Source organism: Chlamydotis macqueenii, chromosome 18 (genome assembly GCF_036417535.1).
Source record: "Chlamydotis macqueenii isolate bChlMac1 chromosome 18, bChlMac1.mat, whole genome shotgun sequence".
NCBI lineage: Eukaryota > Metazoa > Chordata > Aves > Otidiformes > Otididae > Chlamydotis > Chlamydotis macqueenii.
In genome coordinates, this window is record NC_141573.1 from 3,059,999 (window position 1) to 3,202,433 (window position 142,435).

Here is a 142,435-nt window from a genome sequence, read left to right on the forward strand (position 1 = left end):
TGCTAACTCTGAGATACGCTCCCTAAATGTGGGCAGCGACTCTCATCCATCCGGGGAATCACTGACCTCCACCTCCCAGGAGAGCCACGGCGGTAAGCGAAGGTGCCAAACCGTGTGTTCCTCCTCTGCTCTCCTCACTTTGGCATCGCCACAGACATTTGTCTTGCTGCAAGCACATGAGACAGGGTATGGAGACGTGGAGTGGAAGGCCTGGCTCCGGCGAAACGGCTGGCTGGCATCCAGCTGCTTTCATATTCGATCCCTGCCTCTGTGAAGAGGGAAAACCAAAACACTTTACCTAGCTAGCCTCTTAGAGAGAAGTTACTTTTGGCAATCAATCTGAATATTAAATGTCTAAATACTCTCCACGTATCTATTCCACCCCTTCAGGCAATTGGGTTTGCCTTTCTAAAGGAAGAAATCTTGCAACAGTGGCACAGTGGCACCAGTGCTTTGGCACGACAAGGAAACAGCCACAGCAACTTGCTGCTGACGTTTGTACCTGTGAAAATGTTCCCCGGCCCCAGTGGCATCCCCAGATAACAGATAGCAGAGATGATTGAGCACTGCTGTATTACAAGTGCTATGAAAGACAACATTTCACTGGAAACAAGAGGAGGATTTAAGACGCTGGAAAAAAATATTTAGTAATATTTCTCCCTGAGTACTGCGGAGGTGAGAAAAGGAACAGCAGAAAGGTTTCCTGCCGTGAGCTGAGATGTGATGCCATGGGCAGGGAGGGACATCCGGAGCAGAGGAGGAAGGAGAGCTGATGCGGCTGCGGTGCTGGAGGAGTCGTGTCACGCTGGCGTCCCCTTCCCACGCAGCAGCCAGGCTCGTGGTGCACAGCGGATGATACCACGAGAACTTCTGAGGGTGGTTTGGTTGTGGTTTGCTACCGGGCAGCAGAGGCTGACATCACGCAGGAATTCCCTGAGCGGCTGGTCCCGTCGCTCTGCGCGCAGCGCCCGCAGCCAGCTCACCTGCCCTGCACCAGACCCGACGCCCGGCGCTTTGCTGGGCGTGGGCCGCATCACATCCCCTTTTCTGTGAAAGTTTTGTAAGCGGGGATGGGAGAGAGGGGGAAGGAGAGTCTGCCTGGGTCATCTGCAGGAATAAAAGAGGAAGTTTGCCCCTTAATTCTAGACAACTTTTAGCAAATGCCAGACATGATGTAAGAAGGCTGTTGCTGCTGAAGGCTTGCTCAACTTGCTCCCCTGCAAATCCTCGTGTTAACTCTTTGAAAATGCTGATTTCACTGAAGTTTCTTTGTTTGCTTCTGTTTTCTTCAGAGGCTACAGCAGGAAACGGTCATCAATTCGCAGCTGTTCGCACCGTTAGACTTCGGATTAATGTAAGAGAATCCAGCTCATACAGAAAAAGTGCAGAACACTATGCCTAGGCAAGCACTCGGAGATCCGCCTCATTTACAGGTACTGCCTTTGCGTCCTACAACAGCTGAAAACAAAGAACAACTCCCAGGCAAAGACCGTGGGCACACGGAGCGCTCAGAGCTGAGCCTCACGTCAGGGCTGGTGATCACACCTGCTAATTGTGGAAGCGCTTACTGCCATCACAGCCCCATGCGGTGAGCTGACGGAGACAAATTATTCACAGCTGGCGTCAGCCCACGAACACCGTTTGCGTGGTGTACGGTCAACACGGAAACGGCCATTCAGTCTCTCCATCGGTGAACAAGGCCATCTTGGGGAATGTTAACGTTAAAACACATGCCTCTTTTTTTTTATTTTTTTTTTCCCACTACTGTTTCCCCTTTGAATCTGATAAAGGGGTGGCTTTCTCCTACGTAAGAGAAGTTGACTGTCTTCCAGGCTGCAGGCAGCATGAGAGAGAGAACACGGGACAGAGCTTGCAACGTGGCTAGAAGCCATCCAAGGTGTGGCCTGGTGTGGATAGGAGAGAGAACTGGAAATCAGGCAGGGATTTTGGCTCTGAGCATTGCTACCTGTCAATGGGAAAAACCTGGGAAGGGAGTCAGAATCTTCCATACAGGCAAGATCCAAGATCTGCTATAGTGAACATTGGGATAGGGAGTGGGAAAACTCACTTTGCTGGATGCACAGGGTCTTGTGCTTCCTCCTGCTCTGTAAGCCCTAAATAAATAAAAACCCAGTCTGCACTGATCAGCGTCATCTTACTGGGTCACCATGTTTCAAACCACCCAGACAGAGAAATGAGATTAATTCGCTTGCCGTGTCTGCGGACAAACACGTCCCTACCTCACTCCCCAGCCCCTCACAGCCCTCGCTGCCTGAGGAACAGCACACCCGCAACTTGCTGCCCGCAGGCGGCGGCTGGGGGACACAGCCTTTAAATATCAGCCTTCCTATGAGGTCGCAAACACTGAAGCAGGCCTCTGCTCACAACCACCTATCCCAAAGCCAGGTTTGTCAGATCTAGTTCTCAACAACTAATCAAAGTCTCGGCCTCCTCGGCAGAACGAAGCAGAGGCAGAGGTACCTTGGCAGCACGCACGGGCAGGGACCGCGTCTCCGTCTCAGCGCACGTGTTGTTTCTGCTGGATGTTTGGATTCCTTATCTTCAAGCCATCTTGTTTACCGAGCTGGGGCGTCAGGCCTGACTCTGCCGCGGCACGTCTCACAGGCCGGAGCGGGGCTCGCGCTGATCTTGCGGGAGCTTCTCGTAGGAGCAACGGCGTGTAAGAACCCCTGAGCCCAGAAAGCTGCTGATGGGGAAGCCGTGCTCCAGCAGGAATCAATATCTTGCCCCTTATTTTTTTAAGTGTGCATACAAACACAAAGAAAGAAAGAAAAGAAATCCAGTACCGTCTAAAGCCAGGCACAAATAAAACTCTGTTGCAGAACCTTGAGACTCCCATTCAGCCCCTTCTTATTAATTTAAGTTAGTAACTTGCATTTTACACATAGTGAAAACATTTCAGCTTGTGTGGAAAACACAGCCAAGCGGTACAATAGGTGGGCTGGCCAGAAATAACTCAACACTATCTCTTTTTTTTTTTTTTTAGAGAAAAAACCAGCAGGGTCTGTGACAGCGCGGACTCTCGTCCTGTTTCCAGCCGTGTTACCCAAAGGGCTGCTCGCTCCACAGCCGCTCCTTCGGCACTTTGCCCTGCAGCTGCGGAGCAGCTGAACAGTCAGGAACAAGCTTCCTGAGGTCAGCTCGGAACCCGGCTCCTGCTGCCAGGGAAGCTCTCGGCAGGGCTCCACTCTATTTTCATTCCCTAACGTCGGTTATTGTGTAACCACTGAGTTACTTTAAGAGGAAGGAAGAGGCTCAAAACCCAACCTACATTCTGTAGTGCGTGCAATGAGGTGTTCTGTTAAATCAAGAGCTTTGTGAAAGTGAAGAAACTTCCACTTGCTGACATAAAGCCTGTCCCACGCTGCGTTCCCGCCCCTCCTTCGGCTCTCCCCACTGCTGCCACCGGGTCCAGCGGTGCTGCGAGGTTACCAGCCTGCGAGTTACTGCTAACGGCACACCACCACCAACCTAGTTCTAACGAGAGCTTCAGTGAGCCAGAGCTTAACTAGGTGAACCTTAATGCTGTAATACTTGGCTTTAAAAAAAACCAAGGCAAAATAAATACGATCTGTTGAGTTCTAGATGTTGTTACTTCTACCGCTCAAGGTAGCTGACTGCATCTCAGGAAATAAGATCCAAGAAAAAAAAAAAAAGCTTTCAAAAAAAACCTAGAGATTGGTTTTCAAAGTCAGAGCAACATCACAAATGGTGTTCATTTGATAGAAGTGTTTCAGTGCAAAAAAAAAGCGGTCAGCAGCTGAGGCTGTGATTCTGCAGAAACGACCCCACCGAGGAACAGGCGGAATCCAAACTGCACTGCAGAGCTGGTTAAGGTTTTTAACTCCCAGTTTCAGTGCGCTGAGGTGACTCCTTCCCACTGTGAACACTGCTCTCCACAAGGCAGAGGCTAGGGGAGAGCGTGCAGGTTCCTACTAATCCACAGCAACGTGCACATACACTAGGATTTTTAGTTTATGTATTCCCATTATCAAGGCAAACACTCAAGTCAAGCACTAACTCTACAAACACGAATGACCTGGTCTGACTGTTTTCAGAGATTTAGTGTCCGCAGCATGCCAGCCAAATCCGAGGGCTGTTGTGGGAAGTGATGCATCTCAGGCCTATGAAAACTGACAGGGAGAAATCAATGTTTTGCTGCAAAACATTGCTTCATATTGCAGCCAGTTGCAAAACAGCCAGTTATCCACTTCTAGAGGAGATGGAGACAGAGGCTGGCTTATTCAGAAAACAGCTTTAAAAAAAAAAAAATCTAACTCGGCAATATTGAGATACATCATTTATACAGAGGCTTGCCACTTACGTCAGAAGACGCACGAGTGTCATCAATATTTTAAATATTGAGTGGCACACTGGTTGTGAAACGCAGGGCAGCAGCTTCCTTTTACCTCGCGACTGGACAGCAGTGCTCAGGCAGAACGAGAACCCGGCCGAGCCCTTTTAGCAGAGAGCTTGCCGGAGAGCAGAGACCGACTATCACATACTTCATTTGAAACAGCAGATGTGGCAGGAGCAGAACAGCTGGCCCTAGCCAGCCAACAAAAACCGTCCGTTGGCTGCCTCCACACATTATTAATTCGAAAAAATAATTTCATAATACCAACATGAGGCTGTATACGTTTATTCATCGTCAGTAATTTTTGTACACAAGGCAAATATTAATAGCTGAAAGGCAACACTTCTGGAGAGTATGTACAGAGCAATGTACAAGCAAGTGTAAGAGGCTTTAAACTATTAACCAATTGAACAGTTTTGTAAAAAGGAAGTGATGCTATTTCTTCTAACACCTCCCTTAGAAATAATTTATTGCCAATCTTAAACCAAAGCAAGGAGGAAAAAAAAAAATTTACAATAAAAAGTAGTCCCTGGAAAGTTTATAAAAAGTTAAACATATAAAATTGTAAGCCACAAACATTTATACAAAGCTAATACAAATCTTGGTTTTGTTAAAGATCTATGAAGTTGTTACAAAATATATTTTTACATAAAGGCTTCACGTAAGGTAAGCTCTCACTGCTACTGAAAGCGCAGGAAAGCGGTTTTAAATAGTCTGCAATTCAACTTATTTTCAAGTACAATGCAAAGAAATTGCAAAATGGCACTGTATTGCAATGCTGTGTAATTTAAAAAGTATGTTAATGGTACCATCAAACAGACAAGACCTGTAAAGTTAACTTGTGAACAACTCAGTATGGCATGAAACTTCTGGTCATTTTGAAACAGGAAATGTTATTGTTGGAAAATGAACCTTCTGCAACCGTCCTTAAAGTGAAACAACCAAAGGAACCTTCTGATGGCAACAGACACGTCAAACGTGCACAGTTCTCGGTCTTTAAGCAGTGAGTTGCTCCCAAACGCGATGAGCAGATGCAGATTGACCAAGCTGTCTGGGACTGATCACAAAATACTCTTACTAGCCAAGTGTCACGAAGCTTGAAACACCCACTTGATCTGAGCAATGTGCTAGGATAATTCTGATGGGCAAAAATTTAAAGCTACTTACTAGACAAATGAGTCCAATATACAGCCTTGGAGATCAAGGAACCCACCTGACTTTTTTTTTTTTTTTTTTCCAAAAAGCAGATATTCTAGAAGAAAGCTTAAGTTTTACACAAACTGATGGCTTACGCTCCCACATACAATATATAAAAAAAAAACGTAAAATTTTTAAAGCCCTGATGAACAGCCACAGTTTTCAGGTATCAACCAACTACGTTTAACACACTGCAGCAGAGAACAGTCGCTAAAACACCAATTTCACCTTCAAGTACAGGAAGGCTGTACGAGACAGTGGTATATCTCCATACGGTCAGTGATCTTTTTAACAGAGCTCACCCCCTCAAAGTGAACTAAGAAAGTTTAGGGAAACTTGATTTTCTACCTGCTTTCCCACCTTCTCTAGAAATATGTCCTCACCTTGTACCACAAACTGCTTTACATGAACAAGCCTCGCTCTTACTAGCCAACTGTGACTCATTTGTTTGCTTCAGGATAAAAATCAGTCTGTTCAAAACATCAATCCTTCAGCTCTTGTACCAAAATTATATCCTGCTATAAAGAAATAATATTTAGAAACAAATCTAAAAAGAAACACAACCGTACATGCTGCGCTTCTTTTCAGGTAGCTAATGAAGAGGAAGTCTGAGCATGGAAAAGCCCAACATTGGTTCGGTTTGTTTAGCCGGTACGTTAACATAGGAACCACATAAACAGTCACATCAAGGTCAACCGCCCCACCCCCTCTGAAGAAGCGGGAGTGAGAAACACAGGCGAGTGATTCGACTCAGTCATTTCATTAAAATAATTCATTTCTGCCTGAGATTCTTATAGTGCTCATCTACCAGGGCCTACCTTGTCAGAAGTGACCCACCATCGCGGGCTCCACCTCGCTACCTTACAGGCCCTGGTGTTCACAGGGAAAGTGATCTAAAAGGATTAAAAACTGGTTTTATGTGTTGGCTCAGGGGAGAAGCCGGCTGAATATTTTTCCCACTTTAGCTAACGTCAGAAGTGCCCAGTGCCTTGCTGGAACTATGTCCTTGGACTGACATCAGTTCTGAGGATCTTTAGTAAAATTAAAAGGTCCCTTGACCAAAAATTCAACATTTTACATAAACAAATTTGTTTAGACAAATTCCTGGTAATCTTCATATCATCCACTATCCAGTCTTCAGTCTTTTCTGCAATCAGCTAGCCTGAAATCCTGCAAAACACATACTACAGATCTTCTCCAAATTAATTATTTTAATCAGAGCAGAGGTAAGTTTCTTTTCAAAAAAGATACCTGTTCAGGCAACCATCAGCAATGGAAAAAACCAAACCTATTACTCTTGTTGACTAAACAAGGGCATGAATTTCTTCAATTTCTGCTTTCCAACAGTGGACTTTGAGGCTACTAGACAGAGGTTTGTTGTCTGCTCATGTAGCATTTATAGCTCAACTGAATCAACCTGTCATCCTTCTCCAAAGAGGTAAATTGAGAACTTGGACTCTCACTACAGGCATGTGGTCCCATCCTTTAAACAGCCTCACGAGCCTTTTTTGAGGTCTCCAGTTCATCACCCTTCTTGAACTGCTCACACATGACCTGAAGACATCAAACCAGAAGCCTTGATGTTCAAAAAGGAGGGAAAATCAACATTAAATATTCCCATCTAAAGATTCTATTTATCCTCCTGACATCGGTGTTGCTCCCAGACTTTCTGTTTATGTTTAGATTATGCACTGTGTCTTCTCCTGAGCTCTTTTCACAATTCTTTCCTCCCAAAACAGTGCCTTATCGCAGAAATCGCAGACTCATCTATGACTACCCATGGAATGATATAAAAAAATAGAGGTCTTTCAAAGCACCTAACTAAATAAAAATACACTATTCCCCCTCTACTGGCAGGAGAATGAGGTACGGAGATGTTAATACAACTTACAATCACAGTAAGTAAAAGGCTAAGTTCAGAAGACAGGCAGCTTTCCTATGTCCTAGCAGGGACACTGCTCCAAGCAGCGAGAATTATCGCTTGCCACGCGTGCGGTATGTTAAAAGTTCATTTAGGCACGTATTGGCCAGCATCATGATCCACAGGAATTGGCCAGTTCCACGGGTTAAAGTGGCAAGCTGAACCGCCTACATGACACTACAGTCTGGGGGAAGCTTGGTGACGGCACTACTTTTTAAAACACAAGCTCACAAGCTTATTCTCATTTTGTAGGATGTTGTGCGGTGGGTGAGGACTTCTGCGCAAGAAGTATTTTTTATTATTTTTTTTTTTTAATGACATGGCAATGGTAACAACCCCTCCCAAAAAAAGAAAATGAAACCGCAATGGAACTTTTGGTAAAATATTCTTAGTCACAAGCAGCACTCTGGAGTACGCTGTGCAACATATTTGGCTCAAGTACACTTAGGATTGCTAGACCCAACTGGAAAGTCTTGGAAAGAACCTCATCAGCCGAAGCATGTTCTGCTGTGATGTGTTCTTTTTCCAGAAGAAAACATTCATCTTCATGGTGTCAGCTACACAAGGCCTCTGCTGGAAACACGTATGCTCACATAAGGCCACTGAAAATACCGTAGGAGGACAGAACACAAGGAGGCACTTAGGTTTGCAAGTACTTCTATCCATCACCAAATGCCTTCTGATTAAGGTGAGGCACGCTGTTAAGAAGTCACGAAGAAAGTAAAAATGAACTAGTGCTATACCAAAGCGCTTCAAGAACAGGTAGGGTACCTACACGTCACATCTGGTTAGTGAAGATAAGAAATACAAGTTTAGCTTGCTCCCCCTTCCCACATCAGAATTTGAAGAGGACCGTATCATAGTGCGCGGTGCTTCGCCATGGCTCCAAGGCGTACGTACAATGCGAGAGAGTGAAACCGTGTGCTGTGCCGTTCACTAATTCCTCGTCACTAGACTTCTACCTGCGCTAGTACTTCCTGCCAGACAGGTCTGAAGCTCCCAATCTAAGTCTTTTTAAAGCACCTCCTAGTCAAACCTCATGCAAAGATTTAGACTTAAACAGGAAGTACGTTACAGCCAGGAATCCTAGCTTCAGATGATTCCAGCAGGGGATTTATGGGATTTCTAACCAACAATAGACCTGAGAAATAAGTCAGCTATGGTATCACAGTCTTCATAATGAAGTTAGATGTGAAAACTTTCTCCCCACCCCCCCCCCCCCAAAATCACTGCAACAATCTAACCATTGCAACCGTTTCACTGAAGTTTGAACTTGGAATTCTGAAGGTGGAATGAATTTTCTAGGGTAATACGCATGTTCTTAAAAGGTCGAATTTATCACTTTACAGGTAACTTAGACATAGGTCTGCTATAAAATTACAACTGGAGTCAACTTGAAGCTACACTGGAAGAGATTAAGCCTGAATTCCTGCAGAAATTGGCAATAATGTGTTCAGCAGCAGCTTTTAGCCACATATCAAGAAGTCTGACAGGATCTGGATTTCTCTACTCCTGCTGTAAACTTCTAGTTAAAAAAACCAACACACAAAAGTTACTCAAATAAAAATGTCTTTTTGCACATCACTGTAACATAAGCTGCTTGAGGTTGTCGTGAAGGATGGTATCCTTGACATCGCGGAAAACTAGCCGGATGTTTTCTGTGTTAATAGCAGTGGTGAAGTGGTGGTAGAGGGGCTTCTGCTGCTGGTCCCGGCGTTTAGTACGAAAACAATCCACCAGGAATTTCTGGACATCTGTTAAGCAGTGGGGATCCCCTTCAAACTCTGGAAAATAGTCTTTGATGCTCACTTTTTGTACTTTTTCCTCAAGCAAGTCCGTCTTATTTAAGAAGAGAATGATTGAGACGTTGCTGAAAACCCGGTTATTGACTATTGTTTCAAAAATGTTCAGGGATTCCGTAAGGCGATTCGTTTGCCGATCCTCCATAAGCACTTGGTCAAATTCACTCGAGGAAACAAGGAAGAGTATTGATGTGACACTGTCAAAGCATTCGAACCAACGTTTCCGTTCTGACCTTTGGCCACCTACATCAACCATTTTGAAAGGAACATTTTTTATTTCAAAGTCGTACTCATGAATCCCTTTTGTGGGTTTTCGTGCCAGCAGTATATCTTGCTGTGAGGGGAGATAATCCTAAAAAAAAAAAAATAAAGCAGAGTTTGCCAGTTAGGATACAAGTCACAGGTATGGTGATCACAGCTGACTTGCAATCGAGAGGAAAGCTTGCAGAGGAACAGCGTGAGGTTTTAAATAAACATACACATGTATGTACATTTATATGCTAACACTGAAGCATTTTGGAAAGATCTACAGTCCAAAGCAGGAGACGCACCCAATATTAAATCAAAACATGTGCCCTAGAGAACTTAAGCTTTCTATCTGCCACATGACAAGGATCCATAAACAACCCGAGCGGTGTACCATCAATTCCTCAGGCCAGTTTCCCTCATTCTGGATTACTTTATACATCATTCATCCTCGTCCCACGAAGCTGGGAAACACGCTGGCTGCCAACACCGCAATGCGGCAAATGGGGTCTAAACCAGGCTTCTCAGACCCGTAACCGCAGCACTATCCCATCCTAACTGTGGGCGCTCAGTTCCTCCCATGTTCTCCTGCATTCTGCATGACAGCTTCTAGAAAATAAAGAGCTGCTCCGCTAAGTTATGTTCAAGGCAATCAATTATTCCAGAACAGTGAAATCTAAGCAGCTTTCTGTTTGTGCCATGGATCTTTTGCATCCAGCTTTATCGGTCTAAAAAGTCACTTCTATTAGCTGTGTGCCACACCTGTGAGCTCACATAGCCCGGTTTTGTCCAAAACACACCGTGCAAGTAGTAGAACAGAAGAAGAAACGGGCAGCTGAGGACAGCAGCCTCCTCCCAGTAGCCCAGCCTAGGAGGGCAGGCGAGACAGTTGTACTCTGAAGTTCTCCAGTCCACCTTTTCTCCCAGAATTAAACAGGCAGGATAAGTGGTTTTTTACAATTTTTTTGACTGTTACACAGTCATCACCAACGGATGCAGATGCTAACACGAAGAGGAATTCTTATTAGTCAGCTTTCAACAGTATGAAATTCAAGACTCATACTGGGGATTTCTTCATTCTTAGAATTACACTTTTGCATACGGTCCAAGTCTTTCTGCTATTTAAAAAATGCATTTGTAACAGACAGCTGGCTGACCGTGAAGTTTAAAGCTTTGTTGTTCGCTTGTTATGGAAACTCTTCCTTACATTTTTCCAGCATTTCTCACAACTTCAAAGAGAGTGATTTAGGTTTTAGAGTTGGAATTTTAGTGTCCTCTTAGTGAATGATCTACAATCTTCCTTTGACAGTGCCAGTTACCAGACTTTGAGCTTTTATAAAGATGTGTAAGACCATGGTCCAGAAAGTCTAATTCAACTATAAGCTGGTGCAGGGGGAACAAACACACAACTACATGGTTATTTAAATACTAGTATTCCAAGTTTAAGGCAACTGGGCAAGTTTGATCCACAGCCATTATGAAAGCAATTTTAAAAATCATGAAGTGAGGGTAATGTTTCAAAACCTCAAGGATCACTTTGCTTTGCAATGTAAGCTCAAAAGTGAAACTAGCTATAGAGAGAGACTGTTTTGTTTGAACTCCCAGGTTTCTTTACTTGAGCTGCCCATGACTAAAGCACTGACTTTTAGCGTGGCACAAATAAAACAGCTCTGTGAAGCACAAGCTCCCCACCCTGCACATTTTGCTGTAGCGCTATTACACACCCAAAATCCGTACCACCTATATCTGCAGGAGAACTCAACTGCTAAAGCAGTATCACATGCTCTCCAAACTGAGCAACAGACATGTGCTTCTACCCCCCTTGTCCAACTACAGAAGCAATTTTAAAGGGTAGTAAGATTTTTCTCTTTATCTGTTAAATTTACCTTGGCTCTTTTCTACCAAAAATTGTTAGAGAGGGAAAACAATCAGCGGAACAGAGCAATGACTGTATCAAATGTCACTGGGTACATGCGAAGGGATTTTGAGGAAAGCAGACTGTTAACATCTAAGCAAGAGAATGTCGCAGGTTCAACACTTATTCCATCTTTCAAACAGGAACATGTAATCTTTTGTTATTCAGGAAGTTAGTCTCAAACTCTCAGAACAAAACCAGAAAGTCTCAGGAAAGCTCAGAAGTGACTGAAATTCTTAAAGAAAGTAAATAAAGAAAATCAATTAATACAACAGACAAAGCCATATATACCTTCAATGCTGAAAAAGAGCACCAAACAAACTCTCCTGGGAGTTGGCCTGTACTGTTTATTCAGTAGCACTTTCAAGAACAAGAGCTTATGCCCAGAATTCCTGACAAATTCCCTCTCGAGTATTACTACTCATTTAAACTTCCTTCTACACTTGCAATCACGAATAAAACCCTTTCAAGTGCTTTCAAGCTCCACATGCACAAAAGACCTACCACGTTTTAAACCAGATGATGGCTACTCTGATGCAACAGTCCGCAAATGAGAGCACTAGAAGTCAAGTGCTCAGTATACAGCCATCATTTGGCTACAGGAAACTAAATACAGCAATCCTAAGAAACCTCCCAGTATTTGAGTTATCTTTCTGAAGGATAACTATGTTTTTTCTCTCATGCCCAGATCTTTGGGATACTAGCAGCTGGCCACTGTAACAGTTCTGAACTAGCCCCTTTCTCCCTGTTGATCCCCTTCCCCATATCTGAAGAGTGCAGCATTAGGTGAGTATTTTCCTGAGTATTATTTTCAGTGTCCGTTCAACGTTTTGCCATTGTCAGTCAGTACTTCTCTTGCAAGCATCGCCAAGCACACTCTCCTTTTCTACACTTTGCCCAGTCTTCTATGTTGACTGTTTTCTTATTCACTTTCTATGATTCTTCCTTTTTTTTTTTGTGAGTAGGGAAAGTTTGTTGGTTTTTTGTTTTATTTTCTGTGCAGCTCCATTCGCCTGCAAGCACAGCTCTTCCCAAGCATACATATTGATTCTGACTCAGAACACGTGCTTTCCTCCTGAACTGTCTCCTTCCTCAAATTCACTACAGTCTGTTTTCTTCTAAAGGACTTATTGCTGTTACCAGGTATCTCTTTTGGCTATCACATCACTGTTTGCCTAGTTAAAATTAGAATTTAAGGCATTAATAAGATCCAATCACACCATGGAAAGCAATGTCTCTGAGATATTTTGAACAGATACAGTCTGCACTGGCAGTAGAAATAACAACAAACAGTTGCAAAGAATCCAGCCGATCCCACGTCTATATGCCAGCCAGCTACTCTTATTTCGCTGATTCGATTAAATCTGGACACGAAGTTCTCTTCCCTACACGCTGTTATCATCAGCTCCCTTTTGGCAAGAGGCACATGAATCGCAGGTCTCTCTGCTTATAAACAATTCAGCTGCAGGCCTGCCTAGCTGTATCAGATAACAGATAAGAATAGTAAAATACTTACATTAATACAGTTTGGGAAAACAATCACTAGACAAATCTTGCATATAGATAAGAATAAACCAGAAGCAGCTATCAAATCCTTCACTCAGTAATAAAACTTAGCTAGCACTCTTTCCACAAAGACCTAACATTTTCTATGTCAGCAGACCTTGAAAAGTCTCTCTGTATCTCAACACTATTTGGTCTAATTTTAAACCGGAAATACAGTAATTCAGAACTCAGCGTTCCCACAGTAACATCACACCCACAAGATGTGTGTGTATAAAAAGATTTTTAAAATAGTGACTTCAGCTTGCATGCTTTAATTAAAGAATGGACCAAGGTTTCTAATAAAGAACTTTGAAAAGAAGCTGCAAAAATCTTCACCCAGATGTGTGCAAGTGTGTGGGGAAAAAAAAAAAAAAACCACAAAAAAACCCTTGGAAACTAAAGTGCATTGGATTCAAAGACCTGGAGAAATCTACCATTAGCAGAAAGTTTAGCAGTCCATTAAAGTGAGTGCAGTTCTTATTGCCTTATGACTCAAGACCAAATCACAATTTAGAGAGCGAATGCTGGAGTTCTCAAGCAAGATAACTGGAAAGCACACGCATTCTGCAAGATGATCACCAGTGCTCTAGACAGAAAAATGATAGTTCAAAGCAGAAAAATATTCTGGCTTAAAATTAAGTTTCTAATCTGTTAAAGGCAAAAATAATGAAATTAAGCATGATGTAACAGGATTCAATTGAAGCGGTTTGGATTTCTTCATCATTTGTTAGCCATCAGCTGGAAATGACCATGGAGAAATTCCTCCCCATGGAGTTCAAGCTAGCATCTCATTTTAAAGGCAGTTTTTCCACGTGCCACTTCTGCAACACACGACTAACACATATCAGCATACAACTTCACTATTCAAGCAGTAATCAACATTTCTATCAAAACTATTCTACAGAAATTTCTGCTTTTTCCCCAGAGAAAAAAGATTTTACTCTGTCGCAAGTTTGTTTATTTCAAAGTAGATGCTAGAGAAAGGTACCTCTGACCTGCGCGCTGATTTAACTTAGTGCTCCTAACTGGATATGCAAAACCAGAAGCAGTTCTTTCTGGATACCAGTCAGTGCTGAAGTGCTACTTTAACACTCTCCTGACTAGACGAGCATTTGTACCTCGCTTTATGTTCAATTTCTACAGAAGTTTTATTTCTAGAAATTCTCTTAGCCCTCACATTGCCCTGTATTTTTGACCTATCAGTGATGAACTGCTGAGACAGTGGAACAGTCGAAGTTAACTGAAGTTATTTGAGTAGACACTAATTATATTTCATCTGTTTAAAACCCAGAGATCACAAAGACTACTTAAAACTCAAGACTGAAAAGAAAAAAAAACAAAACAAAACTTACTTGTTCTCCAAGTTTATCCAAGTTGTCCAAGAAATACTTTACAGATTCCCCCTAAAAACAAAGCAAATGGTTATTTGATTAAGTGGCACACTTAATCCCAATAGTTTACATTCTGAAGTCCAGTTAATTTATCAAAATCTAGATTTAAGTGTTGTAAGCTTTAATCACTATCATTTTTCTAAGCGGCTATCCTAAGAACACAATTGACCTTTTATTTCCAGGCCAGTTAAATACTTAAGCTTAAAAGCACAGGTAGGCACATTTACAATAGCTAAATTCTTTCCAAGTTTATTATTCCAAGTATATTGCTATATAAATCCCACAGTGTTACCCACAGGGAGTATCAACAAAGCAACCACACCTTCATTATTAAAAGCTACATTCAATCATTCTAGTCCTTTGAAGAGTCCGCACATACAGGCATTCAGCTCCAGGGATTAATCACTGGAGAGAAGTTGATTTATAACTGCATTGCCATACGATCCCATTCATACAGGTACTTCCCCTGAGCACGGAAAATGACTGGCAGAATAGAGGATGAGAAACCACAGCAGATGAAGCGTTTTACTAAGCTTTCTATCAGAGATCCAGTTGGACAAGACCCTCTTACTCTGGGAGTAACGAACATAGCTCCGTGCTGCCATACTGCATGATATCACACCTGCTGTACAGGTTACCTTCCAGAATCAAGACATCACTGTCCTTGCAAATAGTAACTGCAGTTTTTAATCCCTCCAGTAACGCAAAACACTTTTTACAGTAAGCCTGAACTATGGTCAACTCTCCAGAACGCTGTTAGGGTGGTGGGATTAAGGAAGAACTCTTACAAGGATGGTGCTGAACATGAGTTCACTCACCATACGTAATATCCTGATTGAATTGATTGCAAAGGAAAGTAGTACCTTTTTAGGATTCTCAGCATCAGGACAGAAGCAGAAACGTGCTTCCTTTTGAAAGCTCTTGATTACCAAGCTATAACTTATTTACTTTATAGTAAATACAGAAAAGAAACCATCTGTCCTTTCACTCTGTGGGTGGAAGAGCAAGAATTGACTGAATTTTCTTGATGAGAAATTCATGAAGCATCCAAGGCTGCGGTGACTACATCTAAGACAAGTGAATTAGGACAGCAGTTACACCCTGATAATGGCTTCCCCTCACTTGAATCTGAACTCTGCAAACTTATCTAGGAAGAATATCAAACCTCAGTATTAAACTGTGTCATCTAAGCAGCAGTAAAGTAGGGTAGGGCAAATAACAGTCCAAAAAGGGTTCTGGCAGACACATAAGCCAGGTACCTTTGCAATTTTTCCAGGTACTAAAAAAAGTTACATAATATAAGTAGATACTGCACCTTCACCTGTGCAATTTGAACACCAACTTTTAATTAGGCAAGATTGGGACTCTGGTTTAAACATGCCTTGTGCTCGACACACCTGCAGGGAAAGAGCTCAACACAGTTCTACCTTATCTACCTTCTAAATAAGGCTTAATGTTACCGATTTCCTCCAGGATGACAAACTGCAGCTTTCACACTAACCATTTTAAAGTCTGGTGGCGCACAGCAGCAACTGCTTGCAATGACAGCAGTATTTTATACCTACATCTTTTTCAGCACTTCAGAAATCTGTTCTAGCTTCCATCCTGTAAGGAAAGCGTAGGCAGAAAAGCATTCCTATTTAATAGAAAATAAAAATAGACAACTTTGCACAAATCTATCAAGCTTCCCAAGCAGGAGTAAGAGGAACAGAATTGATGCCTTCCAAGTACTAAGACCACTGCCTGTAGCTGAATGTTAAGACAAAAGAAGGTTTAAGGTCAGATTTAATTTCTTTTTTAGGTCCTAGTAGGAGCTGGCAACTGTCCCTCTCCCACAAGACTACGTACAAACTTCAGTCATTAGGTGGAGGTATTTGTTCTAGAATAGCTGGGCCTCAGAGGCTGTAACTATGCATGGATGAATATTTATTTTAATCTTGGATAGCTCTCTTTTATACTACATACAGCAATGCCTACTCCCTAAAACAGCATTAACTCGGTAGTAATGGAATGCACGAGGTGCCACCTCTCCTTTAAGTCCCGGCGCCTACTGGGGCTGCAATGGATTGAGCAGTTGGAGCAGACAAGTAAGCCACAGCCTGTGAAAGTCACAAAACACCCCCAGAAGCAGGTTCCCAGAAGAGGGGATTTCCTGACAACATGAATGCAAAACACATCGGCCTGCAGCAACAGCAACGCTCTCGAGCCACACATCCAACAGCAAACTGCCAGAAATGACACTGAGAAGACAGCCTAGCTTTCTAGGCTGCCATGTATCAAAGTCAATGACAGCCAAACATCAAGGTGGCCATTCTGAAACTCAGACTTAAACTAAGCAGTCACTTACAAGCATAATACAGTTAATAATAAAGCAGTGATACACCAGTTTCGGTATATCACTCTTCGGCTCACTCACTGGGTTCTTCCCTTATGAAAAATCTATTCAGACAACTAATGTGACACAGCAAGTGCGTGCAATCAAGTGCAATCAACATGATTCAACTCTGTATTTAAGGATAGAAGTTGTTCAATCATTGGCTTTTATCAATTTGCATGGTATCAAGAACTTATAACAGCTTCAAATTCATAATCTGTTCTTCCAGCACATTCAGACACCCCTCCATATCATACAGCTAGCGACAAGTGGTAATTTTCTATCTAACCTGGACATCTTTATAGTAGCAGGCGAAGCTCTGCTAACTACAGGTGCTCGTGAACAGCAAACTACCCCAACTAACAGATTGTTATCAGAATGCGCTGCTGTACAACTGATGACTTTTGACCCATTTTAAACAAGCTTCAAAAAGGCGGCATTACAAAGTAACCAAGCAAGACTTCCGCTCCTTTTCCAAAGGAGTGAACCTACGTCTTTCATGCAGTAATGTAGAGAAACCCACTGAAAAACCGACCACACAGCAACCAAGGAAAGCCTTAACGCCAGCAATTGTTAAAACTCAGTAAGAAAATGATCTTATCACAATCCTATACAACAACAGCTCCAAAGACAGTTTCTGTGTCAGGCTGCTTTTCCTTGATACTTAGATACAGAACTAGACCTCCCTCTGTAAATCGATGATACTGGCTATATTTAAACTGCTGTACTCAACAAGACAGTTATTGCATTCTAAAATTTCCCTTTAGACAAACTGTAAACTCTCTGGTTTACCCGAGATGACTATAAAAGAGAAACTGGGTTTCCCCACTCTGCCCCACTAACTCCAGTGTGGCTCACCGCGTCCAGCCCCTGCCACGTGGCTGCCGCAGCAGTCAATCAGCTGCCGTCACGCCACAGAGCCACGCCAAGGACAAAAATTAATAGGAGACTGACAAATCGCAGGATCTGCCCCCATTAAAAAACTCTATAGCTCTCCATTACATTCGCATTCTCTTCACACTCATGTTCTGCGAAGACACACAACGGAAATTTAAATTAACGATCTAGTTAAAAAAATATAGTGATGTGAAGGTCTTCATTTAGTTGCAGGTGAACTTGGTTTTTTTTAAATGCAGGTGAACCCTTTAAAGTCATTTTTACAGTTGAGCGGTTCTGAACTGCAAATTTCTGAAGCATGGCAGAAGGTCGCCAATGACCTGTTACACTGCAGGAACCATACCATTGAGCCCGCTTCCTTCTGCTTAACTTAGAACACAGGCCCAAAGCTGCCACCCTAAGTGACAAAGCCAAAGGCAGGACTGAGCACATCTCTCATACACGTGTTGACGTGCTGCAATAAAGTAAACTTATTGAAAACACACCAATACAACAGAATGAACGGCCTACACATTAGCTTCAAAGATCTTCCGGCGTTATGTGACTGCGCTTGTGCTCTTTTAATACGGTATTAAAATACAGCATATCAGATTTTAAGCAATCATTCTGATTGCCTGTAGAAGATGACCTTTTTTGTCCAGATGGAGCATACACATCTCAGCTGCGGCCCTTCAGCCTCCTCCTGATTCAGAAATGCATGTAAACCACAGGAAGTTGACTGTTAAATAACTTTATTCATAACTGTCAAGTATTCCATTTTCAGAAAGGTTTGATTCAAAACAGCTTGTGTGCCTCCTGGGGTCTTGTGATCCTTACTGAAGAAAGCCACGCCAAGTCATTTCATGGTGAGCACACAAGTGATTTACAAGAAAACACAACTAAATCATATTCTTATCAAGGTGCTTGGTGTTGCAACAACAGCTTCCCTTACAACACCGCATTTGAGTAGCCTTGCTCATGTCTGTAGAGCGAAGTATCTCAAGTTTGATGTAACGCACCCTTCCTACAAAGCCAGGATTACAGCACATATTAGTCATTTACCTCTAAGACAATAGTGTATTGTAGCTGCTCGTGTGGTCTTCTGAAATAAACTACCTTTTATAAACAAAACATGGCACAGAGAAAGATTGCTGTCTAAAATGTTGCTAGTTAGTGCCTAAAGCAAAGTAACCACAAAAATATTTTTTGAGAAGGGGAAAAAAAAAAAAAAAAAAAAAAAGAGACGACATGAAATACACAACAAATGAACACATCTTTTAAATGCAGGAAGTGGCACCGATTTATTTGGTTTCCATGAAAACAATGTCAGTAATTTAAATATGATTTGTTGAAACCTTAGCATAGCTAAATGGCTTTTTAGTTGTTCTAGGGGAACATAGACACTAAATTTTTTTCCAATAGCAATCACCTTAAAAAAAAAAAAAAGAAAAAAAAAAGAAAAAAAAAGAGAGAGAGAAAAAGCATCAAATAAAGATGTGGTCATCACAAGGTTTAAGGAAAAAAATGTAGAATTTCAAACCATCTACATTCAGCTGCAAGTTCAGTGGAACATACTGAACTGACAAGATGTATTAAGTATCTGAAAGAATAAATTAGATCTTTAAAGAAAATAGGAGCTATAACTTAGTAACTCTAGATTAGAATTATAGGAACCACCAAACATTTTCTATTCCTGACCTTACTTGAATTTCTGGGAAAAGAGAAACAAAGAATTCCTATCTTATTTATTAAAAACTCCACAAAACCACAAACAAAAACAACAAAAAGCTTTTTTAAAAGCCTTGTTTAGAATAAGAACAGGTAGCTACAATGTTGTTAGGCTGGCATGTACATCTCTAAATTGACATGCAAACCAAACCATCCATAACACGGGAAAAGCAGCTGGAAGAAAGAAAGATGATGGAGGAATAAGCAGAGCCTTAAAATTCTGCATCTCACAGCACCTTAGTAATCCTTATAGCACACACTTCGTTATATGTATACATTTTTTCCTGTTAGATGCTTAACCAGATAAATCCATATCTGAGGATTTCGTCAAATACAGAGAAAAGAATCTCTAACCTTTATTTTCTTGACACGCCAGCCCAAGCTTATTCAAAAGAAAACTGACTGCAAATCAATACTGCTGCTACTAAAGTTTCATCAGATGTCTTCTGAAATTTCAGTAATATGCACCCACACATAGTTAATGGCAAAATGTTGTAGTCAAATCAATGCAGATTTCCTAGTGGGAGAGCTATTAGACAGCACTACAACCTCCTCCCCTCTGCCCAAGTGTCCGACGTCCAGACCATCACACAAAAGAGGCAGATGACCCAGATGATACATCTATGCTGACAATGCACCTAGCCCTATGTTATCAAGCTCAAATCCACAGTTGTCTGATTGCTAGACCAGTAGAAGTTGAACCAAGTCTTATGTCAACACATTGAATTGCTTTAGTTTCTTTTACTGGCCTCATACTTGGAGGTAAATAAAATAATCTTAGTTCCTTCACAGCTTTCAGGTTTCTACAAACTAACTTCTCTCACGAGCCATTTCTCCCAGCGCTTTCTAATGAGGATTCCCCTTCCAAACAGAACAGGACAAACTTCTACACATTCATACCTATAGCTTGATCAATCAAGGAACTAAATTAAAAAAAAAAAAAAAAAAAAAAAAAAAAGATACTTTCCCTATTTCATAGTAGCAATTCAGCAACTTGCTTGATATCTCCTAAGGTGAGGTGAAACAATTTGTTTCCCAATTGCCACTCCTGTGCTCTAACACTTGAAACAGAGTTCTCCGTTTAAGCAGCAGTTTTATTAGCAGTGTTTTGTGAATTTACAATAAGCATATATGATAAATAATTCTTAATAAAGGTGCCAAAGGTATTTAAGGAAAACTGTTGAGATAAGCAACAGTGTATTTACATACCAAACTGCAAGTCTGGGTCTAAATATTTGAGAGCGCGCTAACAGAAAACACATTTCCTGGAGAGAAGTATGTTTCCTTTCTCTAAGTGTTAATTATGGCTGAAGTTATGTTAAAACCAGCATAGACTGGTACTCCCGCCAAACAAAGTAGTCCCCATTTATGCCCACATGAGCATTACTGCAGCCATGTGCAGAGCAGCCAACGGTTAAGCTAATCCCTGCCTCCCCAAAAAGGGAGGGCAAACTGCTTTAAAATGGCACTGCTGCCAGTGGAAGCACCAACGGAGCAGCCTTAAAAGGGCTAAAGCAGAGATACCGTACGTCAAAGGGCTAAAGCACAGACGCTGTCTGTCACGATCAGGCATTTCAGGAGCTCCTAGCTTCTTTCTCTCCAGCTCAACCACCTGAATAGTCATTTTAAATCTGATCTGCACATTTTCAAAGATATAATTTAAGTACATTGAGATGAATTGCTGCTCCTTTGTAAGACTGGATCGTTTCTGACACAGGCTAAATTTGCTTATACAGGAGTACAAAATAATCCTGTTCTCCACCAATACGTGTCACAAGTGCGTCACAGCTCATTCTACCTCTGCTGACAGCACTATCCTATTTCCTCTTTTCAGCACTTCCTGCGTGCAGCTCGAGTTGTACTGGACTTTTTTCAAAGCAATCAGAACTGCATCAGGCAGTGTAGAAGTGAAACCTGTCTTACGTTCAGTCACACAAACTGAGTATCTGTCCTAAAAAAAGGAAAGGTTAAAATCCTGACTCACTGAAGTAATCTTTTGTAAAACCTCTTGACAGCAGAGCAGAATTTGTATTCAGAACAGTTGCATTACTTTGGGTGGAGGGTGCTCAACAGCATGAAGCTACAAAAGCACCAAGAAAGAAAGGAGTCACACTAAGTTTATTTCATGACTGACATCTTTATCTTGCATAATGGTGTTAACAAAGAAAGGTGAAGGAGTTTAAGAAGGGTTTTAACCCAATAATATCCCTTTAATCTATTATCCTCTATTTAGCATGTAATCCAATTAATCCATAATTCTCAAAATGTGGACAACAAACAGAGGAAGACAGAGCACGCCAACCTGAGCCCTTGCACCAAGACTACCCAGCAGCATCTGCAAGCTGGGTACCCAGGAGCATCTGCTACGGCTGCCTTGCCCAAACAGTTGTGAGTAAGAGAGGAGATAAGCCGAGCCACGTGCAAGTCAGTCTAGAACTAAATACTCCAAATAAGGCTCCAGTATCAGCTGTTTCTCCTTCTTGCACTTAATTTAGTGTTGCACTCAAAGTGCCTCACTCACTTACACAATTCAGACTCAGATTTTCTCCAATCAGTAGAGCATTTCCATGGTTTAAGATACAACGTGCTACCCCAATTAGCCAAATGAAGACATGAGCAAGCCCTAACAAGAACTTAATCCACATACTAGCATATCACAGAGCAAACTGTTCCAGTTTCGAATTACTTTCCTAAGAGGCAAAGAAATCTAGTTTCATTTTTCTTAGCTAGGTATCCCTCCCCTTTCCTGAAGAAGGGATGTAACTGCCAGATTCTTAACAAAACTAGCTTAAAAATACGAAAATTCACTACAGCTTTTAGGCATGAAGCAGCATCCCATTAAAGCCTACAGAACAACAATTTATTCCACACAAGGCACTTCGTTATCATACTTCCAACTCATTCTGAAAGACTACTTGGAAACTAGGCTGTGTCATATTCTAAAAACAGCTGGGAATTTTAAGAAACTACGTAGCTTTTGAGTTGTATGAAATGATACTCCATTTGTACAACTCAAGAGCAAAATCCAAGAATCTGCTGAAACTCTTTCCCACAGTTAAAGCCTCTAGGAATACACAACATTTATCCCAGTGCGTCATTCTCCCTAGGATCACCAATGCTTCCAAATATGAATATACTTTTGACAAGGCATGGAGCGAGAGGACAAGAGGGAATGGCTTTAAACTGGCAAAGGGCAGCTTTAGATCAGGCATAAAGAAAAAATTATTTACTGTGAGGGTGGTGGGGCGCTGGCACAGGCTGCCCAGAGAAGCTGTGGGTGCCCCGTCCCTGGCAGCGTTCAGGGCCAGGTCGGACGGGGCTCTGAGCGCCCTGGTCCCGTGGAAGGTGTCCCTGCCCAGGGCAGGGGGGTCGGAACGGGGTGAGCTTTCAGGTCTCTTCCAAACCAAACCATTCTATGAAGCAAACTCATGTCTACTGCAGCACCTTCTAGAGATCAGAGCCAGGTTAGGAAATGCAGTAAATGGCATATCGGACACAACACATGCAAAACTAGAGCATCTAACGAAGATGCTTCTGTTTGCCAGAACCTGAACAGGAATTAATCCATGAAAGCAAATTAGGACATGCTGACTACAAGATCAGGTGCACTTTCTTTCTTCAAAGATCTTTTTACTCTTGGCTCAGTAAGTATTTGCAATCCAAACTTCTCTTCCAGCAAGTTTACTTTAGGAAAGGCACTGATACTTTGCAAAAGATTTTCAAGTTTCATTGATGAAACAAACCTCCTAAGTCATGGCACACAGGCAGACCTAGAAGTCATAAGAATATGTACTGACCAAGAAGAAAAAGCCACTTCCCAATTATTATTTACACTCTGGGAAGCATCTATATAAACTTCAGATGTTTTGCACACAAAACAGGCTGGAACCAGACTGTAAACATTTGCTCTTCTTTCAGTGCACTGACCCACTGGCTCCATGACTTCATGTGTTTGCAACTCAATCTGCATTTAATCTAACGCTGAAGCAGTAGTGAGTCTGCAAATCTGCCATCCATCATTTAGAGCTTTACTTGCTTCCAAGTTGTACAAGACTGGCGAAGGCTCCCAAAACCATGACAAATATTTGGCACGTGGAAACATATCAGCACTAAAACTGGCCATAGTGAACTTTAAGATGCTTGAAAAGCCCATTACTGCACACTCTAAACTAAATCACAACATTTCAAAAGCACAGCCCTGCACTAGATACCGATGAACACACCGAGGCATCCCTAGGAATCAGTTTTGAAGTATATTTAATTCCTATTTCAGCCTCATGAAAAATCCAGATGGCAAAATGCTTTTTAGTTCCTTCCTCTGCCCCAATTAGCAGAATCCATTTCAATTACGTTCTGATATTTTTGTTTGCAAACAGTGACATACTAGTATATCAGCTCTTGTTACAAGCCATCTGACAAGATTCAGTGATAATCTACTACATCTTGTGAAAGATCTACTTGTATCATTCATGAACGTTAATGTGTTTAAAAATTAATACAAGCTGTATCTACAGCACTCAAAGTAACAGTGAAGACTCAAGACTCACTATCAGCAGCAACATCAAACAGGCTGCAAAAATTTCACAGCACTTGTAGAATTTCATAGTAGAAATTAACTAAAAATAGAAAAAAAACCTAAAAAATTAATTACTAGAGCAACTATAACCGTTTGCTAGTGAAAATGGTTAAAGGTCCCAATATATTTCACATGTAAAATTTCAGTAGATCATCCTGCACTGAGGTGGTTGTTGTTCGGGGTTTGTTTGTTTGGTTTTTGGTTTTGTTTATTGTTTTTTACACACTATTTTGTGTAGGTATTTTGAATGATAGATGGTGTCAGTGTGTTTCCTCGCCTGGAAATTCTGCATCCTCTTTATTTGGTCACCAGCAGATGACCAAATACAGTCACGTGCCCAGGGAGAAGCGCTTTCAGACAGACTGCCGAGACTCCCATCGGTTTGTTTAAAATTATTTCTCCAGCATCATTAAACAAAAGAAAAAGATACAGAAACACCTGTGTGATTATGCACTCCTGTACCTCTCATCCATAAAAAAAATGTGGGGTCTTTTCAGTTCCTTGGTTAAGTGACTGAAGAGGAGCATGATATTCCAGTTATTTTAACTGAGGAGACTATGAAGTACTGGAAAAACACTTAAGGCACGAACGCCCATGACAGAGGAGCGTGCAGCATGGTACAGTGAATCAAGGGCTGTAGAAGTCAGCTCACTGTCTGTCACAGCTCAAAAATCTTCTTCTCTGAAATAGTTAAAGCTGTCAGTTATCGCGATGATGAATTCAGAGTGTTTTCTGTATTGAAAATTCCTCATTTTTTTTCTGTTGTCTGACCTGATGTTTACTGTTAATGCAGATACGCAAAGCGGACAACATACTGGAAATAATTTAGGACCCTCTTTAGCTGCTGACATAGTCTTAAATATTTTCTTTATTCACCATTTAATTTTGACCCATGAAATTACTTGTAGAGTATAAGGGCAAACTGCTAGTCTCCACAATTATTCACAGATTTTTACTTGGATTAATTACATTTATTGTTTGAGGCTACTAAGTTAAGTAATATTGTGTTCTATGACCCATTTATTCACCCGTAAGGTATCATAAAGAAAGCCTTCAGATTCCAGAGCAATACAAAATAGCACTTGGGATCAACTAGACTCCATCAGCACCATCAGTGATACCACTCACTGTTCTGTCAAAGGGCAGGCTCTGCACCTTCTGAAATTCCCAAATGATTTGTGGTAAATTGAGATACTTAAAAAAAAAAAAGCCAGTAGACACAATGCTGGTATGGAGATTACCTTGCTTTCTGCGTGAAACACTAGTACAATTATTCTACTGGTTTTCTTACATAGTAAAGTCAGCTGCACTTACATTTTCTCACATTTTCTTAAGTAACTTCCTCAGCTACCACAAGCTAAAGTTTCCTACCACTTTGCTGGCTCTGCCTAAGAGGTACAGCACAAACACAGAACATTTAGATAGCATTTATCACGAACTGGAGTTTAGGTCAATAAAGACAGCCACAACAGTCATCCAAACACAACCTGAATGTAACGTGTGCTCAGTAAGAGCAGACTTAACTAGCCTCTAAAGCTGAAGTCTTGTTACAGCAATCCTAGATCAGGGAACAGCAGCACAACTCAACACTGCCCCTGGCATCACACCTTAATCCTAAAGGATCCCGTATTTACATATGAAGAAGATCATTCCATATTCTTTGCCTCAGGTGCAAAATTAATTTCACCTATAGAGAGGAAGATCACAGCTGCATTCACACCACATGTTTCGCCAGCATGGAGATTTGCTGACAGCTATGAATACTGGGACTTTGTAGTGTAGATTGGGCTTCTATTTAATAAGTCATTTCTAAAAGGACAGAGAACAACGTACCCTTGCTACATGTAAATTCTGTGAAGCAATGTAATGAGGTGGTTCTACAGGTACTAACAAGTTGTATCTTGCAGGCTGGTAGCCAGCAAGGAAACGGGCTCTGAATGAACGCTCGTACCGAGGTCTCACGTTACACTGTAAGCAGCAGAAGCAGTAAAAGCTCACCTAAAACATTTGCGACAATTTAAAAGAATCTGCTGAGAACAGGTTCACACATTCAAGACGTATGAAAGGCCGAGAACGTCTCTTCTTCTGAACTCTTCAGAGGTTGCTGGTATGCACAGCATATTCAGAAAGGCACTTACATTTTACACTTATTTAATCAAGGCTGTTCTAGAAACCCAAATTTTTGCAAAAAGTAGGTCACCTTTTAGCCTTCTGCAACAAAGCATTTAGGAAACTAAGGCACACGATCAACACGACAACGCTTGTTCAAGACAGAGTACATATAAAAACACATCGCTCTGCTCCCACATTGTATTGTGAAAGCCAGCATTTTAAAAACAGTAGTTTCCCATAAACAGATATGTGGATTGAGTTTGAATTAAGAATTCCATCCTCAGAGGCTGCACTGAAACCACACAGAAGAGATCATACAAGGTCCAAAAAGCTGCTAGCACTCTTGGTTGGAAGACAACTCGGCATGCTGCTGCCTGGCACGTGTGTGCTGGAGTAACATGTGCACATCAAGACAGCTCTCGTTAAGAGACCCCTCAACCCGGAGCCACATCTGCACTCAAAAATAATACTAACAAATAAAGAAAAACATAAAAATTAAAAACAGTAACATTCAAAGAAAAATTAAGGCAGAGATGTTCTTCAGTAAAATCAGACCAGCCTGCACTACAGCTGGCAATGTAAGACCACTCCTCTCCAAACACTTCACTATTTTACTGCTAACAAGAAAAGTCAGCAGGCAGGAAAGGGAGAACGGTGGAAAGGGAGGGCAGTCCCAGAAACAGCCTTTCAAGGCACAGTAACTCACAGAGGCTGATATAGTAATCCTAATCCCAATTTGGAAAATAAAAAAAATAGCACTCAGTGTTAAATTAGTATAAAAGTTCACCTGAAGATCATTCAGCTCAATTAAAATATTGCTGTCAATCCCCACTACCAAAGCGCTAGTATACACATTGAAGAGTTTCTGGCAACAAACCAGGAACAAGGAAACTCAAGCCTTCTCATTGTCTGACTCTAGTGTTAATCCCTATATGAAGCCTTATTAATACAAGCTCAAAGCCAGCACTATCTTCTCACTGGGGCAGGAAAAGCAGCAAGTCCTGAAGAAGTCTGAATATTTTCTATGGATCTGAACATCTCATTTTTAAGTATAAATCTGCAAAGCACTTTTCTTCCCATAGTTATAGCAACAATCTTTTATAAATCCTTTTCATATAAAGACCAAAAGATGGCAAGTAGCTCAAACCTTTCCAAGGGCTTTAAGGAGTCATGCTCACTGTACACATGCCATCCTGTGATTTGATGTTTGGCAGACCTATTGATTGGGGAAAAGAGGGGAAAATAGTTCATATTTCAATACATACAAAGCAGCAGTTTTTTGTTTTTCACCACTAACATTTAAGCAACATTCAGTGTAATTACAACATTGTATTTAAATAAAGTAACTCTGAATTATATGATTAAGTGCCCAAATAGTCAATGCACGTGTTTACAGCAACGCTGGGTGACTGGGTCTCATATCCGTAACGAAGAAGATTCTTCTCAGTCTGAGAAACTTTCTACCGACTGTTTATGCACTCAAGCATGTCCTAATAGAAGCACCACCTACACACTTCAAGCAGAAACAGAGCGGGAGGACGGAACATGCAATCCCAGAACCAAGAGGAGATCTTGGAAAAGGAGGAGGAAAGACATCTCTACCCCCAAACTTAAAGGGTGTGGGGAGGCTGCAGAGGATGAATCCTGGGAGGAATATCAACACATTACAGAGGGCACAAGCTGTTGAAAGGCTTCTGAAATTCCGTGTCACAAATACGGTGTAGGTGCTTTTAATGAACAACAGATAAGCTACACTTTTCCAGGCTCTACACTTGTGACTTCAGAGAGATGCTGAAGCACTGACCTCTCAAGTGGGCATCCACAGTCGAGAAAGAGGAAGACCTCAACATCTGGCAACTTACTCAGGCTCCAAACACAACTGACCTCAACAGGATCACTACTCTCTAATCAAGCACGTTTCAAGGACATGTTACCTATACACCTCAAAGAATGGTAAATTTTGCTAATACTTTGCAGCGGCCATTTGAGTACTCATCATTTCCAGTAGAGCTAATGTAATGTTCTCATACGTACAACAGCCTCATCAACATTCAGAGGCAGAACCCAGAAAAGTCCAAGCAGAATAAAATAAAAAATGATCTTCCAGTAAACTCTCCAAAATACTACTCTGCAACAGAAAAACGCTTCAGAGAAGCTGCAGCAAAAGTAGCAGCAGAACTTTGAGCTGAACACGCCTTTTCCTGTCTTCTATAATCTGATCTAGCACTTGCAGACATGTCGCAGAAGTAAACAGGATCCAGAGGTACATGCATATCCTACCATCCTTACTGTATCATCTATGTCTGCAGTTCTACACAAACGCGCACAGAGTAAAGAGCCATCGCTGCCCCTGCGCGTCGCAGGTTCACGGCATAAAAAACCAACAACAGTCAGCGTAATTTGCAAGTAGGGCAAAGAGTCTCTATCTGAAGATCAACAACTGCTCACAGCAAACATCCAAACCCACCCAAAAGTTACCTTTAACAAGAACAAACCTTTAATACATACAAACCTATGTATCTGAGCAACTCAGCTCTCATCCCACTTTTCCATTCTCGGAGAATTAGAAGACTCCTGGAGACTACTTCAAAACACTTGTCTGTTAACAACTCTCGCAGCGAATTCAAGGAATGCAAATTCACAGCAAATGCACTGAAGTGAGAGGCTGTGTACAACAGTACTCTTACTCAGAAGTGCTTTCCTTGGTGTTACTGGATATGCAGCACCAGCATTAGACGCTCCTCAGCTGTCAGTACCTCAAAGCAAATCTCAATGAGAACAAAAAAAATCTTTACAACCACGTAACTGAATAGCTCACAAGCATTAATATAAAGCCTTGGAAATGTCTAGCTAAATCAGTTTGTGTGTTGTAGAATTAAGATAATTCTTAATTATCTTAATTTCAAGAGATTTTTACCAGAAATCAACTTGCAATGAGAAATCTGAAATGTGAATGCCAGAAAGCGTGAGGCTGATTCAGACTAACTCTGTCACTAAGCCAGGTTAGCCATTTGACTAGAGGCCATAAGAGAAATAAGCTTGACACGTGAAGGACGGAAAGCTTGAGGACAATCAGAATCCTAAGTGTAAGTTACAGAAACTAAGCTACAGAGCCAAAACAGTCTTTGGTTAACAGCGTTAGTGGAACTACCACCCGAATGACTTCAGTTTGTAACAAAATTTGAGGGATTATAATATTAACCACTTGAGAAGCATTAAGGTGGCATATATTGCACTAAGCTGCAATTAGCTCCTTCCAGTTTTAAAGCACTACACAAGTGTGAGCTAACGAATTTTCATAAATACTGTTGTTAATGGCCAGAAGGCCCCCATTTTTATACCAAGGAAAAAAAATGAGCATTGACTATCCCCATGACCACTTAGGTTAACAAAATGAGGAAGGACACTCCAGTGAACCAGGCATGGAAACGCTGATTTCTAATTCCATTAATAGACAACCAAGTTCTGCTTTTTCCCCTCTCACGCTGCTACAGAAAGATCACAGTGTTTCTTTAGGCTCCTGGCATCATCTCTGACATTGTAATTGAAAGAGGATGGAGAAAAATGAAAAAAAGCAAGAACAGCTCAATCATCTCTCACAAATGTACATGTATCTATATTTTAACCATACATATGCAGAAACTTTAATCTTAAACTCTCTTTCTCCCTATCTGTCCAAGCTACAAACAGCTCCTAGAACTACACACGCTTGCTTCCTTTCGAATTCCTACGTAAATGCTGACTTTTTTCACTCCTTATCCATCATTGCTCTGTTCTTCATTTGCTCACTTCTACCTTTGCCCCAAAGTGTCCTATTCCCACGACAAACGATACTTTCCTAGCATTCCTGCCTGTTCTCTCCTAAGATGAACCATGTTTTTCAGTGCAGTGTCAAACTCGGTCCAGTGAAAAAAGTTAAAACTCATTCAGTCTGAAAACAAGTTAAGAGCATATGCAGTCAAATAAAACTCTTCTACCATGCTCAGTCCCAGCATTTTACACTTTAGTAAATGCCACGCTTCCCGCTCTCCTCAGCTAATGATTGCTGGTATCTCTCCTTCCATTACATTTTTTGCCACAAGCAGTGGAACTGAAGTAAAACAGTATTTTTCCTCTCATTCTCCATTCTACAACGCTAACAATTTTCAATCTTGAAGCCTTACTTCAAGAGTCAGTGCTCGACAGAACTGAACTGCCTGTGCCTCTTCCAACTTCCCCCTGCTCTCCCTCCTGACTCAGTATGGCTGTCACTCCCTCCTTAACCAGTTCTGTCTTCCTTCCATATGACGGCACGCATCTAAACTCTACGAACGCTCTTCTACAAAGTCTGTTAGCAGGTACACCAAAAACACGTACTGCTGTCAGGAGTCTTCCGACATTCTTCTGCTGCTCCCATGGAGCTCTGCCATGATTTAAACTGGAAGTTTACCGGGGTAAAATCAAGACTTCACAGTTGGCCAGCACTGATCACACTGCTTGCACTCAATACAATGACATCATTCAACTTTTTTTTTTTCCATGTTTATAACTTGGCACAAATATCTCAGACTGAGATTTTTGAAAGGATTTAGGAAATAAAGCAATATAAGTATAAATAAAGCATTCACCTTACTTTCAAAAAATAGTATTAGCACACTACTCAACTATTAAAAGCACTTAAAAAAAATCTTGAATTGTGTCTTAAACACAGCATGATCCATATATATTTTTGCAGGAATATTATACAGATTTAGGGATTTCCAAAAGAAAGCAATAGTTTGGGTTTTTTTTTCCCTGTTGCATTCAGAAGACGACATTCTCCAAATCCTACTCAAAGCAAAACTCTGCACATCCTTGAGTTATGGAAAGATCCTACTTCTCAGAAACGGAAGACACCAGAATAGTCACAGCTCCCTTTTCCCTTCGCCTGAAGTCACTAAACACGCTTAATCAAAGTCAAAACAGTTTTGTTTAATGGGTTTTAAAACAGATCACTCCAGCACAGCTATTACATCACTAGAATTCACATCTGCACCAGAAGAGGATCTTGACTACAGCAGAGCAATTACCCTTTAATGATCACTTTGAAGGCAAAATGCAAGGAGCAACAGGTCTCATTAGGAACTTATTTACATAGCTCAGAACTAGGCTGGGCAAGTGATCCGCTACCGGAGCACCTGCCCATTCTGCAACCTCTGGAAGACACTCTGTGATCGGGGCAATACATATTTATAGAGTATTTACACAGCCCACTGAAGTCAGAGTATGATTACACAACCATTTATAATAGCTCAACAGGAGACATCATCAGCTATTGTTCAGATTCACACTAACACAAAGGTTATTTTTAAGACGTAAAAACACAAAGCCACTTAGGTTTAAGAGACCTACAAGAACAGATTTAATCTATTTTAAGGTTCTCAGCTCCCACCCCCACAAAACCCTGTGCCACTGGCATTTACTACACAACTCTGTGAACCAATATACATCAAATTTAACTTAAATTCTTTGTCTCCTTTTGCGGCATTTGCATGGAAATGGAGTGAAGGGACTTCAGCTGTCACAGACAGCTAAAGCTCCAGCTCAAGAATCAAGATGTGTTTCTTTTTCCTTTCCAATCCCACTATTGAATTGTATACTCCATGGCAACCCCACTATTAAACTGTATACTCCATCTTCAGCTGAGAACTTCAACATAACAAAAGTCTCATTACATGAGTATTAACACAGACACTCAAAATTAAACAGGAAGTATACAGAGGGAATGTTTGCTAGATTGCTCAAATTGGAATAGAGAAGGGAGTGGTTTTTAAATTCTTCTCATTAACCCATGCATACCTTTTCTTAAAAATCACATTACTATTAATTCTTCTGTTATTGCAAAAATTTTTTTGTTTTGTTTGGTTTTTTTTTTAAGTTGATGTACTAGTTAACAAAGGGTGGAAATAATCATACAGTAAAAGCACTACGCAAGTACTAGCTTTGTTGCAAAACATAAAAGCCCTCTATACCTCAGCTTTCTCACATATGAAATGAGGACAATTATGTCAGAAGCTCTTTATTACTCTTTTTTTTTTTTTTTTTAAACGGGGGGGTGAAGCAGCTAAATGCATCTGTTTGCAACACCATAGCATAACAGTCTGTCATTCAAAAATGCTGAAGATCCGTAAGGAGGCCGCCTGGTCAATGTTTCATGCAAAAGCAACACAGGAACAAGAATCACACACACTCAATTAAGAACATTGAAACACAAATCTTACCAGCTGGAATTCTCTGCGCCTGTCGTACGCGTGCTGGATCCCACTATCCGCCCACAGAGCTCTTATGGCCGGCAGGTACTGTAAAAAAACTGCCGTCTCCACCATGCCTTGCACCACCGTGACTGACCGAGTATCAAAAGCCATCATCGTATCTCCGTTACTCTGGTTAGCAGGATCTCCCCAAGGGATATGAAGTTTCTCTCTGGCATCTACGAGGACTCTCACACCTTTAACAACATGAAAGAGCATTGCGATTAGAGTTTCTCAGCATCTACTGTTTCACTAGCCTACAAATCTGCAAAGATTCAAACAATGCACCTACTCTGTACAGTCAAAGCTCAACAGGACTATCAACCAGTAGGAAACCAGAAAGTTTCCAAAAAATTGACTCATAGCACTACATTTTCAGGCAATATCAAAACTCACATATCAGCTACCAGAAAAACATGGCCATGATCAATGGTGTAACATCCACAGTACAAGCTTAAATCTCTAATCTGTGTTACCGAGCTAACTCTTTAACTTTGCACAAATACAGGACAAACCAAGTACGTTTAAAAGCTTATTTCAGAAAGTTAAACCATCTGATGGCTTATTTTAAGGTTCCCTAGTCTTTGTATTCTTATGAACTTGGTATCTAGCTATATCAAATTGTAGAGAGTTATCGCTGCCTTTAACACTTTCAGAGATATGAACACATTTACTAAAATCAGAGCACTTTCTAAAAAGTATGTTTCTACTGCCTAAGCGCAGAAGGAGGTGTATCACCTAAAGACTTCCCTGCACTTTTCTGGTTGTTGTTTTGGTAAATATTCTCTAGAAGAAACGGAGTATTTTAAACTTCTCTTATAAATTACTTTAAAAAACCTGTTGTGCTCATACTGACATGGGAAATGCAGGGAAATGACTTCTAGTACTAAATCTACCGACGAAAAAAAAGAAAGAAAAAAGCAAATTCCAGATAGAATAAGCAACCGTAAAGGCACAGGGAGAGGTATGAGGAAATTAAGATTTAGTAACAAACGACTGTATAATAACATACTTGTTCACTGCCAAAAGTATTTTTTCAAGCTCCATTTTCTTTCCATAATTCTTCTATTTGTGAAACGCAATGACTGCAGGAAAGCACCCTCCAAAAAGGATCTGCAGTTCCTACATGTATACTTTAACAGAGCAGGAAGTACCTTTGTTAATAAACTCTAACCTGGTCATCATCCATGCTCATGATTTCTACTGCCTTGCTATTTATAGATCTTCCAGACTTGATTCATAAACAGTTTCTTTTTAAGAACCACTGGCACGCTTTGCTGTTTTGAGAAACTCAGTTAAGACTCTGTTCAACTATTAGACAGTCCAAACCAAAATCTGACGAGTGACTTAGATAAAAGAGAGAAAATAAGTAAGAATGACCAATTAAGTAAGAATGACCAATTAAGTAAGAATGACAGAAGCGAAATCAAGAGCCCGCTCCTAAACCATGTGTGGAGGTTTTGGCAATGCATCTATGAAAAGTGGTTCTGTGTGCAGGTTTCTGTTAATTGATCTGTCAGCCTAGTTTCCAACAGCATAACAATGTTTCTTCCACTGAAGCAAAATGCAGAAAGGTCTTTCTCCTCGGCCACAGGACACGTCTCATCCTCACGCACTCTCAGGTGCATCTTCTTCCCCATCCATTATCGCTCATTACTGCGATCGCATTACCAGGAAATGGCAAAGCTCAGGACCTTATGGACTGAAACCGCTGCTCCCACGACAAGAGCCGAAGCCGCCCTCCGCAGCACGGCGGGCCGCACCCGGGCCAGCGCCCGCCCCGTCACCGCAGGGGTGACATCCCGCGGGCCCGGAGGCGGGAGGCTGCTCCCTGGGCACCGCGTCCTCGGCGGGTGGAAGGGTGAGGCACCCGAAACGACACCGCCGACGGTGCGGGAGGAGGCAGCGACCCCGCCGTTCTCACCGGCCCGAGGGATCCCCCCCACCCCGCTCCTGCCCTGAGGGCACCCCCCCACCGGGCCGGGCCAGGCCAGGCCGCCGGACCGGTGCCTCACAGGGCGGCCCCGCCGCCGCTCACCCACCCTTGATCACGTTGCTGTAGATGGTGGCCCGGAATTCCTCACGGGCCGCCCGGTCCCAGTCCTGCCCGTGGATGATCCGCATCTGCTTGAGGAAGGTGGACTTGCCGCTCTCGCCCGCGCCCAGCAGCAGGATCTTGACGAGGCGCTTCACGTACGTCTTCTCGCGGTTGAGGCACTTGTCGATCTCCTTGGACTTGCGCTGCTGCTCGGCCTCGCCGCTGGTGAGCAGGCAGCCGGGGAAGCAGCCCGACAGCACGGAGCGGGACGGCAGGAAGTCCGCCATCTTAGCGAGCACTGCCAGCGAGGGGAGCGGCCGCCCGGCCCGGCCCGCACCAGCCCGCTCTCTGCCCGCGCATGCGCGCCCGGCGCCCCGCCCCACCCTGCCATGTGACGTCCGCCCTTCCTCCCGCTTCGCACGCCCGCTCACGTGACCGCGGGGCGCCACCGCCCGCCGGCAGCCGCCGCCGCCCGCGTCACGTGACGCGCCCGGGTTCCTCCCCCCTCCCCCGCAGCCCGCCTTCCGTGGGGGGGGGGGTCACGTGACAGCGGCTCGCTCCCGCCCTTGGCGCGAGCCCCGCCCAGGAGCGGCGCCTCACCGGAAATGGCGGGAGGGGGGCGGCCGCGGCGGGGTCCCGTTCGGCGGTAACCGAAGCGAAATGTGATGGGAAACGGGGCTGGGGCTCAGCCGGTCCCGGCGGCGACGCCTCCGTTACGGGGAAGCTGAGAGGCGAGCGGCCGGGGGACGTCAGCCCTCGGTCGGGGGGCAGGATGGAGCTTGCCGGCTAAGCGGTTTTTGTTCTCGGTACAAAAAAAAGAAAATAGTTTCGTTAAAACGCTTTGAACGGCTTGGCACGTACCTTCTCCGTGGTCTTCTGAGAAGAGCTTTCCGGTGGTGTTGGGATACGGCACCGGGCGGGACAAACACAGCGGTTCTGGGCCTCACGCAGGGGTTGTGTGTGGGCAGTGATAAAAAGCGAGTGGAACTTTCTACCCATTACTAAGTTTAAAAAAAAAAAAGACAATATTTTCAAGTGCGGAATAGTAAAATTTTCCTAAAAGTTGGTAACCCTTCATGTGAAGGGTAGAAAAATAAGCAAGGACTGAAAATTTCACTCTTCGTGTGACCCATCCCTGAGGGACAGTTGTTCTGTTCATCATTTGTGCAAAAAATTAACTTGCCGTCCATTACACCAGCATAGTGCAAGGTGATACAGCTGCTGCCTACTCAGAAATACACTGACTGAAGATGTAGTCCACAAGAGGAAAGGCAAAAAGGTACACTAAAGTTTTGTATTACTTTGCTTATTGATGCCGCTTTTCAAAACTACTCAGAGAAGCCTTCTATCGTGCATGTTAGGCAGGTCAGGAAGTCAGTGGTCACACGTACCTGCTCACTGACACGCTGGTTGTGTTCCGTAGGCTTGAGGATGGAGGTGAAATACGTATGACTGAGAAGCAGGTACACGTGCACGCGTGGTGTAGCTCAGTTGAAAGCACAGACATCTGTGTCGTGCTTTTCTGACATGGCTGTTTACAGACCTTGGTGCAGAAATCATATAGAAGAAGCAAGCACATAGGTGAGATTACATTGAGCTTTAATCTCTCCTAATACCTTAACTTTGATACCTCTTTCAATGTTTATCTGCTGTTTCTAACAATAATCTTAAGTTAAAAAAGGAAGTGACTGAGGTAACTGAGATTAATTTAGCACAAGGAAATGCCACTTTGCCTCAACTGGAAGGAGCTCTCTCATGAAAATCGACCATGAGTGTCAGTGTTCACACCTTAGACAGGGGATGGCCCCACACGGAGATAAATTGCACGTTAATTATTCGATATGGCCTTACAAAAATAAGCCATTTCTCGTAGGAGAGCAGGATGTGGTATAAAATTCATATAGCCATCTGAGAAGCACATCCTGGTGGTATTGGTATCAATGTGGAAGCCAGTCATTCCTGACCTCTAGTCCAAGTTTTAAAACCAAGTGATCTGTGCTGGTTTGATACAGCTCTTATCTCACCTTCAGAAATGTAGAGGACTCCAAGGTTTCTACAATTCCTCTTGGAGTTAAGTAGTTTTCAGTGAATGAAAATCCCACCAATGTTTCTCCTTTTGTGCTTCTTGTCTGCAGAGTGAAACTGGTAACAGCATTTGTGCTTTTCTTCGAAAACTTTAATGTTCTTGCTAAGGGAGAAAGAACGTTTATTGCATCTTGAGTGAAGGAGAGAGTTAAAAACAAGGCAGCCAGGAACAAAATATAGAAACAGTATCAGTTGCCTGCTTTTTGAGAAGCTAATTAACACCTATGAGTGAAGTAACACCTATGAGTGAAGTACAACCAAAAAAAAAATGCTGTAAGCAATAGAAGCAGATTAAGAAAATTGTAGTTGTGCAGCAGAGAACATAACCAACAGCCAAGCTTGCGCAAGGGAGGCATAATGAGTCCTTGCCTTCCAGGCCAGCAGCGAGATGCAGCTAAAACCTGGGCTGCAACAATAAAGGGTGAATGAATGAAGAGTAAAAGGTGTTTTCACCAGGGGCCAGAGCTACTTCAGGACAGAGAGATGTCTCCTAGGGCTACCTGGGCTTGCTTGCTTTCAAGGCAGCTTCCATCTCTCTTGTTGGTCCTCCCTGGTACTCTCAGTTTTGCCCTTTTCCTTCCTCTTTTTTTTCTCCTTTCACTTCACTTTCCCTCATGAACTCCCCTACCCAGTGACTTTGCTAAAGCCTCCCTTTGCTCTGGCCTCTCCCTCCAGCAGCCCTGTGTAACCATCACGCTCCAGTCACCTGCTTCCTGCTGTCCCTCTTGGCACAGGTCCCTGCCACTCCTGCGTGCTGCCACCCTGCTCTCTCAAATTTGTCACCTCATTCTCAAATACTGTCATTCCACATACGCAGCTGCCCAAGTCACCGTAGTCTTGGGTAGTCCCTGGCCTCCTCCCAGTGCTGACCTATCCCTTCACGTTCCCAGTGGCTGGCGAGCCCTCCAAAACCTCCTAGGCACACCATTCCCAATCTCCTGGCACTCTCAGCATGCTGCAGAGAGGGAAGGGCTGTTCCCGCGCTGAGGATGACAGCGTTCCCTGGAGAGGACGCTGAAGTGGGCTCAGCGTCATCCAGCTCAGCAGGGGAAGCCAAATCGCTCAGTCCTGGGTCAGGTGTTAACCCAGCTGCATCCTCTTGCCTCAGCAGCCTGGCTTCATCTCTAAGGCAGGGTGCCTAAGGTCTTTCTCTCTTTGCTTTTTTTCCTTCCTCTTTGCCACTTCTTTCCTTAGCTTTCCTGTCCCTGGAAAGTCCAGGAGTGATGGGAAGCAAATGCTGCCCATTCGTGCTCGCAGTTCTTCCCTTGTTGCTGCTAAGGAAGCTTCTCATTTTGAGTGCTGGTGCCCTACCAGACAGGACAATGACTCTGGAGATACTGCTTTAACTATCGCCTTGCTGGGAGACCTGAGAGTAAGTCACATCTCTCTCTATGTCACACTTTGCACTATTTTTTTTTTTTTTTTTTTTTGGTAAACTGCTTTGAAATCTTCCTGGAAGGAACTGCGTGCTGAAATTCAGCCTCTGCTTGCCACGCTTACAGTACAGTTCTCCTTGCTTCTCTTACGTTACCCCTTCCTTCCCCTCAGGGCTGTCCCCAGTTTCCTTAGATAGAAAGGTAGCTTACTCACCACAGGCCTTTTGTGTTGCATGATTCAACTTCTGATGTGTGAAGAAGGGGCAACCACGTAGGAAATGCGATCTTTAAAAAAAGGGGGGATTCCCTCTGCAGTGCTTTCCACAAGAGAAACTGTCAAGAATTGTGAGCAGGTCTGTTGAGAACGACCACAGCTTATGGGGGCTTCCCAAGGAGAACAGAGGGACAAAATTCAACTCTCAGCAGACATTTCCCCAGCCAGGACACACTCTGTGGCCTCGGGTGCGCTCTGAGAGGGATCTGTGGGCTCTGGAGAGCACAAGGGCGTGCGCTGTTGCCCTGTGATGCGTTGGCCACAGGTCTACTTTCACAATAGCATCACGTACCTCCTGTGCGGGGTTTGAACACATGTGTGAACCTGCAGTTACATAAACAGCACTACATTTACCGTAGAGAGCAGGCGCTGGGAAGTGAAGCAGACTCCCCAGGAAATATCTTCCTTTCTTATCTGGGGTGCAAAAAAGGCCAGGACTAACGGGGAGCCAGAAATCAGCAGGGAGTTTGCACGGCTGCTGCCGGTCTGCTCTGCCGCTCTGCCCTGCTGTTCAAGTCCCTTGCTTTCTTGACGACAAATTCGCTCATAAAACGGCCAGACCGTGTCAGGGACTGTAGAACTGTTCGCTTTCCACAAGTGTGAGTTTTGTGATTAGAGGCCCAGGAGTGCCTGCCCTGTACAAGCTTGTATGATCTGGTTTAAACGCCTCGTGCTTCACGTGGCAGATCTGCTGTAGCGCATTAACCGCTAAGGTAGCTCACCTGGGCGGCAGGTGAAACACACTTCATCTCTGATCCAGAGTTTGGTGGTTTGGGTCATTTACAGCTGTTAGCAAAGCTGAATTTACATCAACATCTGCTATAGCAAAGACATGAAGTAGCTTTGTAATGAAGAGAGAAATATCCATAGGCTTTATTTTAGCTTGTCCGAGAAGACTGGAGATGGAAAAAAATCCGCACCTGATCTATGAGGGGGTGTATGTGGTGGATCAACAGGATTTAAAATCACTGAGACCTTTGGAGCTCAGCAAGGTTGAAGAGCTCACACCCCAGCTTCAGATCTTCTGGGCTATTTCTCCCGATCTCCTGCAAGGAAATTTTGTTATTTCTGAATTCAGTTGTAGACCCAGTTTTCAAATGTTTCTCACGAATAAGACACCTGTGTTCCTCAGTGGAACTTTTAAAGTCAGTATTTTGGGATGAAATGACCATTTTTATTCCTCTAAATATGTGAGGCACCTGCAGCTGGTGGTGGTTGATCCTTTTCTTAGGCTGGTGTTTGCACCTCGCCTAGAGTACTTCTGAGTCCTTCTGCTACCCAGGAGAGGGAGGGAAAATAGTTTATAACAAGTTTTCCTGGTTTGCCTACCAAAGAAACTGAGCTACATCTTTTTGTGTGCTGGTTACCCTGATATTGTGTCCAAAATAATTACTTACATGTATAGCGATCTCATTTTCCTGCCACCATCTGTCTCTCTCAAACAGAGACAGAATCGCTTTTGTTAGCTGGCATCATCAAAATGCCTGCGTGTCCTCACTGTCCTTTCCCTGGCTCCCTCTGACTCCACTCTGAATTCCCTCTCTCCAGCTGTTTGCCTCCAGGACCGTCTGTGCTACTGGAGTTTCTGTCACCTTTGCTGTTCCAGAGGGCCATGGGCATCTGAGCTTGATTTCGAGGAACCAGACAGCACCTCTGCACTTGAATTTTGAGACACTGTAAATGCGTGAAGAACACTCCTCTTGCTCCTTTTGGCTGTCGGTTGATGCCTTGAAGCATGATAACTTTGATACTGGCGTGTGGAATGACTCAGAATCATTAAATCACCTGGCAGCACAGAGCGGAGGAGGATGGAAAAGTCTTCTGGAAATTAAGTAGTGTCTGTTATCTGGCGGCTGCTGTGACTCACAGGGGGATTTCACATGGGAATGACTCGAGCGGACACAGGAGAAAGGCCTTCCAAAGCACTGGCTTGCTCAGATGCTATGAAAGAGCAGAGGTAAAGATAAAACACTTTCCTGAAGGCAGCAAAGCAACTGGGAAAGCAGTCTCTGCCTTCAGGGTATTTCTACGAATGGAAAAAGCACTCTGCTCCACGCTCAGAGCCAATGTACTCTCCTTGAGTCCGCAAACCACAGATCGTAACGTCAGAACAGTCACAAACACCGCGGCGGGAAGGCACTGCCCCGAGAAACAGTTATGCACGTGCGCAGGAAGCATGGGCGACCTGGAAACACGGATGTGTAGTGTGTGATGTGCACATGGATGAGGGGGGGTGTAAATTTGCTCGTATGACCTGTGCCTGCTGTCCACGGGACGCTCGGCAGCATTGGGTGGGCTGTGCTGCTCGTGGAGAGCGTGGTGTGAGTGCAAGCTCGGTACGTGTACACGTGGCACTCCGCACACCGAGGTGTGAGCGCACGCTCCGTGGGCGCACGTTCTCTGTGTGGTAGGCACACAGCACGTGTAGGTGCGTGACGTGCAAAAGGCAACGCGCCCGTGTGGCTGGCAGGAATTCCTGGGAATGCCTCATATGAGCCTTGGCACAATTGGATTCTGCGTGAGCGAGGATGCAGCCCGCTCCTGCCCGGCTGTGCTGGCAGGCCGAGCCCTGGGCAGCAGGAGGAAATTCCACCGTTTTCTGAAGAAACCAGAGAAATTAAACTCTTGGTTTCCAGCGCTGCCAGTGGGGTACTGTTCCCCCACCCACTGGCATGAGAAAGCTCCATCGTGAGGAAGCACTCTGTAACCCGGTGGTCTTCCTCTGCTCACCGTTAGTCACAGTTTCCCCATCTGGCAAAGCCACTGACTCCCCAAAAAGCCATCTGGCTGCCTCCTGCATCCGCGGCTGAGCTGAGCTGCCCAAGGCTGGCGGCGTTCACAGAGCAGATGCCTGAAGCACTGCTCACCTCTTGTGCACACACAATGCTCAGCCACAACGCCTTGGTCTCAGATGCCCTTGTTTTACCCTGGCTCCAGACTAGGAGTGTTTTGGGGAGGGATTCTCCCCAAAAGAGAGACGAGCAGAGGGGGGCTTTGCTTAAGCATCCCCCACCCTAACACCACTGGGCAAACACCCTCTGTTTTGTAAGGACCGCTTGCAGTGTGGCTACCAAGCTCGGCTCACGCTGCAGCTGCAAGCACCCAGCACCTTCCAGAACCAGGCTACACCGCCATTTGCCCCCTCCCCTGCTCCCAGCCCCCTCCTTCCGCCCCCGCCACGGAGCGAACGGGCTCCCACCAGCGCCCCGAGGCTGCTGCCGCGCTGCCCCGCGCCTTCATGTAAATAAGCGTCGGGTGGCGGGTGCTGATTGGCTGCGGCGCGCAGCTGTGGCGCCGCCCCCGGCGGGGAGAGGAGGCTGGTGGCGGGTGGCCGCAGCCAGGTGCGTTCGATCGGGGCCGCCGCTCCGCCAGCCCGCACCGCCCGGCCCGGCACCATGACTGTCACACGGCTCGATCAGGGGCAGCGCCACCGGCCGCGGATGGCCTTCCTGAAAAAGGTGAGGGGCTGGGGGCCAGCCGCTCCGCTCCGGGCATCAGCACCGGCGGGCGCGACCGGGCGGGGCTGCGCCGGGCAGCGCTGACCTCTGCTCCGGGCGGGGGGACCCGTGTTCATAGCATCCTGCCCGGCCGCGACTCTCCGGGGTCCCTCTGGGTGAGCGGAGTCCAGGGGGTGACAGCCCCATCCCCGGGGGTTTGGGGGCCCTGACCTGTTGCGGTGCCTGTGGATCTCCGCTGGCTCGGGGGCAACGTGTGCTGAAGTCATGGAGGAAATAAAACTGTGTCGTGGTTATTGTTGTAGCTCAGCCTCAGCTGAATTATTCTCCTGGCACATTCTCCCCCTCTCCCGTCTTTTTCCTCAAAGACCCTCAAAACGATGTCATTTCTTAGGGGGAAGAAAAACATCATATGTGGCACTAGGCCACCCAGTTCAGCTCTGGGCCAGGGTGGGGCCAGTGTGTGTGTTCCCAGTGCTTCCAGCTGGTGTCCACTTTCAACGGATGTATCGTGGCCAACTGTCTGCTCGCTGCCTCTTTCCTTTCTGTTTTTTCAGAAACAATCGTATTTGTGACCAGAAATGCTTGAAAGAGTGGGAAGATGCATGCCTACGCTTTTGAATGTGATGTGTAATTTTGTAAAGCATTCGGTGTTTTTTTTTCTGTAGCATTCATTCAAAAGTGTAGCCAGTTTTGGTACAACTGGTATCTGCAGATTTTAAACAGCAGAGTGTTAAGCTAGCTTTTCTCCCACCCACCTCTCCTGCCTGTGGCTTATCCTGTTGAGTGGAATTAGCTGAATTTCCAGTGACAAGTACAGCCAGCCAGTTGCTGTTGGAGTCATAGTTAGCTCTCCTGCAACGCCTACAACCTGAGGATTCCAGGGGGAGAAGGGGAGAAATTTGGGGCTGTTCAGTGCTGTGATATGAACTTGGCAATACAAACATGTACTTTTTATTCTAGAGGAAGCAAAGCAGGTGTTTTCTTTGGTGCTGTGTCTTTCAAGGTAAATTTGGCTGGGGAGCTCTGCCAAAGGAAATACTCTGGGCCAAATTCTGCACTGAGTAATACTATGTGGAGTTGCATGCGGGGGTGCAGAGGAGAAGCTGTGTGCTTTGAGAAAACAACCTCCAGCAGCTCTGCTTCAGCCGCTCGTTAGGAGCACAGCAGTGTTTGCAAAGTGCCCCCAGTTCCTCAGGTGGGAAGATCTGTTAAGATACAGCGAGCCGCCTCTGCAGAGCGTGTGCCGCACACGCTGTGAGCAGCGAGAGGGTTTGAGCAGTTGCAGTGCTTTGCAAGTCTGAGACCTGTTAGCACCAGGAAAGGAAGCTCCTAGATAAAGGCTTTGGCTCTCACCTCTGCTTTCCTTCCTCCTCCTTTTTTTTTCAGACCTCGGGGAAGCCGTGGACGGAGCCTTGGCTGTTACATGGCAGACGGCTATGTTCTCAGAGCTCCCCTGAAATACTGAGCACCTTTACTGGTTGCCTGTGGTGGGAGCTGAGAGTACTGGGCACCCATCCAGCGAGCACCTTGTGGACTTAGATCTGCGAGGAGCTAAAATCCTAGAGAGAAGCTTCCTTAAATGCTTAAGTCTGTGCTTGAGCTTTGCCACCAGCTGGCAGTTGCACACACTGTAACCGTGGGCTTGGTCCAGCTGCACGGGGAGATTCCTGCCGTACCGTCGGGCTGCTGGTCCTGTTGCACCTTTGCAGCTGGGACATTGTCACTGTGTGCTGGTTTTCCCGCAGGCAGCCTGTGACCGCAGCAATCCTGCCCTCGGACAGGGAGAGGAAAGGGCTTTGCTTTGGGGGCGGTGAGCAGTGCTGCGCACTTACTGTGAGGTTGCTCTGCACAATTTGGGCTGGGTGTAGAGCTTGGTCTTCATGGCTGAACTGTGAGGGAATTACAGAGGACCCTCCAAGGCCCTGTTATTCCATAAGTACCCGTGACTAATGCTTAGGTCGTTTTATTCTATTTTTTTCCCCTCCTAAACTGTCTTGGTAGGCAGAGGATTGGCACAAAAGTCTGTTGGGACAGGGAGGAAGCCTCTGAAATGTATTTTGGCTGCATGCGCTTAGCCAGATGTTGGGAGAGTTTGAATCACCCCACGCCCTTGGTGCCCATGCCTGCCCCACAGCCGGGATCTGGCCTCCGTTGGGCATCAGCTGGCAGAGCAGCAGGCAGCACCGGGCAGGGCTGGGCTCTCCAGTGACTGCTGGGCTGTGTATTTTTCCTTGCTGTGCTACATGAGCTGCATCGTGACTCATACCTCGTGGGTAGGGCTGATGGATGCCGCTCGCCTTCTTCCTCTGCCTCCTCCTCACTCTGGTCCCTGATGGCTCCTCCCAAGGCAGCGCTGCAACTGGGGAGGGACCAGCCTGGGATCCACTGTGGCTGGGGGCTTCTTCCAGCCTGGCTTCCATTCTCTGGGCTTAGACTCTCCGGCAGCTGCTGGCCCTCATCTGCCTGGACGCTCTTGAGGTGTGTGAGCCGCTGAATCGTGTTTTTGCTGGAGAGAGCTATCTATTGGACTCCTGCTCTGTTTAAGTGAGGCCCTGGATTTTACTGGACGAGCTCAGCTTCGTCCCGTCCTCCCTTTCCCTGTTCCAGATAGGGAGATGCTGGCGCTGTTTCTGCGGAGCATCGCACAGAGTGATGCGCTCTGAGCAACCCCGGTGAGCAGCGGTGTGCTGGGCCAGGCGGGACTGTGCTTTGGTTTGGTTTTGGTGCTGCGTGGGTTTAAGTCGGAGGCTTGGCTGGAGGGGTGACAGCAGCACAGTGAGGGAAGAGGGAGCACACGGAAAGAGCAGCTACAGCCCTGCCCTCCCTACTCACAGATTTACTTCCTCTGGGTGTGGGATTGTGCACTGAGTAGGAATAGGCCTTCTCCTCTGTGTTTTAATTAAGAAAAAGCAGGAAGTTTTAGGTGGTTAACAATTTTTTTTTATTTCTTTTTTTTTCCAAGTCATCCACGAATGTGCAAAACAGGGTTGTTGGTTGTAGACCCAGAAAACAATTGAACAAGCCTTCTGAGGCCAGAGGTGTGAGGAAGGACTGTATTGCTACCTCGGAAGTCAGAGCAGGGAGGAATGATCTTTGCAAACAGTACCGGGCAGTGTTGGGGGGTAGAACTGGGCAAGTACGCGATGGAGAAAGCAGCAGATGTTTGATTATAGCACCAGGAGCGAGCACTCGGCTGTGAGCTGGAGCCTGCTGGGAAAACTTGGCTTTCTTACATCTGAAGCAAAGGTGCCCGTGTCTGGGCTGACACTGAAGGGGACCCAGCTCCTCACCTCGAAAGTGTTTTGCTGTTGCATGTCAGAGTTTCAGCACCGGGAGCGTGATGCTTCTGCGGTGCAGATGCCTTGATCCTGGGGAGCTGGTGGGTGCCTGAAGGATAAAGCTTAGAGAAACAAAGATGAGAAACGCATCCAGGGTAACTCACCCAAGCAATCCATCAGCAGTCATCTGCCCCCGCTGCTCCCTGCCGTGGGAGGGCATCCGTGCTGGATCCATCCTCCTCCAGAACCAGGGACACCCCGTCAATCACTGACCGTTTGCAGAGAGGACCCTCGCCTTCCCTGGGGCTTCCCACATGCTCCTGAAATGCAGTGGTGTTTTTTTCTTATTGTTTACGAATTCAAGTTTTGCTTTGTGCTCAGTGAACCCAGTGACTCCTTGCCATCAGCTGCGGCACAGACAGTTTTCCTGTTGTCTTCTCCGTGGCTTTCGAAGTGAGGTCACCTCCGTGCAGAGATTCCGGTTGAGCTGAAGGGGGACCTCGGTGGGGCTCGTGTCTCGTGGTGGCTCTGCGCTTGAGGTGAGCTCACCCCAGAGTCTGGCTCTTTTAGCGGTCCTCCTGCCGTTATGTACCTCTGTGTGCGTCTCCACCCATCAACCAGCATCAGGAAGTGGCTTCTGGCTCTACGAAATTCAAACCAGACAACGCTTCCCTGGCCGAAAGCGTGACAAACTGTGCTAGAGCCCTTAGCAAAGCAAGCAAACGTTTCCACTGTATTTTAACCGTCCCTCCTGGCCTCCTGCCAGCAGGCTGGTGCTGGTAGCACCTCCTAATACCAGCAACTCGTAATCAGCAACGTTCCCTTCGGAGAAGAGGAAGAGACAGGCTGAGTTTTGATCAGCAAAGCGCATGATTTGCAGCCAGCGCAGCAGGCACCCGCCAACAGCAGCTCCCTGGCTCGTCTCGCTTGTTTCTTTTTCGTATATATTATTTCTCCGATGAGGAGAGGGAGCCCGGCAGGCTATGAATGCGACAAGAGTCTGGAGCTCTTTGCTGGTTGAAGAAAGGGAACATGCTGTGCTGGGAGGCTGTGTGGCTTTCTGAGCTAATTCCTCGCTCTCGGCTGGTAAAGACCCGTCTCTCCAGCCTGCCGGGGAGCGAACGGCTGCTGGGGCAGGGTGTGCTCTTCCGCTTCCAGGGAACAAGTCCTGCTTCGGCCTGGTGGGACCTGCCGGGTGGTCACGGCACTGCGGTGCGGTGGCGATGAGCAGGGCTGTGTTTTCCCCCAGTATCCCTGCGTGCTGAAGGAGCGCTGTCTGCGGAGCGGACGTGCAGTTACGGAGAGAGTAAGCGGCTTCCCCGGGACACCCGTGTTTGCTTAGAGCAAACCGAATCTGAGTTTCCTAAATTAGCGCCCTGCCTGCTGGACCCTCCTGCCTTGCCTCATCTCATGCAGGTACACGAGCATCTCTCCACGCCCAACCTGGGACTTGCCGAGGCCAGAACTGGCAGTTCAGTTAAAAGGTCTAAAAAAGTCTTCATATTGCATCACTTTGGGTCTGGTTTTACTATTTTAAAAATATTTTTTGTAAGTATTTATACAAATATTTGTGTAGAATTTTACCAGGCTTCTCCGTTCCAGTATTAATTTGACGCTGGCTTTACAAACAGTTGAAGATCCGTTTTTACTGTCAAGCCCAGAGTGCGTCCTGTCACTACAGGCTTAAATCCTCACTGAACTTGGCAAGACAGCACCAGAGTCACTGTGGTGCCTGTGAAGACAATACCCTTCATTATGCGTGAGTGTCGTCAAGTCACACTCCTTAAATCCTCTAATCCTAGTTGAAAAGCTACAGCCTCGTCCAAAATGAATGTGCGGAGAGACCAAATTGGTCCTGTTGGACCAGTTTTGATTTAATGTCTCTGGAAGCAGAAGACAAAAAGAAGAGCATCTTCCACAGAGCCAGTTCTCTCGCAGCACTCAGATAATCTAAAACAAGGGGATGAGCAACGTGCCCCAACTCCACCCATCCACGTGGAGAATCCCAAGTGCAAGCAGGAGGCTCTTGTGCTTTTAGGATGATGCTAGTAGGGAGTCAAATATAAGAAGAGGAAAATACCTTTGAAAATCCTCATCGTAAAAAAAAAAAAGAAGAAGATAATTGGGAACCAGAAATAAACGAAGATTGGCCCTGAGGGTGAGACTCATCCTTTGTACCATGATCTGTTAAAAACGAGTCATCAGCATCCCTCGGGAATCAGAGGCAGGAGGTGCTGCCAGAGAGGAGGGTGAGTTCCTCGGGATGATGTCTCTACCCGGTCCCCGGAGGGAGCTTTGCTGCCTACAGACGGGGCTAAGACCGTCCACAGGAACGGTGGGAGAGTCCTTTGTACACCTCCTCCCGACGAGCTGGGCTCTGTTTCTGTGTTTGCAGTCTGCTCTCCCACTGGTGCCCGCTGTCATCGGTCCTTGGCCAGCTTTTCAAAGCCTTGACTCGGGTAGTGGCTGTGCTTTCTCAGAGGACGGGCCGCTCTCATCTCCCCCGAGTCTGAGCCTCTTGCTCAGCCCCGGAGCGAAGCGGTGTGCTTTTCCTGTTGCCCTTCTAAAGCCCTGTCTGGTTATTATCTGCAGACCAGAAACAGAATCTTTGCTGTTTGGTCTCCAGCCAATATGTTGCTTATTTTCTTGGTGCGTGGTACAATATTTACAAGCCTGTGCACGGCTGGGGTATTTGTGCAGTAGAAACACAGATTTTATTTCCTCTTCCCTTTTTCTTTCTTATTGCCCCAGTGAATAGCCCACTGAGGGAGAGAAAAACATTTATGGGTGGCAGAGATTTTATTTTCTGTTCTTTTTTTTTTTTTTTTTTTTTTCTTTCAGCTCAGCTCTCTTGGAGTGGTTACATCCTGTCCCTTGCCTGCTAACCCCGGCCGTGTGTGTGTTTTCTGTAGGTGGGAGTGACGCTGTGAGTCAGTGTGAGAGCTGACGTGGTTTGGAGGTGGCATTTCTTATGGCAAGGGGAGGTTCGGAGGGGACTGTGGCTGTCGCATCCGTTCCGGTGGCACTCCACCGGGGATGCTCCCAGAGCTGCGATGGTCCTGGGGCTCCTTCCTGTCTGCTCCCCTGTAACACATCCCATCCCTGCCATGCTTTGCAGATCGAAGCGCTTATGATGGAGATGCAGAATCCAGACACAGGCATCAAGACGCAGACGCAAAGGGTGATGATCACGAACATCCCACACGCTGTGACAGGTAAAAGCTTCGCTGGGGGAAGGGACCGGGCCAAGGGGGTTAATCAAAGAAAAGCTGTGTGTGGATCCCGTGGCCACCTCAGGGTTACTGCTGCCTGCGTACGTCCTGGAGCCTGTGTTCCCAATATATTTGCCGTGCATCCCTTGAGACATACCAGCTCCCTTTATTTCACTCTCACTTGTGTCTTATTTCACTCCTAGCTCTTTGAATCAAACACAAAGATTACCAGCCGCTCACTCCTAGGTGTCTCGCGTGGGTTTAACTCAAGTGATCTTGCTTACACTTAATATCGAGGTGAATAGGTGCTTCAGCCTCTAGAGTTGGTGTATCCTTGGTGGGGCTGAATCGCAAATAAGGATACACATTAAAATCCAATTAAAAGCAGCAGACTGGTGTCAGACTGAAAGATGCAGCTTCAGAAATGAACAACAAACAAACAGTCTCCCTTTTAACATTTCCTGCTAATAATCATTTTTCCTCAATGTGCAGGAAAAGAACAAAATATTCAGCCCACTTCTCTGCCTGTAAATGACAGCTTTTCCTGCTTCAAGCGGGCTGAAGAAGAAACGGGCGAGGAGCTGTGCTGTGTCACCTCTGGCGTTCCAGGCAGCTCTTGTCAGAGTCTCCTTTGTGCCTGCGAGCTCCTTTCACAGGGCGCTAGCACTGCCTCTGCTTCCCTGCTCTCCAAGCCTCCCCCAAAGCTCTCGTGAAGGATCCTCCACTAGAAATATTCGCTCATACTGTACCAAAGTTTCCTCCTCCTTCTTTGGTCTTTCTGCAGCACTTTGAAATTCAGAACAAAAACTCCCACTGAAACCAATGAGCTTGCTCCAGGCAACTCAGGAGGCAACTTAGGAAAATAGATAATTTTTATTCCCATTGTATTTGCACAGCCTGGTAGGTCCTGTATGTTGTTTGCCCCAATTTTTTTTTTTTTAATGAGGAAGCAGAGGCACTGAGATGAAGTCGCTTGCCCATGGGTACAGTCAGTCGCTGAAAGGGTAAGGAGAACTTGCACAACATCCGAAGCTTGTTCCCAGCAGCACCCTCCGTGCATTACCATGCAAACCGTATCCTGGCTTACACAGCTCCCAGACAGCTGAATCTGGTGGAGTGCTTTGCATCTGCAAAGGAGCTGGCCTCGCGTCCCCTTGCTGTTAGTGAGTATTTAAGGCAGCGCTGCAGAAAAGATTCCCCTGTATGCAAGAAGACGTGCCACCCAGATTCAGTGAAGAGGGAACAAGTACTTCTCTTGGTGCCTGACCAATGTGGAATACCACTTCCTAAAAGCCCACGGCTAGATGATGTGGAGGGAAGATGCCCGTTGACGCTCATCCTCTTTGCGTGCTGTCTGCTTTATTCTGGTTCCTTAACCAGAATTGCTACAAGTTCCCTCAGGCATACCATAAATTCTAGTCCACTTCTGATGGGCAAGTGAGTTCCAGTCTCCTTGTGTGGTGTTCATCACTCTCTAAACAATGGTATTTTCCATGCTGCGCAGGTTGCGTATATACCCGTTGGCTTCTGGGTGTTGCAAAACTCATGTTTGGTGAGGGAGTGGTGAAGACATCAGAGCAGTGGACACAGATCCACTGAAGAGAGCTTGGCTCTTCACATGCAGGAAGCTAACTAGTTAAATTCAGTGTCGGTAAAATGGCTCACGACAGAAAAGGCAAATAAACTTCCATGTTAATGCACACCTTTGGGGGAAAACACTTACAGAGAGCTGTCTAGAAATGAGTGATGAGATAATCCTTTAATTTCATCTATTTTAGGAAGCAGGCGGTAGGATAAGAGCTCTGAGCCTGTATTAGAAAGTTAAGTCATCACTGCAATGTCAAGAAAGGTCAACACCTCAGTCTGCAATCCTAGGGGACGCTCCGAGGAAAAGACTAATAATTGATCCAGGAACGAGGGTATTTTTGCCCTGTGTAAAATGGAAGGAGGTTGATGAAATTTGCCCCCCAGAACATGTGACTAAAACTACTGGAGATTTATGCTGACTGTGGGTGTGACTGGTCACACTCCAACAAAAGAACTGGGAGAGATGAAGTGTTTGTGAATTCAGAAATCTTGCTTCCCTTTGCTATGTCCTGTTACCGCTACAGCTTGGATCTGAGACTCGGACATCGCCTCTGCGCTGAAAGTCCTGTCTCTTGGGGGACTCGTGAGGACCAGGTCTCTTACTAAAACTGAGACAGGACCGTGCTCTGTGCATCTGGAGATAATTTGCAGTGAATTTTTGAGTACAAGATGTTGCAAAACAAGGGGCACTTCACCTTCCCTGATGTGGAAGCTGTTGTGTTGCTTAAGTCCTTTCTAAGCCGGTGATGAGGGTTTAAGTGTTGCTTGGGCCACGTGTGCTTCTGCACACTCGCGCTGTGCCGTCCCGAGGTCACTGCCCGCCTCGGGCTTCCTCAGAAGAGAGCCTGGACGACAGCATGGCCAGAGAGAGCCCAGCAGTGCCTTTTATCTCCGCTTCTCTTGCGTGGCGTGGTTGAAAGCGTGTTTGCAAGAAGGGGCCAGTGCGGTCAGTGGGATCCAGAGGACAGTGAGGTCTTATTTTGGCCAATGGATTTTGGCACACTCTGAATTTCCAGCAGCTAACGTTTTCTTGGTTTTACAGGTAATGATATATTGCAGTGGATTCTCCAGCGCTTGCAGATCACTGAGGAAGGTGGGTAGAAATGTAAAAACTGAGGCTTTTTCAGCTTTGAGTTGTAAAACTTTAAGGTCTCTGTAGACAAAACCTCTTAGATGAATTCTTTTCTCCTGAATAGTAGCTCACTTCTAAATTCCAGTGCAGTGTTTCTGTGCAGTCAAAACATCTGCCTTCTCCATTTTCAGAGGCATTCCACCTGGGGGACCTGTTTGTCAAATATGGATATATCTACCCTCTTCAGGAGCCAAAGAATCTCACCCTTAAGACAGACGGCAGCCTGTACAGGTTTCAAGTGAGTTGCGTGTTCTCTAAAGCCATTGAGAGGCGGTTCAGCACCAGTTTTAAAAGCAGGCAGCTGGGGCAGTTCCCCAGGAGCTGGAGCCGTGAGGCCGTGCTGTGGAGCCGTGCTAGTCGTTCAGTGTGCAGGAGGGAGGCATCCACAGAGAAGCCGCAGGCCAGTTCCCCCAGTTCTCTGTCTCAGAGTACGGTTTACGGGGAAACTCCGATACTTCCTTCATCTAAATTAGCGTACTTGCTCAACTTCAAAATAGCTGTGCTTTCTTCCAAATGTGTGTTCCCTTCCAGGTCTTAAAGTAGCAAATAGAGACCGTGGTTCAAAATGGATTGGTCTGGGGAGGCTGAATAATGAATATAGTAAAGCTCAGTAGTAATGGGATGTTATCAAGGTTCATGGTTGAACTGTTTCCACTATGACAGGAAATTAGGGTACCCTGGTACTTTGAATGAGGAGTCTGGTTCCCCCATGGTGCCAAATCAGGTTCCAGCATCTCCATCTGAATGCTCAGGCAGCAGTGAGAGGTCGGCCGTGTGAACCCATTGCAGAGCAGGAGTGGATCTGACGTTGGCAGTCTGCTGACCTGGATTCTTCTGCGGGCTGACATGAAGCCCAGGAGCTGAGGCTCTGAGTGTGGCAGAGGAGAGGTTTCCTCTCCCTCCAGTGTGGGTGGTGTGTGTGCGTCTTGGCACAAGTTCAAGGCTACTGTGCGCTAACGAAAGGCTCGTTTTCCTGCAGACACCCTATTTCTGGCCCGCGCAGAGCTGGCCTGCTGATGACACAGACTATGGTAAGTGGCAGAAGTGTACCTGTTTAGGAGGTGGAGTGCAAGCACATGTGTTTGTGCACGCAGTCCTGCACCATCTTTGCTGTTCAAATTTTTGTGCTGTGTGTCCACATGCAAAGAACAGCCCTCACATTTTCTTTCATACTATTTTGTGAATAATTCTCAGTGGTACTGAGTTGAGGGAACACTTTGGACTTGACTGCCTTGTGGTGGCCTTGATGAGAGGAAGTGCTTAAGCTTCTCTTACGTTCCACTAAGAATCATCAGGCTGGAACACATCTGAAATACTCTACTGGATAGGGAAGACATTGAACACCAGTTTAGATTTCCCTGAGTAGTTAAGTGTATTTCTGGATCTGAGCCCAAGACTGTCCTCCTGTAGATTTGGATCAAGCCCTGCATTCAGAAGTAGTTCTTTCTTTATAGAATGCACAGTGGCTCCCGATATCTCTTGATGACTCTTCCCATATAAATTTTTTTGTTGCCTTTGTAATGCTTTTTATTACAGGACTGTCATGAAACTTGGGCTGATCAGCTTGGTTTGCTCCTGCGGGCTGTGCAGTTCACAGTGTGATCTGTTTACACCAAAATTGTCCCCTGTGACTTTTGTCTACATTATGTTGTAGATCTTCTGGGGAAATTAAAAAGCCCATTTTAGATAGAAATGTTTTTAATAGAACTTGGAGGAAAAGATTGGCCTGTATTTGGAAAACTTGGAGGTCAAACTCTGAAGAACCTCAACGTCTTAAAGGTTTGGTCCAGTGTCCTTTGCCCTGTGAGACCCTGGCTGAGGTCCCAAGGGGCAGTGACTGCTGGCAGAAGGCTCACACCACCCATTCTGCACGGCTGCTCCCAAGCTGGGCACTGGCTCGTGAAGCATCAGCGACAAAGTGAAAGCACCGAGTCCATTTTTCTTCCTTGAGCTGGGAGCTCATGCCTAGGAAGACATTGTAACAGAGTCCTGTGTTTGTCATGCGGTATTTTTTAATTATTCTTGGATTTGTTGTTCTGAGTATAACTGACTGCTTATTTGCTTCTCCCTCCACAGCAATTTACCTAGCAAAGAAGAACATTAAGAGGAAAGGGATTTTAGAAGAATATGAAAAGGTGAGGAGATGTTGTACTTGTTCCAGTGCGAGCTCCTCATTTGCTGTAGCTTTGGCCCTCTGTTGCTAGTGAATAGAGGGTGGTAAAAAATCACCACCTCAGAGCGTGGTAAAAAATCACCTCCTCGGTTGCAGGAGGTGTTATTCCAGCGGTGTCAAAAGCCAACATTTTGGAAGTGGAAAAGTGGCCAGTACAGGAAAATACTCTGAAGTCAATAATAATTTTAGCGGGAGTAATTGCTCTCCTTGCAGTGGTATTTTTGAACTGATGCAATTCACATAATTACGTTCAGAACAATCCAGATTTCTTGGCTTGGTTGCCAGCCTGCCCTAGCTGAGCTATGGAGAGTCAAGAAAATCCTAGCATGGGAGCGTCTTGTCCAGAATTTTCACACTAACTGCCTTTTTATTTTTATTCCAGGAACATTACAACATGCTCAATCAGAAGATAAACTACAAGTGGGATTTTGTTATTATGCAGGCCAAGGAGCAGTATAAGTGAGTTGACTCGTGCTCTGTTGTTTGCATCATTGGGGAGGGTAGGAGGGGGCAGAGCTTTGCTGACTTGATGCACAGTTAAATTACGGTTCAAAAACATGAACTGCAGCTTTGAAATGACTTGCAAGTGCTCCTCAAGATTGTGAAACAAACCTGCCTTTCCCATCAGCTGGGGTTTTCTCCCTTCAGCAAGGAAGCTTTGTTCACTTCCCACCTTGTGAGTGCAGGATTTCAGCCGTTTTCGAGTAACTGGGCGCCCGCTTGCAAAGCCTCACCCTCGCCCGCTGCAGCTGCGTTTCTCTCCCCACCAATGACACGGGGTCAGTGCGGTTTGTGAGAGCGAGAGCACACACGGGGCTGGGTGCCTTTCCTGCCGACACACGCGCGCGCCTCTTTGCAAGCGGTTTTTGCACGTGCGTAAGTGTGCAAGGGGAGGTTTAGAAGGGGAGGTTTAGATTTTGCGCCTGATGTGACTCCCTGAAGAAGCCGGAGTGTGATGCTGCAGCGTGCAAGTCCGCATTGGAGACAGCTTCTTTTAGGTCAGGGTTGTCCGTGAGCGTTTGTGGATCAGGCCGCTGGACTTAGGACCTGTTATTGGTCTAGTTCAGTTATTGCTTGCATATGTCTGAACTGAATGGCCCGAATCGAGCAGCGAACGTTCCCAGCAGGGGCTTCTGGAGAAAACTCTGAAGCGCATACTTAGGCAGCCAGCCAAAATGACTTGATTTTAGGAGCTGAGTCCTTCAAATTCCCAGGAAAGTTAGTGTACCTGAGATGGGATTACTCCTTTGGAGAAAGGATCTTTCCTACTTCTGTGGATTCCTTTTACCTTTTTTCCTCCCAGCACGGCAGGCACTGCCTCTGCTGTTCAGCAGCGTTTCTGCCTTCCCTGGGGTGGTAGCCAAGTCGTCAGAATACAGCTCATCAGATAACTGTCTCATTAAACATGAGACTGTTGTTCTTGTAAATTGAGGTCAGACTTGGGCTAAGTGATGCCAAATGCAGTTTTAAAGTTTAGATACCGAGCCTGTGTCTGAACTGGTAGATTAAACACGTCTGAGGCTGTTTGATGATGGTGCTGGGGCAGACTGGTGCAGAACAGCTCGCATCACCCTGTTAACCACAGCAGGGTGGCCACATGCAAACAGCCTTTTGGGAATGCTCCCTTGCCCATGCTAAGTCCCAAATTGTGCCCAGGACTTGTCTGGGAAAAAAATTAGTTGGTCCAAGCCCAAACCATGCTGGTGCTTCTTCTATTTAATAGTAGAGGTGATTTGGGTTTTAGTGCCTGGGAACACTGCTGGGCCCTATTTCCAAATAATTTCTGTGAGAAATGCGCCCCTTTAGTACAAGATGGGGATGAGACGTGTCCAGGATGTATTCCTGCATGGCAGTTCTCAGATACTGCCCAGGGCCATCGGAGACAGATAAACATGAGGCAGCAGGACTGACCGCAAGTAGTGGGTTGTTAGCGTAAAACTCCACCAAAGGGCTGTCTGTCTAATCAAAAGAGGATGTGTCTGCTCCCAGCTGAGCTCAGGAAGACAGCGATTTCTCAAAAGCTACGGTCATGTGTGGCCATGTGAACTGTGTGATCTGCAGTCCAGAATTAGCCGGGGTAAGATGTGGTCAGGAGGCTGCATCAGAGCATCGCGCTGTCAGGCTGGGACCCCCGCGCAGGGGAGACTGGAGGTGTGCTCCCTTTCTCATCCCACTGCTTTTAGGAGAGCAAAATTCATTAATTCCCCTGGTAGAGTTAAATCTTGTTCTTGGCTTTGCAGGGCGGGGAAGGAGCGGAAGAAGGCGGACAGGTACGCTCTGGACTGCCAGGAGAGAGCCTACTGGCTTGTGAACCGAACTCCTGTAAGTAGAGGATGTCGGCGCGTGGCTTTAGTGCCTCGGTGGTGCCCTCCCTGCAGCCACCTGGGACAAACTCCTGCGCGCTGAGGGCACGGCCGGGGGCATGGCCTCTGGGCTGTCCACCCTGTTGCTTCTCCTCAGGGAAGGGGTCAGCCCAGGCCTGCTCTGAATCTACACCTTTCTCCTTGGTTACTCTCAAAGGTGCAAGGGAGGGAGGTCCAGCTGTAGCACCCGTGCTGGGAGGGGACCATTCTCACATTCCGGGTGCAGAGCTCCCCCAGGGCACTGCCGGCTGGGAGCTGCTGCCACTGAAGCCCTCTGTGGCTCGGGTGTCTCCTCATGCATTTGTATGAACCACAAACTTTCAAACATGAGTTATGAAACTATTCATGTTTCTTGTTCATAACAGCCCGGCATGGTGGATGTCCTAGAGTACGGATTAGACCGTGTAACGGATCCCAATGAAAATAAGGTAAACCAGGTAAGACAGGTGGTTGTTTGTTTGTTTGTTGTTTGGTTTTTTGTTTGTTTTTTTTTTCCCAACACCTACTGAATTTGTTTGGGAGCACCCAGACAATGTCCCTAGGATCATGGTTTTTTGGGCACCGCAGGCTGAGTGAGTCAGCTCAGCTGTGACAGCCAAACGGGCCAGAAGTTGAGGCTGTCTCATTGTCTGGGGGGTGCGGCCCTCAAAATAGGCTTTGGCAGCGTCTTCTGGCTTGAGAAGACTTCGTCAGCTCTCTTGCCACACCAGTTAGAGTGAGTGTTTAGCTACAGGACATGTTTTCTCTGCTGGTGAAGCTGAATTAAGGAATCCTCTACCTCCGGATGCTTGTTGGTGTCTTTTTGTTAGCAGTGAATGGACTCGGGGGGGGTTGTGGGGTGTAAAAGTTCAGATGTAAGATCCAGGTTTAAAATAAAATGACAGAACACCTCCGAAAGGGTGATCTGTGACAAGAAGATGGAGAAGTTGGTGTGGTGGGTGGGAGACACGATATGTTGCCTGAGGATGCGTATTGTATTGCTAGACCGTAAAGAACCAGAACTAATGACCAGAGACCACAGAGGCTGTAACTGGATGGGACTGGTTCAGAGTCCACAGTAAGACAAATGCAGTCAGTGGATGAGGAGCTGGAGCTGCTCTTCTCTTTCTCCATCAGCCCTTTTCAGCGATCCTGCATTTGTGCAGTTAATGGCATTCATTTGGAAGTGAAGTCAAAGTGTCTCTCAGCAATTAAATGCAAATGTTACTGCGATCGCACTCACTGTATTCCCACAACTCCTCGTTTTTGTAACAGCCTTTAAACAGCTCAGCAGCCAGAGGCAGGATAATTGCTTTGGCCAACTGTGTTCTGTTGCTATAGCGACTGAAAATGAGCAAAATGTAGGTTTGGGGTGTATTTTATTTTTTCTTGCTCTAAGTAACAGCTGCCATGTTTTCTGTTTGTTTTTTTTTTTTAAGAGGAAAGGAGTGGAGGAAAGGGAGAGCAATGGAAAAGAGGAGCAAGCCAACTTTTTGCTCACAGTTTTACAGCTGATATGGAAGGAGACTGTAGGTTTGCAAGTGGTCTGAAAGCCCATCGCCATCTGCCAGCTGCTCGGTAGCACAGAGAAAGTGAGCTGAGGGATCTCTGTTCAGTTCCCGCCCTGGACATGAGAGGGATGGTCCGTTCCCCCTGTCAGTGGAGACTCCGAAGAGGGCCTGAGCCGAAGGACACCAGCTTTGGTGTCAGCTTTGGGGTGACTTCACTGCCTTTCTCCTTTAAGTGGTCTCTGAGCTGTGTCTCCTCTCTGGAGGCTGAGTAGAAGAGGGAAAGTTCTTGCTCCTCTTTTTGCATTCGAAAGAGTGATTGACAATAGATGAGACATCCAAAAGCCCACGCAGAGCCACCTTTGGACTAGCAGGTTTTTTTTTTATTTCTGCAGACTGCTCTCACAAACACCTGTGACTCAACAGCCTTTGGTGAGCAGAAAGGATGACCCAAGCTCTGCTGGTAACTGCTGAGCTGGACTGTGCTGCTTTAGCCATATTTTACCCCTGCTGAAGGCAGTGCAGAGTTTTACTGATGTTTTCTGTGGGCTCAGCCTCTGGCTCTGACATAGGTGAAACGATGAGAGCAGAAAATGAGTGCATGAATCCAGTGCCTGTTTGTTTGATTTCTGTCTCTGTTCCTGCTCAGTCTAGCTTCACTTTGTTGGCCAATTAGTTTTCTTTTATCTCGACAGCTGAGAAAGAAAATATTCCCAGTGATAATTAATTTCTGACATCAGAATGACTTCTTTGAAGCTGATATTGGCATGAACATCTCTCTTTCACTTGCCTTAAACCCTTTGGTGGGCTGCTCCCTCCCCGATTGATAGAGTCCTCTGGGGATAAACAGGTGCTCAGCCAAAACTCGCACTCCTTTGAAAGGGACTTTTATGACTGACCCGTGAGCATCCCTCGTGGTTATAATGAGTTAGGAGTTGTAGCTGGACAGGAGGAATAAGGCAGGAGTAGCCATCCATTGAACAGCTAATTAAGGGATGCATTAGCCTTTTGTTACCCAGGTCTCAGGCTCCTGATCGAGCCTCCCTGCTCGGTGAGTTACCAGGCAACTGCCAGAGCCTGCTGACTCGCACAGATCGTCGTAGGCATCGCTGGCCTTTAATTTCATAAGTCTCCCTCAGTTTGGCTGCCTGAGAAATGAGTAACTGCTGCTGCATCCATCACATTTTTTGAAATAACCGGGTCAGAAGCAGATAAACAAGATAGGGGAAAAGCAACAATTTGAACAAAACGGAGCATAAGGACTGTTATGGATTTGGTTTCCAGCTGTTGGGCTGGAAGCACCAGCACAGTGGAGATGTGTGTTGAGATGATCCTATGCTAGACTCAGGGTTTGCCTCTGGCATGCAGGGCTCCCAGCTGGCTGCGTGTAGGGAAAGCCCCACGGCTGCACTGAGAAGAGGCGTTCGCGTGTGCAGAAGCAGCTGCGTGCGTGCTGGAGTGCTGTTTGCCGCTGCGGAGAGGCAGCGCCCACGGGTTTTGCAGTAAAGTGAGGTGTGGAGGCAGGCTGAGCTGTGCTGGCACTGCCCTGCTCGGCGGCTGGTGCTCTGCGCGGGATCCCCGTGGTTATTCCTCGCAGCTTGATGAGCTGCATGCCACGGGCGGAGAGCACTGCGGCGTTCAGGGCAGAGCGCGGGTGTGATTCCGGTGCCCTGGCCCAAAGTGAGCTGTGGCTAACAGCGGTCTGTGCTGGTTCTTCACTCCAAGCTCCATCTGGGCACACACACCAAAGCTGTTCTCTGGCTGTTTGTGACCTCTGTAAACACTGAATGGCGGCCAGACAAGCAAAACCATAATGACCGTTGTCTCCACGGTGCGGTCAGGAAGGCCCACGCTGAGAGCAGGGGAGGTCCGTGCAGAAGTTAGCAGATGTCCCAGCTCTTGTGGGAGCTCCTCACTTCACCCGTGGGGATCGGCTCCAGACGCGGGGCTCTTGAGCAGGTCCTGGCTGGCTCCCAGCTCAGCTTTGCAGCCGCTGCCCGCGTGCATAGGGAGCGCTCGGCTGGTGGCAGCGGGGTGTGACGGGGCCACGCGGGTGTCCAAGCGCTGCTGTGTGTATCGGGGAGGAGGAGCACACGCGGCACTCGCCTGAGACAGACCGAGGTCTTTCACTAATTGCCATTTTGATTTGAAGCCTGCAGGGCTGGGGAGCTTATCCGTGGTAATTGCGATAAGTCGCTCGTTAAGGGCATTGCAAAACTAATCTCATTATAAGAAATTACTCTTTTGTTCCAAATATTATTTCCTTCCAGAGGAGGGAGGGAGGATGGGTGGGTGGTACAGGGCACTTTGGCGTTGATGCTCTCAGTGTCTGGGGGAAAGGATGGGTGGGATGGTGGGGACAACTGGCAGTGCTCCATAGGACACAGGGAGTGTTCAGAGTCCCTTGTACCAGCAGCAAGGCTGGAAACTGGTCACGGGAGAGCTGTGGGAGAAAGGGAGATGAAATTATGTTCAGCTCAGGGTGAAATAGCTGAGGTCCTTCCCAGTTACTGTGGATTTGAGAACTGGAAAGGGCTGAGCGCAGCCAGCACCTGCAGCCCACTGTAGGGTGTTGAGCACTGGGCTCCTCTTCGATCCCACTCCAGTTCAGTACGTGCCACTACTCAGCGATGCTCAGCCCTTCTCATGCCATAGCCTTTTCTGTGCAAGCCTTGGCAAATCCCCTCCCCACCCTGAAGCGCTCCACCAAAGACCCCGGCTGTTCCCAGAACCAGCTGTCCGGAGGGCTGACCTGCACGCTCAGACTGTGGCAGGATGCACTTTAAAAAAAAAAAATCTTTCCCTGTATGCAGACATGGCATTAGCTTTGATTTGTATTCACCCACGTACAATTTTTCTGTTGTTGTTTTTCTGGCATTTGAATTCTTGCCTTTCTTGCTCTGTAGAACATTTAACTTACCGTGGTCTTTTTTTCTTTCCCCCCAGCTGTTTGTCTCGTGTGTGTGTGGTGTGCTGTAGGACCCCTGTAGAAGATAACACAACTTTACTACCACGTCAGCTGCCTTTAAGCCACTACACCAGCATCCGCCCCTCCTCGCCCCACTGCGCCAGGCCTGTCCGAGCACCCACTTGACAAAACAGCGGAAGGAATGAGGGGACTTTTAAAACCATTTAATGATTTTAGCATGTTGGTTTCCCTAAAGTAAGTGCCGTAGCCACGCTTAAGTTTCGTCCAGTGGAACAACTCAGCTGGCACGTGTAAAGCCGATGGGGCCTGGTTTGCGTCTCGGGTTCCTCAAGGAGGCAGTGAACTCCTATTGTACAGGAAATACCTGGCCTGAAACAGAAACAAAGTTCTCTTAAGAGCACACTTCTAGGACAGGAAATGCAGCAAGTTCCTGTGCACAAGCAGGTGATTTAATTTTTTGGTTTTTTGCCTCCCATTTCTGCAGTCTGTCTGAAACAGTGATGACGCTGTGGAAATGGGGGGAAGAAGTGGTGCCTGCGTGGAAGCTGGCCTGGCATCGGGGATACAGCTACAGGCTGAAAAGCTGTTCTTCAGTCTGTGTGTCTTCCATCATTTATAAGGCTTTGAATCAGCAAAGGAGGCTGATTGGCCCTGTGGCCAATGATTCTGATGTCCATCCCCCTGAGGGGTCAGCCCTTTCCCCCTCGCAGGCAGTTCCTTTTGCTTGGCCAGCACAGCATCACTGCTGGTGCCAGCTACTGTTAGCAGGGACAAACAGGAAAGCAGAGATTATGTGCGCTGCTGTCATTCAGAGCTGGTTGTGGTATTTCCAGCAGAAAAAGCCTCCTCCGTTTGCAGTGAGGATTTCTGTTAGTACTACACTGGCCTGGCCAGGTTTGAGCTGGGATCAGATGGGCTGGCTCCATGGTAGTGCTGCACAGGTTGGCTGATCTGCTGCATTTCTGGCTCCTGCTGCTGAAACGGTGAGTGTGCCCTCTCCAAACCAACCAGGTTTCAGCAAAATGTGCATATTTCTCTCCCATTGTAGAGAATAGTTTCACCTTCTGAGCAGGACTGGTGACGATGGTTAAAATCTGCACCAGTGTCCCCACGATGGTCCCCTCACAAAGCAGCCCTGGAAGAGCACCTTGCCTTTCCCGAAACAGGGGCAGCTCAGGGTGCGGGTTCTCTGGTGAGAAGATGGGAGAAGCAGGCTGCCTGTGGCATCGGTACCAGATGCTTCATCCCTTATCACTCACACACTGTGCTTCACCAAGGCGCTCTGCAGACCCACGTCTGCCACAGGATTGGTTTGATGATAGAATAATTCTGGGATGCGGATCTTGCTGGCTAAAACGGGAGATGAAGAACTGAAACACTGCATAAGCCTTTAAAGGCTTGCTGGGATCATCCCTGACGTAACCTGTCTTTCCTTCTCCCTCCTCAAGTTTATTTCACGCAAAGTAACTGTGCTTCAAAGGAAGCTGTGTGAAGAAACACCCTGCAGTTAATTTCTTGCCTTCAATTGCTTGCTTATTTGTGGATGACATGTAACATAGTCTGAGTTATTCAAATCACAACGTAAGCACCCTTTGCACAGCAGATACTGCTTCTGAGGCTTTTAATTGTGGTGTTTATGTTTTGCAATGTGTTGGTTCCTGTCTCCTTTAGCTAATATTGAATGATCTAATCTGTGTCTCCTAAACGAATCTATTTCAGCTCCATTAGAATAACCCCCTAATTGAAGGCATACAGGCAGCCTGTGATGGAAGAAGCAATGCTAAACAGTAAATACAGCTAATGGAGCGATTTACGGTGTGTGGATGCTCTTAGCTTTGATGATACCCTGATTAGCTGAGCTGCTGTGTTTGATTTTAATTGTAATGAGAATTAATTGGAGAGAACTGCACAATGGCAGCCCCGCAACGGTGTTTTCATGTCTCAAAAAAGGTGAGTGAAAGCACCCATCCCAATTTAATGACTTTTGTTTCTTTATTTTACAGAAAAAAACTATGGATGTGTATAGGAGAGAGGTAAGTGGTCCTTTCCTCTCTTCTAGCTGTTCATCCTGTATGTATTGCTTACATCGATGTTGCGTGGGAGCTCAAAGCCCCCTTCGCAGAGGACAAGGTGTTTTAAAAACACCTGGGTTTGGCTGGCAGGGTCTCTGCCCCATGGAGCTTTTGGTTAGTGTGGTTTCAGGACATTGTCTGCCTCTGCACATCCAACTGCAGGCAGCCAGGAGTTCTCCCAGTGAAGAGAAGGCTCAAGCAAGGACAGACACCAGGGCTAAAATCCAATAGATCAAAATTAGTGGTGGGGAAATCATAGGAGATACATCCAGTGGCGCCAGTGTAGAGACAGCCAAGGATCAATGATAATTACATGGTAAATCATCCAGAGCATTTGTAGGTGCCTAGAATGGTAGCTATTACCCAATTCTTATATAGCATGGGGAGTGCTTTTTAATTACTTGCACATTGCAAAATGCTCTTCTGACATTTGCAGTAAGCTCAGTGAAAACAGCCATTTTACTAGGACAGTTTAGGGATTCTCTGATTCCTTGGACATCCGATAATTAGGAAAGAAGCATTTCCTGTTGTCATTAGCCTCACTACCTGGGAGAGGGCATGTTTGAGGTTCAGATGGAGATGGCCTTGTCTTCACATCTTCATGCTCCTAACCATGGACATGTCTGATCCCTCTCAGATCATGTACTATCAGCAGGCCGTCGTGAAGCCCAGAGTGAAATCTTCTGTCTCTCTTGGAGGGTAAGTCCTGCTTTCCTTCTGTCCACCCATTAATTAGTCTTCAGCGCTCATCTCCTGATGAGACGATTAAGCTATCTGCTCTGGCAGCTGGTGACTCAGTCGGGAAATCGATGTGGTGGCCACACGCAGTATTGTTTGTGCTCTCCGGGCTGTGTGTTCCCTGGGCCGGGAGGCATAAGGCAGAGGAGGGGCTGGAGTCCCAGGCATGATGAGGAATCTCCCTCGGAGCTAAGAGGAGCTTTGCTGTGAATGTCTGTGGAGCAGCGCCAGCCTCCGGGTTGAGATTCTCTCAAATCAAGAGGTGTTCAGACTGGTCAGGGCTGGACTGTGGTGCTTGGGAACCAGCACAGCTCTGCAGTCTGGAAAAGCAGCTGCGTGGAGGCTGCCCTGCGAGGATGCAGCAGTGTGCCCGTCCTGTGCCTGTTCCTGTGAGTAAGCAGCAGAGAAAGACTGACCCTCCTGTCCCTGGCCCCCAGGCTGCTGGGCTGGATTCGGCCCCACTGAGTGTTCTTCCTTGTCTGGTGATGCTCACCGGAAAGGAGCAGAGCTGGGAAAGTCTCTGGTTGTTCTGGAAGATGAAGGAACACATGCCTCTCCATGAACATCCAAGCGATGAATTAGCAGTTCCTCTTCTCCGTGGGAGTGTTTCCTGGTCAGATTCTTGATGAAGCCAGTTAAGTGCAAAGCTCCCAGTCCTAGTATTAACCATTAGTGCTTTTGCCACAGGCATTTCTTACCTGGAGTCTTACCTGCTGGCCCGTTGCCTGGAGGTGCAGTGCACACCACCAGTCTGTTTTACGTAGTCATTGCCACCCAGAGATACCTATCGAATCGGAGATAAACGAGGTGCTCAGGCCTGTTCCCTGGGAGCAGATGGTCGTGGATGAATGAAACGAGAGGAAGAGTCTGGGAAGCGGTGCTGTCTTCTGAGAACCACAACTTGCAAGGCGCCAGCAGTTCTGCTCATTCCGTCTGTCACTGGCTCCCAGGTCACTTTAAATGCTCCTGCCTCAGTTCTCCAAACCGTGAGCTGGAGCTGGGGACACCTGACTACCTTCCAGGAATTTTGTGGTGCTTATCTGTTTGGCAGTAGAGCTTTTCATGCATTAGTCCTATTCTTCTGGTGGATAAGATAAAAAAATCCTCAGGAAATTTGGATCTCCATCTCAGCTGCAGGATTGGGTCCAAATTGAGTTATTATCGATGAGGCTAAGAGCAGCAACTGGATAGTGTGCATGCATCAGAGCATTGCGTTGATTTAGGAGGAGCTGCAAAGCACTAATCATTAAAAGGATGGAGCGCTGTTACCTGAGCTGACAAGTTCAGATTTGTAGCTTGATTAGAATGTATGGACTGGAGTGAATTATGCAGGTGCTGAGTGCCTTGGCAGTTCCATCGAGAAGATGGGATCGAGCACTTCTGTGCCGAGCTGCAGTACGCTCTGTGCAGCAGCGCTGGGTGATTGCAGGATCTGTGCCAAGGTGCCTGTTAGCAATGGGCCCTGGGACGGTGCGCTCCCAGCTTTGAGCGCAGCAAAGCGGGTTGGCCTGGAAGGAATTTTAAACGCTGAAACCAGATGATTTTTTTTCAAGAATGAAAAAGAGAGGGGAAAGCTAAAATTCCAGGACATTAGTGAAATCGGTTGTAATTACAAGTCTGGCCAGTTTAGAAGGTGGGAGAAGTGTTTGTCTGGTTCCTGCTAGGATAGAGACAGTTTTGCTTTGTGCCAAGCCCTCAGAGTCATTTGCAGAGGAATGAGCCGCACGGTAGGTGAGCGGAGGAAAGGAGAAGCCGGGATGTGCCCTCAGCGCTCCCTCGCCTCTCCCGGAGCTCCCTGGGCTCTCCCACACCACATGGAAAGGCCGTGGAGAACCCACCCTGCGCAAACACAGCGCTCGCTTTTCTCTTCTCTGGCCCTTTCCTCTCTGTAATGTGTGGCACAAAATGGTGCAGGATCTGGCCTTTGCCCGTTGGGTGGAGAAGAAGACAGAAGCCGTTTGGGGGCTTAGTCCCGCTTTCTTGGCATGAAAAAGCAAAAGGAAGTGGTGGAAGAGAGTCTTGTATCTCCCTGCACTTGAACTGACAAAATCACTGCTTTGAAGGACAACCAGGAGATTACTGTTTGGAAGCAGAAAGGATTAACTGAGCTAATGAATCCATTTTTCTAGTAGGGCAGGGGCCACATTCCAGACCCCTGTGCTGGTAGGGCTGCACCTCTGAAGATCTCTAGAGTCTGTGCAGCCATTCGTTTGGTTGTAATGGGGCTGGCTGCAATTCAAATTAATATTTTGAACTTGTTGGATTTCCTTGCAGGCTTGTGAAGTACTCTGAGCAGTTCCTCTCCAATGATCCCATCGTGTCTGGGTGTCTCCCCAGCAACCCCTGGCTAACAGATGACCCTGAGTTCTGGGATCTCAATGCAAAGCTGTATGTATTTGTATTCTTTTGCCAGCTTGTGGTTTACTCTGACCTTTATGCTGATAGAAATCAGAAAAGGGAACCACTGATTTCATTGTGATATCTGGTCTCTGATCATGAGCAGGGAAGCGTTCCCTTTATAACATAGCTTGGCCATGCTAAAGAAACTGTCTCTTGGGAATGCTCTGTGCTGAACTTCCAGCATTATCTTCTTCAAATGGAGCCTTCCTTACAGAAATTCCTAAACTGATGATGGGAGTATGCACTCAGCCCCTGCTGAGTGGGTCTAATCCTCCCCTTGGATGAGTGAGGGCCACTTTTACTAGCACAGGAATGGAATATGACCAGTTAGGCTCAGGGTAGAGCACTTGGTTTAGTGTTAATCTTGCTAAATTAGGTGCTGCCCATGGTGTAGCAATTCAGGGTTCAACTACTGGCCCTTGGTCTTTGCACACACCTCAGGCTGCTTTCTTAGCAGAGCTTTTGAGTTGGAGGCACATGCTGGTGGTCCATCCCTTCTCTGAGGTCTCCTGGTTTTCCATTCAAATAATTGCTAATTATACAATGGCATCCTGGGCTTGAAGCATACAATACATTACTGGTTCTCATTTGCGACTGGCAATCCTGTTGGAGTGGTGATATCCCGTTAGACAGCCCCAAAGGACACCTTCACAGAATGTCTTTATGAGAATCAAAGCTTTGGGCAACAACCAGTGCCTCCCCAGAACGGGACTGAGTCAAACCTCCGGCAAAGTTAGGCAGTTGCTGTGAAAGCAGCATAAATCCGAGATAAATCCTCATCCCACTGTGTACCAAGTTGTTTAATTACGGCTTACTTAGTGGGCTGACTTCAGGAGCTCGTTACAGAATTCTGGAAAACAGAGAGTGCTGAGAAGTCTCTTGGCATTCCAGCAAAGGGCATTTTGGTTTCAATTAAACTGCCAATTAGATGGGCCACATGAAACTGGCAGTGCTGTTTGTTTTCAACCCGTGCAGCGTGGAAATCCCCACCAGAATGCGGGTGGAGCGATGGGCCTTCAACTTCAGCGAGCTGATGCGGGACCCGAAAGGTCGGCAGAACTTCCAGCTCTTCCTGAAGAAGGAGTTCAGCGGTGAGTCTGCTGCGTCTCTGGCTTTGTCCCTGCCCAGGCCACGCAGCAGGATGCTGCAGGGCTGAGGCAGAGCAGTGGTGGAAATCCAGGCCTTTGCAGGAGGTGCTGTGAGCTGGGACGGTGACAAAGTCACCAAGTGGAGGCAGCAGCAGTGACTTCGGAGGCGGTGGCTGTGCAGCCAGTGCATGCAATACCATCTAGTGGCACAGGACACAAAATACAGCCCAGGGCACTCCCTCCCGCTCCCAGGAGAGCTGGAACCGGCTGAATTCACGCGCTCTTGCCGGTGTCGCTTGTCCCTGGCCAGAGGGCAGGGGCAGGCTGATGTCCCCCTTCAGTCCCAAAGGGATTGTCAAGGTGGCCGTATTGGAGAGACTGAACTGGGGCCGACGCGTACTGAGTCAAACAGATTCAGCGTAGGAGTTAGTAATGGGATTGCGCTTTCCTCCGTCTCGCTCTCCGCTGACTGAGCCCTCGTTACGCAGGAGAGAATCTGAGTTTCTGGGAAGCCTGTGAAGATCTCAAGTATGGAGACCAATCCAAGGTCAAAGAAAAAGCGGAAGAAATTTACAAGTGAGTGTGATAACGTTACATTCTTAAACTCCTTGTACATGAGTCCTATCACCTTCTTCCACAGATTGTCGTTCTCCAAATCATTTATTCCTGAAACTTTTGTCAGCTGTTGTCAAATGTGGCTGTCCCGTGTCCCCATGTAGGGAAGGAGCTTTTGAAGTTGAAAGCGTAACTATTGTTCTGTTACGTAGTTACTTTTCCTCTCTCTTCTCCACTATTACATTTCGGTCTTAGCATGTATTTTAAATAGATGTGTGGGATAGCAAAGATCTTGGGGCTGCCACGGGGAGACTGGAGAGACCCGATTTGCTTCCAGTGGGCTAAAATTTGGGTTATATCCTGTGTTAACAGTGCAAGAGGAAGTCACTGCGGGTCATACTGTTAAAGAGGAGATTGACTGCCCAAGATCAGGACAGCAAATTGTGGTGGGGACGTGAAAGCGCTTTTCCTTTCTTGCATCGACAGTGGAATCTCCAGGAGTTCTCCCGTTGTTAACTGTTGATTCCTCCTCCTTGCAGGCTCTTCCTGGCCCCAGGAGCAAGGCGCTGGATTAACATTGATGGCACAACAATGGGCATCACGGTTAAAGGCCTCAAGCACCCTCATCGTTATGTTTTGGATGCTGCTCAGACTCACATTTACATGCTGATGAAAAAGGTTTGTTAGTTGTTTCCAAAGCCTTAGGGGGATTCCAGTTCTCTGGGCCTTTCCATCCCTTTGTGTGCTATCAGCTGTCACTTTCACGTGGCCTTTGTTTGAAAATCCCTCAGATTTGCTGACTTAAGCAAGCACTGGTTCAGGCCTTTGTATTTCGCTGCTTCTTCTTCCCTCTAAGGCAGCATGTCCCCAGGGTGGTAGAGGTCGGGTGTCTGCTGGAAGCCCTGTTTTCTAATACCAGCTTGGTCACCACATCATTCAAAGCTCGAATAAGTCTTTTAACTTTGCTCGGTACCACTTTGTCTGCCACATCAGGTACCCCTGCAGCGGGATGCTCGTATCCAACTGGATTTCAGCGGTGGATGGGAAAGGTGGTAGCAATTCTGATATAACTGCATGAGTTTTCTACCAAGAGTGTAACCAGGCATGGCCCATCTCAAGTTCTACTGAGACTTTTCACACATTTTTGTGCGATTATGTTGACAGACACCCTTGTTTAGGTCTGACTGTTGCAGCAGACTGTGGGCTGATGTCAGCGTACAGTATGTCATGGCTGTCATTAGATCATGGTGACCGCAAATAACCTGGAACCCCTCCTTACAAGCGATAAGAAATACGCTTAGCAGGAAGGGGCATTACGGGCCAGAGCTGCAGCTAATGCACGTTGACACTGAACGCAGCAGAACTATACTGATTTTCACCAGTTGCTGAAAAGTTCAGCTCCTGGAACATGGGCCCTCCACCCTGCAATGACTGTGAGACACCACTGGCCTGGACTAAGCTTAGTTCAAACCTTTTGGTCTGGATCTTACCTGGGAACCTTTATTGTGAGATGAAAATCCTGGGAATTTTACACCAGGATGAAAGGATATTGGCTTAAATAGCTGCATTTGCCTGAAAGATGCAAAGTCCCTTGGGCTGCTGGGGGAGATTATCTGGTTCCCAGCCTATCTGGCTCCTGAGCAGCTGTATTTGGTGGTGGTTTTAATAAGGGTGTTTGCAGCCCGTAACTACCAGTTTCTCTTTTTTCTCCTAGTAGGACTCCTATGGCCGCTATTTAAAGTCTCCAATATACAAGGAAATGCTGGCCAAGGCTGTTGTGCCACAAGAGACTGTCAAAAAAAGGCAAGTGAAACTGAATGTAATTGTGGGTTTTGTTTTTCTTGTTGTAGCAAGGGTAGGAAAAGCCTGAGTTGCAGCAAAATTACTATGATTTAGATGTTCGCTTAATTAAATAAAATTTCTCACTGAGAAGATGCCTTGCTTTGAGACTGCTTGTGCTGTTTGTTTGTGAGCCCTTTGGAAGTGGCTGGTGTGCAGTCAGAATCGACCTGAGGATCGCTCAGCTGCCTTGTCTGTTGGATCTGTTTGGAAAGGCTCCGGTTGTTGAATTAATCATGGCTCCTTTCCTGGAAGGAGAGAGCGTTGTGTACAGGGCATGGGAAAACTCCCGCCCACGAAAAACATTGGTGGCCAGAGATGACCCAGAGCCACCGCAGGGTCCTCTGTGGGTGCTGCTCAGCTCTGCCTGGACAGAACCGCTGACCCCTGTGAAGGGAGGGTGATGGGCAGCCACGTGGGAGCAAACAGCATCTTACTTGCGGGTGACTGCTGGCACAAGGTAGACAGACTTAGGGCAGGCTTGAAATGGCTTTTTCCAGACCAAGATGAAGGTTGCAAGCAAATTTAGGCCATTTGAACTGCAGTTGCTTCTTAAAGCTGAGCGTGCAACGTCGGAGCCAGACTGGGTGGTGTGCTTCTTTCTCTGTTCCTCTTCCACTCCTCAAGCTGGCAAGCAAGAAAGAGGAATCACGGACTTTCACACTGTTGTTTCATCTAAAGCCCATTTCAAGTCAGTGGAAAAAACCCTCCTGCTGACTTGCCTGGGGTTTGGTTAGATTTTCCCTGAGCCACACATCACAAGGTCGCTGGCAGATGCTGGTTGATCCTGGTGACTACCTTCACGTGTGTCGGTGCCTGCTCTGGAGACACAGTACTCAGCACCCTGGGTAAGCTGAGGAGCTAGTACCTCACCCGGGGGTGGTTTAACTCTGGTTTCCGTTGCTGCTGGTAATGGCTTTGCTGAAGCAGATAGTGTTTTTCGTGGGTATTGCAGACACCAGAAACACCCATACTGGTCCCTATCTTGATCTTACTGAGGGCACTAAAAAAAAAAAAGTTTGTGCCCTTATACTTTTCAGTAACACTCTGCTGCTTTCTCTCACTCTCTGCCCAGCTCCACTTTCCCGTTTGGACGCCGTCACCTCCGCTCCAGCCCCAGCCCTGTCATCCTGAGGCAGCAGGAGGAAGAGGCCAAAGCCAGAGAAGCTGCCACGACCGTGGACATCACGCAGGTCATGAGCAAGCTGGATCGCAGGAGCCAGCTCAAGAAGGAACCTCCCAAGTAGGCTCTGAGCCTTGCAGGGCACAGCGCAGGGAAAAGACAAACTGAGGCTGGTGTTGAGCTTCGTCTCCCCTTCCTGAAGATGTCAGTGCTGCTTTAGGTTTCCCAGGCCGGCTCTGCCAGCAGCCTGCTTCCTGCATGATGCCATGGCTTCTGGAGCAGCAGATAGCGCTTCCCAGGCACGTCAGGCATGGGAGTGCTGCCGGAGCCAGGCTGCTGGCTGTGCTGGACTCGGGGTGCAGGGCTGTCCCTGCACACCTCGGAGGGGGAATGCCTTCTGGCTGCCCCGATCCCCTCCAGAGGTTGGGCAGCCCGGCTGCCTCTCCCTGCCTCCTGCTCCTCCCAGGGGTGGGATAGCACGGAACAGAGTAAAGCTGTGCCATCCTAATCCTTTGGGTTCAAATCAACCTTCCTCGGAGCAGAGGTGGATGACCCTGCAGGGAACAGGGCGAGGTGGCCCACCTCAGAGCGCATCTGCGCTGGCATCCGTCCTCTCGGGAGGATGTGCGCCCTCCCAAGGGGTGCATCCTGGATTCAAGTGTCCTGCACCTCCTAGCCAGTGCAACGGAGCCACAGGCAGGAGAGCCAGGTAGACTTCTTGTGAGAATGGTAGGATAGGCGGTTCTGAAGGTTTAGTTGACCCTTTGAATTTTAACGACACTCCCAATTTCCCCCTGGAGATGATCAGTGGAAAGCTCTGCTGTCCCACTTGACTCCCCCACGCGATGAGCGACGTGCGGGCGTAGAGAGCCATCTCTCACAAGAGCCTCCAGCAGGGCTTGAGAGATGCAGCCGCGGCTTTGTATTTCTTTTCTCAAATCCTTCCTACCTCTTGGTTTGTCTTTTTCCTGCTCTTCTATTTTCTGCTGTTAAACAACCTAACAGGAGGCAGTTCCAGTTGTCACTGGCTCGTAGCCAAGCGGCAAGGGAGTACCAGGGCAGAGGGGGTAAGAGCTGATTTCAGCTGTAAGTAGTGGTATTTAGCATTTACTCCGTCTCTTTTTTTTTTGCTCTTTAGAATGGAACAACCTAAAATCCCCCCTAAAGAGCTCGGGGGGATTCCAGGCTTTGCTGGGAAACCCCGGAGAGTCTGGATCAGGCCACTGATTACCAGAAGTAGGAAGATTCCTGCAAAGCCCAGTAAAGGAAATTGAGGGGCCAGAAAAGCTTTCTTGTTTCTTAAAATTTAGGGGAAGCACAGGGGGAAGCACTGAGGTCCAGGAAGCTCCTTCACTCCGGTTCGTATTGTTCATCCATTTTTTACTACTGGTGTGATTTTACAGGAAATGGGAGATGGAGAAAGCTGGATGTGAGGGGCAGCCCTCAGGTACCAGGGTGCTTGCAGACCAGCCCCTTGTGAACAGGGAGACGGTCAGGCGCCAGCTGTGTCCCCAACAGCTTTGAACCGCCGCTCTTGCCCTCCCTGCGCGCGTTATCAGAGGCAGAATCAGGGCTGCGCGGTCTGATCTGGTGTCACTGCAGAACTCTTCTCCCGCGCTTTGCAGCTCAGCTGGGGAGATTTTCATGACCTCCGTTAGCCGAGCAGTGCTAAACCTTCTGAGAGGAATTGAAACCAAGTTGCTTGAGTCTTTTGCTCTGGTGTCAAGGTCTGCTTGCTCAGCCTCTGCGCTTATTCCCAGTGGGAGCAATGGCTAATTTTGCAGTTCTGTAAGGGTGAGCAGGCTCAGCCTGTGATTTTAAAAAAATTCTGCTTAAAACCACAAGGGTTTTTTAGTGAGATACTGAGCACCATCAGCCTACCTTGACATAAGAGCACTGAAGGATACTCAAGAACTGGCAGGGCTGATCCAAAGCCACTTGAATGCGATGAACTCTACAGTCTCTTCAGAGTTTGTGTAACATGGAGCACTGAGCACGTTGGGATTGCCAGGATGTAGTAACATGTGGAAGATCAAGTCAGGGTATAAATAATAAATAACAAATCTGTGTGTTCCAGTCAGTCCCTCTGATTCTACTTCTGTTTTGTCTGCAGCTTTGCTTTTTATGTTCTTCTCTATCCATTCTTTTCTCTGATTTTTCATGATCTCAGCTTTGCATTGCTGTCCCCCTGACACGGGTTAGCGCCGCATGCTCTGGAGCCGCTGTGTGTGAGAAACACCACTCCTGCGCTTGCAGGCAGAAGCTGGCTCTGCTCGTAGGCTGCATAAGCTGGCGTGACCCAGGGTACCGCTCCTTGGTCCCTTGCTGTTCGGTCCCTGAAGAGGAAGGTCGCCTGGTACAAAGTGTGACCACGGTACAAACTGAACTTCACTTTGTGCCAGCCAAGAAATTGTTTTTGTTTCCATTGGAAATCAGAGCAATATGTTGTTTCATTTCTTGGCTGTCGCTTCCATGCATTCATCTGTCTAATAAAAATAAATGTAGAAAATGAAAAAAGAACCGAGTTCATCCTTCTCTGTCTTGTCTCTGTGTGTTCATCCTTCACTGTCATCTCTTTGCCATGCATGCAAGCATTTTCTGTATGTGCCTCTGCTCTCAGCACTTCTCTTCAGACACTTGAGCTGCACTTCATTTCTGCTGGGAGTGAGTCCTTGGGAAAGGGGGTGGAGGAGACCCCGGCCTGCAGCGTGTCCTCTGCTGATGAATCTGTACTTGGCCTTGTCCTGAGGGCTGAATTAGCTGGGCTGGAGACTTCACAGCAGCAGCCAGGGACACTGGGGCTTCAGAACAAGATGTGGCTTCTTGTATTATCAGTCATCAGGGTTTGGAGCTCAGTGTCCTGTTTCTTGGCCACCACAGCGGCCAGCACACTGGTGCTTTGGGTGTGACGTGGTTATGCCGTCTGTAACCAGGATCGCATTCGCAGGATAACAGGCTCCTCTGTGCCTGGAGCTACTCGTAAGGAATGGGACGAGCTGGTGTCTCCTACAGCATCCCAGCGGGCGTGGGGCCGGCTCTGTCAGCACCCGCTGAGGCTGGTAGCGGTGACCCCTGTTGCTTTCCATGGGCAAATTGTGATCCCTCTGCCTTCCCGCTGTGGGAGGGCAGGGAAGGGGACAGAGCAGCCCGAGACGGAGACACCGTCCCAGCTTGGCCGGGGTGGCTGTCAGCTGCCTCCCAGCTGAGCCCTGTCTCTCCTGGCAGCACCCAGCCCTTCCCCTCCAAAGGAGAAGGCTCCTCCTGGTGAAGCGTGGGGAGACCGGCCACCGGGCCTGACCGAGCCTCTCTCCTTTTCCTCCCCACAGCCGTGCCGCCCGGCCCCCGGCCCGGCTGTCTACGCCGGCACCGCTGCCCTGCCTCCCGCCTCCCCCGGCGCCCCGGCCCTGCCCCACAGCACCGCTTGCCCCTCGCCCATCAGCCTGGCCCTAGACAGCACGGCGGGCGTCGAGAGGGAGCGGGAGCCCGCAGCAGCCAGCACCGTCCCCTTCCCCTCCGGCGGCAGGAGGGCCGCCCTGTCCTTTGGCCGGTTCCTGAAGAGGGGCTGCTGGACCTCGCCCGTTTTCGCCACGCTCTCGCCCAAGTGCCCGGCCGTGCCCCACGGGAAGGTGCAGCCGCTGGGTGAGCGGGAGCAGCAGCTCCGGCCGGACGCCAAGGCGGTGAGCAGGTAAGCACCGCACGGGCACCTGGATGCCATCACGAAGGGCTCGACCCGGGGACCGTTTGGGTTTGTAATTAGCCATCAGCTAACCAGCTGAGCCCGTTAAAGTGGGCCTTCTGCTTCATATTGCGGTCAGCTGGGGCTGTCTCTCCCCCGTCTCTGCCTGCCATGGGGCTGTGTGCGACGGCAGCTGCCAGGAGCGGGCACCGGCTCTGCTCCTCCCTGGCATCAGGCAAGAAAATGGAGGGGCTGCACCTTCCCGGGGAGCAGCGGCCGCGAGGCTGCAGGGGTACGGCCCGGCACAGCCAGGAGGGGGCTGCTCCTGCCCCTGGGGACACCAGGCACCCGCGCTGCCTGTCCCAACCTGCCCCGTGTCCTGAGCTTCCCCTGGCTGGAGCAGCCCGGGGGAGACAGCCACCCTCTCACGCAAGACAGCCCCGGCCCAGCGTGAAGATAGGTAAAGCCCCCAAGTTTTGCGTTTGATCCCTGAATTTTGAAAACTGCTCGTGTATTTAATGATTTGAAAGTCAGAGGAGACCCAAAAGTAATAAGGGAGGAAAAATCTTGAGGGACAGTCATGAAACGTTTGTCGTTCCGGAGCAGGATGTGTAAAAACGGGGATTTTTTGCCTGGAGAGGCCGTCACTATTGAAACCAAATCCTGGCCGTGTCCCTCACTAAGAGTAATGTGTCCTCAGCCTTTTTTAGTCCTCGCTGCTGCTGGCCAAGCGAGCGAGTCCACATTATAAATTCAAAAGCCCAAATCTGAGGGCTCCTTCGCCACCTGGCTCCGCGCTCTGGCTGTGCCGGAGCTGTGCCGCCCAGCAGTTTTGCTTCAAAGGGGTGGGAGCGCACATTTCCTTCGTTTTCCATCTCTGCAGGCACGTGCCCGGGAGTTTTGCTTTGGGGTTTGGGGGTTTGAGCAGCGGAAAACTCAAAGCCAGAGCCCGCGCTGTGTGTTCGCTGTCTCAGAGAGCACATCAAAAAGTTCCGTATGTGTGATGAGTTTTTATTTCACAACACAGCTTCTTCCAAATAAAAACGGATGCTCCTCTGGAGAGCCGAATCTGCCCCCTAGACTCTGAGGAGGGAGAGGACTGCCGCCACCGAGCTCGGAAGGGCTCTGCGAAGGAGGTGATTTGCCCTTGGGAGAACCCCACGGAAGAGGGGAGAGCCGGGTAGGACGCAGCCCAGCCGTGGACCCTCTCTTTCCAGGCCTGGCACCGTGAGGTTTGCCACACACGGTTCGGTACACGAGCCGTGCTGTCCGAGTGCCTCAGATGGAGGAAGCTGAGACCGTGCCTAGCGGGCCCCGGTGCACCCATCTGTTTGTAATTCAAGAACGCAAAGCATTTCTGGGCTGGTTTTCCTTCCTATCTTTGGTATATCCAGACCTATTCGATGCAAACCTCTTGATAAATGACCCTCATTTCTTGCCTTACGGCGGACGGAGAGTTTACGTGTGTCTATACGTCCCGCGGAGCGGTGTCTTCTCTGAGTGACTGGCTTGGCCATGAGGTGTCAGCACGCTGTACACGACACCGCTGGAGCAGAGCTTGCAGGCATGCTTCGGAGCCGGGCTCGGACTTCGACGCCAAGACTGGGGCACGTTTGTGCCCCTGGCTTGGATCCACCTCTTGTTATTAATAACAATTTTTTTTTTTATTTTAAAGCAAGGTCGTTAGGAGACAGCTGATTGCTGGGGAAAATAAAGTAAAGCCCTCATGAGCAGCCGAGTACTGTATGGCGTAGCATCATTCCTTAATCCCAACCAAAAACCATCCCAAAGAGCAAGCGGGGCGGGAGGGGAGCGAAGGCTCCGGAGCCCTGCTGCGTGAGCTCCGGTTTCCCTTCCCTGGCCCCTCCGTGCCGGGATGGGGTTTGAAGCCGTGAGTTGAACTGCACCCCAGCAGCGCCTGGGGTGTTCCAAAACAAATCTGTGCCGGTGTTTTGGGCCTCTCCAAGCTTCGACTGATGCATTGCCACAGTCTTTTACTGCGTTGTTATCCTGAGCGTTAGAACGCTGCTTTCCCTATGTCGTGTCAGTGTTTGAAGATGGCCTTTTTTGTTGAAGCGTGGCGGGGTTTCCTAGATGCGTGTGGCGCGGGTCGGTATTCTGTAACTTGGCCGTGTGGCCTGTGACTTTTGATGTCGCTGTTCGGTTTTTCTAATTGTAAGCGGAGCTTGGCCTGCGTGGCTGACGAGGCTCATCACGCTGCCTTCTGCTCTGGGGTTTAACGTCTCTCCTCGCCCGCGCTCGGTGGTCCCCATTTCGCCAGGTCTGGGGCGACACTTCTGATCACAGGGCAGTTTGGGGAGACCAAGAGGCTGTTTCTGTCCCCAGTGACCCTTTCCCAGGGGAGCAGAGAGACGCACTGCCCTAAAGCAGAGGTCGAGCGGGAGGGTGCTGCCCCGCACTGCCCGCGTTGCTTCTCTTGTACGAATGTGCGTTTGCTCGCGCTGGCTTGCTTTGTCAGGAGGATCTGGTTCTGCCCTGGCAGTCACCTGCGGTGCCCACCTGCTACTCAGGAGAGACAAATGCGGTGTCTTTTGGGATTGTTTTTGTTAATAGTGCTACCCAGCGGCTCCTGACTGGACACTGGTGATGTGTAACCCAGAAAACACAACGACAGGAAGACGTGATGTGTAAGAGTTAGTGATATTGTATTTAACATTATGTACAAATTATAAGAGCTATCCTACTATTGATACTTCTCTCATTGGTTTGGGGCTCCTCCCGTGCACCTCCTTGCCTTCTACTCCAGAGGCCAACAGTGGCTGCACAACAGCAGCGTGTGTCTGGGGCTGGGACGTGGGTCGCACCCCGTGGAGACGCTAAACCCCATCACGTGGAACCCGGCCACCTGTGCTTTCCTCCTCTTAGCACCCCTGCGTGCGCAGAGCCGGGCTGGGCGCCCAGCGCTGGCTCCCTGGGCTGGCGTCCTCACCACCTCCTCACGTCCTCAGCTTGCTGAGGAGGACACGTCTTGTCCCAGATGCCCAAGCTGATGAACACATGCGTTCTCCGTGACGAACTTATTTATGGTGTGCTTAGCAAGAGTAACGTGACTGGCGCTGTGTAACGCCCGGGTACCGTGAGAACCCCTCTGTAGCCCTGCGCAGTTCGCTGGCCACAGGAGCAGGGGACGCACCAGGAAAGCCTTGTCACGGAGACGGGTCTCACCCACGCTGGCCCCGGTGAGAGGTGGCGCTTCCTTCACTGCAAAGAGGCACAGAGGGAAATTTTTGTAGAAATATCGCTGGGTTTGTTTCCAGTGTCCTGGAGCAATCCGCGTTTCGTCTCCAGACATGGCTTTGTGGTTGCTGAGCCGAGACCAGGCTGCGGCTGGGCTGGCTCTCCGCTGGTGCACGCGTGGGTGACGGAAAACTCGCGCTCTCTGGTGACCTGTTCTGCTCCTTAGGGGACAGACGGTGAAGATCTCCCCACCTTTGGCAAGGAAGTAAATAGCACCTCGGCCTCATGCTTGTCTTCTAAACCAGGGGAAGGACCTCAGGATCCAAAGTTGGCTGCTCTGTCAGGGCTTGGACACCCTGCTGCAATTGCGTCCAGACAGAGACATGTCCCAGAGGTCCAGACGTGTCCCAGAGGTCAGCACTGGGCATCCCCTTTTTATCCGAAATCTCTTTCAACTTGATGACCCCTACAGTTTTTTCCCCTGGGCAGACAGAACCCTGCATCATGCATCTCAAGCCCATGCCTTACTTTCCTTTCTTCCTCTCTTCACCTGCGGACCCCCCCAGTCTCCTGCGGGTTGAAAACCGCTGCTCCGGAGGCGCGGATCCCTCCTGCCCCCGTGCTGCGCTCGCACGGTGACATCTGAGGATCTCTCCCCGGCTGGGGGCCTGGCGTGCTGGAGCGGGGAGCGCTTTCAGCTCTCGCGGTTCAAATCCCCTTGCTGTGCAGGAGCCCACTTAACGCTGCCTGGAGTCACCTGGCAGAATTAGCTCGCTGCAGCAGCGTAGACATCCGAGGTATTCCGATAATGTGAGGGATGTGTAAGGTTAATGACTGGAAAAAGTGATCGCTCCCTGTGTGCAGTTTCTCAGAAAGCTCCCCGCTGCTTGGCTGACAGAAGAAAGGCCACTCCGGCGGCGGCGAGGGAGCCCTGTGCCCTCGCCGCTGCGGCTCCGCTCCCTTGCCTCCCGGGGAGGCTGCGGGGGCTCACGGATGGCACGGACCCACCGAGCGGCGGTGGCCCAGCTCGTCGGTGCTGGACTTTGGGTATTCTTCGAATGAAGCTGGAAGGAAGATGTTTAATTAGCCGGGTGGTTCTACAACGTGCTCCACTCTATCCGTGGAGGTCCCACACTCCAGGTGAGGGTGGGCTTCTCCCGCGTCCTTTGCTCAGGCTCAGGCTGGCCCATGGCTGCTGGGCTTTGTTTGCGTGCTCTCTCTGCAGTGCAAGAGCAGCTTCTGGGGTTCCCCAAACCTCGGCAAGGGCTCTTCCCAGCCTGCCTCAGCCATCAACCTCAAGGGGACACTGTTGGGATGGGATGGGAGCGAGTCCCACGCTCCTGAACTTCAGCCTCTTGCTGATGGGCAGGAGGTGGATCCTGCGGCCTGGGCTTGCCAGTTTTGGGGCGAGCCCTGCTCCGGCTGCGCTGCTGAACCGCGGCTGGGGCAGTGCCGTGGGGCTGGGGTACACGCCACACCGCTCCTGGTCTGCGGTGTGGGGCCACGGCCAGCTCGGTGAACCTGATTCAAATGTCCCAATTAGAGATCTGTCTTCCAGGCGACCAGCGTCTCTCAGATCTCCCTTGAAATCCAACGTTTCACTCTCTCCTCTCCAGCCGGGCCGTACAGCCGAAGTGCCAACAACACTGGGGGCCTGTTTTTTCTCCAAAGTCTTGGCCTGCGCGTTACTTGAGTCTCGTTAATTTAAAAATGGAACAAAGAATGCTCAGCATCCAGCAGGATCAGGCCTCAGGAGCAGGAAGTACCAGCTGGCTCAGGAGAGGGCTTGTTCCCATGAGATTCCCAGTGTGGTTTTGGCAGGCGGCGTGGTTGGGATAGCTCTGCGAGCCGGCTCTTCCTGCCTGAAATGCCAGCCGTGGCCAAACAGCTGACTCAGAGCATGACAGCTCTTCACAGCATCCCCTTGTGAAAGGGGCTGTCAGGAGCATTCCTGCCACCGCTGCCTTTACATTTCATGAGGGTGGCTGGAAAGCCGAAATGTAAGCCGAGCCCACGTCGTGATGCTCTCGGAAACGGTGCTCTGGGGGTGGAATTCACATCTGCGCAGGGCCTGCATGGCATTCCGTCCTCCTCGGGTCCCAGAATAGGATGTCAGTGGAGCTGAAGTGGTTCAGCACATCCACCTCAGCATCTGAATATCTGAGTTGTGACAGATGCGTGACGAAGGAGTCACCGTGACTGGGCTTTTTGGGGTGCAGGAGCCTCAGGGATGCAGGAAGGAACCCAGTCACCGGGGGAATTTTCCCCTTGCTGCGGGCGACATGTTTTATGCATTTTGCCCTATGCCTGGCCCGGAAGCAGAGGTGAACACCTCATGGGATCCTTTTAGGGCAGAGGTTCCTGGATCTGTTCTGCACCACACTAAAGAGGGAAAGATAAGCTTTTGCAAGTCAGTTTACTTTTTAAAATTCATGTTGCCATAGCAGCTTAGCACACTGTCTCAAGTCCTCCTTCTTGCAAAACTTTGATCACCATGAAAACAGAACTATGTTGTTCTCCAGCATGTTCTACATATAAATATATTGAAGTTCCCGTAGTTCAGGCTTCAACATCTCTGCAAAGACCTCTTTTGTTTCTCATTAAAAAAAAAATTTCTTTGGCCAAAGGACGGTATTTGAAATCCTCGAGCTGCATCGGGCTCAGCCTTGGTGTAAAGCTGGCTCCTCAGCATCTCTGTGGTCCCGCTGCTCATGTTCCCAGCTGAGGTTCTGGTTGCAGTGGTTTCTAACACACTCTGGTACACCACAGCACTGAAGTCCAACCACCAAATTCTGTCCCCAGAATTGCAGGAACAATTGGCAATTCCTCCCTTGGCTCTACTGTCTGGCCATCAGCCTAGTCTCTTCCAGAGGAGTCGGTCACCCCGCTTGGGATGGGATGAATCAACTTTGGAAATGGCTTATTCCTTCCTTCGGCTCTACGGGACTAACTCAAGACCGGGCACGACTTCTCTAAGGGTCAGATTTGGTTACAACCTGTGTATGGGTGGGGTTACCTGACACCAGTGGCTTTAATGAGAGTCAGCGCATCCAACGTGTGGTGCGTAGGCGCCTGCTGCAGCTGCGAGCACAGTGATTGGGCTCTTCACAAGCTCTGCTGTAAGCCGTAGACCCACGTTTATTCTCATCGTTACCCAGGATGGGGCTGCTTCGTTCTTGTTCCTGAACTTCCCCTCTGTTGCGTGTGCTGAGAGCAATGGAAGGAACTTCAATAAACACCAACACTTTAAATCCTGCTTCGAGCAATCCCTTTGTTTCCATCAGGTGTCCCATTTTTCTGGCATTCATGCTGGCAAGACTGGAAAAGACAAAAAAAAAAAAACCCAAAAAAAACCAACTCCAAAACCAAATTAGGCTAGGTGTAGACAAATTTGCAATAACAACCTGCACAGTCTTTCGGTTAAGCAGCAGAGTACCCCAAGCCACCCTTTTGCTGTTGTTCACATGAATCCATCCCCTCACCCGGAGAAGACCCTTCCAGACCAGGACTGGGAGAGGTCAGTGGGATTTTTGTTAATATTCACAGCCAGACTTCTTCCAGTCAGCTTTTTTTTTTTTTCCCCAATCAACTGAAGGGGAAAAAAAAAAAAAAAGAAGGAGAAAAAATTGGGGTAAAAGTTGAAGAACACTTTAATTTATGAGAAAAAGAACTAAATAATTGATGTAGTCATGGTGCCAAAGGTAATTTCTGCTGCTCCCTCTATCTCACAAAGACATTTAGCATTGATTGAGATCAAAGTATCAAAAACCCCTGCTGCTGAGCTGAAAGGCAAAACTTTCGGCTGCCTTTCCCCGCTCTAATAATATCGTCTTTATGTAGTTAATAAACTGCACACTTCAGTCAAACTATATCATTACAGAAGACTTAGGGAGCTAATAATTTAAAAGCAAAGAATTGCCTCTGTTCTTGGCTTTGAACTAAACAACATTCTGTTGAATGAGGGGGACATCAAAGCGTTGTTACTATTACCAGTGTGGCTGGAGCGCAGGGCCGCACAGAGTGTGTACTTCAGTCATCAAGAGAAAAAAAAAAAAAAGATTAAAGATATTGGCTTATCAACCCACAGGCAGAACCAGGTGTTTTCTTTTCTGCTGTGCAAGCATCAGGTGGTTTGCTTATCAATGAGTTTTCTCGTTAAATAGATGTGCATGGCTTAGGTTGATCCCGCCAATCCTGCGGCCCTTTTATTTCCAGAGCAATCTTTGGAGAAGTTGGGATGAGGGGCTGTTTGTTTGCGGGAGGACGGCTAATTGGGGCCTTTTGTCCAGAGCCAGCTCCCGTTTTCGCTGCGCGGATGCTCGTCTGCCGTGCCGGGCTCCGCTGCAGCGGGTCTCCTCCCCGCTCCCCCTGCACGTGCGGGGCAGCCCCTCGGTGTGTGGGGCAGCCTCATCCTCTGCTGGATGCGCCTTCATCCCCCTCTGCCATCTCATCCCTGCTGCTCCAGGTCCTCCGTGCTCTCAGCGGAGCAGGCTCTGCTCTCCCTGGTCAGGAACGCTGTGTCCCTGCACCCGAAGACCTCTGGCACGGCTGGGAGCGAAGGAGGCACCACGCCGTTCCACTTCTCTCTGTGTGGGGAAGAAAGGGAGGACCTGCTGTCCTGCTGCTGCCTTCTCCGTCTGCACCATAGCCGAGAACGGCTTCCTTCCCCTCTGACCCCCCAGACAAAGGTTTGCAAAGATCTGGCCCCTGCCAGGAGGGGTTGTCCATGGAGGGTCTCAAGCATGACAAGGCTAAATTCGTTCCAAGGCGTGTGATCATGCATGTGCCAGTGATGCTTCCTTGCCAGATGTTTGTCCCAAACACAGATCCAGGCTGGGTGGAGAATGGATTGAGAGCAGCCCTGAGGAGAAGGACTTGGGGGTTCTGGTGCCTGAGAAGCTCAACGTGAGCCGGCAATGTGCGCTCGCAGCCCAGAAAGCCAACCGCATCCTGGGTTGCATCACCAGCGGCGTGGCCACGCTCTTTGTGTGGAGATATTTGAATACGGGGTGGGGTGTGAGCCCTGAGGTCTCACCCGGGGAACGAGGTGGATCACGAGGTCAGCACCTGAGAGGACAGGGCCACTAACCCCTCCTGCTCTGACCTCCTGGGCTGGATGGACCCCGGGACGTTCCAGGCAGGTCTGGGAGCCGGCAAGTTGGCGTGGGCTCTATTATGGGATACTCACACTTCTTAAATGCTGCTTTTCATTTGCATCAAAAACTCTCCTCGGTTCTTGGCGGTCTGGATCTCATCCTCTTTTAAAGACTGGAATTTTAAAAAGCAGAAAATAATGGCTTATTTCAAAGTAACAATTCAACTGCTTTTTGAAATGCTGTCCTTATTCAAAACCACTTAAATTTATACATATTTCCAAGTCTTTATTATCCTCAGAGGCTGAACCAATTTGGATCTTGATTTCTGCAAGTGTTCTCCTTGATTTCTGTGTCAGAAAGTTGAGATGTAATGGGAACAGATTGGATGTTCACCATAGGTAATAAATGGTTTCCTGAGAATTATTTCTTAAGTTATTCTTTAAAATACTTTGCAAAGCCTATTACTACAGGGAGAAAATTCACAGCAAAGAGACTTTCAGAAAGGGGTGATCCATCTTCTGCTTTTCATCCTGGGGCGCTGCAGGCTGGAGCGTGTGCCTGGGCACACGCGTAGACATGCGTGCATGTGTGCGCTTTGGTGGGCTTCCTTCTTTTTCCGGTGGACGTGGCTTTAGCATGCACCGAGAGTGACAGTCTAGCCCTGCTGAAGTGCTCGTTTTGCCTTTCATTTTGATAAGACTAAGATTTTCCTTTCTGGAATGGAAGAGGGTCTTCTGGCAGGCACACACACGGCTGACAGACGTCTTGCGACCAAAGTAATGTAAACTGCCCTTAAACAGAGAGGAACTCATCCACTGCTGCTTCTGCAGGTTAACGGGCGACCTGCAGACACCACGTGCCGGCGGAGCGCGTCGTTTGAGGTCAGCAATAATCAAACGGGGAGGTGGGAAAAGGTCTTCTACCCGCCCTGGCTCGGACAGCGTGCGATTCACACGCAGACATAGTGCCAAAGTTTTAAGAAATGTTTTTCTGAAATGTTGGCCTCGTCGGCCAGGAAGGTTTTGAGTTTGTCCGAGCTGTGCCTGCCTGCCCATCCGTCTGTCTGCCTGCCTACTGCAGGCAGACATGCGTGGAATAACTATTTCTGCGTCGTTTAGAAATGCTCCCATGTTCCAGACTGTGCCGTGAGGCGGTGCGATGCTAAGAGAAGCTTCCTAGCTGGATGGAGACCCAGAGCTGAAGGTTCTTGAGCCAGGCTTTGCGAGGCCTGGCAACACACAGCTCACACAGCGACTGACGGGAGCGCGAGGCAGAGCGAAGCTGTCTTTAGCCTTCGCCAAAACCGCCGTCAGTGCCTTTGCCTTTTCACAGCGCAGCTCTTCGCAAAGCTAATTGGGTTCGTGCCTCGCAGGGGGCTTTCGGTGCCTGCAGGAGATGGGCTGCTGCAAACACCTTCCCCTTCAAGGCGCACAGCGTTGCCTTTTTCACACCACAGCTCTCTCCCTGGCTTCTGTTCTCGAAAAGCAAAAGTCCCAGGCTGTTCTTCAGTATCAGCCATTACAGTGTTTCAGTTCTTTCCTCCCAGCCATTTTCAAATGTTCAACTTAAAAGGAAAATGTTTCATTTTAGGCCAAATTCCCCCCTCCTCTCCCTTTTCCCTCTCTTCTCCTACGTCCCCCCCTTTCTCTGGAAGAAGAACAAAGTCATTCAAATCAGGAAGCTGAGGAACTCCGTGTATACTTTCCACTGGGACCTCGATCCCTACTGGTTTGGCTAGATTTGATTGAAGTGTAATTTAATCCTTCATCATTTGTCATAATGTCATTTATATATAAAAACAACCCTGCATCCAAACTTCAGATCAGCACCGAGGAGCTCTCCAGGAGGCACGGAAACGGAGCCGAGGAGCGGGCTCTGCGACTTGCGAGGAGGGCGTGAAGCGGGCAGGCAGCGGCATTGCCGTCCTGCTCGCCGGGGCGGCACTAGGATGAAGCGTGTCGTAGCTAAGTCAGGTTGCGTTGTGTCAGTGAAGAAGGATCCAGATTGACAGCAGAACGAAGGGGTGATTGTGAGCACGACTATGCAAAGTAATTGATGTTGGCTAGGTGAAGTACCTGGGAGGAGCTGAGCAACCTGGATTTCGGCGTGGGCTAGAAACTGGAGTATGTTTGCAGGTGCACCAGTAAACATAGTGATGATAGTGTGAATGCTCTGTTAGCAGCTGGAGGAAGGTGGGGCTGGAGTCTGTACCTCCTACCTCTATTTCTAGTAGAGGAAGGGAAGGAAAGGGAAGGGCCTCACGGTAGGAAATGTCTTCCTAGCTCTGCTCTGACAGCATGTGCAGGTTTCCTCTGTCCCCTCTTCTTCAGAGTGGCCTCTGCGTTGTTGGTGCTCGCCTCCAAGTGTTGGGGCTGCACTGCCTTGTTGACACCGGGTCCTTCTGTGGGGCACACAGGTGAGGTCACGTAAGTCACCAAAGACTCACCTCAAGGCTGCAAGAAGCTGAATCTTCATCCTGTGCCTCAAGTGTCTCACGTTCAGCTCCATGCAGCTAAAACGCTGAACATCTGAGCTCTGGCACCTCTCTGCTCCGTTACCCCAGTGGTGTAACGCAGGAGGGAGCAGGCAGGGAGGGCAGGAGGCTGGTGGCTCTCGGTGGCAGCGGACCTGGCTGCACTCAGGTGGTGAGAGGACGCGTGGTCCCAACCCTGACTGGATTCCCAAACTCTGCCCGGGAACCCCTTGCGAAACCTCTTCTCCACTCCGGCTCTCAGTGTTCCCGTTTGCGAAACGGGAGCTCGTCGACGTGCGGTGGGGCTCGCGAAGGGGCAGCCTCTGTGTCCGCCTCCCACCGGCACCCGTGCCAGCTGCTAGAAGTGCGTCCCCGCATCACCGCTCCTGCTCCTCACTGCGGCTCGCAAATGAATGGAGCCTTGACAGAAGAAAAGCAGCTTCTGAAGCTTTGGTGCAGTATGGTTGAACCAAAAACCAGACGAGCACAGGGGTAACGGAGAGGTGTCAGGAAAGCTCGGCACTCGAAAGCCTTGGGGCTTTTGTTTTCCCCGCCGTGCTCCGCTCGGGCAGGGTTTGCTCCCTGCGCTGCAATCTAACGCGCGGTCAGAGGCACCGACCTGGCTCGTCACCGGCAAGGCTGCTTCTCGCCCCCTTTCAAGCCTGCTGGCTTGCTGCTCCCGGCCAGAGGATTTTTGGCAGGGTCTGGCCCCGCAGCGAGGCACGTCCTGGGGTGCACCAGGGCACGTCCCGCAGAGAGCCGCCGTGGGACAGGGACGTTACGGCTGATCTGCAAATGTCGTGTGAGGTGGTTTTACTCAAGGATTTTTTTGAGAGAGACGCTAGACATCTTTACTTTCCCCTTCCTATCCGTTTGCTGGACACCCTAAAAGGCAGTACGGGCAGGGGGAACAGATAAGCCTTATCCCTCGGAAAGAAAACGTTCCTGCAGGCAGAGAATACAACCCAGGCACCGCCGTCCTTCCTCAGCCCGAGCCGTGCGGGCGTCGCAGCAGCCAGAGCCTGGCTCTCCGCTGGCGCTCAGGACAAGAGCTGAGTATCTATTCACAGCACTTGTCAAAAATTAAAGCAGAAACTTCTTTCAAATGCTCCGTCTGTACTTGACTGCCAGAAAAGCAATTCTTCCTCCAAAAAAATTTGCATTTAAAATTCCAAATATGCACTTTTGCTCAGACGAAAGAATGTGTGTTCCCGCTTTCAAGTCAGGTTCTCTGTGACCTCTAGGTTTTAATAATTTCAGCAAAGTGTCATTTGACAATTCAAATACCGTCGGTAAGCACAGGAAAGTAAATGTCCTTTAAGATAAGCGCATGTTATAGTGGGGGTTGATGATGAGAAGATTTCACCTACAGCTAGAAACTTCAGAGCAGTATGTACAACACTTCTGCATATTAAAAAACTGCTTTGGTGAAATCTTGGTATTTCCAGATTTCAGCTTTGCCAGTGCTAAAATATTTCCACTGTTTAATTCGTAAGAAAGTGCAATGGCCTTGCATGTAGAGGTTTCACTGTTTAGCTTTTGCTTTCCAATTAAAAGTAAATCGGCGTTCAAATCCTGCTGGCTGCTGATCCGAGAAGGCGAAGGACCGTGATCTGGATGGCCGAGATCCGCTCCGCCGACCCACACCCTTGCCAGGGTGCCGTGCCGCCTGCGGTGCCGCAGCCGGGAGATGCTGGGGAGGGTCCACGGGTACCGCTCCTGCTCCAGGGACGCACGGGAGGCCGGGGCTGACCCCACCGGCTCGCAGCCCCGGGTGGACGGGCTCATTCGGCTTCACGTTCCCCTCTCCCGCTCCGGTTTCCTCAGCTCCTCTCGGCTTTACTGTGCTCTCCCGAAGCCCTCGCGCGGAGAGGGCCGTCATCGCGTGCGCACCCACCCCTCGGCGTGCAACCCAAGCCGCCAGCCAGCCAGCAGATCGGCTTGTCACAATAATTAATAGGCCTCCCTGTGGTCCCTGGTAATCCATCCCAGCGCTGCACAGCGCCGGCTCTGTTTTACTTAGGTGTATGTGAGCCTCCGAGCGGCCCCAAACAGAGCCTTTTTCATGAAACTCCTTCATTCAACACCTTATAAGGGCTGCGGGCGTGGGGAGGGGGCGCGTTTACACAGATGCTAGTGTCTCAGGGCTTGCTAGCAGGTGTCTCCTAACTTTACACAGACCACCCTCACACTAAAGGGACTCTTTTCCTTTGAGCTTGTTTGAGTTACGCGACTTTGGTCTTTGAGTTCCTGTTCGGTGGGCAATTTATGACTTTCCTTATTGATAACGCTCCCGTAAGCAGAGGGACGGATTGTTAGCCGGTGGTGTGGGTTTCGTGGCGTCTTTGAATAGCTGAATGTCCCTGACCACGCGGTTCCTCAGGCTTTCTAGGGAAAGGAAAACACCACCACCACCCGTATGGGCCGTGGGGTTTTTCGTTTGTTTGTTTGTTTATTTAAAACGGGGGGTGGGGGGGGGTGGGGGGGAAGAGCTAATGACAGGTTTAAGCAAACAGTTTCCTCTGAATTTGGCCATTTTCTCTCGCTGAGGTCATATGACAGCTGAGATTACACGATTAGGAATGTTTTAAGGCATTCTTTCAGCCTTAGGAGGGGAGGAGGGAAAATATTTAGGGTTTGCTGTCGGTAGCTCAGGGAACAAACATCTGAAGGGCTCTCCTACGCAGGGGTGATGGCGGGGGGTGTTGGCTCTTTCTCGGGGGATGAAGCTGGGAGGCAGTGGTGAGCTGAAGCCACGGTTCCTGACGGAAAATTCCAGGTCTCTCAGGCTTTGGAAAGTTTGGGTTGGGACAGGCTGTTGCAAAATCCGGGTCCTTTTTTTTTTGCAGGTCTCTGAAAGCTCTCCAGTTCTCGTTAGGAGTTAATGGGGAGGAAGTGTTACTGAGGTGACGGGAACCCCACAGCAAAGAGCTGATCGCCGCCTCAAGCCTCTGTTTTCCACAAGCAGCCTCTTCTTCCTCTCTGCCGTGTTGTTCGCTGCTGGTGCTACTGCTCCTTGTCATCCCTGCAGCCCTCACGGCCGTTCCCTCGCACTGGGATAAGGAAATTAATCTGTAAGTGCCCAAAAGCGCTGTGCAACACGGGACGGTAAACAGCGTTTAGATCCGGACCCGCTCCGTGATGGATCCATCGCCGTTACAGCTAAAAACTCTGGCCAAACTCTGCCACACCTGCTCTCTCCGTTAAAAACCCCACTAAAATTAGCAGAACAACCTCTTACAGAGGTGAGAAATGGTCACATCACCCAGGCTTTGTGCAGCTTTCTGAAGATTATGTAAAAATTGTTGTTTTGTGGCTGGCCAAGATTTCTTCCTACTTTTCTGTGCTAGCTCTCTGAACAGGAGAACACCCCTGCGAAGCAAAGTGGGCAGTGTTATTGCAGGGTGCAAGCCAATTACTATCCGTTAAAGAACAAAAATGCAATTGGTCATCTCTGAAGTGAGCCCACCTCTTGCAAATATTTCTGTGTAGCATGGGACATTGCTGCTGAGCTCAGTTGCAAGATCGTGCTGCTGAACAGTGTAACGCTGCCGAGCAAGGGTGGCTTTCGCAAGACTTTCACATTGTCATGAGGTCAACGAAAAAGCCCTGTTGGCTTCCCAGTCCGTGCAGCTTTACCCGCTTTTAATTTAGCCATTAATTTCTCATACTCGCCTGGACACACCTGTACTCCACAAAGGGGAACTAGGTGTTAAAATATGCACCTCTATCTCCTTGCAGTGGGATTTGGGAATTGCTCCCTCTTCCACCATTTTGATCCTGGTGAAGGTTTCTTGATGATCAACAGCGTTTTCCATGGCATGACCATTCAGTGGGCCACCTGAAGTGACCTCCGAGTCTCAGTCCTTGTAGACAAGTGTCTCCAGCCAAGCCCTAACGTTACAGTCGTGCCTCACCAACAGGTTCAGAAGCAACCATAGGTACTCAGTGATATAAATGATATTTCTAGTTCAAGTCCCTGTCTGGTACAAGGAGGAGTAGCCACAGATCCAGCTCCTTCTTCTGCTTTATCAGCTCCCACTAGAAAGGAACGGGGCAAGGTCTCCTGCTGATCATAGGGAGGTTATTGGCTGAGTTTGTTCTTGGCTGCTTGAAAACTTTATGCTTCAGCCCTCATCCCTCACGTCATTTAATATTTTGCTCCTGACAGAGCTGTAGAGGCACCGGTCGAAGCCCAGACCGTGCGAATCTGGTGCTGGATGGCCTCTCAAAAGGCAGCTGGTGCCATTTGTGAATGGTCCCAGGAAGCTGTAATGATGCCTTTCCGTGCCCCCAGCCCCCTGCCTTACACACTCACCTCATAAAAGATGTAAGGGGCTAGTTTGGATAGACATGATAAAAAATAAATGACTTTGTTGTGCTTTTGGAACCAAATAATGCTTTCATAGCAGAATCCTTTTTCAAAGTTTGTAGTTAAGAGTGAGTAGTACTTTAGGCAATCCAGGCATCTGCTGCAGGGACTTTCCCTCATAATTAGTTAATGAGCTTGATGTATTTTCCCATCTAATTAGTATGTCATCTTTTTAGCCTTGTTAGGAAAGGTAAATTTTTGAGACATATTAGAGATGGGGTCCCTACCTTGGCTGTGCATTCCAGTGAGCGGGCAGCACCTTCCCAGATGGCTGCCTTAGGTGGGTAAGGAAGACGTCTGCAAGAGGTGCGTACAGAGTGGAAGCAAGATGTGCAATGCTAACCATGCACGGGGAAGCTGGGAGACTAAAGGAGAAGAACAGGCAAGAGAAAGTCTGTGCAGTTCTTTCCTGCGTGTGGAGTGAGTCAGTCCTTTCCATGGTTGAAAGGTTTTGGCCATCTGGACAAAGTGATCACCTCACCAGGGCTGAGGGCTTGCTCATCGTTAGGGTTTGTTCTTTAGCGCTTGTCCACCAGTCTGCCTTAGAAGCAGTGGCGGTGGTATTCAGTGACTGGGCTGGCCTTCCTAAAGCCCAGTATCGGGGATTTACAACAAAACTGTTTCTGAGAAAATGGATCTGGATGAATATGCATGAGCTTGTTTCTTTCAAGAGCTCCCCAGTTCCCGAAGCTGGGAAAGGCTGTGTCACCAGATGCAGTCCCACGTCCATTACTGGGATTTTCTGTACGTTGCCCTACATTGAGTGTTTGCAGATGGGCAGTACCTATCCCAGACATTTCTCTAGTGGGTCCGTATTTTAATGCTCCATTAAAAATTAATTTAGAAACACTAAAATGGAATAATGTCATAAACTGGAGTTTCCTTTGTAAGCCCTTTTCTGCCTCCCTCACTGCCAATGGGCTTTGGGAGCTCCCTGGTTGCTGCACAACTGAACTTGGACCCAAACCAAACCTGCTGGGACTGGGACCCGCAGAGCTTCGGGAAGGTGGAGTCCCAGACCCAATTTCCATCTTTGACTCCACTTGAGGACCAAATGCGAGTCCATCTTCATTCTGGGCGTTATCCTTACCGTGCTTCATGGGATGAAGGTGCACCAGAGAGCCCAAGCACAGGCTGGGAGGTAGGACAGCCTCGTCCTAACCGCCTGCGTGCTTGTGGGTGATTTACTGGTTTGTGAGCAGGGGGAGGCACACTTATTCGAAGAGATACCCCGGATCTAAAGAGAAGCAGCAGATCTCACCAAAGCCAGTGGTTTCACCAAACTCAAAAGAAGGAGCGACTTTGAAAGCCCACCGAGAGCTGGGAAGCTGCAAGACGGATTGTTGGTCAGAGCTGCGGGCTGAGAGTTTTCTCTGGCAGCAAATGAAAGGAATATCAGCTACAGTAGCTGGAAGCTGCCTGTGCTCTGGAGTGCCAAAAATACAGGAGAGAGCATTGTGAGCACGAATCCGAAAGGAGAAGGGCTGGAGTGCTTGGCAGAGTGCTAAGCGAGGAACCCGCCATGGGCACCGGCACCTCGCGGGGTGGCACACTGCCGGAGGGAGAGGGGGGGACCACGGCCACCCTTGCTTGCTCTGCCCGGTGCAGAAATTGCTTTGGCTGCCCCGGGAAGGAACGGTCATGGACATACACGACCTCCCATCACCATTTCAGCTCCACTCAGTTCTGTTCCCAACCATCGCAAAGCGCAGGGGTCTTGGGCGTGAGTGTCCCCTGCTGATGGTGAGGGGGGGGGGAGATGCACATCAGGACGATGGAGACTTGGTAGAATCGAGTCACTTACTGCCTTTCAAAACCAGAAAGTGAACTGGTGGCCGCACTGGGGTTTCCATCAACTTCTTTTCCCAGCTGACCCCATTTTTACATGTTCCCCCTTCATAGCTGGGCTCCAAAGGCTGGATGTGTTTCCTCCTGGGCCGTCGTGCTGATGGGATTTAAATATGAAAAGCATTGCTCTCTGTGCAAGTGAAGCCTTTGGTTAAAAGCGCAGGATGTTAGGAGGTGCAGGATTTTTTTTTTTTTTAGTCTCTTGTAAGGTCTTTTTCAGTGTCTCCTTGTGAGATGGTGCTGAAAGTCTCTGTAATATAATGATCTCGCACGCTGTATATGCAATATCTCTCTTCCCTTTATGCAGAGTTTTCCTGGCTAATTCCACAGTATACTCCATTATATCGCCGTCCTTTGCTGTGAACTCTGGAGGTTCTTGCTGCCGCATGATACACGTGGCTGCACCTTGAGTTGGCGCAGAGAGGCTTCATCTCCTGCAGCCTTTTTGCGAAGATCAATGGGCTTCATCCTTGGCCTCCAGAATCAGGCCCCAGAGCCACACAGATCTCCTCCACTGAGCTTCCTCCGCCTCTTACACTGTGGTCCAACTCTTTCTTGGCAGCCTTTGAGCAAAAGTTTGACCTCCTTCAGTTTGGGAAATGCAAACCCCTAGAAACACAGAGGGATGAAGCAGGAGATGTCCCTCAGCCAGCACAGGACCCCTCTCCCAGCACCACAGCCTGTTGGGTCGCCGAGGCTGCCATCGCTCCTGAGCAGCTGCAATTAGCAGTTAGCCCACACCTTGGCCATTGTGCCCTCATCATGCCCTCCGGGATGGCATTTCTTGGCACAGGAGCCCCGGCTGTAAGGCAAGGACGAGGAGGGAGCAGTAGGTCAAGCTGCAGACTTTTATATTCACATGGTTTCCTCTTGCCCAGCCAAAAAAGATAAAGGATAAAGCAGGGATGAGGAGATGAAGAAAAAACAAGCAGGGCAGAAAACCAAAGTTTTTACTATGAAATACACTTTATCATAAACTTCCCTATAAACTGCAGATAATACGCAACGGGGTGAGCAAGGAGGCAAATTCTCTTCTTTCTCCCCAATCTGCACACACCTCGTTCCTCGCAGTGACACCGCTGCCACTGCGGTCCCCCCGGGCGGGTGGCCGGGGGGGAGGCTGCCCGTCCTTCGGTGGTGCTTTGATGCGGGCACAAAGGAGGGAGTCATCTGAGACGCTTCCTGACCAGTGGCCTGGATCAGCCTGTGAACCATCTGAACGCGTCTGCTTAATCCTCTTGTGTACCTTTGAAGCCTTTTCTGTCTTGTAAACAAATGATCAACTGCAACTTATTTTTAATCCATTAAAAGGCTCCAGATATCCCCCTGTAGAAACAAAATACCCAGCAATGGCACCTCGTCGAGGAGTGAATTTTGAAGCATTGCTTCGGTCTCCACTGGGCGCCGTCAAATATTAGCATCAATTTGTGAGTGGCTTGCTAGGAAGAAATGTCAAGGGTTCAGCTTTTACTGTGGTCTAATCCTGGCCATTAAAATACTGGGATCTCAGGGTGAGAAGCTACAAGATAGTGTCAGAATGGCTTGGCTTGCAGTGTTGTGTGTGTGGCACGCTCCATCTGAGCGGCCTACAATTCCGGTCTGGCGTGCGGAGCGAAATCCTGGCCAAGCCGCACGGGGACAAGCTCCGTGCAACACTCCCACCGGTGTCCTTCATCTGCAGCTGGACATAGATGGGACATCACTCCACATTGCAAGACATTTATATACCTACCCTCCCGTCAGGCTTTATGTGAATTAATTGCTGCTTTCCATCCCTTCTGCCACGCTTGGCTTTAACGCTCTGTTTGAACAAAAAACTAAAATTACAAAATCCAGCTGCAACTTAATTGAAAACACCAAGTTCCATCTGGCCTCACATAAATTGTGGTCCAAGTTGCCATTTTGAAGAAGAGTTGTTGTTGTTGTTGTTTTTTTAATGCCAGACTATAAATCAGCTCAAATTGAGTTCAAAACAGCTTGAAATTGGGACCAGGTTTGCTCAGGGAGTTTGCAGACTTGAGCAAAAAATCTTTGGGCGAAGCTCGGCTGAACTCGCAAGGAGCCCAGCGAGCGCGGGGTTTTGTACCGAGGGTTTCCTGGAGACGTGCCCCGAACGAAGCAGCGCTCAGAGCGGATTTCGGGGCAAGAGCAAGTGTGGGTGGGATGCCCGTCCCTGCGCAAGGGAGAGGCGAGGGGAGAAGGTTGCTCAGGTGGGCACGTTAGGTGGGGAGGGGTGGGCAGCGCAGGTGCCTCCTGTTTGCCTTGATGGGGCTGTGGGCACGCCCCAGCCGATCCCAGGCATGCTCTTAAAAGCGGCTGCAGCAGTGCCCTGCTCTTTCCCTGGGCTGTGGGGGGCTGAGGACCCTCACACCATGGCCTTCCACCTGGCTGCTCAGCAGAGGCGATGGTGGTAGCAGGTCCTGTGCTGTCACTGCTCCAGCGAGCATCCTTGCCGAAGGACGACGAGACCGATGGGCGCCTGGGGCCGGGCTGAAGGCGGCCGTGCAGGTGAGCTCTGCGTGCGGAGCTGTGCGAGGGTTTGCTGTGAAGGGTGAGCAAGAGAGCGAGTGGTTTGCACCCAAGCTGGCATCTGCTTGCGGCCCTGAGAGCGCAGGGAGAGCCCATCTCCTGCCACGTACAGAGTGTGCGTTGTGTCCTGGTATCCGTGTGAGAGCGGGCAGAGGGCTCTTCCTTCCTCTGAATCATCTTCTGCTTTATTTAACCTTAAAGGATGTTGGTCTGAGGGTGTTTTTAACCACATAGTCTAAAAATCCCTTGGACTGCTCTCATTTCTGATGATGTAAGGGAAGCGAGTCTGTATTTTACACTTTTTCCTGGCACTGAGGAGGTGTGTGAAGGCTTTTCTCCGCAGCCCCCAGCCTGGTCCGTGTGCTGTGGTGCCAGCCTGGCCCCAGCGCACTGCTGTCCCGTGAGCTACGAACGGTCAAGCTGCTGGACCATGTTCTGAGCACCGTGAGAATAAGGCCACAAAAATGTCTTTCTGCAGCGTTGCCCTGCCATTTGGTGATTGAGAGGCCCTTGAGAGGCTGTAAATAATGCAGGAGAGATCCTGCGGGATTATTTTGTAAGAGGAGTTGGAAGTGAGATTGCTTTGTGACATTAGGGATGAAAACACCTCTTAACTCTTTGGTGAGTGGTGGTGTGAAGAGTTGCGTGAAGCACGCGTAAACTGTTTGAGCGTTAGATGCCGCTGCCCTTGGGAGGTTAACTAGGTTATTTTTTTGGTATTTATTAAATGGCTGCGCGTCTTTAAGACACAAACACTCAGCTGATCCTTCCTCCTCTTGGGCTGACTGTGTGCCTTCTGGAGTTGAGCATCCTCCTGTGATGTGTAAATGATGAGTGACTTCTGATGATCAAAGAGTACTGGCTTGATAGACACATTTCAGCTTCCTATTTGATACCCAGGCATTTTGTATCAGCCCTCGCATCCAAATGAATCTTTTTCAGAGCACGTGTTTACTGGATTAATTCTCTTTGGTTAACTGGGAGCCATTCCTTCTTCTGGCCCTGCTTCTGCCAGACTTGGAATGGCAAGTACCTCTGCCTCTGTGAGTAACTGCAGGCACCCCTGGGACACAATTCAGACGTGCAGGTTTGGTTTGGAGCAGGAGTAGGGGATTAGGATCGAGTTACTGGGAAAAGTTAGTCCTGCATTGCGGTAGCGTGCACAGAGCAAAACTCAAATCTCCTGCCATGCGGAAAATAGGACGGGGTGAACGCCTGGCGAGTCGTCCCTCTCATCTCTGTGTGATGGTGCGGTGCTGGGGGTGCAGCCCCCACCCTGGCCAAGGGCTTGTGCTGGCAGGGGCCGTGGGTTCAGGTGGGCTGGTGCCTGGCTTTCTCTTACGCCGGGGAAATCGGTACCCGCAAAGCTTTCCGTGGGTTTGCTGGAGGAGCCTGAGGAAGCAGCACTTCAGACCAAAGCTCTTCTCTCAATGCAGGTTCCAGGTGGGGATTAGAGCAGTTTTGCTGTAGCTGGTTGGAAAAGGCATGGTAGTGCACATCACAAGGAGAGATAAATTGTATTGTCATTTTTAAAAAGACAATTGGAGTTAACATTCTTCTTACTTGTCAGAGGAAGACACCAGTCCACAATGTCTGGGGAAACGCTTTAGCCTCTTCTTTCTGCTCCTTCCTTTTGTCTTTAGTCAGAAAGAAAAGGCAAACCAGTGTTCACCCCACCACATCCTGGAGGAAGCTGCTGCAAAGAAAGTGCTCCGTGTGTATAAATGCATCACCAAGGGAATCACAGGGGACTTGTATTTGGGTCCGAAGGTGCTTTCTGCTGAGAGGGGATTGATCTGTAGGAGCATCGTCCAGCTTCACTTTGCATTTGTTCCTGTCCACTGAAGTGTAATTGGTGTGGGTGGCAGCTGGCTCTGAGGTGTGGACACAACCTTCACTGTTGCTGCGGCCGCTGAGCGAAGCACCCCAAAATATGATGGGCAAAAGCCAGGGCAGAGAGAAATGATGGTTAGGAACAGTCTTCAGTTCAGAGAGATTTGTCTCCTTCTCAAAATGACAACATGGTGTGTGCTTTGGAAAATTGACTTGACTTTTTTTTTTCTCCCTGGGACTAAAGGGTTTTCCTCCACCATTTTGAGAAGTAGGGAACAGGGCAGCAAGACCATGGCACCATCAGAAGCAAACCCTGCTTGCTGCAGGAATGCTGTGGCTATATGTCCGGTTGCTGCCATCTCAGTATTTAACCTTCTAAAGTCAGCCAAAATACCTCAGACCCCTGAAAGCAGCAGTAAATAGCTGGCATTGGCTCCAAAATGTTACAGGAATTGCGGGGACTTTGATCCCCATCACCCCACCCCCTTCTGTTTTCTGTTACTTAAGATTTACCAAACATAAAAATTCACCTTTGTGTTGCTGCATGTAATCATTGGATAGTGATAATAACAATAAAACTCCTAGGAAATCTCCCTGTGGCAACAAGTAATTGACCCAAGAATTTTCACTACAAGGAATTTTTTTTAATAACCACACAGCACTAGAGATGCTCGTTCATCGGGGGATACACCGCTATTGTTCTCATCAGTCCTGATGCTTTGCCTTCACCCTTTGAGTTTTCTCAAAGGATTGAGATTATTTGGTTTCTTTGAAGAACAAAGGATAAAGAATTTTTTTTAGATGACTGGCTATTTTGATCTGCAAGGTCTGCGCGCAGTGTGAGGGAACAAACATCACTAAATCATTAAGGGAAAAGGGAAGGGTATGCATAATGGAAAGGAGAAACACAAAAGCCACCTAGTCCAGTGGTTAGAGGAAGGCGCTGGCAGCCGGTGCCTGGGTGGGGTTTTCAGCGCTGCCGCTGATGCGACACAAGGTTTGCTGCTTTGCTTCTCTGGACCTTGGCTTCTCTTATCTGTAATTTGGCAGGATAACTCTTGCAGCCAACAATTTGTCAGATTGTTAGTTATAGCTTTTAATTCCTTGGGCCTTTAGAGAAATAACAGACACTAAGCAGGATGTCTTATTTAACCAGCCCCAGCGCCTTGTCTTCAAATGCAGCCAATGCTTTGCTGCAAGATGTCCTGAATGTGTCCGTGAGAACCCTACCAGCTGCCCGACCTCCCCGTCTGTGGCTGGACGTGGTGCTGAGGATGCCAACCTTGGGCACCTGGCATGAGGCTGTGGCGAGCGCTGGGACGGGGGATGTTCACCAGGTATCTGCTGTTGCAGTGCATGCTCCTCAGCGTGTTCCTTCTCCTGGAACCTTTGTCCCCTTCTTGGTAGTCAGGACCGAGGGTTTGCAGCATGAGGGTCCATGCATCATCTGTTCAGTTAATGGACAAAGCGTTTAATTTAGGAGCTGTCATCCCTAGGCTTGCTGGTTAGTGTCACATAGGAGGCCTTGAAGGGGACGTGAGGCAGACCCGTGACACCCGAGCGGGGACTGGCCACACAAAAGTGACTCCCTTGCCCCCTGGGCTGTGATGCTTCAGAGCTTACCGTGCTGTTTTCCAGCAAGCAGCTCTACAGAAAAATCAAGATCCTTTTGTGAATCCATATGTCACAGGATAACATGCACAAGTACTTACATTCAAATGTGCCTTTTCCATTTTTGGAGATAAGCAAATATCACATGTTCTGAGGAAAGAGGATTAGCCTGTAATTAAGCAAAAATCCTTCTATTTAGCATAACAATTTTTTTTTTGTAAATTAAAGAGTGACTATTACCTGCTAATTATGGGGTACACAATATACATCAAGCAATGTCTAATTTGTATATGAGTGTCTATTTTTATTCCATTTGAAAAAAATTAAACATTAATATAGTAATTCACTCAGATGCGTAAGTAAAAGACATCCTCTAGACTTTCAGCTAAACAAACAGCATCCTGCTGAGCTGTGTCCGTCGCTGCTCCTGCCAGCTGGAATACAGCAGCTGATGCTGTAGCTGGCGTAAAAACACAGTGTCCGTGCTCTGCTCGTGGTGGTGGTTGCCTTCAGGGTGAGCACGCACCCCACGAGGCTGTGGTGGACTGTCCTTGGGTTGAGTGAGGTCTGTACCATGCACGCTGGGGTGGCATGGAGCTGGAGGCTGTAAACCATGGAGGACAGAAAAAAGTCCTCAACAGTGGAGAAGTTGTGGTCTGGGTCCAAGCTCTGCAGAGTGATTCTTGGCCAGGGCCTGGAGCTGCACTGAGCTTGTCCTGGTTTTGTGAAAAAAATCCTGTAAAAACCTAGCGTAGTTCTGACGGTTTGGACTTGTACAAATGAGCTTGGACCATGTTGTGGTTGAACTTTGCCCTGTCTTAGTGGGTCTTGGGAAGTGGTTTGCTTGAAGCTGTGGAAGCAGGTGAACTTATACTCCTCAGGTTTTGATACCCCTGTTACCCATCGGTTTTAGATTTAGTCCTGAATTCTGCAAACACTTAAGCACATGTTTTGCTTCACACACTTACCAGGAGTACTCACTTCTATGCAGTTAAACATATGTACTGGTTTTCACGGGATCCAAGAGTCTGCCACAAATATTTCAGGTTCAGCTTCCATTTTACATCCCTTGAACTGGCGCTGGTCTTGTTTCAGGAACAACCCGCTACCCTAACGAGTCACTTTGATGCGCTAATCCCCTTGCTGCCCTTGGGGCGTATTGATGTGAGCGTGCTCCTAATCTTCAGTGGGGATTTTTTCCAGTGACTTCCCGTTCCATATGTCTCCTTGAGATGAGTGAGCGCTCCTGACACAGGAGATGATAGTAGCTGTGGTGGTCATGGGGTTAACCAGAACAACTTCCGAAAGCATGTGAGGGGAGAAATCGTGTTTGCCAAAGTGCCGCTGCCATGTACGAGGAGTTTCCCAGCTTCCGCTGTCTGTCTTTGAAAAACGAGCGGTGCTGGTTTACCGTTCACCAGTACACTGACTTTTTGAAGACAATATATTGAGGTGCACCTCAGTGTATTTATTGACTGCTAACATTGTGCAGCATGGTAATGGGGCAGAGAGGGTAGAAGGTGAGGCCGGATGACAAGTATTACCTGTTTTTTTCAGGAATATGGCATATTTTCCAAATTTCAGCAGCACTGTTTAGCTCACACCAGCCTGGCATCTGAGCAGGTTGGCTCCAAGTCTGCTCGCATGCATGAGCTTTGGGTGCAGACCGCGGGGTATTGCCCTCCATCGGGGGAATGGGGCGGTTGCCCTCTGCCCCGTTGCGGGAGGCTGATGCCGTGCCGTGATGGTGCCGGGCTGTGCGTGGCAAGCAGCGTGCTCCCTGTGCCTTGGCTTCCTGGGTGGGGAAAGGAAACGCTGAAATCTATCTTGCAGAAAAGTGAGGCTTCCTCAATTAATAAATGTGCTCGGGGGCTTGCCAGATGAAAGAAATGCAAAATATCTTGATAGCTTCTTTTATGATCATTAATAATAGTAGAGCTTACCTGAGAGGCACAGTGCGTGTCCCCAGCGAGCTCTGATCTCTTGTCACGCCTGTGGGATGGGTAAGGCTCTGTCTCCTTGGGGAGTTGTTAGATGAGAAAACAGGCAGCAGATATTTCTCCACCCCCTGCTTTGCTCTATTCCCAACCCTGCTTCCCTCACAAGGATCAATATCTGAACTGAGAAATTATATTATTAGGCTGCATATTGTACTTGGACATCAAGTGGAGTCCACTTCCCCCTCGGCGTGCATTAGCATGCCCTGGTGTGGTGGGGTTCCTTGTGACAAGATTAAGAGCATCAACCATGCAGAATATGTGGGGTGCAGGAGCGGGACAGTCCTTCTGAAGCGCGCGTCTGACTTTGTGCGGATTGCTCCTTCCTGATTTGCATTACAGAAAAACAATCTTTTATTTATTTAAGTTGGAAATCCCTTTGCATCTGAACTTCAAGTGTGCAGCAAACACACTTTGATCATTTTAATGCAGAAGTCACTGATTTACAATAAATGTTGTGTTTTCTTTTCATACTTCTTTTTGTTCTTTGAGGAGATTAGAGCAAAGGAAGGGAGGTAATTTTGACCTCATTAGAATTGCCTGGCGAAAGAAATGTGTAGAATGAAGAAGATGCTGGGCTTCAAGTTGTCCCGAGCCAAGGGCAGAAATTACAGCATCAATCTATTTGTTGTTTATTAGGACTGGGAGAAGTGACTCTACTTTGCCTTTGAATGTGATTTGTGGGAATCTAGTCGGTTTTTTTGTAAAGCATCAGGAGTAAATGATGCAGCCTGAGGTGCATCGTGGCTTTGGGTGGGGGGGTTGTTGTGGCAGAGGAAGAGCCCAGCCCTGCCCTTGCAGAGGGAGGGGGTGTGTGCGCAGGGTACGCTTGATGAGTTGCCTCTGAGGGGTCCCAGACGCGTGGGTACCTGGCATTCCCACGACAACCAAAAATCCACAAAGATGTGTGATGCAAAGACATCAAAACACCTCAGTGAGAGCTTTGGGATGGATCCTCCAAAGTGTTTCCACTGAGGAGAACTTGCCTCTCGCTGCGGGTGAGCACATGGGCCAGAAAAGCCTCAACTCAGCATGGGCACTGGTGGCTGGTGTGATCACTGCGTGGGTCTTGTGGGTTCCTGGCTATGGGGGTGGTTGGGATCAGCACACAAACACAGATTTTATAAAGACACCAGCTGCTCCAACCTTGCTCCCCAGAGCCAGGGTGGCATGTGGGGTGATGGATCCCTGTCATGGACACTGTGTCTCAGGGTCTGAACTTCCACTGCCAAGCTGAGATGGGGACCAGGATGAAGCCCAAAATGGGCAGTGAAGTGTTAGTAAATCAGCAGTTTTCCTGGGATCTTGGTCACAGTACCATCTTCAGCTCAGAAATTGTCAGGTGAAGAGACTGGGTGGTGTTTGTGTGAGATCACACAATGGAGTTTGGGATCGAGTCAGCAGCTGATGTGCTCTGGTCCATTAAAGCTGGTTCCTGGGGATGGGGGGGTTTGCTGGAGCATCGTGGTGGGTTGTGCTCCTGAACCCACGGGCAGCACAGCCTCCTCGCTGCTGCCCCAGGAAGCGTTGATGTGGATTTGCAGAACTCGCCTTCCTTTTGGGGACAGAGATGGATACAAAGTGGATACTTAAGGGGAAAAAAAAAAACAACAAAAAAACCCCCAAACAAACAAAAAAAACCCCACTCCCCCCTCAAACCCAAAGCCCATTCAGCCCACCTCGAACAAACGCAGCTTTCTTCTGGCGTAATCCAGTGGACAGGGAAGGGCTCAGCCCCCTTTGTGCGCCCGCTGCACTGACACTGATCCGAGCTGACTCGGGTCTTTGTGGCCATCGCGATGCCAGGAGCAGCAGCTCGGGCTTACAGGTGTGAATTCCAGCCCTCTCCCCTTTTAAAGGGGGATTTTCATGCTGGGCAGGCTTGCACAGAAAGCAGTTAAACAAAAGAGCAATTTATTCTGCCTGGTGTGTGCTCCTGCCTTCCCTTGCTGTCCTTTGCTGCTCTTTTCATTTCCTCCATCAGTGTGGTTCCTTTTGTTTCATTCAGTGCTTTTTCTTTCTTTTTTCCTCCTTTTTCATCCTGGAGCAAACCTCTTAAAAACACTCCTTGTCCACATTTCTAAAGATAACGCTGTAAGGGTAGGTTGCCTGGGTTTTGCTCAGGGTTGTGGCTGGAACCGGCAAGAGCAGTGGGTATACTGGTTACACCATAAAGGGTCATTTTGCACTTGGTCGGGAGCTCCCACCTGTTCAAACTGTTGTGTGTGGTAAGTTTGCAGTCCTCAGCACTGGGGACAGAGGTGGTGGAGGAGAGGGGAGGATTTGCTGCTCACAGGAAGGGCTGTAAACAGAGAAACCAGAGGCGTCTCCGGGTTCTCCCTGTCAGGCTTTCCTCTGGGCAGCAGAGCTCCCAATCCAGCCCGTCCCCTTCCCTTTCCCTCTGATTTATTGCTATCCAGGACTGTAACCAGAACAGTTTAGCCTAGAAGTGATCCACCCTCCGTTACCTGCTACTGTGTTACTTTGGATACAAGACACCAGAGACATCCTGTTATCCTGAGCATCTTGGGCAAACAAGGCAGGGCATTAGTGGCAGTGTAAACACATTAAATTGCCCTCCTTGGAAAGCCCTGATCACTCATTAGGGTCAAATCCAGCTGGAAGGAGCCAGAGTGACACTTCAAGGTTTTTATCTGTGGGGAAAATGTGCGTCGGACAGCCTGCGAACAAACACATGCACAAAGTGATGGTGCCATCTCATGCAGAGGAGGTTTTTCCCTGTTGGAGAAATCCTGGACTGGTTGGCAGCTCTCCTCCATGCTGATGCTTGCCAGGACATTCTGATGTGACTCTTCCTGTTGATGCCAGAGATGAAGCTTTGCACAAAATCTGTACCAGTACTGCAGCTCACAGAATGCTCTTTCTGGTGGGGGCACACCTGGGGATGAATTAAACCACAGGGATCACCTGGGACCCCATTTTGCACCCAAATGCATCCTCTCCTTCAGCCTCAGCGGATTGGATAGATCAAGAAGGGCATGTGGGGATGTGGTCTGAGCCATTTCCTGCTGCTTTTCATCTCTGTGGAGAAACTGATGTTATGATGGACCAGTACACTAATGGGTCCTGCCCAGAGGATGTCTAACCTCCATCAGCCAGCCTGATGGTTGTGACACTGCAGGTGTCCCAGGGCATGTGGACAGCACAGGACACCTCGCTTCTTTCCAGCAAATGCAGGTCAGGGATCTGGAGCACTGGCGAGGTGGTGGGGAATATCAATCCCACCAGCACTGGTAGAAGAGTGGTCACCTACAGATGCACTGTATCCCCTCCACCCTGAAAGCGCCTCTGACCTGATATCCCCGCTGTGAGGCGGTGGGTGCTGTGGGGGGGCAGGTTTCCCTGAAGGTGCCCCTCCTTATCCACTCCTCATTTCGTCTGCCAGCTGGGAAGATCCTGGGTTTCACATCACCCCGAGCTAGGGACAAATCCCAGCATCCTGGGGAGCAGCCTGCCTTTGTTAGTGCCAAACAGGGAGGGTCCCAAAGCCGGGGTGAAGAGACTGGCACGAAGCGATGTGCATGCTAGTGATGCTCCGCTGCAGCCGGAGGGGCTGGAGGGGACAGGGCTCTGTCACTCACCCCGTGTCTCTGCGTGTGGGAAATAAAGCCTGAGGTCCCCTCCTTTTGCCCCAGTGCTGGCTGAAACCTTTAAAACTGAACACTAGTTTTCACTTAAGCCTCATTTCCTGTCAATTTAATGGGATTTGATCATGCGACTCCCTTCATACGCAATTTCCAGTGAACAAGTTTTGCTGGGAAAACTCTCCAGATCCTGGTGGTGTTACAGTGGGCCCGCATTCCTCCTTTCCTGTAAGCGGGCTTAGCAAGGCTGTTTCTGTGGACAGCACCAGCTGGTCCTGAGAACTCTCTCAAAGCCCAGACAGCGCTTTCCAGTTATTATCCAGCTACTGATTGAGTTTAGCTTTCCTGTTGACAATAAAACAGTGGGTGAAAGGAAGTGATCAACAGCTTATAACCGTATCTAGTTCCTTCGGAGTGAAGCGCTCGGCTTTATTTTGAGGCTTGGAGGATGAACTGTACAGTGTATTGTCTGAAAATGCACCCTCTGTTTTGGAAAATCTCCATGCATTCTGTTTCCATGTTATCTGCGTGGCTGTAATTAGAAAACGATGTGCCTGCTACATGACCCCCTTGTAAAGAGCATATTTAAAGTGAGACAATAACATTCAATTCCCTTTCTAAACCATCAAAAAGAAAATGGTTTTCAAGGCATTTCTTCCTCCTTCCCAGTTCCCTCCCCTCAGCCGCTTGGGTGGTCTCATTTGACAAGTTTTACAATAGAGGACAATTTTTTTTTTATGGACAAACGTGTAAGCGCAGGAGAAAATCTGGAACTGGGAAACAAATGCTTCCCCCCCACCTTACCCTAGAAAAACTCAGAGGCTGAATATCAGCAGGTCCTTCTACCGCTGCTAGCAAGGGCAGGACAAGAGGGAGATCTTGCAGAGGGAAATCTGCTCAACCCCCTCTTTTTGTTGGTTCATTTTTTTCCCTGCTTGTTGTACTGCATCCAGCCACTCAAAGCACCTTTTATTTTTTTTTTTCCCCTCCTTGCTTATAAAGCAAAGGGATGACATCTACCAACTGGGCATCAAATGTGTTTTGGAACTGTGGGTCTGTGTTGGAGCATCTCCCCTCAGGGCACGTCTCCGGGGTTCACGTGTGACCGTGGAGTAAGGTCTGTTGAAGGCTGTGGGGGGCAATGCCACTTGCTTCACTTGGGTGCCCAAAAGGGACACAGGAGATCCTGCTTGTGGGTGAGGGGACACGGAATGCTCGTGTCTCTCCATGAAGGAGATGGATAAGAACCGCTCTGCCCCTGTGGAACAGGAATAACTCCAGATTTTTCCCTGTTGGGTTTGCGTACCTCTGGGCTGTTAAATGCTCCAGGTGCTCAGGCGAGAGCTGGGCATCTGGAAGACTGTTAGCTTAGAAATGCTGTGAAACAAAGAAAAGGACAAATGATGGAGGATATTCATCCCTACAGCAGTCCTTGCACCAGTGCTGGTTGCACGGAGTAGTTCAGGCAGTCTGCCTCAGATGCACAACCACTGGGGCCGTTCCATTACATTTATGGCCAGATTTTTCTCCATATAAATCCCTGACTTGTGCTAACAGAGCATCTATTTGATTTTTTTTTCCAGTGGTAGCTGAAGGTGTGCACTACCTGGGGGCAGGGTACGGCACCTGGGTGCAAAGGGGGTTCCAAGGTGAGGGCACCGTGAAGTCACGGTCAGACTTCAGGCCATGAAGCTGTCTCAGACTTTAAATGACAATCTTTTCATATTGTATGAGAATATAATCCGTCCTATATCTATGGCAGATCTAAAAATAGCTTTCCTCTTAGCCATTTTCAAGGTTTTTCCTGCAAAAGGTGAGCTCTTGGTGATCCTCCTGGATAAAAAGCACCGCACGGAGGTGCGCTGGAGGAGAATACACACCCTACCAGCCCCGTTTGCGTAGGATGCCGTCGTTCTCTTCATGGTCTTCTGTGGAATCAAACCTATGGGGTGTTTTTATTTACATAGAGGACAGACTTTGAGTGACAGATCAAATGACCAGAATTCAGTATGATCTAGGAAAATTAGTTAATTTGGCTAGAGAAATCAAGGATCCCCATGGAGTTTGCAGGGTAAAATTTGCTTCAGATGGTTCATAAACAAAGGGATGTGTTGCTAGGATTGCTAAGTTCAATGGATTTTGCTTTCGCAACCCACTGTTGCAGTTTTACTTTTTCCCTTTCCGTCTGGGAGATATTTAGCTGCCTCTCAGTTTTGTTTTTCTTCTGATTCTCTTTTTTTAAAAACAATTTTATTGTTTTCAACAATCCAAACAGCAGGATTTGCCTTTGCAGTCTGTTTCAGGGGACAGAAAAAAAAATGAGATGATAAATAGCAAAAATATCAAGTGAATATTGGGAAAAGACATGTATTGGGGAGCCTGGCTGAACTGAAAGCGTCTCTGCAGGCGGCTGGGCCGGGCATGTGCATCGGTGTGAGGATGGCAGGGGGGAGGTAAGCAAGGAAAGGAGCACGAAGCCGTGAGACACGTTTATGGGGTAGTTCTATGCCACAACAATCTCTTTCACAGTTGCCCTTAGGCACGGTTAAGCTTCTATATCAGGATGTCTTGGCGCATCTCCCAATGCCATGGTGCTCCTTAGTGACTCCTTATTTGTTCTTCGTCTGACATTGCACAACAGATCAGGATTCCTTGATCTCGCCTTGTTTGGATTCTTTCATGAATTGCATCCATGTGTCCAAGGCACTGAGCTCTTTCACATAATTGGGCAATATTTGTGTTTAGATGAGCAGTTCTTTCCTCAGTGGGTGTGGGTCGTTCCTTCCGGCCCCACAAATGCTGATGTGGAGTACAGGACTTTGGATCCAGACACGCGGCTGCGAGTCTGGGACATAGGGCTATGGGATAATGCGTGTTCCTTTTTTTTATTTTATTCCCCAGAAGCAGCTGTTTTTCCCTTATAGGCAGGACATGGGCTGTGCCTGAGAGCCATTTAGAAACTACAAAGAGTGTGGGATTCGGTAGCCTGCCTATTAAGTGGGATTTCTCACCAAAACTCATTACTCTTGAGAGCTCTGCAGTTGCAGTGAAGTCTCACAAGGTTAAAGGCAGTGGATTTGACACCTCAATCCAAGCCATTTTGGACCTGGGCACTTAGGGAACAGATCCCGTTGTGGATAACATGGTGGCTGCCACCAGGCTGTATGTGTGGGCTACCAGTCCCTCTCTTGCAAGATGGAATGAATGATGGCCAAAGCTGCCTGGAGAAGGCTCTTTCCATCCTTTCCGGTATTTTTGTGTGATTCACAAACCAGCTTTGTCCAACTGGATTTATTACTGAAACCTTATTCCAGTAAAACGCTGATTTCTCAGCTGTTCCCAGAGGTGGTATTGCAACAGGTTAGAAATTAAGGCTGGCGTTGGCTGGGACACAATAGTCATTTGTGTGTTTGTGCTGCTGTATGCACACAAGTGTGTGAGACTGATCTACAACGTGTCATAAGACGGTGGGGTTTTGGTATGGCTTTCTTAGAGAAGAGTGCTTTTGTTCTCACTCGCAGTTTTCATCCTTTCTCCTGCTGATTTATCAGGGTGGCTTAAGATGTGCATCACTTTTTCTAGAATCGGCCTTAAACCAGGTGATGTTGTCACTGAGCTGTTGCTATAACAGCAGGATCAGGCCCTTGGTTAGTTTATAACAAGGAAATAAGCTATGGGTCTGGATTTCCGAACGCAATTTCGATTGCTTAGTTTTGAGGCCTTGATTTTCACAGAGCTTACTCAAAACTTACCAAAAATGCTAGGTGTCTGGTATTTGCATGATCAAAAACTGAGATATTTAAAACCAACAGTCATGTTTGGCAATGACAGTCATTAAATAAGTGATTAGCTTGTCTATGAGTGTGTTGAAGCATGAAGGTGCCAGAATTTTGGTCACAGACAGGCTCCGGTGCGCAGGGTAGGTGTGCCCAAGAGAACCATGGGGTTTGTCTTCGTCATTCTCCTTGAAATAACTTTTTTTAATATTCATAACAACTGGCTCCTGGTTCTTCTCTACCAGGGAGGCACTATCAGAGCTAACTAGCGCTAATTGGAGAGCGGGAGGTGAGGGGAAAAGGCATAAAACCCAGGAGAAGAGGGCGGAGCATAGATCCCAGAGACTAAAGTTAATACCATCAAACTTGGATGGAAATAACACTCTCGCAGACCATGAAAATGTGCCTTTTACTGTGGGAGTGCAGAGCAAAAAAAAAAAAAAGACACACGATAAGGCTGGTGAAGCCAATGCGGTTGGTGCAACGAACCCTGGGCCGTTTTGCTGGACGGGCCGCCTTACGGAAGTTTCCTTCTGTGGGAAAAAATCGACGACTGGAATGGGTCAGGCTTTTTTGCCACAGCAAACCTATACTTAAGTGTGATTAAAATGCTTTCGGCAAAGGAAATACCCTGTAGTTTAAGCCAAACATGGGGACATCCTTTCTCCTTCTGATTGATGTTATGGTGGTTTGTGGCGTACTATGTTCTGAACCAGACCCAAGTCAATTAGGCACGATTTCAAAGTATTTTTCTCATGCAGCCCAAGGTTTTGCTCTTGCCAATAAAATCCCAAACCCGGGGAAATTAGAGCAGAAATGAATTCTGTGAACGAGCGCAGCCAGGCCGTCGGGTTAGCAGGCGGCAAACGCGGTTGGATTCCCTGCCTCCAGGATCAAGCTGCCTTTTTCAAGTTGTGAGATTTTAATGGCCTTTTTGCGGAGATCAAGTGTAGTATTGGTTTAATACAAGCTCTATCGGGAAAGTGTATCCTCCGTTTGCAGAGGGACAAGGCGATCTAACTATGAAATGATCAGATCCTTACAGCTCTTTCCTACCTCTAGAGCAGATGGGATTTCTGCCCCAGAGACACCATCTGAAACACGTTTTCACTCAGCCTTTGACTATTTGAAGCTTTCAGACAATCACAGTGTGGGAAAGGACAGTCCTTACATATCTTTCACCCTTTCAGTCCTGAAATATCATTCCTTGTGATGGAAGAGAGTAATAACATGTGAGAGCACCATCACAAGCCAGCCAGCAAAGGAAATAACAGGGTGACCTTATAAAATTGACCTTATAAAATCAGTGCTGAAAAAACCACCCAATTATAGGGTTAAATGCCACTGAAGCAATGATTCTCCTGATTTATCTCGCTCATGATACACTGCATTTTTAGACCCAGCCGCTGAGGACATGTGAAATGGTGCTTAAACCATCCTTGGAAGGTTCCTTCATGTAACAGACACATTTCCACATATTCCAAAACAGCCGCAGAGTCGGGATGGGCAACGAGTGAGCTTAATGCCTGCCTTTGTAGTAGATCTTTGAAACTCTTATTTGATCGTTTTCCTAGATTAGGATGATTCTGCGCTGCTTTGGAGAAATGTGTTCCCCCTGCCCACCAACCTCCTCTCCCAAAGTGATAAGGCATCTGTAAACCCTCTCTGAAACTCTGTACAGAGCCGCCTCCGTGCGCGGCTTTGAAGCAGAGCTGCATGAAGACCTCTGTACTGGCTGAAAATATCTTGCAAACTGATAAAGAAGTGCAGGTACAGCTGAAATCCACTGTGTAATAAGGATTAGCGAGCCTAAGGAGGTTTGTTTGGATTGAAGATTGAGTTGAAATGTATGAGGCTTGGCTTCGACCAGAATTAAACTGAACTTGGGTTTCACCAGAAGCTGCATGGCCCCCCTCCTGTCCTGCTGCTCCTCGCCCCACTCCATGTTTACAGTAAATACTCAAGCTCATAACTTTAAAAGGAGCGGTTTAATTTTCCCAGCGGCCCAGGCTCTCGTTAAATGTGCTGCTCTTCAGTACAATTCTCGACTTTCCCACCCAGCCCTCGTCTCTCTGCATCTCTCTACCTGTGCGCTGCTCTGTATTGATCTCGGATATGTGGGAAATTGCTCCGACGAATACAGCCTGAAAGAACCCCATTTGATCCCATGATGACACTATAGCAGATATTCTGACTAATTGTATCCGTGGAAATCAAGTGCGCTTTAACTAATGAAAAAAAAAGAAGCTAGCATGGTCAAAGCTTATTTGAAGAAGCGACATGTTTTAAAACCTGACATGACTTAAAACAGAATCATATAAGTTCCTTTGCTAAAACACTTTCAGGATATATTAGGTATAACAATAGTTTTCTACATGAAAATGGCTTTGAAATCTTAAAAGAAAAGTATTTTAAAAGAAAAGAATTTTTGCGGTGCATTAAATTGGACGTGAATATGACAGATTTCAAAGACTGTCAAAATAACGAATTTACATCATAAATGCACAGGCTTCCTTTTTAAAGGCCTCTTCAACAACTCAGGAAGGCGTTTAATGGTGAGCGAGTTCAAAGTGTCACGGACTCCCACTGGCATAAAAAGGAGGCAATACCCACTATACTCTCTGTGTTTCAGATAATGTATCTGTCTCTTTTCAAGTTAATAAACTGCACTCCTGTCAAATTGCAGATAAATGAAAGCGACCAAGACATTGTTTTCCCCACATATTGCTAAGAAAGATATCTCCCAATATTTCTAAACGACCAGTATGCTAAAAAGAACTTGAAATGAATCCACCCTGCAGTTATTTTACAGCATCAAAGACAATGAAATTTCCACAGAGGCACTTTCTGAAGTTTTAAATGCTTTATTTCTGATAGCTGCTCATTAAGAAGCTTCGAAAGCTTTTTATTGTTTCAAAGGCAGTCATCTAAATTTTTAATCACTCACTAGTGCTATGTGGTCATGATGTTACTCTCTAGCTTTAAAAACCCTTTTTTATTTTCTAAACAGTAATGTCAACATAATGTTTCCCTGAATAATTGTTAGGTATGGCCTTGCTCAAAGAGCAACTGTGAGAAGGAGAGAAAGAGGATTTTTTTTTTTTTTTCCAGCTCCCTTTTGCGAGGGAAAGAAATGAGATGCTTCAGGAAATTAAAATCCAGGACCAACACTTCACAGAGCTGGCCACTGACTGAAAACATGGGTCCTCTGGGATGGTTTCAGCTCCATTTTTTTATAGCAGGAGAAGTCTGTGGTGGGTACTTAAGCTAACAATGATGCTCTGCGGGCCGAGTCTTGCTCTGTTGACACAGGAGTGTCCTTAAGGATTAAGGAGGATTTAGGGAAATTTCCTGTCCCTGCCCCTCGGAGATGCCTCCTACCCCACCCACCGCCAGCAGCGGGGCCGGGTCCTGCTCGGTGGGAGGCAGCATCCCTGTCCTTGTCTCCGGCCAGCGAGCGGGCGGCTGCCGGCCGTTCGCAGAGCGCACGCTGAGCTGTGCCCAGGAGCAGCGAAGTGGACGGGAGACTGGCGTGCCATGCCCACCGGCCTCGTTGGGTTACTCCTGGCCTTGCGTCTGGTTTCGCTTTGCTCCTTGCTCCGGCACCCGTTGAAGAGAGGATTGCCTTCTTGCTGCCAGGGACTGGATTCTCACATGCTAGATGTAGGGATGAGGTTGCAGTTTATTTACTCTACAAGCTTGTATTAAATTTTTCCCTCTAAAAACCACAATCCAGCCTTTCTTCTCTTCAGGGACTGTGAGTTTTCCATTCTCAGGATCTAAGCCTTGGACTGAACCCATGTTCCAGCTCAAGCCTCTTCCTTTTCTTGTGCCTATATCAAAGCAGGTTCTGCTCACTGATAAGCAAGCAGTGAGGAGATGGGGGCAGATCTAGGCTGCCTCTGCATAGCAAGTGGATCCCTCTGAATGCAGGCACTTGGCTTTTCCACTCTCCAGTTTTCAGTTAGGGTAAATGCAAAAGAAAATAACACTGAGCTGCAGGAACAGCCTGTGCATGGTGCTGTGTTTGGACATCACCTGCGAGAGATCTCGGGGGAGGAGGATAACAAGTGGCTCTTGCTCATATAATGCTTTGCCCTCCTCTAGTGGTACCTGTGATCCGAGACTCTCAAAGGAACATCAATATTAATGCAACAACCTCTGTCAGTTGAGCCGTTCCCCCTTGTGCAGCTGCGGTGACTGAAGCGTGGGTTGGGTGGGCGTTCCTTGCAATCCGATGGGACAGGGCGCCCACTCTAACCAAACCTCTTGTGTTGTCCCCTGGGTGACGGAGATGTAATCCAAGTCTTCAAAGGATCACTTTTTCACGCTGAACGTGTAACTGTTGAATACATCACATTAGGTTTATGTTGTATGGAAGCTTGTGCCTGCCATAGATGTATGTAGTCACTTTTATCCGTCCCTCCTCAGCCTGGGTTTGGGTGGTTTCGAGCACACTGAATGCAGCTTTCTCACTTTTTCCTTGTGACCATGCCAAGACTTCCTTCCCCTCTCTGCCTTGGACCCAGGGTGTCTGTCAGCTGATCTTGTCACTAGAAAAAAAAGCGATTTGCCTGAGCGCAGAACTTTTGAAATGCAAATAGTTTCAAAGGCACATCGGTGTGTGTGGAGCCAAGAGAGGAGCATGCTCGCTGCCCCCGGGCCGGCTCTGGCTCTAGGAGGCACAGTGAGAGGAATTTTGCTGGTTACAATTAACTAGTGATATCATGGGAACAATAAAATAAAATGAAATTGTTGCTCCACTTGTACCAAAGCCCTGGGAAAAGACAAGTTGCCAGCCGTTCCTGTTGGGAATGGAGCGAGAGCTGGCCGGCTGTCCAGCCTGTGGATGTCAGTGCCAGGTTTGGGAAGAGGGAGATGCTGCGTGTGCTGCGCAGCACAGCCCGCGCTCCCTGGGATGAGCTGCCGTGAACGTTCTTGGCCTCGTTGTTCCGTGCCAGGCTCCCAGACAGTGTGGGCTTTTCTTCAGTGTCTGCATTAAAGCTGTGTCCTGGGATCTCCATTTGTTTTCTTGGCCAGCCAGAGCCCAGATTACTTTTTCTCATCTGCACTGTAATTCCAGCACATCCATGAGACGTGCATCTGCCCAGCCTGCGGCTCCTCCTGATGGACCTAGGCAAGCTGCCACCAACACTCGTGGTGCTCGTCCTTTCTCCTTCCACAAGCCTTTTGAGCAGCCCTGCCCCTCTTTGGGAAGTTTTGTGGACTTTCTTTTGAGGTTATACTTTGCTCTGAGGAGTCAAAATGTTCTTGATTCTGGTACTGGAAAAATCAAAATAGAACTGGAGATAGAAGTGATGTCCTTAGCTGGTGTTTGACAAGGCTTACTGTGCTTCCCAACCACCCTGGAAGTTGGGCAGATCCTTGGTCAAGCCATGGGATACACCATGATCTCGCCAAAATGACAGGCCATGAATGCTGAAGCTGCAGTCAACGTTATGTCCACTTAAAAGTCCTGATGAAAACCAAAAATAACTTGACAGTTACTGTAAGAAATGCATGTTAGAGAAGTGAACTGCCTAGTGTCTGTCTGTTTGCAGCCATGTTGTGTGCTGGTGTGAAAGACCTGGTCTCAGAGCTGGTGGCTCTGCACAGCCTGTCTCACTGCAGAACTCACCGCAGAGGCCGAGTTGGGAAGGTTCTGCAGTTTTGTCCCTTTGTGCTGGGGAGCTGCTGCTTACCTTGGCTCCCGTGTGTTGAATGCCAGTGGTGCCTTGGGAAGCCTCCACATCATCTTTCCAAATCTTACATTTGCAGAACATACTTTTCCTGTGATGATAAAAGACTAATTGCAGCTACCCAGAATCTTGTCTGAAAATAATTCCCATCCTGTGTCTAGGATGACCAAGGAAAACAAATTAGATTAATAAATAATAAAATTTGCAGGACATGTATTTTGCCAGAGACAAAACAGATTCAGATCTGTATGTGCTATGTTTGGAGCTAAGTTTAGAATTTGGGATTTTGGACAGATTTCTAAATATTGACTTGCAGGGTCTCAGGCCCTTCTCACAGATTGCAAACATCCTGTGTTCTTGGCTGCTTTCATGTTGGGATCTGTGCTCTGTTACCTTTCCAGGGAGAATTTAACTCCGGCCCTTTGTGCAGAAAGAGCCAAGGGCTTTGGGAATAATTAGACACTGATAGCTTCGTATGCTACCAGATCATTTGGCCTGTCTTTGACACAGAAAAGGAGGGGATGGGGTAAGATACAGCTCTTGCATCTGTGAAATTCTTTCCCATTGGCAACCTCCTTACAAAATCATAATTAATGGGACTCTTGCAGTTCAAGATGTAAGTACTGTCATAGGCATCGGCTTTCCCAGACTCAGTAGGCCCCTGCACATGGTGGGAGATCCTAGCACGGTCTCCTGGGGCCGGGGCTGGGTTTAAAGCCACTGCATTGGGTGCAAAGAAGCATGGCTAGAAGCAGAGCGTTTCCATTTGTTTTTCCTGGTCCCATGTATGCTTAGTGTTGCAGGGTGAGGGTGAGGTCCCCCAGCTCCCATCCCACCACGCTGCCTCCTCCACTGTGTGATGCTTTGCTCCTGGACGGCATGGCAAGCTATGTGGAAGTGCTTGTGATGTGTTCAGTGTGCAGGGTTTCTGAGCCCACATCTTTTCCCCCTTGTAGTAAGCGTAGCTGCTTCAGCGGCTGTAGTGCTGAAGCTGTAGCAGCTGCTGCTCCAGCTGAGCAGCTCTAGAGCCAGGCCAGTGCGAGATCCAGACCAGCCCCTGCTTGCATCGAAGATGGAAATGCAAATGCCTGCCCGCAGGCTGCTGGCTCCCTGTGCCATTTGGTCTCCGAATGCTCTGCGTGCGATATTTCTGTGTTGTAATTACCAGTCTGGTTCCTACAGGCTATAAAGCTGTCCTCGGGAGGGTGTGATGGATGGTGGTGTGTTGTTAGAGTGGCCTTTTCTGGGGAGCGTTGCTAACTTGCTGGCATGTTCCTTGAGGTGATCCTCTGCTGCTCCGTTGCTTCAGAGCGAGCCGCAATTCCCCACTGCTTTCACTTCCCAGTCAAACTGGTTGCTCTGAGGCTGCAGCTGATGTTTTCAATGCTGATGTCTGAAGAAAAGAAGCTGAACTTTTTCCTTGAAGCAGAGAGTTTACCAGAATGACTCAGCAGAGGCAACATAGCTCCAGATGGCCAGCTATAGAGAATACCACCTCTACTTAATATTCCAAGCTATTTGCATGTGTCTTTGTACCTTAGTTCTTCTCTCTGGTTATTCTGAAAGAGTTAAACTTTGTTGTTCCATCAGTGTTGGCAAATTAGCTCTGTTGCATAGTATTGTTTCTTTCCTCCTGAATTACTTGAGTGATTCACTAATAAAATACTTAAAATACTGGATCTGGAATTTGCTTTTGGGTGACATTCAAGGGTTTAAACTTCAAGCTTCCTTACTGGAGAGCCTGCCTGCTGGTAAACTCTGAGCATTCTTGCAGCATGCCAACTCAAAGTACCTTGCGCGTTATCATGTTTTCCTATTTGCAAATTCAGAAAAAGGCTCATGGAACGTTTCCGGCACAACTTACTTGTTTCTACAACGTAGCTGTGGAGGATGGGATCTGTCTCATCTAGCTTAGAACCTGACTTTTAAGCGGATGAAATTAGACATCCCGGCTCCCTCTGCCATGCACAGACAGAGATAGTGTTCTGAAGGGAGAGGGCTTCAGCCCTCAGATTGGTGTCCAAGGGAGGTTTGAGGAACACCCCCTGGTGACGTCCACTCTCTCCACTGATTGTAGGAGTTGCCTACGTGACTGGCTAAGACCATATACCTAACTTGCATGTGGCGAGATGGATCCTAGCTGCAGGCACACATTTTTAAAGGTATTTATGTGCCGAAACAATCAGAAGATTCCTTGCCGGGCTTACAGAAGGGTTCTCTGGTTCCACTGAAATAAATGGGATTTAGTTTAGATAAGGCGGACATTTGGGAAATCTGATGTCTCACGTATTCATCTAAACACTTCAGAAGAATGTGCGCCTGAATGTTCTCTCAAAGTAAGGTCAGATTTGGCTGACAGACATTTAATATGTTTGATCTGAATGTGACCCTCAGGAAATAAAATATTTATTCAAAATAAATGCTTTATTCAGAAGAATTGAAAATAGAGCCTTACCCGCTGCTTCACTTGAGTGACGTGTTCCTTCCCACCAAGGTCTAAACTACACCATCCCACCTGGGGTGCCTTCATGCGACAGTAAGGGAGACGGCAGCATGGTCCGAGCCCAGTCTTACCTTGGGATGCGCAGGGCTAGAATAACTCTCTTGAATAGACTGTACATATTTCTGTTCCTAAAACAATAGGAAAGGGCACTGTTAGCCTTGACTTCCAACTTTCATCATGTCCCTTGATTGTTAAGCCTGGTTTCAGAAAGGAGGCAGCTTCATGCTAGTTCATAAGTCCAAAACGACAACGAGAAGAAAACCCCAAACAAAACCCCTTGTGTCCTCAGGTCCAGGCATCCTTTCTTGAGTTGTAATTTGTGGCTGACTGATCACCTCAGAGTTGTAGCACTGATTTCCTCACTCCTCCTGAACTCCTGCCGTCTCTCCCTAGGCCTGGAGAGGGGCCACTGCGCTTCTAGGCTGCTGCTTTCTTGAAAGCTGGAGGGGAATAAATCACTGGCAACCTGATAAACCTGCGTGAAATTCGGACACCGTAAAACCAAATGCGGTGGCTACATGCTGTTCCTTTGCTCGCGGTTTCCATGCCTGTACTTATTGTTGTGAAAGCTGTGCTACGTCAGCAGGTGTGTGTGTCTGGATCCAGCTGTGCTCCTTTTGCAAAATGGCAACTGCTCACATCTGGTTCCCCTTGATTACGCTGCTGAGAAATTGCCTTGTTCTCGTTTTGAAGTAGCAAAGATGGCAGAAGGTCCCTTTATTCACCGTAATCAGTTCTAGTTGGAGGGTCCTTTAAACTTGCAGACAAAAGAAAAGCGAGATCCAGTAAGCTGGAGCTACCAAAGGTCACGGCAGAAATAAGTCGAGAAGCTTTTGTACAGAGCATAATTAATCATCACAACATCCTTTTCAGATGTATGGTAGATTTTCTGTCACTTAGAGCCTTTAAATAATGGCTGAATATTTCTCAAAGTTGGACTCAAGACAATCAACAAGTTACTGGGCAAAGCGTAAGAATCACTGCAAGAAATTAATGGCAAAGCACGACGCGGGTTACCTGTACTTCAGCTTTTGTTAAGCATCGCTGTCTCCCACTGCTAATGAGTTGCTTGGTGTCTCACTCGGCACCCAAGTGCTGATGTTTCCCATCTGCAAGGAGGCTCACAGCTCACTGACCCCAGTGCGGGAGCGCACAGACCGTGTGTAACGAATCCTCTCCAGGCTTCCAACCATCTCTGTCCAAGGCTTTTGCTTTACCCCTCCAAGAGGTAAAACCTTTCTCCCTAGGACCTTTTTCCCAGCTCCAAACTTCATCCCAGGAGAAAGCACCACTTCCTGACCACACAGCACAGCAGAGCAAAGAGCTGCTCATTCCCACGGCGGGACGTAGCCATCAAACTAGAAGATGGAGCTGATGTGGTAGTTTATTGGATTTGTGCATCACTTGGGATGAAGCACCTCCATGATTTCTGCCTTTGGCTAAGCCTTTCTATAGGGAAAGTTACTTTAAGCTGAAGTTCAAAGTCCCAGGGTGCTGGTCCAGACCTGATCTTCTGTGTAGGCAGTCTTGAGTCCAGCTTATCTCTTTGAAGGTCACCCAAGTCCCTGAGCTATCCATTGTCTATTAGACAGACACTTCTGAGGGTCTCAAGGGGGCTGATAGGAAACAGTCAACCAACTGGCTTAAACAAAAATAAAATCTTTGGATTCTGGCCTTGCTGCCCTCCAAGCAAAGCATGGAGGGGCCCAGTGATTGAGACTAAAGGAAGAAGAGGCAAAGTAGGGATGGGAGTAGGGTGAAGAAAGGTGGTATTTTTCTAATTTAGGGCTTGGCCACTGACTAGGCAGGTAACTTGGGTTTGCTGCTGTGTTGAGCTGCCTCTGGAGAACAACAGGTTTGGGCTTTTTTCTTTTCCTTGCTTCTGGGAAAAAAATAAAGCTGGAACATCCTCACTGGAAAACCAGATGCGGCATCTTGGAGCAGAGTTTTCTCTGGTAAATAAATTTCAAGATGAAATCAAACTAAACAAAGCTGCTAACTAACCCAGCCCTGCTGCTGAAGTGTTTTGTTTGGTTTTCAAAGATCTTTGTGATGATTCTGTTCTTTCCCTGTTCTCCCAGTGCCATGTCAAAACATTACATGACTTGAAAGCCTGAAAGCCATGGAAGGGGGTAAGGGGAGGAGGAAAATACAAAGCAAGTTGTACAGACGGCTATCAGAGAGGGTGAGGATTTTTTTCATAAGCCCCAGTAACCACATGAAAGCTCTTTGAAAAAATAAAAAATAGTCTTCTCCATAGCAGTCCTAGCAGTGCAGGTAGTAAAGGCTGGTATTAATTACCTGATTGAGCTTATTGCTGCAGGTGGAAGCCAGTCAGAAGCTAAAGTGCTTGGGTGGCCAGTCGCACTGGTTTCCATAAAGCTAATGGGACACCTTGTCAGCCCCAGCCTCCTCCCCAGAGCCCTGGGAGGAGACGCAGAGCTGGTTTCCAGGAGACGTTGCGTTGAGAAATCTCCCAAAAGAGCCTGGCTGGGCTTTCTGGAGCCACTTGGATCCAAATATGTGCAGATGTGCATGTCTGCCTGTAAACCAAACCTGCTGGAAGAAGAAACACTTGTGTGACACAAACAACTGCCTTTCAGAAGCCGGCACGGTGGGTGCTCCAATTAACAGTGCCATGGTGATCGCTGTGGCTCATGAGTTCATTACAAAAGACAGACAGACATCTGCAGGGGTCTTAAAATAATGACTCCCTTTATCTAGTGATTGGCAGAGGTGGGGTGACAAGGATGTGCTGCTTAGCATAAATTGACTTTTTCTTCTCTTTTTTTTTGGATACCAACAGAAAACATAATGCGGGCACTTGAAAAGAGCAGCTCGGTGGAGGCTGGCAGTGCTGCAATCCTTTGCTTCCCTTGGCCCACCTTAGTATGTTCTTCCCAAGGACCACCTCTCCAGACAGCTACTGGCGCTTCCCAAGGATGCGTTTTCCCTGCGGCACTGGTCTGTCCTCGGCACCCCTGCGTGCTGGCTGTGTGGACAGGGACCCTGGGCTTACCCCAGTGCCTCCACACCAAGCTGTTTTGGGCTCTGTGGTTGGGTCCATCATCATCGCTGCAGCTGTCTGAAGGCCAAGGGCATTGCTCAAACCATGAAATAGTGGCAGAAGTACCCTTTGAATTTGTTCTCTTCCTGGGACTGTAAAGCTCTGCTGTTTCCTAAAGGCAAAGCCACTCTGCATCACTTCCAGCCTCTTTAGTCTCTCTGACTTGAGAAACAGCCTGGAACTCTCAAAAGAGGTCATTTCAGGGCTGCTTGTGTCCAAATCAATCGCTGGGACATCCATACGGGAAAGTCTTGTGCCAGTTCAGGTTTCTCATGAGTCTTCTGAGATTCCCAAGGCTTTAGTTTAATTTATTTTTCTTAAAGCAGGCCTAGCAATAGAAAGTAAGAAGAGGTTATTACCTATTTCACAATTATACTCTGACCTTTCACAGTGCTTCTCAGTTAGGGATTTCAAAGCCATTTCAAACTTTAATGAACTAAGTTTCAGCATAAAGAAGTGCCGCCTTATTTTTCAGGTTGGAAAAGTAAAGTGTTTTCCCAAAATATATGAGGAGCTGAGCTGGGATTAGACCCCAGACCCCCAGCTCCCAATCCCTCGCTTTAACTGCAAGCTCAGCCTTGGCTCATTCTGGCATGGGAAAAGCAATTGGGAATAAGAAGCTCTTACTGGGGCAGGCAGTCTACAGGGGATAGAGTTTCAGTTTTTACAATAATGTATTATTTAGGACTGAGTTACGATTTGAGAGGGACTCAAGCTGCAAATTCAGAGGCACTGCTAGGATTGAATACTGAAAACCCCAGAGCAGAGAGGCTTTTGAGTTTGAGGTTTGGGATCTATTACTGCTAATTTCCAGAGGTGTTGGATGCAGAGGTCTGCAGCACATCTGCAGCACTTATCTCTTGCCCTCAATCCTTTGCCACGCAGGAGAAGAGACCAGAGGGTTTTCTGTGCCATGCTGTTACGATCCCTCCCTTCTTATTGACCAACTCAAGCAAAATTATCTATGGAACTAATAGAACAGGCAAGATTTTCCCATTAAAATATTTTTCTGCCTCCTCTTGCATTGCTGCATATTTGGGATGTGTGTCAAAATAGAAAAAAAAAAAGATGCTGATGCATTTTGTTTTATTTGGTCTTTCATCTGAGGATTGCTGGCTATTTTCAAAATGAACTGAAACAGAAGGCCACAAGAGTTTAAAGCTGATTAAAAGATGCAGGAGAACATGAAGTGCTGCTCTCCAGAAGCTCTCAGGCTCCCTGTTAATCTGTGCTGACACCCTTTGAGCATCGGGGTTAAGAGACAATAAAGAACGTGGGGCAAATAGGATCAAGACAAAAAAGTGAATTAGTGAATTAATGAAGAAAGATCTTGAGAAAAATGGCTTTGATACCTAAAAATAACCAGTAGTGTGTATTAGTCGAAAAGAATATTTTCAATGCAGGGATAAGCGCTCGCAGTAGGGAGGAAAATACAAGAGAGAGGCTGCAGTAGAGGGTGAATTTAACTGGCAACAGATCACTAGAGCCTGTGGTATTGCATTTAGAGGGTTAAAAGGCTAAACATCTTTGTATTTAATGGAAGATGCTCCTAGAATTCTCAAAAGTAAAAGACAGAAAATCTGCTGCCTGGGAACTTGAAAGAGATGCACTTTTGGGTCTGGAGTCTTGGAAAGCTGCAAATCTATTTGATGGGGAGACCAAACAGATCCATTTCTTCCCTTCAGCACTGCAGGGAACAGCCTCGGTCCCTGGGATTTGCTGTCAAGGACCATTCCCAGGTGTGCTGCTCACCCTGTGTGTCCTGCCCCATGTCTGGGTTGTTCCAGGATTAATTCGTCTGCAGCTTAGCTTGAGAGGAAGAGTTTTCAGTGCCTTTCTTCCTTATTCATAGACAAATGCTCTTCTTGGCCAACAGATGAGGAGGAACCTCCACCAAGAAAGCCTTGCTTTTCTAGGGAAGCTTTTGCTGGCAGCATGTCTGGCATGGCACTGTCATGTCTTTGGTTTCACAGTGAAGTACTTTATGTTGCTCTGCTGGAAATTTCTCTTGGGTATCAATCAGACTGGAGTTTACAGGGCCAGGACCAAATGGAATTATTATAATTCAGAAAACTACAATAATTTGCTAATTGTTGTGTTCACTAGAATTTTACCACACGGTATTTGAATCAAAAAGTCACCCAAGATAGAGAAGGCATACTCTGTAGGTAACCTGCCCTCTCTAAAAAACCAATAAATGATGTTCTTGGAGAACAAAGATCTGAGGATGTATTATAGAGAGGAGAAACATGAACAAAGCTGTACCATACATTAAAATCAGCATAATTGCTTAAGGCAATCCCATTGCATTTTTTTATTAGTATTGTGTTGTGATGCTAAACAGAAAATGACAACTGTGAACAAAATAAAGGTCTTCATGGTGTATGAAAAATTTAAATTGTTACTCTAAGGAAAGATTTTTTTTTTTTAAACACCATAAAACATTTATGATAACATTTTACAAAATTAGGAAGAGGAGAATTGGCTTGAAGTCTTCTAAATCCATTAAATTTGTATGCTGTTGTTCAAAGCAATGGTTAAAAACAAAAAAACGGAGAAGGTCTAGAAGGCACGGATATAATTATTTGAACATGTATTTGACAGCTTTATCTGAGAATCGGAAATCTGGTACTTGAACTAATTTAGAGCTCAACAAAAATTTTATCTGTGGGTTAGGCTGAAAATTTCTGAACAATTAATGACTGAGGTGGAGTGTGAACTTTCTCACTGCATAGGAGAGAAGAGGTTTGTTTGCAGCAGACACGGGACACAGCCCAGGTGGGAGGTAGGGTCACTCTGTAGAAACAGTTGCTGAAAACTCAGGAAAAAAGGTTTGTTCCTCATCAGAACAGGCAAGTTTCTCAGTCTCTAGTGTATTTAGGCACATTTGCGATATGTTTTGTCTGTCTAAAACAGCCAGAGCAAGAACTATGCTCCAGAGAAAGGAGAGGGAAGTGGCAAACCTGTCAGTCTGCTGCATCGAGGGGATGCACAAAGGCGATGGAGCCGTTAACGGTTTTCTGTTTTCTGGCAGTTGCCGTTGCAGGGTTTTGGGGTGCGTGTGCCTAAGGGGGGGTTTCTTCCAAGGTGGGATCAGTGCTGTAAACCCACAGCACAGACTGGGATGGGGAACAGCCCCAGCTGAGCCATGCTGGAGACGGCGTTAGGTGAAACCACAGTGTGGGTTTACCAGAAAATTTGGAACTAAATACCCATGGGAGTGAGGGGAGCTGGGGTGCAGGGTGAACCATATCTCCGCCAAGCACGTGCAGTGAATATCACAGCTCTTGTCAGGTGGCGCATGATGGGTCCCCAGTTGCTCCCACCTGCCTGGGGATCCCGGTTGTACCAGCCCTATCCTCCTCCCCGGTAGCTGGGAGAAGCCCTTCCTGCCCCTCCGAAGGCAATCGGCTCCCGCACGCCCGCCCGACAGGGATAGCAATTTGTTCCATTTATAAAAAAAATTAATTGTGGCGCAGGAGTAAATGTGAGGACTTCAAACGAACCAGTGACTCTGACTGGAAAAGCTGGCACTTGGAAAACAAACATGAGCAGCAGCAACATCATCGGGTGTCATGCTGCACTGGGAGAGAGACTTTTGAAATCCCGACTCCGCGCACGCTGGTCGGCGGAGCGGCGGGAAACTCGCTCACTGCATTTTGCTGGTTAGTAATTACATTTTTCATATTTTATTTATTTCCTCAAAAGAAACAAGTAATTATTACACAATCCTTTCCCCATACCACTTTGGAAGATTTATCAATTATAATCTAGGAGAACGGCCCCATGTTAGACTTCAAATGTGTCTCATTAAAGATATTTTTTAGGAAAAGTGGTGGAAAAACAAAGAACTGCTGTGCTGTTGTCTTTTACTTCTCTTTAATGTCAGGTTCAGAAGTAATGATGTTGGGAACAATCATTCTTCAAGCCTCTGTTTCCTTGTGTTTACTCATTAAACACGAGAACCAGGTGCTCTCACGGGGAAATGCTCATTCGAACATTGGCTTTAGAAATCAAAAGTCTCTTCACTTTCGCTAACAAGCACAGCTTTGCAGGGAAGGGACTGGGAAAAAAGCAAGCAGGACTTGCTTTAAAAATGAAATATTAGTACCCAGCCCTGCTATATTAGCTCATAGAAGTTGTCCTGATTTTAGAGAGGTATTGGTGGGAGGCGTATGATTACAGTATTCACGCTGTCTGATGTTCGATCTCGGTGTTCAGAGCTCCATGCATCGCTCCCGGTGAGAGAGGGGCTCCTTTAGGAGCAGCTCACAGCAGCAGGGGCTGGCTTCTGCTCTCATCTAGAGGCACCAGTCCTCCACTGATAAGTCAGGGTGACCCGCTCCCTCGCTTACACAGAGGGCATATCACCGTGGAAGATATTTCTGGATCTGTGATATCTTGTGAGCAATTCAGTGACATAAGCCTAGGCATCTCATGCCACTCTGGACTTCTCAGGGGATGCAGGAGATCTGTGCAGGCTGGTGGGTACAAGACCAGCCAATGGGAGACTCGTGCCTCCTGATGGAGAACACGGAGGTTGAGGAGGTGCTCCAAAGCACCTAAAACCTCCATCTATGGTGATGTGATGAGGTCGCATCAGGACTTGAAAGATAGAAGAGTTCTCTCCTCTGGGGGAAGTTCACTCATTTTTCTTGAAGTTTCTGCAGGCAGAAATTAGGAGCCCAGGGTATAGGTCCAAGCTGTGAAGCTGCCTTGACTCTGAAGTTTCTCTGTCTATGCTCAGAATATTCACAGTTTGGTACTGGTGTTTGTTATGAATCCTTTGCCTACTGTGGCAATGAGGGAATAGGAAAATGTGGGCTGAAAATCCCAAGCTGACTTCTTCCACAAGTTTTTTATATGAGGAATAGCTGGTTTTGACAACCGTGGGGAAACAGAGATTGGCTGTTGTGTAGATGTCACCACTGAGGCTGGGAGGGAGGAAAATGCTCTCGCTTCGAATGGATGCAAAAAGGTGGGACGCGTGCATATGCGCAGGAGGCAAAGATGGCTGCTGTGTGATGACCTTTCTGTGGAGAAAAGCTCTTTGGTATTTTGGTGGAATGCTGAAAACTTTCGTATTCCCACAAACTGGTTGAAATTTTCAGCAAGGAGTGAATTCTTTTGTTGGAGAGTAGAAAACTCCCATTTCTGTGTTTTTTTGGCAAGATTTCCACCAATCCTATTCTTTGCACCGCTTTGGCGAAGCTCAGGGCTGGACCTTTGTGTGGATTTAAACCAATTCTTCCTCCCAGCTGTGAGTGACTGGAGTGGCAAAGGTAGAATGTGCTCAGGGCACCAGCCAGCCGGTTCAGCTGCTGACCTCTATTAACACTTACTCAAACCACCAAACTGGCCTGAAAGGGGTTTGCCGTGGTGCCTTGCTGGCGGGATGCTCCTGCTCCCGGCCCCGGCCACCGCACGGCTCCGCTCACCGAGACCCCGCGCCCCTGAGTGATCCCATTGATGCAGAACCTGAAGGTCCGCGTTAAAAGCTGTGAATGCTGCTCTCCCGCTTCTAGCCCACCTTCCCAGAGCCAGTCACTTAAACTTTTCCGTTGTCCTGCAGGAAAGCCTGTTAGCGGGAAGATATCAAGGGGAATCTGTGTAGATGTGATTGGCAAGCTGTGTTCTTAGTTCTTGGTGCTTTTTTGAGTCGTCGTCTTTTCCCCAGCAGTGCCTTTTAATTCTGGTTTTATAGCTGACCTTGTTACTGTTGTTAGTACAGTTTTTTTTTCTTTCCCTTTTTTTCAGCATAGCACTTCTGTAAATGTTTTTGTTCTTTGTTCTAGTTCACTGTCCCTTTGAGGTTCCCTCTGATGTCTAGTCAGTGGTGTGTTTTTGATAAATTCTTCCCTGGCTGGTGCATCTTCTCTCCAGGTATCAAAAATCAGGGCAATGGTTATTGAAGGGACTCTCATTAGAGTGATGTACGATTTCGCTGCTGCTGCCGCCACCAAGGAGTGGGTGCCTTCAAGTCAACACATGGGCCAGCGTTTAAACAAAGAAGCAGGAGACTTGCCCTTTGCAGACCCGCTGGGTAAAACCTCAGCCGAGCGCTGGGTCTGTGAGCAGGGCTTTGATGGCCACACGTGTGATGGGGAAAGCGGTGCACTCCACAAACTACCTGCCAGCTGCATCCGACCGGCAGCCCAGTCCCATATACACAGTCAAGGGGCAAGAGCGGTCTCCTGCAGCAGAACGGTGCTTGGAGGTTCAAGGTGAATAATTGAAAAATGGGAAGTAGGGCAAAACAAGCTCTGCTTTGTACCTCTTTACTGCTTACAACGTCTTCTTGCAGTGTGGATGAAGGGGGCTTCAAGATGGACACAGAACTGCCCAACCGGGCTAGAAAGTTCCTAAAATCCTGCTGGCTCAACAGCCATGTTCTGGTGTTGGCCTCAGGGCTGCTCCATGGGAAGATGAGCTGGCTCTAATCCCTTCAATGGGTATGCTGACCTGAACCACGTCCTTGGCTTCAAGCTCAGCCCAACCAAAAAAAAAATCTGTTCTGCAGCAGATCCCGAGTCACAGTTCAAAGCAGTTTCTTGATGTGTTGAGGGCTCATTGTAAAGCTCTGCCTCCCTGGGAACCTCCTTTTCTATTCACCTGGCCCCAGGAACTAAGAGATCACCCAGTGCACAAGGTTTTTCTGAACTCAACATTAAATTTGTTGCATGTTCTTGAAGTCCTCTATGGAGAGAGCAGAGCAGGAAGGACCAGCAGCTCTAGCTCCTTTGTACCAGCCAAATGGAGAACTAGGGAATCTGGCGATCCTCATAAAAGGGAAACCAGCAGTCCCACCTCTATACTTTCCCAGCATAGACCTTTTGTCTTGGATTATTCAGGAACCTTTCTTGTGTTATGCATGGTAAATAGGCTTTCCTTGAGTTTCTCTTATGTTGGAGGTTTAACGACACAAAGGGCTTTGTTCTGGTTACAAGCATTGCAAAGAACATCTCTAAGGTTTGTTTACACCAAAGGGCAACGGCATAATAATCCTCTGTGCATCATGCAAGGGCTTGCAACAGGAAAGGTAATGTCTAATGACCTTCATTTCTTAAATGCCTTCCAAACTCCTCCTCAGACACTAGAGGGTGAAGCTCTGCAGTTCCACTGAAAATTAAGTAGCAGAGGGAGAACGAGCCGCTGAAAGGTCAGAGACGGTGTCTATGCCAGGAGACTTGGCTGCTTTGATTATGTCAGCACTGCCCTATATTCTAAGAACCTTTAGGAAATTAAAGAAACTCTGAGTTGGACAAAGCTGAAGTTAAAAACAAGATTGAGTGACCTTTGGTGATGCCTTTTATACTTCTGAAATATTGCAAGATGCTGCTCCCTGACCAGGCAGGGCCCATTGGCCGTGCTGAGGATCCAGAAGAAATTCTGCTGGAGTCCAACGTGACACAGGTTCCCTGGACTGCCAGCAAAGTAACTCAAACAAGGCAGCCTTAAAATAAATTCAACCTTAAATTCTCTTCATGGTTTCACTTTGGGAATGAAACCAACTGCCAAGTGCAAACACTGGAGGTAGATCCCTTAATTTAACATTAACTTTTGCTTGTTGCAACTTGATAGGCATACTCCAAACGCACTACTACTTTGTTCTAACTCTAATTCACTCATCCACACCTGCCTTAACGGCTCTTTCTCAGTTGGATGCACAGGTACACGTCCTGGTGTTAAGCTGTGTCAGCAAACACTGCGCCTTGTTGCTTTAGAAGGATTGCAAAATGCTTGGTTGGTGCCAAAGAGCAAGCTTCATACAGCCAAAAATGAAATGCAAATAGGAGGTTTGGCCCATCGCTGGTGAGACTCTTCAAAGCAGGACTCCCCTTCCTGTGATGTGAAGACTTTGAGATGGAATCCCCCCAAGCAAGAACAGCTCTCAGAAGGGATGCCAGCACCTGGTAAAATCAAAGCTTTGAAGATGGGCCTCGCCATTGATAGAAGTCTTTGCATAAGTATCCTCCTATCTTCTCTGATGCCTTTCCAGTGTCAGCAAACTGGAAGCTACAAAATCAGGAGAGGGGTGGGATCCCTCTGATGCACCCTCACTGGAACAGCAGGTCCTGGGTTTGCTGGAGGCTACCACCCAACCACACAGATGGGTCGGACTGACCTTTTTCTGCCTGACTAAGGGGTCTGGCAGGTGAATTCTAGCAAATCTTGCTGGGGTGGTTGGAGATGTTATCGCACCTCCGCTTCCCCTTCTATCTGTCCTACCCCCTGCCTGCCACTCCCTTGCAGAGCGGTGCTGGCGCCATAAGCACTCAAGGGAAACCCAGAGGCTTTGCTGAGATGGGTGAGGAAGGAAGGTTTTTCTACCAGACTCTGCAGGGCTGAGTCTCTGATTCCCCATAGGAGCAGAAAACTCCCACGGGGCAGGGAGATAATGGGGCAGTAACAGCGCCAAAAGCTTTTGCAGATCTCACCTGCTGGAGCCCTAATGTGCAAAAATTCTCCTTTTTGGATCTCTCCGGGGGAGATGATGGTGTGGCAAATGAGGATAAATACTATGACTTGTCGTCACTGTATCATTGCGACATCTTCCAGTGGAAGTACGACGCTTTCAGCCACCTCCTCCCCTGACTTTCTCAAAAAGAGAATCGGTCACTCCATCCTCTTCCCAGAACCAGCTTCTCCTGCCTTTCTTCAGACTGTTCTTCAATAAAGCAATGCTTTCCCTGTGCCACGCAGGGTATTAGATGGCTCACAAATTATTTTATTATTATTTGACTGGGCACTCTTTCACTTTCATGTATGACCTGTTTAATTACAGGGAAAAGTTATTGTCTGGTCTAAATTCTCTCTTTCTTATGGCAGAGCCTTAAAGCTCTCATTTTTCCTCACCCCCGAAAGATTTCCACTAACAAGGCGTAAGAAACAGGAAGGAGTGAGGTTTCCTCTCACTTTCATCCTTTCCTCTAATCAACTGCCACTCCTCGGCACCTGCAAAACCTGTCTTGGAGCCTGCTTTGGAGTGAGGGTTGTCCTCTGGCCTAGAAGGAAGTGGAAATAGAAAGAAAACCCCTCAGGCTCTCCCCGGGAAGAGGAACCAGGAGTGCAGCGGTTTGGGCACACGGGCCAGGAGAAAGGTGTTGGCTAGAGAAGCGTCCACACAAGTCATTTGGTGTATGGATACAGGGCAGGAGGAGTCCATGCGTCACTTTCTGGTTGCATTCCTTAGGAGACCAACGTGGTCTACGTTCCTGAGATTATAGCTGATAAGACAGGTGTTACTCCTCTGCTTGTCTTTCTCCAAGTCCTTGAAGATCTAGTCTCCCTAGCTTTGGGGTGCTTTGGGAGAGAAATGGATGCTTGCACTGAAACACCGAGGAGAGGGCTCCTGTGGACAAGGGGGTCCCTCTCAGGGTCTCCCAGGCTTTTTGGTCTTCACAGAGGAAAGCTCAGCCCCATGCTTGCTCAGCTGGATTATTTTGATCATTTCAAAATGTTTTGCTTCTGAACAAAAACTCCACTGCTTATGTCCACCAGACCCGAAACTGGAGCTCTCCATTAAACACGAAAAGAAGTGTGTTAAACCCGCATATTGCGGTCCTAATGAATTATCTGTTTCAAAAGGGGAAAACAGTGAAGAGTTGCTGGCGTAAGTGTGGAATAAGATTTTTTCAAAGGAATTACCCCAGCCCAGGATAAAAGTATTTTCAATAATAGCATTAGACCAAGAAGCAGCACAGCAAGAAATGCCAACTGTAGTCTCTAAATGCTTAAGCAACTTGAAATCTAAAGATGAAAAGGTGCTGTACACTAACTATTTACTCTTATTAATGCTGAATTGTACAGAAGTACATTTATATTTGATACCTCTTTGAACTGGGAAATATATATAATTCCCACAAGAGGATAAAGTATTTTTGCACTGAAGGATTAGAGAGATGCAGTTCAAAAGACAATTTAAGGTACAACTCCAAAAGGGACTCTGACAGTCGGTCTGGCCACCACTCTTGTACTTCCATTAGTGCCCAGAATCGGTGGATTACGTCTGCAGTTTGCAAGAGAAGGCGATGGAGGTGAATGGTCCTAGAAGATCTTGAGCAAATTGCTGTGTTACTTGGTGGCAGAGTTCTGCTTAAAAATCAAGGGGCTGATAGATGTGTCTGACTGCTTTCCAGCCCTTGTGATGGCCTCCACCGCTGCGACCCACTGGACCTCATCCATCTGCGGCCACAGCCTTTGTCAGGTGCTCCCACCGCGGCACATCTCCTCAAAACCGGGGAGTGGAAAGTGGTTGCTCTTGCTGAATGTTCCCATTTGAACCCAACCCATCACCTCCTCAGATGCATTTCTCTGTTGGAAGGTTATTAAGAGTGACAAGCCTCTAGTCATGTAATCTATCATTTGAATAAAGGAGCTGCTGTGTTCTGCAGGTGACTCCTTTGTGGTCACGCTCAGAGGAACAGCGTAAGGAATGATCGCGCATGCCTTTAAACTTCATCACGGTAAACAAAGGGTAGAAAAGACAAATAAAAGCCAAACAGCATTAGCTTGAGCCATCAAGTTAAGCTCTATCACATCAGCTGGAGTGGCTGGAGAAGGATGCTGCCCTTTTTGCACTGAGGCAGCGCCTGAGTTGTTTTCATTTGCTTGAGTTTATCACCAGATCCAACCACTGGCCTAATAAGGCCAGAAATATTTTCTTGGGATGACCCAATCCCATTTATCTGAAGACCTTCTGTCCCATAACTTGGCTTGCTCTATGGCAGGGCAGTTGAGAGGATGCTGGGTGGGCTCAACCCGTGTCCACTCCTCTTGACTCTCGCTTGCACGGGCTGGTGTTCGGTTGACTGTAGAGAGCATTTATTTACCGCAGACCTGCCACTTCAAACGGGCTCTGGCTGTGGGCTCGGCACCAGTGCGAGGGAGCACGGCTTTACCTCCTTCAGCCCGGGCCACCGCTGCCTCCGGGGATGGGGGGCAAGGATTTCTAACGGGCAAATATTGGTTTGAAGGCTCCGTTGTACCCAACCCGCCGTGGGGAGGGGAAGAGGAGCTGATAACGAGCTACTGCATGATCAACGGCACGAAAAAGGTATAAAAGATATAAACCATTAGAAAAGAACAAGACTTTAAATGCAATCTGAGATTTTAGCTGAAAAGGCCTTTATTAGGTTAAAAAAAAAAAATCTACATTTAACAATATAGAGTACCCAGTCCTGTAGATTTTACCGCAAACTCCTCTGAAGTAAACTACAAAGGATTGTGATGTTTCTTCTTTCAGACTTTTTTTTTTTAATATGAACTTTTTTTTTTAAGGCACCATATCCCAGTGAACTATCCTCCATTTCTTTTTCTTGCTGAAGCTGCAGATGTACATTATGCTAGTGTGAAAAAAAGCTAATTAAACTGCATAGGCTCTGCAGGAGGCAGCGAAGGCCTGCAGTGCATGGGGGATGATTGATTTGGACTGTCACACAGCTCTGCTGGGTGTCATAACTTAGTGACAAATAAAGGATTACAGTGTCCCAGAGTAACTCTCTCCCTTTTATTGTTCACCAGACATCAAAGCACAAAAGCATATTAGCATTTTTAATAAGTAGTTAGGTCAGTCGTGGCTTACAGTTTGGAATTACTTTTTGCAAAACTACAAAAAAAAAAAAGAGAGAAAAACCAAACTTATTGGTAGATTAAAAAATATAATACCCTACAGGAACGGCTCTTCCGTTGCTTTCGATGGAGAGTACGTTATTTGTGCAAACACGCAGGGAATGCCAGTCCCCGGTCCATTGTCTGAAAGCTAGGTTTCTAGCTATAAAAATAGTATTAAGAAGTTGAAAACATTTTATCAAAAAAGCAATTATTGAACTTCCAGCGTTAGAGGCTTGCGTGGTGCATTATTTGTGCATTTTTCATGGGGAGTTTATTGTTTTCTGCTTACAATCAGCAGTATAAAATGATTTTTTTTTTAATCACCTTATCTCTAATGAACATGTATCCCTGGAAATAAAATTGTGAGTATCTTGTATTTTTAAGAAAGAGTAATTTTAGGGTGTTTACTTTAAATAAACAGAACTCAGATATGAAAATGTGAACCAGGATGGAATAATGAAGCTGGTGTTCTTATCGGGACACAATTAGCTTGGCATAATTGCTAACGTTTCCCTTTGAAGTGGGCAGGGTCCTTTTTGACGGCACTGCTCTGCTCTGCAGAAGCAGACAAAATGGCCCGACCAGGATAACGCCTGCGTGCAGGATGCCGGGCTGGTCCTCATGCACGTGGTTGGGTTTGTGCATTCACAGTCTCACAGCCTGTGCAAACCCCTGACGCCATCCCGATAACGTCCTCTCCTAAAGGGAGATGGCCCAAGTGACAGCAGCACCGTGACTTCTAGCCATCGGAGGTCTGTCACCATATTGCTGGTAGAGACTGCTTCCAGGATTGCGTGCTTTAAGACGCCTATAAATACCATACGGGGTTTGAGCGAAAGCTTTATGCATGAGGATCTTGGCTGCAAACACCATTCTTGATGGCGGAGTTGATCAAAACCAGAGATGGAGAGAGAGGTGAAGTTGGATGGCCCCAAAGCTGCTCCTCCATCACCACCTGACCCCGTGCCCACTGGCGCTGGTGTCAGTGAGCTCTGGATCCAGCCGTGGCCAGATTGAGATCCCCTGTGTTCCCTGCAGAAAGGCTGCAATAAAAATGCAAACTTGCTTCCCCTCAGCTCCCCTCTCAACAGCCTAAAGGTCACCAAAACGTCATCAATGTGTGAGATGCAGTTGCTAAAATCAGTTTCTTCACCCTAAAACACCAGCACATCTTTATCGCTGGTGTCACTGTTATCAGTTGCTATTGTAGCACTGTCATTAACATGGGGCTATTATCTTTAATGCTGGTGTTTGGGAAATTAACTCTTTACTAACTGCCGTCTTTTATCTTGACTTCCGTCTCTTGCTGCTGCTGCACATTTCCTTGTAAGCATGATCCAGCACTAAGAACGTCAAAGATGTTTTAGGTGGCTGGAGCCATGTTTTCTGAACCTACCCTGCAAGATACCCAAGGAACTCAAAAGTTTGTTCTACAGCTTGTGTGAAAATGGGACGCTTAACTGAGCTCGTCTTGGATGTGCCTATTGTATCCCCTTCACCAGCCTGGCGTATGGTCACCAGCAAGAGCTGATGGTACCACCAGACTCCAACAAAGGGACAACTGAGCCCTTCTGTATGGACAGGAGCCTGCTTGGAGGGGGATCTTCCATTACTCCCAGTTATCTCCTTAGATATAAATTTCTAATTTTCTTGCCCCTTCCTCACTTTTTTTGCAGCTGTACAGGCTGCCTTCCTGCCCCATCAAGACTTCCCTGTGTCAAGGGGTGCTGCTGGGGTGTGCATTAGGAAAGAATAATGTGTATTTTTAAGATGACTCTTTATATAGTTTAGGAACTGAAAACGAGGAAGAGAGCCAAGATCTCTGCGGAGCTCCAGCAAATATGCCATGGAGCATCAATGGTGCAAGACCACATTTAGGGAACTGCTGGAATGGGCCATAACAGCTGTAAAGCAGATACGGTTTTCATATTATCCCTGGAGAGATGTTTCCTCCCTTTTTTATAACAACCCTTCTAATACTTTTTAAAATGAAAACTTCATTTTCTTTGTATGAAATTACCTTTTAAAAAAAAAAATCAAAGAACTTACAAGAAAAAAAACCTGGCACTTGGATACCTATGTGATAGGCTCCTTATAAATACCTGTGATAAATAAGGAAAATTGACATGAAAGTAATCTTAAGAGTCTGTCTTTCATTTACAAAGACAAGAAAATGCTTCTCAGTTAAAAGTGGAATAATATTATTAACCCATCAGCTTGTGCCTACACAAAAGGCACTTATGACACAGTGGAGATGCCCAGAGTGCAGGACTGCGTTTACCGTTCTGTAGGTGCCAAAACCCTGAGACACCGTGCAGGAATTTTTGATGATGGAATTTCCGCCTAAATTTAATTTCCTTTCTTTGGTTCAAATAAAATCTTTCATTTAATTTTAACGTAGTGCTTTTCAGTAAATCCAAACTTACCAGACTTTGGGGTATTTAAACCTGTATGCAGAGCTGGATTTTGCTGCGTGAATCCACAGCCAGTGTTTGTGTGCATGTTCTTGGGGCTACAGGGACAGGATGGAAGGGTCCATCTTCATATTGCAGACGAGCTGGAATTCTCGACGGGGCACGGGATCTGAAGGCAGGAGGTTCTTAATCTTGGCAGGAGTCAGCAAGTCCCTTCCGCGCTCACGCTACAAAAGATGATTTGCATGAGGATTGTTGCAAACTCCAATCCTCAGGATCTTTTTTTTTTTTTTTGCAGAACTGCAGTGACTTCCTCTTGTCCCCGAAAAAAAGAGCCAATGGTGTGAACTGATTTTATTTTCTCTGTTGGACACATCAGCATAGTTTATACATACCTGCTCTGCATTTCCTAGTTATTTCTCCAGACCTTTCTGGGATCCGGGAGTCTCTCTCTATTTGTGAATCCTGTGCTCTCACTTGCTCTTGTAATTTGGGAGGCGCCCGCATATTTGAAAATGATGGCTTCATTTGTTTTTCCAAGTTCTTACTGAATCACTTGTTGGTGTACAAGTGACATTCCAAGCACTGGATTAGTGAAAGCGCCTTTCTTCTCTGTACAAGTCATGTTACGTCAGAAATTTCTCCGTGCGCACACCAGTTCCAGTTATCTGATTGATACACTTAGACATCACGCATGAAATATGCCTTTATGCATGTGTTTGTGTCTATAAACTGACAAGGACCTTTTATTCCGGAGGAAGAGTCCCGTGGCTTGGAGCTGAACTGTATGGCTCCGTCAACAGTTAAGCTGGCCACTTGCCAAAACCCGGTCTTATCTCTTCAAGCAAAATCGGTGGAAGGAACCACAAGAGTGAATTTTGAAAGATTCATTTGGAAAAAAACCCCACAAACTCATGATGTCATTTCAAACCCGCGGCCGGCAGATGCCGGCTGGCACGCGCTACCCATCGGCCCGCTCTTGGCCGCGGGCTCCCCTTGGTGCCTGCTGGGGAAGGAAAGGGCAGAGTTTATCTGACCCTAAAAATCATTACCTGAGGACTTTGCTCTTAGGGCTGCACGCTCCATGTGCTGCACAGCGTGGAGCGGAGAGGCCGGGGGGCAGCCGGGAAAGCAGCCAGTGGCACGGGTGGAAAAAGGCCCCTGTGGGGCCAGGCCATCTTGGATGTGATGCTTAACGACATCCTAGGCCAGCTGGGGTTTGTGTCCATTGTTCCTGGTGCTGCCTGTGCGGAGAGGAAGACAAGGATGAATATTTGCAGTGGATATTTATTGCGTGGGAGCCTCAGCCAGATGAGGGCACCGTTGGGCTTGGGTGGTGGCTCTCCCTGAGCCCTTCTGGCCTGCAAGGCCAGACCTAACAGGCCAAGGAGAAACTGGTGGAGAACAGGTAGAGAGCAAATAACAGCGCTCAGGTCACCTGTATGAGCCTGAGAGGAAACTCACGGCCGTGACCTGCAGATCTGTTGTGTGAGGTGACATGAGCCGGACTCTGGGAAGAGTCACTGGCTCGTTAACGACTCAGGATGCCTGCAAACGAGTCGTCTAATGGCAGCCTAGGAGAGGCGTGCAGGTTCCTGGGACAGGCGGAGAGGACAGCTCGGGGCTCACGGTGCTGGTTTGTGGCCTGATGTCCTTGGGCTGCAGGTGTCCTCCCTGCTGAGACCGGCTGGGATCAGGAGCACTGAGCCTTCGTCCTGGATGATAGTGGTCTGAGGGCAAAATGTGACCTCTGAGAGCTGTTTCCTTCACTCTTTTTGTCCCAAAAATGGACATCTGGGAGAGTTTGGATAAGAAGCTGACGTGGGCTTGCTTTCCACGCACCCAGAGGCAGGTGGAGCTGGCTGTGGTTTTGACCAGGTAAAACACTGAGAAACAGGTTTTAGTTCTGCAAGAGCCAGCGATGTTCAAACCATGATGCGTCCCACCAAAGTCTGGTGGAGTTTGTGTTTGACTGGCCCTGGCATCCATCATTTCAAACCCCATCCTAGGACTTTGACTTCCTCTTCGAAAAATGCCTGAGACGTGGGGCCGCTCGGAAAGCCCATTCGCTGAAGGATTTCCATGATCCACGAGCCATTAACAACCTCACTCAGAGTGGCTCCTTAGCAGGCGGAACCGGCGGAGAAGCCGAAGCCCACAGGGGCTTCATTTCTCTCCTGTTCCTCCTCAAACTGGGCCATGGCTAATGCCAAAAGGGTTTTACGTTATTTCTATGAGAGTTGTAGGATGGAGTATTTCAGTCGCAAGCTTCCTATATACTTCATTGCTTTTAACACTGCTGATTTAAGTGTGCGCTGCTCTGGAAGGAAGCAGCGGCCTTTGCAAAAAAGCTTTTTGAGAAATATTTGTGCATCCTGTGCAAAAGCAAAGCCTCTCAATGGCTGAGAGGAGAAGCAAGGCCCCAAAGTAGTTTTTAACTAGACAGTTCAAAATATGGGGTGGGAGGAAAGGCAAAGTGATAGCAGGTCTGCGCAAATACCGAAGTATGGTCGTTTAATATATATTACAGGGTGTGCAGAGGATGCACAGGCTTACAGACATTGTGGGGAGCACAGAACAGTTTTCATGCTTGTGCAACAGCAGTGGACTTTTTTTTTTTCCCTTCTTTTTTCAGCTGAGAGACGAATGAGCTAAAATGACAGAGACAGAATGGAAAAAATAAGCAGACTTATATCTGGACTAAATATACTAGCAGGATAGAATGTTAATTTTACCCAGATTTGGTTTAGCTTGGGAAAAAAAAAAACAACCCAACACTTTGTCTCTCGGAGCTGTCTGCGTAATGTATAAATGTGGTGCTTCCCAATGTCGCTGCGGAACTGACAGCTGCGGCCAGGTCAGCTTCGTCTGCTCTAATTACCTCTCCGCTGGAGACGTTTCACATCAGCACGTGGCCTCTCTAAACACATACACTGTGAGACAGAGTTAGGGGTGAAGCTGGGAGCCTTAACTCCAAGTTTCCTTGCTCTGGTTGGCTTCCATCAGACCTTAATTAAAATGGGAGTATTTGGGAATTTAGTTAAGAATACTGAATCAATTAATAAGACACTTAAATGATTACACAAAGTTGGCTGTGAACAGTTTGATACTTCAGCTCCTGCTTTAGCTAATTCCTGGTTTGATGAAGATTCCCAGCCATCAAAAAGGCTCAAGTAATTAGTGTTTGTCTGTGGCATAAAGTATTTTTAGCCACCCACCCCTCACCAAGTGCACTCCCTCCTCCTTTAGGAATTGAACTTTTCAGATATAATTTAGAGAAAACTAAGGAAATTCTCCCCAGAAAAAAAACAAGGTAAGGAAATGTTATGGTAGGAATATAAAAGGCAATATGTTTTTTTTTGTTGTTGTTGTTATTGGTTTTATTTCATAAAAAGAACAATATGCTTGTGGAGCAGGGTAAAGCCCATGGGGTAGTGGTTGGCTGTGGAAAACGCAATTGTGAACAATGGTGGTGGCCAGCTAGCAGGACTGGTGTGGCACTTTCTGGGTAGGATCTGGTACAGCTTCTCCTTGGGGAAGCCTGTGGTGACCTGGTGGCTGTTCTGCAGTGAGCAGACATCCGGGGACACCCAGGGACAGCACACAAGGTGTTCTGCCTCGTGTCCCCCGGGCAGAGCAGAGCTGAGCCTGAGGGTCAGCACCAGGGACCGACATCGAAGGACTCCAGGGCTGCTGCGGAGTCTGGCAGGCGAGATTGTATCTTACATTATAGAGCATCCCTGATTCACAGCAGCGAGGGGATAGGGAAGAGAAAAATAACCTTGTCTGTAAAATTCTGCTGTCCTTTTCCTCTGTGGCATCCCCGGGTCCAGCTGGGCAAGGAGCATTCTCAGTGAGGGACGGGTGATTTCTGCTTTGCGTTGTGCAGAGAGGCCTCCCCATGTGAGATCCGAGGGCCATGTCCAAAGGGGGCCTGACCTCCTCCATCAGCAGGAACACAAAATATTCTACTGCAGGATCACAGCGACATCTGAAACTTCCCTTCAGTCATTTTCTTCCCCCTCCTTTTTTTCTCATCTCTTTGGGTCCTTTGGCCCATATGTTGCTAATTTTCTGTCTTTTCAAAGCACTCTTTTTCATTTAAAGTCAGAATCCATTCTATTCATCACCAGGAATACTAGGGAAAAAAGAGATCTCGAAGGTCAGTGTTCCCCTTAATATACAAAATAAATGAGCAAAGCGCTGTGTTTTTTCCTTTAGCTTATTACTTTTCTTAATCTACTTTTTAGGTCTACTGTGTGAGATCACAGGAGGGACTTAACCAATTGCTCCTAGAAAGGCTTCTTATATATTCTGCAAGAAAGAAGTCCCTCAAAAATGCATGCCTTTGTAGTTTGATCTGCTGAGCCAGACTTCAACCGAGCTAATTACTGGTCAGCAAGCTGGCATGCCACTGCGGTGACATGCACAAGTATCCGAAGGACTTCCCTTGCCAGGAGCTCGCATTCTTTTGCTGTCCGTCACATTCACCCAGGGAAAAAAAAATTCCTTCTTCTTTGCTTTGCTAAGATATTGCATCAACACCGCTGAAATCTGTGCAAGGGAAGGAGAGAACACAGTGGCAGTGTTCAGTAGATCATAATCTTACCAAGAAGCACATTAAAATGTTAAAACCACTTGAAATTGAGCAAAGCATGCAGATGATCTGCTTGTTTGAATTCTGTTGTTGTAGATGTGTGGTCTGTTTGTAGAGGATAATCACAGGATTAAATTTCTGCAAGGACTTGCAGCAGATTGCCATGCAGCCTGCAAAGAGTTAATTATTCCAGTAGCCCACTATTTTCTTGCTTCTCCACAATTTGCAGTGACAAAAGCTGATCTCTCTCCAGCCGTGACAGCGACGGCAGGGCTTGGGCCAGCCCGCATCAGCCCTCGCAGGCTGGAGTGACCCAGGAGACACAGCCAAACCCAAAGTCAACTTCAGCGCCAAATGAACCTTTCTTTACAAAACCTCAGACCACATGAAAGCGCCTGGATTTGTGTTCTGCTATGAACTTGGAATTTGGGCCAAGTTAGTTAAAATGTTCATCAAGACTCATCAGGAATCAGATCTTTGTAGTGAATCTGGGCCTGAGAACTGAACTAACCCTAGTTTGGACTTCAAATTAGCTGGGAGGCAAGGGTTGTCTGGAGCGGGACGCAGTGCCGAGTGGATGGTGGCTGAATTTTCCCCAGTTCCCAGGCTGCGTTGCTGCTTCACGCGGTGGCTGGACTTCAGGTGAACCCAAATCACCCAAAATGTAAACTGTGGGGACTGAAGTGGTTGGGTCCCCCTGAAATTTTGGTGCTGCTCATTTGCTCAGATGCTTGGCCGGAGCAGGTCCAGCCCTGCGTTTTGGCAGGTGCCACACATCAGGCCTTCATGCACCTTCCCACTGGAAGGTCATTTGGGCAGAGACCCGCTGTGGGTTCAGAACTCTTGCAGAGTGACTCCGCTAATAAATAATCTCAGGAAAGTTCCCTTCAGTGCTATAAGATGCCTACTTGCATCTGGCAGTACTTCAGGGCTGGCACTTCATCAGTAGATGAACAAAGCCAAGTAATACAGTACAAGTAAAACTATTATAGTCTGGGGTATTTCCAAAACAAGATCCTAACTAGGAAAAAAAAAAAAAAGAAAAAAAGGAAAAAAAAAGATGGAAGGAGTAGGCATGGAGGGGCTTTAGCAGTTGTTATCTTGGAGCTGTAAATTTGGTATAAATAACATTTCTGGCTGTTTTGAACCAGTATAGAAGTTGCATACCTGTCAGTGAAAGTTTCTTGCTTTGCAGAATGGCTCCATCAATCTAAATTAAGAGTGTTCGATGGGAACCAGGAACAATGCTACTGAAGAAATCAGCCTAAAAACTGGTTAGCAGGCAGTTGTTCTTGGATGCCTTTTCACCAAGGGATTATTTGATCTCTCTTGAGGTTGATACAAGTCTTGCAGACGGGTAGTGTGTTCTTTTTGAACAACAGGCCTGCAACTTTTCTGCATCTGCAATTGAAAACGCTGTGGCAATAAAAGGAAGTGGGGTCTTTTAGGTCTTGTTTCTGGTTCTACCACTAATTTAATGCATGACCTTGGGCAAGTCAGAAAGCATCTCTGACCTCAGTTTACCTACGGAGAAAATGGGAGTGGTAACACTTATCAGCCTCTGCGGTATCCGTGATTTCACTAATTCGTGTTTCCTCAGTCTGCTGAGAGAAGTGAATCATTGCTCTGCCCATCTGTAGGCAGCTTGCTTCCCGCTCCGAAGAGCAACCTCTCCTCACCGAGCGATGGTAACACATGCTCGTAACTCAGCGTTGGAAAGAGTTATAACCTGCTCCTGACCTCTAGCAACTGAGCATTTCCAGGCAAGCATGCGCTGGACTAATCCATCATGATATCATTCTGCTGATCACCTGATGCTTTCCATGAGATACACTCCTTGCTTTCAACCAAGAAATGAAAGCGCTCTTAGCAAAGCACACACACTTTAAAGCCTGACTTTTCCATCTCGTGCCACGTTCGGCTTGCACGCAATTAATTTAACACCCAGCTGGTAGTAAAATGAGGTGCTTCCTGAGCATTATGTTTTTTAAATTGCTTTCTTAATGCTTTCTGCTCTGTCAGGGCTGTCCTGCTGAGGAAAGGGCTAATATCTTCTCTCAAATTCAACTTTTCTCTCAGCATTGCTGTACAACCAAGAACAATATCTGTGTTGTAAATGTGGCTTTTTATCAAAGATGCCCAACAGGCTCTCCAGAATTCCTGCAAATCTTCCACGTCTGGAGGTGTTTTCAGATCTGTGACTTCTGGGTTTGTCAGACCTTGTACGCTACGTGCTTCGTGGGGACATTGTCCATCATGCATCCCAGAGCGGCGAGGGTGGCCCCTCTGCCGGGATGATTTTGACATCCAGCTTAGCGCATCGTTCCTGCCCTCTGGAATGGAGATGGGATTCTGGCTCTGGGAGCCGCGGAACCAAACCACATGGCAGGCAAAATCTACGGCAAGGCACGATAGTTTCCTTCACCTGAAAGGGAGGGGAGGGAGGGAAAGAAGGACCCTACACGAGACATCCCGTGTCTGATTACGCTCCATACATCCACGGCTATTGAAACTCTCTGATTCCCCTGTTTGAGATTTAGCTGCAACATCCCATTTGTTACAAGCAGATATGTAAAGTCTCCTTGGTGTTCAGGTTCATTTAAAGATTTACATTTTGTATTTCCTTGCTCTTTTTCTGACGATGTACATAAAACAGAATTGCAAATGTTTAGGAAAATCAAAGCTATTCTTAGATGCCTGCAATTCCGCTAAGTTGGTATTCTCTAATTTGCGCCGTGAAAGGAAAAGGAAATCTGGGAGAGGAGCTCGTAGTTTGCTTTTTGAGGTTTTCTTTACTGTGTTTCCATTGAAACTTGGGGCTCAGAGTTATGTTTCCCAAGGCAATGGGAAAGTCTTCTCAGTAAGCGTTCCCTTCGAAGGACGTGTCTGCAGCCGCCTCACCTACCTTTGCACAGAGCTGTAGTGGAGAGTTTTGAGGTTAATTGCAACAGAATCAGCTCCAGCAGATGTCCAGGAGCTCAGCTAGACTCACCCACCCTGGCAGAACTGGCCATATAGGAGAAAATTCCACCTCTTTTTTACAGAAATGCTGTGATTTTCAGGGCGGAGTGTGATGCCCAGCACAGTGCTGAGGCATATCAGTGGCTGTAATAAACTTGATTCTTAATATTGTGATCCAAAATGCCAACCTGTCTCTTCCTCAAGTGCTTGGCCAGCCCCGTGGGTAATAACAGATTCATGGTCCATCCCCGCGTACGTCAGAGATTGTAAATGATGATGGCGGGAAGCGGGAAGAAGCAGGTTCAGATTAGGATCTCTGGAAGAAAATCACTCCCTGGGTAAATCCAAGCTGGATGGCATCTGCCCTTCTTTTTCCTTCTTTCCGCACAGTCAACATCTTGAGAAAGTTCAGCCCCACAATACCAACGGGGAAGGGAAACGCTATACTAAACTCCCAACCGGCAGAACGAGAATTTTCAAAGGAATGAGACTTGCATTCCCTGGAGCCAGCCCCAACACTGCTTTTGGGTCTCTGCTGCTGAATCTGAAATAATAATAATAAAAAAAAATAATAGAATAAGTAGGGTTGTTACCTCACCCTTTGCCCAGGTTTGCAGCTCTGGGGGAAAGGTAGGTTTATCCAAACAAAAGCCTTGCAGAGGCTGCGTGGCTCCATGAACAGAGCTCTGGAGTGGAATTCAGGAAAACCAGGCCCTCTTTCCTGCTCTGCCACCAGCCTGCTGGAAAAACTGAATGCTTTCCTCTCAATATGTGCGGTAACGGGAATTTCCAGTCCAGAAAAAATTTCTCATATCTAAAATATTCCTCTGAATGAGAGAAAAAAGAATCAGAGATGTGGAATTTTCCACAAATGGAAAATTTCATTTTTGGAGAACGCAAAGGAGAACATTCTTCCACACCAACATTCAGCTGCTGATGTGGCATCCCTGTGTTCTGCCCGACTTTGTGGACCGGCGAGGTCCCACAGCTCTGTCTGGGGACGGGCGGCGAGGCTGGAGCCCCGAGGAACCTGCTCTGAAGCTACTGATAAAAACATTAGATAAAAATTTGACGTAACAGGTTGTTTCTGGGGAAGATTTTTTTGATTCTTTTGTTAAACCACAAAGGAACTACTGATTCGCGTGGAGGACACACATGCTAAAGACAAACACGTGCCTGCTGTAGGGGACCTACCGGCGACATTCAGTGAAGGACAGGCCAAGCTTGTGAGTGCCCCTCAGACGCAGATGTGCTGAGTGTCCCCTCCAGCCCGCAGCCTGACTGGCTAAGCCTCGCCAAAGGGCAGCCGTTCAGCACATCTTGGTGAGGTTAGAGGAATTTGGCATGGTGTTTTACCTTTGCAAGTCGGCGCTGGAGGAATGCTTTGCACATATGAACTATCTCATGCTCACCAAAGCACTTATTAGTTTCAGGCACTGGCCCCTGTATTATTATGGCCTTGATAACTTTATTAAATTCAGCCCCAGCTTATTCATCTCGCAGAATGGCCCTAACTATTTGTAGATATTTTAAAGTAGCCATCCTTGCATCGTGATCACTTCCAGACCTCGCTGAGAGACACGCATGTGTTTGAAATGCCTGCTTTCCTTCTCCATTTCACCATAAAGTAGCCAATTTAATTTTGCACAATACCATTTGATAACAACCATGTGTGTGTGTCTTCAACATTTATATACTTCAGAGAAGGTACTGCTTGGTCAGTGTGAGATAATTTCACAAAGAAAAATGGAACCAGATGTTACTCCTTTTTGCTTGGCTTCTCCATCCACCTATCTTGTTTCTAATGTCAATCTCCACTCAGATTTTCCATTACCTTGGGAAGGGGATATCTTTACACTTTATGTTTTCATTACCAACGCGCCTAACAACGTGTGCGGAGTAGCTGAGGTAGATGATTATCAGCTTAGCACCTCTGAGATCGTTATTGAATCGTAATGACGCTGGGGAGACAAAAAAAGGGAGAGGGCATATGTTGGGTGTACATTTGGAGGAACCCAAAGGGAAAGGTCAACTTTCGGACCAAATGTCTGGGTACCTGGGCTGCAGCCTTGGGCATGCCAGTGAGGAGAGAGGGGCATCCTCAACCGCAGCAAATGGGCAGGAAAATCAGCAGGTGAGCAGATGTCCTCCCCCAGGCACTTGAACGGGCAGTTTCAGAGACGGTGTTACTTGGTGAGATCTTGTTGCTGTCTGTGGACAGGGTAGACGTACGAGTGGTAGTGCTTGGGTGAGTTACTTGTAGTTCGGGAAAGAGAAGGGCAATTTCCCTGAAGCTGTAGGATGGGGAAGACAGAGGGATTTGCTGGCAGAAGGAAGGAAGGAGGAGTTTTGCCATGTAGAAGCACAGCTGGCCAGGGGACACCTTGCACGGGGCCTGGGGTGAAAGCAGCAGCCTGGGACAGTAGATACAGAAGTAATGGAAGCCTGGGAAAGCCCATGAGGGCCCTCTGAGGCCATGGAAAGTGGGATTTGACATTTTGGATTTAACATGTAGCTTAATGGCTGGCAGACCGAGAGGGGACCATCAGTGACCGCAGCACAAGATGCATCCTCTTCCTCACCCCACCAAACACAGCATGCTGGGGGACACTGGGGTCTCCCCCCTTCTCAGCCCCAGTCAGTGCTCCCGTCAGAGCTGTCATCCCGCACACAGCTCATCATGTCCATTTGGACTGGGAATTTCAGACGAAACACTGCTGTGCGGACGGATCCTGTGGACACATCGCTCTGCAGCAGTCTGGGTCACAGCGGATTTGCTGCTGATGGTCTGGGCAGAAAAGCTGTGTTTCCTCGCTGGCAACGCTTGCTGTCACACACCAGGCTCACCAATTGCACTTCAAGGAGAGGCGGGAGCGTGCTATCTGCCTGGATATCAGAATCCAGGCAGCACCGTCCTACAAACGACCCGTCCTTGTGGCAATGGCACATCGGCCCCAAAGACGGGGTGGAGAACAAGACCAACCAGAGACTGAGCGAGTGCAGAGACCTGCGAGCTTGAGCTGCCCAGCAGTGCTGTGGCAAGGCTGTAAAGTTATGTCCCGTCTCGTTTGCAGGTGCTTTCACCTTGACACCGGCTGTTATTAAGCTCCATTACGAGAACAACTCTTCATGATCCTCCCGTGACTCACCAGTCTTGTGACATCCTGGCAGTGAGAGGACTTGGCCGCCTCTCGCGTGCTGGCGGGGCCGAGAGGCGCTTGGAAGGAGCCGTTATTGCAGGGAGTGTCCGGTCTCGCTCACAGCTGCCTTTCAGGCTGGCTGAGCTGGGCAGGAACGGATTCCAAAGCAGCGCTTCGTTCCTCTGGCTCGGGCCCACGGAGACCTGGAGATGGTTCAGAGGACAACTACAAGAGTCCATCCTCCACAGGAGACCGAGCCCTTTGACTTTGAGGATGTCACGTGCTTTCTGTTTGTTGCCTTTCTCCACCCCTTTTTATTTTGGTGAGAATCTGAGCTCGGCATGAGCCTTGCGTCTATTACTTGTCATTAAATCACCCCAAATTTGCAGAAAACCTTATATAGGCGTGAGCTGGTCCTATGAGTCGTGCTCATCGCCGTGAACACTGTATGACATATGGTGAAGCACTGAACGGGACGCGTTCTCCAAGCAGCTGGCCGGAGTCATGCAAATCCTGTTACCGGGTGCCATGTGGGCCAATGAGCAGAGGTCCTGCAGAAAGAAGTCTTGATAATCACCGCTTCTTAGGCACTAATCCTAAATGGCTTTGCTCCCTGGCACCGCTTGCGGTAATAACAGCAGGTGCCCGTGCAGAAATCCTTTTCCCAGCACCTTCTTGATGTCTTTGCTTTCCAAGAGGAAAGTTGAAAGACTTTTTGATAAGGATACAGAAAAAAACACTATCAATTTTTTAGAAGTCTTCTTCCCTTGAATTGTCAACTGTTTGTGATTTTTTTTTTTTTCAGCTGTTAAAAAAGTAATTTTGTCACTCTGCTCACCTTCAATCTAGTAAATTGTAGGAGAAGGCAGTTCCACGGGAGGCCTAGCTGG

At 47.5% G+C, this 142,435-nt stretch overlaps 2 protein-coding genes across 4 annotated transcripts; one reads left to right on the forward strand and one right to left on the reverse strand.

Annotated features, from left to right (window-relative positions):
* Window positions 1-4,647: 4,647 nt before the first annotated feature.
* On the reverse strand, window positions 4,648-34,689 carry GNA13 (G protein subunit alpha 13). Its single transcript, XM_086762085.1, has 4 exons — window positions 34,373-34,689; window positions 32,301-32,527; window positions 14,357-14,407; window positions 4,648-9,650 (listed from the first exon to the last, which is right to left on the reverse strand). The coding sequence occupies exons 1-4, from the start codon at window positions 34,653-34,655 to the stop codon at window positions 9,078-9,080; spliced, it is 1,134 nt and encodes a 377-aa protein (XP_086618211.1). The 5' UTR covers window positions 34,656-34,689; the 3' UTR covers window positions 4,648-9,077.
* Window positions 34,690-41,439: 6,750 nt separating this feature from the next.
* RGS9 (regulator of G protein signaling 9) lies at window positions 41,440-74,490 on the forward strand. 3 transcript variants are annotated; one of them, XM_086762173.1, is made up of 19 exons: window positions 41,440-41,561; window positions 47,958-48,054; window positions 50,681-50,731; window positions 50,902-51,008; window positions 51,750-51,801; window positions 52,847-52,905; window positions 53,326-53,402; window positions 55,184-55,265; window positions 55,672-55,734; window positions 61,726-61,755; window positions 62,432-62,493; window positions 64,807-64,920; window positions 65,908-66,023; window positions 66,509-66,596; window positions 67,115-67,253; window positions 68,293-68,378; window positions 69,490-69,607; window positions 72,864-73,222; window positions 74,241-74,490. In XM_086762173.1, exons 1-19 carry the CDS (start codon window positions 41,499-41,501, stop codon window positions 74,395-74,397), a joined length of 1,920 nt encoding a protein of 639 aa, XP_086618299.1. In that variant the 5' UTR covers window positions 41,440-41,498; the 3' UTR covers window positions 74,398-74,490. The 3 variants fall into 3 exon arrangements, with proteins under 3 accessions (XP_086618299.1, XP_086618301.1, XP_086618300.1); XM_086762174.1 differs by lacking the exon at window positions 41,440-41,561 and adding an exon at window positions 45,311-45,378; XM_086762175.1 differs by lacking the exon at window positions 74,241-74,490 and having other exon boundaries at window positions 69,490-69,657; window positions 72,864-73,113.
* Window positions 74,491-142,435: the final 67,945 nt, after the last annotated feature.

Excerpts from the sequence above, each read along its gene's own strand:
- GNA13 (XM_086762085.1), bottom strand. The coding sequence starts at position 34,655 with ATGGCGGACTTCCTGCCGTCCCGCTCCGTGCTGTCGGGCTGCTTCCCC. Across the intron at positions 32,528-34,372 it reads CTACAGCAACGTGATCAAGG|GTGTGAGAGTCCTCGTAGAT; the intron begins GTGGGTGAGCGG and ends ATGTTGTTAAAG. Across the intron at positions 9,651-14,356 it reads TGGATAAACTTGGAGAACAA|GATTATCTCCCCTCACAGCA; the intron begins GTAAGTTTTGTT and ends TTTTTTTTTTAG.
- RGS9 (XM_086762173.1), top strand. The coding sequence starts at position 41,499 with ATGACTGTCACACGGCTCGATCAGGGGCAGCGCCACCGGCCGCGGATG. Across the intron at positions 69,608-72,863 it reads CGACCGTGGACATCACGCAG|CCGTGCCGCCCGGCCCCCGG; the intron begins GTCATGAGCAAG and ends TCCTCCCCACAG. Across the intron at positions 73,223-74,240 it reads GACGCCAAGGCGGTGAGCAG|CTTCTTCCAAATAAAAACGG; the intron begins GTAAGCACCGCA and ends TTCACAACACAG.